Below are 144,179 nucleotides of genomic sequence, written 5' to 3'. Positions count from 1 at the left end.
GTTGATGTCACTTTGCTTAAATTAGTTCACATTTACTATATAGTCTAGTCAAAAAAGAGTTAATAATTTTGACAAATTATAAAGATGTATAATTTGTCAACAATTTCTGTGATTTTAGTTAGATGTAAATCTAGAGCTGCTTCTTCTGCAAGGTCTGTTTGACTGTATAAAGAAAATAAAAGAACTTTCAGCTAGTCTTCATATAACTGTGAGTAGTCATGCTTTATTGAGAATAAACAATATAATACAAACATTACGGTGTGAATGTGTTATGTTATGTGGGCCTTGGTTGAAGATAATAAGCTGGTAAAACAGTTATGTACACTGTGTTTTCTGCTTTATATGTATGTATATATATATATATATATATATATATATATATATATATATTACACTCACCTGCTCTCCCAGCAGTATTCGTGAATTCACGACGCCAATGTGTGTTTATTCAGTGTGTTAAAAAACAATGCTGCAGCCGTGACATGTCAACTTCCTGTCTCATCTGAACACGTAGCAGCATATCCGTGTCCGACGCAATGATGTCACTCTCTGACCCAAAGCTTTCTGGGAACTGTAGTTTGATCGCCATGCGCTGTTGTGGAGAGTTTGTAGTTTACGTCTGTTGCATGAAAACAACCTTGTTATGTTTCTAAAATTGCACTAACTATTATATTAATTATCAAATAAATTGTTTTGATTTTGAATAACAATCTTTAATCAATTGTACATTATTAAAACGTTTATTGTTTGACATTCCTGGTACAATAATGTTCAGAAACAGCAGTACCCTTATGACTCAGTACACTTGACATTGCGTGCTAATGCATATGGGAGTTGTCCTTCCACACGACCTAGTTGAAACCTCTCTACAATAATGGCAATATTCTAATATTGGCTATGGTGTTTGTGCCCCACCCTTTTAGGCGCGAAGCTGTCCGCTATAAAAGCAGGTGCACAAACACCATTCCTCAGAATTTTCTTCTTTCAAGACAGCGAATCATCTCTCATCTAAAACCCCTCTACTGCTTCGCCATTGACTACACGAGTCAGCAGGCGGAATTTTCACAGCAATGAGAAGACTCTCCGCTCCCCTACAGTGCCCCTGCAAACATCACTCCTCCTCGCCGCTTGACGCTTCGCTGGTGAACGGGCCGCTTCAGCATCTTGATTCCCCGCAGCACTTCGGCAGGTGTTGTGTATCCTTACAAAGCAATTGTATATTGTATATTGTGTGAAATTTATATATATATAAAGAGTCGCGTCTTTTTAAAGATGTCGTTCCATAAGTGTTCCTTGTGTGAGAGACTCATCCCGCCATCAGACCAGCAGAGAGCTGCATTATCTTTCTGGGCCGCGCCCACACAGAGTCAGTTCTCATTGTGACAGACTGCCCTCACTGCGAGGGCATGAATCTCAAGACGCTGCACTGCGAATCACCCTCGTTCTGAGGGACGATTCAGCCTCCCACGCCCTCCCACCCGCCTCTTCTGTGATACCCGAGTGGTCACATGAGGAGGCACGGCAGGCCCGTGAGGTCAAGCGGAATTTGAGGAGGACCTGGTGCTGGCACACGCCCCACGAGCCCCTCAATCTCCATGCAACGCATCTATGCACGGCCTCGTCTCGTTTGGCGGTTCTGATGCTGGGGATGATGACGATGTCATGTCTCTTGCTGCATCAGGTGAGTGGTCAGTGGATGATGCTACTGCCCCTCTCCCCAGCGAGGGTGAGGAGCGTGTACGCGCCACTGATAAGGAGATGCTTTGCGTCCTTTCAAGGGCGGTCGAAGAGCTCGATAACGAGTGGTCTCCTCCAGAGGAACCTATACAATCTCACCTTGATGAATGGTTCCTGCAGTCTGGGTGCTGTCAAGCGACCATGTCTCGTAGATCTGCCCCACTCTTCCCTGAAGTTCATAACGAACTATCAGAATCCTGGCACGCGCCCTATTCAGCTCTCCTGCACAGCAATTACATCCTCTCTAATGTGGATCACAGGGAAGAAAATGGTTATGCCCAACTATCCCCTGTGGAGGAGGCAGTAGCGGCACACCTCTGCCCAGTGCGTAGCAGGGCGTGGAAACCTGTCGACTGACATCCGCACTGGCTGGAAGAGGATGCTCAGCGGCGGGCCAAGCTGGTTCAGCACTCCACGCGATGGTGGTGCTAAAGAGTCTTTCAAGCCAAGCTCCTCAAGCAAATGGACAAGGAAGGCTATGATCTAGAGACATTCAAAGAGCTCTGCACCACTACGAATTTAGCGCTGCGCACCACAAATGTCACTGTGCAGGCCATTGGCAAGTCAATGGGTAACCTGGTAGTTCTGGATCGTCACATCTGGCTGACCCTCACAGACATGTGTGACAAGGAATAAGCCGCTCTGTTGGATGCTCCAGTGTCTCCAGCCAGTCTATTCAGCGGCTCTGTGGATAAGTGTGTAAACAGAGTGGGAGAGAGCCAGGCGAATGTGCTGGCATAACAGAGCTTCGGATTGGGCCACTAACAGTAACAGCAACAATCACAGGCTATGAGACATTTTATGCTGAAACGGAGTAAAGTTTCACAGCTGGCTCGCTCCCGCTCTGTTTCGAGCCAGCGCCCGGGCCAAATGCCCTATACCTGCTGCCTCAGTGCCGTCACCCGCCTCGCGCCAGCAGAACAAACCCCTCCATGCAGCAAAAGCGCTCCTGATGAGCACAGACCTTTGAAGCAGAATGCAGAGCTCGCTGTTCCCTCCGGGTCTGCTCCAAAGAAGGCTCGATTGGAGACATACAACACTGTTCCCCATCTCCCCACTGTTGGTTGGTTGAGGTTCACAATATTGTTCAAAATGTTGTTTCTGTGTCTCACATTTGTATGAATACTATAAAAATTGTAATAAATGCAAAAAAGAATACATCGCTCGCTGCAGAAGCACGAAATAGCTCTTTTCCTCTTCAAAGCCCACACATTGTGCACAACAGCTTCCCACTGGCGAGTGGCGCATTAACCATACAATGAAACCAAATTGCCCTCTGTCCCGTTACGCGGATGCGTGCCGAACCCTTACGGGTATTTCAGATCGGGTGCAAAAAACGATCGAATATTGGTATACGATCCAATTTGAATGCCGGCCACCCTGTTTCAACGGCATTCTCTCTTCCACAGTTTCGCCTGAAGACACGCCAGTGTTACAAGCAGAAATACATCATCTCCTCATGAAAAACGTGATAGAGGTTGTTCCAAATTGTCAAACCCAAAAAGGGTTTTACAGCTGCTATTTTCTTGTCCAAAAGAAAGATGGCAGACTTCGGCCAATCCTCGATCTGAGATATTTGAATCGCGTACTTGCAAAGTGCCCATTCAAAATGATTACTCAGAAAAGGATCTTATTGCACATCTGCCCACACAATTGGTTTGCATTGATAGATTGAAAGATGTGTACTTTCATGTCCGAATTGTACAACATCACGGATGTTTTTGAGATTCGTGTTCGAGGAAACGGCATATCAATTCAAAGTCCTGTCTATGGATCCTCGCACATTCAGAAAGTACATCAATGCAGTACTTGCCCCTCTGAAACTGAGCAGCGTGTGCATTTTGAACTACATCAATGATTGGCTGTTAGTGGCCCAATCAGAAGCTCTGTTATGCCAGCACAGAGACTTACTGCTTCAACATCTAAACAGCTTGGGCCTCAATGTCAACTGGGCGAAGACCAAGCTCTCCCCCAGCCAACAAATCACCTTTTTGGGAGCCCACCTCAACTCCATGAGCGGGCACACGCACCACATGAGCGAGCGCATTCAGGCCATTCTACAGTGTCTGTCTCAGTTCGAACTGGGGAGAACACTTCCACTGAAGCTGTTTCAAAAAGCATTGGGGTTTATGGCGGCGGCATCCGCAGTCATTTCATTAGGTCTTTTACACATGAGACCTCTTCAGTGCTGGCTCAAGCGCCGTGTGCCGTGACATGCGTGGCGCTATGGGCACATGCGCATCACTATATCTTGCTGCTGTATAGCTGCTCTAGCACCTTGGACAGCTTCTGCCTTTTACCAACGGGTGTCATGCTGGGGCAGATTGTCAGGTGGAAAGTGGTGACTACGGACCCTTCCAACACAGGTTGGGGGGCGGGAGGCGGTGTGCGATGGACGTCTGGCTTCCAGCACCTGGACAGGTGTGAGGAGGGTGTGGCACATCAACCGCCTAGAGCTATTGGCTGTATTCCTAGCCTTGAAGGCTTTACAGTCGGAAATAGCAAACTATCATATTCTGATTCGCTCAGACAAAATGACAGTGGTGCCGTATATAAACCTCCAAGGCAGAATTAATTCACCGCCACTGATGAGACTGATGCATCACCTTCTCCTGTGGAGCGAGTGACATTTCCTTTCCCTGAGAGTGACGTATGTCCCAGGCTGTCTGAATTACCGTGCGGACCTATTGTCATGCCAAGGGGTGATACCGGGTGAATGGAGACTTCATCCTCAAACTATCCTGAGGATTTGGGAAATATTTGGCAAAGCAGAAATCAATCTATTTGCCTCAGTGGAGAACACTGTTGGTGCTTCGTTCAGGAGCGGGTTTGGTTATTAGCAATAATTAATAATTATCAAAGATAGAAGGAGTCACGTGATGCCATGCGTGGAGCGGATGTGTGAACGGCGAGCTCTATGCACTTTGCTAGTTTTAATACTATTTATGTCATTAACAATAGTATTAAAGATTCGATACACCTTGATTCACCCTGATTCGATACACCCTGATTCTTAACTGTTTGAAGAAGACTGTCAAAGAATTCAAAATCCTCGGGCTCTGGAGACATTAAAAGACACTTACGTGCTCTAGCTGATTACCCTCAGCAGCAGGCCAAAAGCCCCGGACTCAATTCGGATGGTTAACTGAAAGAAATCCGGCATGAACTGATGAATGTGTCAGCAATGCTGACGAAAGTCACTGCAGACTTGGAGGATCTTGCTGTAATATGTCGATCGATCACTTCCATGGAGATGAAATTCTCTGAGTTGGTTAAAAGATTGTCGGACCTTGAGAAATGGATTGATTATCTGGAGTCATCAGACAGGGAATTAGCTGCTAATCTGCTAGCGACCAAGGGAGATTTGAGAATCGTAGCCAGCGAAACAACATCTGAATTGTTGGAATTCCTGAGCATGAAGAAGGCCGAGATATGGTGAAATTCCTAGAAGGGCTCTTCCCGAGTCTGCTCGACATAACAGGCAATAAGCTGGAAATCGAGTGAGCTCACAGGGTCTTGGCTCAGAGATCCACAGAGGGAGACAGGTCCCGATCAATTCTGGCAAAATTTCTGAGATCATCCGATAAAGATCTCATGTTACGTGAGGCGAGGAGTAAAGGAAAGCTCTCTTGGAAGAACCACAGCATTTGCTTGTTCCCAGACTTTGCGAATTCGACAAGAGAGAAATGTGAATGATTCAGGGAATCCAAGAATCTCTTACATCAACAGAAGATTGCTTTTGCTCTGATGTTTCCGGCCAAACTGAGAATAGATACTAAGGATGGCCGTAAAATATTTATATGCCCACAGCAAGAATTGTCCTACATAAAGACATTGGAGTGAGTAAGCCATTTGGTGATTTTCATGTTGCTGCCAAGTGGACCGACTCACTGAGCATACACTCGACTGTCTGAGGAAACTGAGCGCCTTTATCGTTTCGTTTTGTGCTGGTTCCGCCTAGCGGCTGGAGTTTGTTTTGTGTAGTATCATTTCTTCGGGACAGCTTGTGGATGAATCTGCTCATTTTGGGTGCTTATGCCTCCTGTTGGCTGGAGTTGGTTTTGTGCAATATTTCTTGCAGGACATTGGAGTTAGTTTGACTGCTCGAAGAACTGAACGGCCCGTTTTTTTTTTTTTTTGTTGTTGTTCTGGTTCCGCTAGCGCTTGGAGCTTGTTTTGTGGAGGCACACACCTTCGAGACAATTAAGTGGATGAATCTACACATTTTTTTATTTATTTTTTTGTGTTTACACGCCACTTATGGGCTGGAGTTTGTTTTATAAATTATCTTCTGTTGTGTAATTCTATATTCAAATTTTTTGTATAGCAGCACTGGATTTGAGCAATCCGATGGCAAAGTTATCGCGGGGGCTCTTGTAGGCATATATGGACTGTCTAAGTTTAGAGGGATGTACGCCGGTTGGCGCTGTCATGCGTGGGGTTGATGCACACATTTTTCTTTTTTCTGTTTTTCCTGTTCTGGGGAAAGTTTGGGGGTTGATTGTTGCACCAATGTGGAATGTGGTCTTTATAATTTTATTTTTTCACACAATCTAATCCTTCCCCGCAGGAAGCTGAAAAACTTGGGAAGATCACACCCTTGTGTGTTTAGAGGTATTGCCACATATGGAGAAAAAGAAATCATATAGTTGGTGCTTTAATGTATCCCTTTTGCAAAATCCTGAATTCCAGAAAATGTTAAAGGCTGAAATCAATGTTTATATGGAGACCAACTGGTCCTCAGTATCCTCTGTGGGCATGGCTTGGGAGGCACTTAAGTGGTTCTTTTTTGTAATTAAAATGTTTTATTGATTCATATATACACAACAATGAAAAAACCAACACATATACAAAGAATCAACATTTCACATTCAAACCCCAATAATATCCCTCCCCATTCACCAACCCCCCCCCCCCGATCCCCAACGAACACCCCTGTGGTCCCACATAATAACACACACACAACCAAGAAAATGAAATAAACATACATATTTAAACTAAACTACACTCTCCACATCCCTTCTCCGAGAGTCCCCCAAAAACACCAAATAATTGCCCCATTTCCTAACAAATAAGTCCCAAAACCCCAGCCTTCTACTTGCCACCTCCTCGAAAGCAGCAACCCTCCCCATTTCCACACACCACTCCGAAAATGAGGGCACTCCATCCGAATTCCATCCCCTTAAAATAATTTGCCTGCCAATCATGAGACTAGTCAGAACCCAATTTCTTATATGATTATCTTCCAAATTTATGACCGCCCCATCACCCAAAATACAGAGTCTGGGACAAAGTAAAATTTGAGTGCCCAAAACATCACACATACAACTCTGAACTTTCAACCAAAATTCTTGGATCATGACACACCACAAAAAACATGGATTGTGTCTCCATCTTCTGGTTGGCATCACCAGCAGGTGTGTGTGTCTTTAAGACCAAGCCTATACAACCTAGAGGGGGTCCAATCGAATCTATGTAATATCTTGAATTGCATAAGGCGCACCCTTGCATCTATAGATGTAGACTTAACATTTTTTTAAATCCTAGCCCACACTTCCTTGTCCAATACCAAGTTTAAATCTTTCTCCCATAATCTCTTGATAGAAGTTAAATCTCTGTCCCCAGACACTGAATTAACAGGGAGTAATACACTGATGCTTCATGACTTTTCCAAAAGCAGTAATCACCTCTCCCAGAGTATCTGCCGCTTTAGGGGGATGTGAGCTACTCCCAAAAATAGTACAGAGCAGGTGGTGCAGCTGTAAATACAGTTGTGCTCAAAAGTTTGCATACCCTTGGAAAATTAGTAATATACAGTATGTACCATTTTTAAAGAAAACATGAGTGAGCAGGCAAAACACATTTCTTTTATTTCTTATGGGATTCATATTCAACTGTATGTTATAACAGAATAGCACAATCATAAAACAAACATGGCAACAAAGAAAAAAATGAAATGACCCCTATTCAGAAGTCTGCATTCCCCTTTAGCATCAATGACAGCATGCAGTCTTTTGTAATAGTTGTCTACGAGGCCCCAAATTCTTGCAGGTGGTATAGCTGCCCATTCGTCTTGGCAAAATGCCTCCAGGTCATGCAAAGTCTTTGGTCGTCTTGCATGAACTGCACGTTTGAGATCTCTCCAGAGTGGCTCGATGATATTAAGGTCAGGAGATTGTGATGGCCACTCCAGAACCTTCACCTTTTTCTGCTGTAACCACTGGAGGGTCAACTTGGCCTTGTGCTCAGGGTCATTGCCGTGCTGGAAAGTCCAAGTGCATCTCATGCGCAGCTTTTGTGCAGAAGAATGCAAATTGTCTGCCAGTATTTTCTGATAACATGCTGCATTCATCTTGTCATCTATTTTCACAAAATATTTTCCCGTGCCTTTAGAGCTCGCACCCCCCAAAACATCAATGAGCCACCACCATGCTTCACAGTGGGGATGGTATTCTTTTCACTATAGGCCTTGTTGACCCCTCTCCAAACATAGCACTTATGGTTGTGACCATAAAGCTCTATTTTGGTCTCGTCACTCCAAATTGCAGTGTGCCAGAAGCTGTGAGGCGTGTCAAGGTGTTGTCGGGCATATTGTAACCAGGCTTTGTTGTGGCATTGGTGCAGTAAAGGCTTCTTTCTGGCAACTCGACCATGCTGCTCATTTTTGTTGAAGTATCGTTGTATTGTGCTCCTTGAAGCAACCACAACATCTTTTTCCAGAGCAGCCTGTATTTCTCCTGAGGTTACCTGTGGGTTTTTCTTTGTATCCTGAACAATTCTTCTGGCAGTTGTGGCTGAAATCTTTCTTGGTCTACCTGACCTTGGCTTGGTATCAAGAGATCCCTGAATTTTCCACTTCTTAATAAGTGATTGAACAGTACTGACTGGCATTTTCAAGGCTTTGGATATCTTTTTATATCCTTTTCCATCTTTATAAAGTTCCATTACCTTGTTACGCAGGTCTTTAGACAGTTCTTTTCTGCTCCCCATGGCTCAGTATCTATCTATCTATTTATACACAGACACTAATTGCAATTTAAAAAGCCACAGGTGTGGGAAACTAAACTTTAATTGCCATTTAAACCTGTGTGTGTCACCTTGTGTGTCTGTAACAAGGCCAAACATTCAAGGATATGTAAACTTTTGATCAGGGCCATTTGGGTGATTTCTGTTATCATTATGATTTAAAAAGAGCCAAACAACTATGTGATAATAAATGGCTTCATATGATCACTATCCTTAAATAAAAGACAACACAAAATTTCACAATTTCTGCCAGGGTATGCAAACTTTTGAGCACAACTGTACCTATAGAACTGAGATCTGGGAATCTCAAAGTGTTGAACCAAATTTTCAAAAGATCTCAACACTCCAATCTCATATAGGTCATACAGGTGTAGTAACCCCCCTCACAATCCACTCTGACCAGCAGAAAGGGGACCTTTCAATTCATAATTTAGGGTTCTGCCATATGCTCGAGGCAACATTTAAATAAATATCCGAATTAAACACTCTGGACACTTTTGTCCATACCAAGTGCAAATGCGAGATAATGGGGTGTGACTTAACTTCTCCGGTTAGTTTAATAGAAAGGCTTTGTAATAGCAAAATAGGGGCAAGAACTTCCTGTACAATACAAAACCAGGGAGGGGCTCTCTCAGGTGGAAGCGACCAATGAGCCAAATGTCTGAGACCGAATGCAAAATAATAAAACAAAATCTTGGGTAGGCCTAGCCCACCTTTGTCAATTGACCTATGTAACTTATTAAAATGTAATCTGGGACGTTTACCATTCCAAATGAAGGACTTCGCTATACTACCAAATTGCTTGAAATAAGAGAGGGGGACATCTACAGGGACAGATTGTAACAAGTAGTTAAATTTTGGAATACAATTCATTTTAATATCTTTAACCTTCCCAATCATAGATAAATGTAATGAAGCCCACCTGCCCACATCGCTCGAAAACCTTTTTATTAAGGGATCGAAATGAACTCTAACTAAATCAGACAAATTTGTTGGGAATAAAATGCCCAAATACTTAATGCCCTGTTTGGGCCACTGGAAGGTGCCTGGCTGGAAAGCTGTTACTGGGCAGTACGCTGTCAGAGAAAAAGCTTTGGATTTAGACCAATTTACTCTGTGTCCTGAGAACTTAGAAAAGGAATTAATAATTCTGTGGAGGCAAGGCACAGATCTAGTGGGGTCAGAGACGAATAATAAAATATCATCTGTGTAAAGCAAAAGCTTATGCGCCACACCTCCCGCCACCACCCCTGGAAAATCATCTTCCCTTCTTATTGCAGCTGCTAATGGTTCCAGGGCAAGACAGAACAATAATGGGGAAATAGGGAAACCCTGCCGAGTGCCCCTATCCAGAGTAAAATAATCTGAAATTAATACCATATCAAATGCCTTTTCAGCGTCAAGTGAGATTGCCGCGACCGGAGTCTGATCGTTCGCCACTGACAACATAATATATATATATATATATTTATTATTAACACATTTTTATTGATTCATGTAGCAAATCACACAGACATAATAGAAAATAAAACCTCAAACCACATGAAATCAAAACTTTTTTTTTTCCCTCCCCGATCAATAATCCCTCTACCCCACCTGACACTAACAAGCACTCTAGTGATCGGAAGTCAACTGACAAAGATGCACAAATAGACAATAAATCAGGAAATATTTAAACATAGAAATAAAAAAAATAAATAAAAAAATTAAATAAAACTCTAATCCCTCTCCACTTCCCCTCCCTGAGAACCCTCCAAAAAGGCCAGAGAACCGCCCCACTTCCTAATGAAAATATCCATGTTATTCAGCCTTCTGTACACCATCTCCTCAAACGCCGCCACCTTACCCAGCTCAACGCACCACTCACGAAACGAGGGCGCATCAGACGACTTCCATCCCCTGAGAATTAACCGCCTGCCAATCATCACGTCTGTCAGGACCCAACTCTCCACGTATTTATCACCCACATGCAGGACCACTCCATCCCCCAAAACACACAATCTGGGGCAAAATGAAAACCATGTGTTGACCACTTCACATACGAACCCCTGTACTTTCAACCAAAACTCTTGTATCCTAACACATCCCCAAAAAACATGGGATGTGTCCCCGTCTTCCGATTGGCATTTCCAGCAGTTGGGTGTGTCTTTAAGACCAAGCCTATACATTCTAGAGGGGGTCCAATAAAATCGATGCAAAATCTTAAATTGCATAAGGCAGAACAATAATGAGCCAAATGTCTGAGACCGAAAGCATAATAATAAAAGAAAATTTTGGGTAGGCCTAGTCCACCTTTGTCAATCGGCCTATGTAATTTGTTGAAGTGCAATCTGGGACGCTTACCATTCCAATTGAAGGACTTCGCTATACTTTCAAATTGCTTAAAATAAGAGAGGGGGACATCAATAGGGAGTGACTGTAGCAGGTAGTTGAATTTTGGAATACAATTCATTTTAATTACATTGACCTTTCCAATCATCGATAAATGTAGTGAAGCCCACCTGTCCACATCGCTTGAATCTTTTTATTAGAGGGTCAAAATTAACTCTAAGTCAGACAAATTTGGTGGAAATAAAATACCCAAATATTTAATGCCCTGTTTGGGCCACTGGAAGGCGCCCAGCTGGAAAGCCACTACTGGACAGTATGCTGTCAAAGCCAAAGCTTCGGATTTAGACCAATTGACTTTGTATCCTGAGAACTTGGAGAAGGAATTAATAATTCTGTGGAGGCAAGGCATAGATCTAGAAGGGTCAGAGACAAATAATAAAATATCATCTGCATAAAGCAAAAGCTTATGCGCCACACCTCCCGCAATCACCCTTGAAAAATCCTCCTCCTTTCTTATCGCAACTGCTAATGGTTCCAGGGCAAGACAGAACAATAATGGAGAAAGTGGGCAACCCTGCCAGGTGCCCCTATTCAAAGTAAAATAATCTGAAATTAATCCATTTGTTTGTACTGCTGCTACAGGGTGTCTATAAAGTAACTTAATCCAACCAATAAATGTACTCCCAAACCCATAGATTTCCAAAATTTTAAAAAGATAATCCCATTCAACCATATCAAACACCTTTTCGGCGTCGAGTGAGATGGCAGCGACTGGAGTCTGATCATTCACCACTGACCACATGATATTGATGAAACGCCTAATATTATCAGAAGAGCTACAGCCCCCAATAAACCCCACCTGATCTATATGTATAAGAGATTTCATAACTTTACTTAATCGGTTAGCCAGAATTTTTGACAACATTTTTTACATCTAGCTGGATCAGGGAAATTGGACGGTAACTTTTACACTCACTTGAATCTTTGTCCTTTTTAAGAATCAGACTGATCTGGGCTTGTGTCATGGTTAGGGGAAGCTTTCCATTTTTTAATGCTTCTGTATAAACTTCTAGCAAAAGTGGAGCCAATTCTGTTGCACAAGATCTAAAAAATTCAGTGGCAAATCCATCTGGCCCTGGAGCTTTGCCTGTAGGCAGGGACTTAATTATCTCATCAAGCTCCTCCAAGGCTATCTCAGAATCAAGAGAGTTTTTTTGCTTGGTCGTCAGTTTAGGGAGTTCTAATGGATCCACAAATTTTCCAATATCCTCATCAGTAGATGAAGACGTGGAACTATAGAGATCAAAATAGAACTCCCTAAAAGCATTATTAATATCACTGGCTGAGGTAAATATTTCACCGGCAGAAGATTTTACTGAGGGAATGGTGAAAAAAGACTCTCTCTGTTTTATATATCTAGCTAAAAGCTTCCCTGCTTTGTCCCCCGACTCAAAGTATGACTGCCTTTCCCTGAATAACCAAAACTCCACTTTCCACGACAAAATAGCATTATATCTATATTTCAATCGGGTCAATTCTCTGAGGTCATCAGACGGCAGACTACATTTCAGCTCTGCCTCTGCACTTTTAATATTTCCTTCCAATTCCACAAGTTCTTGTGCTTTGGATTTTTTGAGGAATGAGGCATACTGTATGATCCGACCCCTAAGAACCGCCTTAAGTGCCTCCCAAGCCACGCCCACAGAGGATACTGAGGACCAGTTGGTCTCCATATAAACATTGATTTCAGCCTTTAACATTTGTTGGAAATCAGGATTTTGCAAAAGGGATACATTAAAGCGGCAACTATATGATTTTCTTTCCTCCATATGTGGCAACATCTCTAAACTCACCAGGGCATGATCTGATACTAAGATGTTTCCAATTGAGCAATCCACAACAGATGAAATGAGGGACTTAGATATATATCTAAAAAATCTATTCTAGAATTCTACACTAATTCATGCGTTCATGACCTCAAGATTAGATTATTGTCAGAATCAGAAGAAGAATCAGAATCAGCTTTATTGCCAAGTATGCTTACACATACAAGGAATTTGTTTTGGTGACAGGAGCTTCCAGTGTACAACAATACAAAAACAATACAAAAACAGAAGCAAGACATAGATAATAATAAAAAATAAAAAATAATTATACACATACGTGCATACACACACACACAGACTCACACATACATACATACACACATACACATACGTAGTGCAAATCTAATACAAATCTGTTCTGTACAGTGCAAATACAATCTGTAATGTACATTGCAAATGTTTTTATTTTATTTATTTATTTATTTTTTCAGAGGAATGAAATGGCAGAAGAGGTTGGATGTGTTGGATAAATATAAAAAAGACTAAACTGTGTATTTAACATAGTTATTGCTCAATGGGGCAATTTAACTGTTCATGAGATGGATAGCCTGAGTTATTGACATTATAAACCAGACAGTTATTGAAGTGCAGAGGACAGACTCAATGACTGCTGAGTAGAACTGTATCAGCAGCACCTGTGGCAGCTTGAACTTCCTCAGCTGGCGAAGGAAGTACAACCTCTGCTGGGCCTTTTTCACAATGGAGTCAATGTGTGTCTCCCACTTCAGGTCCTGTGAGATGGTAGTGCCCAGGAACCTGAATGACTCCACTGCTGCCACAGTGCTGTTTAGAATGGTGAGGGGGGTCAGTGTTGGGGTGTTCCCCCTAAAGTCCACAATCATCTCCACCGTTTTGAATGTGTTCAGCTCAAGGTTGTTTTGACTGCACCAGACAGCCAGCTGTTCAACCTCCCTTCTGTATGCAGACTCATCGTCATCTCGGATGAGACCGATGACAGTGGTGTCGTCTGCAAATTTCAGGAGCTTGACAGAGGGGTCCTTGGCAATGCAGTCATTGGTGTAGAGGGAGAAGAGTAGTGGGGAGAGCAAACATCCCTGGGGGGCACCAGTGCTGATTGTACAGGTGCTGGAAGTGAGTTTCCCCTGTCTCATAAGCTGCTGCCTGTCCGTCAGAAAGCTGGTAATCCACTGACAGATAGACATGGGAACAGAGAGTTGGTGTAATTTATTCTGGAGTATAGCTGGGATGATGGTGTTGAAAGCCGAACAGAAGTCCACAAAAAGGATCTTTGCATATGTCCCTGGTCTGTCCAGATGTTGCAGGATATGATGCAATCCCATGTTGACTGCATTATCCACAGATCTGTTTGCTCGATAAGCAAATTGAAGGGGATCTAGAAAGGGTCCAGTGATGTTCTTCAGGTGGGCCAACACCAGTCTCTCAAATGATTTCATGACCACAGATGTCAGGGCGACAGGTCTGTAGTCATTAATTCCTGTGATTTTTGGTTTCTTTGGGACAGGAATAATTATTGAGCATTTGAAGCAGCATGGGACTTCACACTGCTCCAGTGATCTATTGAAGATCTGTGTGAAGATGGGGGCCAGCTGGTTAGCACAGGATCGAAGACACGCTGGAGAGACGCCATCTGGGCCTGAAGCTTTCCTCATCTTTTGTTTCCGAAAGCCCGGCTCACATCATCTTCACAGATCTTAAGTGCAGGTTGAGTAACAGGAGGGGGGAGGAGGGGGGTTGCAGGAGGTGTTGGTGTTTGTGTGAAGTGAAGGTCAGAGTGGGTGTGGGGTGTGAGATTGGGCCTTTCAAATCTGCAGTAGAACACATTTGGGTCGTCAGCCAGTTGTTGGTCCACTGCAGGGTTGGGGGTAGAAGTCCTGTAATTTGTGAGTTGTTTCATGCCTCTCCACACTGATACAGGGTCATTAGCTGAAAACTTGTTTTTCAGCTTCTCAGAGTATCTTCTTTTAACCAACTAACAAGGACAATTGCATCTATGTGAACTTCTGCAGTTAATCCAGGATGAACTTCAAAGACATTAGTCATTAATCTTACAGTTCTTACAAAATCTTTGTTTTAAAGACTGACCCATAACACTTACTTAGTTTAATAATTTTAAACCATGACTTGCACTATACATAAGTAATATTGGCATTATTTTCATGATGTTAGCCAGAGGGGAACTGGCCCCCACAGTGAGCCTGGTTGCTCCCAAGGTTATTTTTCTCCATTAACCAACATCTTATGGAGTTTTGTGTTCCCTGCCACAGCTGCCTTCGGCTTGCTCACTGGGGTTATAAATACAATTATTATTTAATTACTTATTTTTAAACAATACACAATCATATTTTATCATACTACACAATGATGACTCTAAGACATTATAGATATTACAGTTTTATCTTCTGTTATAATGCCTGATCTTCTGTAAAGCTGCTTTGAAATGATGTGTGTTGTGAAAGGCACTATACAAATAAAAATGACTTGACTTGACTTAACTTAAATCTTATGGAGTGATGAAAAAAATTTATAGTCCCTACCAGATGGGTTTAAAAGTCTCCAAATATCTGTAAGACCAAGATTTTTACACATCCTGTGAAGCGTCAATGTTGCTCTAGGGGGCTTACACACTTTTGCTTCACTATGGTCAAGGACTAAATCCATCAAAAGATTAAAAACTCCTCCCAATATTATATCATGAGGGGTGCCAACGGCTTGCAACATCCCTTCAAGATCTATAACAAAGCCCTGATCATCACTGTTAGTTGTGTAAATATTAGCCAAAATCAACCTTTGCCCCTGAATTTCTGCTAAAACAATAATGACTCTTCCTAATTTATCTTTAATCTGTTTTGAGAGATTTGAATTGTAGATGTTTACTTATCAATGTAATGACTCCCCTGCTCTTACTTGTCCACCCCATATCTTCCCAAATTTTTCAGCTTCCTGCAGGGGAAGATGCGTTTTTTGAAGAAACACTATATCATATTTCTTACGTTTAAGAAAAGAAATAACCTTCCTTCTTTTTATGGGGTGGCCCAACCCATTTACATTCCACATGGAGAGAGACAATCCACTCATATTAACATCTGACATTTTGACATATGAGAACAAATAGATTGTGTGTCAAAAATAAAATTATAAAGACCACATTCCAACATTAGTGCAACAGTTAAACCCCGAACTTCCCCTCGAAACAAACAAACAAACAGAAAAAAGAAAAATATGCACATTAACCCCGCGCATGACAGCACCAACTGGCGTCCATCCCTCTAAACTCAAACAGTCTATGTATGCCTACAAGAGCCCCCGTGACAACTTTGCCATCAGATTGCTCAAGTCCAGTGTTTCTATAAAAATTTTGTGAGACAGAATTATATAACAGAAAATAATCTATAAAACAAACTCCAGCCAATAGGCAGAATAAACACAAAGAACATGTAGATTAATTCACAAAACTGTCCCGGAGGTGTATTCCTCCACAAAATAAGCTCAAGCCGCTAGCGGAACCAGCACATAAAAATAAATAAATAAAAAACAAATCTGTTCAGTTTCCTCGGACAGTCAAACGAATCTTCAGTGAGCCGGCTGTTCATGAGTGCAGCAGATGACCTAATTCTTCCAATGTCCTGCAAAAAATACTCCACAAAACAAACTCCAACCAATAGGAGGCATAAACACAAGGAACGTTCAGATTCATCCAGAACTGTCCCGAAGGAGTGTTATTCCACAAAACAAACTCCAGCCGCTAGGCGGAACACAAAAAGAAACAAAAAAGTTGCCTAGCTTCCTCAGACGGTCAAGTGAATTTTCAGTGAGTCAAGCTCACTTGGCTGCAACATGAGAAACACAACATGACTTCCTCAGTCCATTGATTTTATGAAAGAAATCACTTGTTGTGGGCATGTAAATATTTTGTGGCCATCCTTAGTATCTATTCTCAATTTGGCCGGGAACATCAGTGCAAAATCGACCTTCCATTGATGTAAGAGTTTCTTGCATTCCATCGATGCAAACGTTTTTTGAAGGAGTGCTATTCCACAAAACAAACTCCAGCCGCTAGGCAGAACCAACACAAAAAGAAACAAAAAGGCACCAAGCTTCCTCAGACAGTCAAGTGAATGTTCAGTGAGTCAGGCCCACTAGGCAGCAACATGAAAATCCCCAAATGGCTTACTCGCCCCATTGTCTCTATGAAGGACAGTGCTTGCTGTGGGCATGTAAATATTTTGCGGCCATCCTTAGTATCTATTCTCAATTTGGCCAGAAACATCAGTGCAAAAGCGACCTTCCGTTGATGTAAGAGTTTCTTGCATTCCTTGAATTGATCACGTTTCTCTCTTGTCTAATTCGCAAAGTCTGGGAACAAGAAAATGTTGTGGTTCTTCCAAGAGAGCTTTCCTTTACTCCTTGCCTCACGTAACACGAGATCTTTATCGGATGATCTCAGAAATTTGGCCAGAATTGATCGGGGCCTGTCTCCTTCTGCGGATCTCCGAGCTGCCACTCTGTTAGCTCGCTCGATTTCCAGCTTGTGGCCTGTTATGTTGAGCAGACTCGGGAAGAGCTCATCTAGGAATTTTACCATATCTCGGCCTTCCTCATGCTCAGGAATTCCAACAGTTCAGACATTGTTTTGCCGATTATAATTCTCAAGGTCTTCCAGCTTTTCCCAAACATGTTCCAAATCTACTTTGGTCGCTAGCGGGTTAGCAGCTAATTCCCTCTGCGATGACTCCAGATAATCGATCAGTTTCTCGACGTCCCCAATTCTTGTAACCAACTCAGAGAATTTAGTCTCCATCGCAGTGAATGATCGATGTATTACCGCAAGATCCTCCAAGTCTGCCATGACCTTCGTCAGCATTACCGACATGCTGGACAGTTAACGTTGAATCTCTCCCACCGCACCATCCAAACTGAGTCCATGGTCTGCGGCCCTGTCTGGAGTATCAGCTTGAGCACGTAAGTGTCTTTTAATATCGCCAGAGCCCGATGATTTCATGGAACAGTTATGTAGCAGGGTGTATCGAATCTCACTGGTTTAAGACACAAAAAGAATTAAAAACTAGCAAAGTATAGGGTCACGTGACACCATGTAAGAGGCAGACGTGTGAGCAACGAGCTCTGCGCAGTTTTTAAATATTTTCATGTTATAATCTGGTGAATTTTGATACACCCAGTTACACATTTGCTCTTTGATGCAAAACATGGCAATGAAGTCAAAATCCTCGGGCTCTGGAGACATTAAAAGACACTTACATGTTTAGGATGAAAGCCCCGACAGACCTACAGACCGGGGACTTGATTTGGATGGCGCAGTGGGAGAAGGAATCCAGCATCAGTTGTCCAACATGTCAGTGATGTTGACGAAGATTCTTGCTGACTTGGAGGATCTCGCTGTAATACATCGATCGATTACGGTGATGGAAACAAAATTTTCTGAGTTAGCTACAACAGTGACTGATGTTGAAAAAGGAATCAATTTTCTGGAGTCTTCGGAGAGGGAATTAATTGCTAATCCGCCCGTGACCAAAGTTGATCTGGAACGTATTCTTGAAAAGCTTGAAGATCTTGAGAATAGAAGCCGCAGGAATAATCTTCGAATTGTTGGAATTCCTGAGCATGAGGAGGGCAGAGATATGGTGAAATTCCTAGAGGAGCTTTTCCCAAGTCTGCTCGACATAACAGGCCACAAGCTCACAGAGTCCCAGCTCACAGATCTGCTGAGGGAGACAGGCCCCGATCGATCCTGGCCAGATTTCTGAGATCATCTGATAAAGATCTTGTGTTGCGCCAGGCGAGGAGCAAAGGGAAGCTTTCTTGGAAGAACCATAATATTTTCTTGTTCCCGGACTTTGCGAGTTCGACAAGAGAGAAACGCGATCGGTTCAAGGAATGTAAGAAACTCTTGCATCAGAAAAATTTCTCGTTTGCTGTGATGTTCCCGGCCAAACTGAGAATAGAAACGAAAAACGGTTGCGAAGTATTTACATGTCCAAATCAGGCAATGTCTTTTATAGAATCAATGTCTGAGTAAACCATTGGATGTTTCTCATGTGAGTGGGTCGACTAGCTGTACTTACTCTTGAGAAAGCTGGGCGTCATTTTGATTTCTTTTTTCTTTTTGTGTTGGCTCCGCCTAGCAGCCGGAGCTTGTATTGTGAATAACATTTCTCCTTAAAGAAATGTTGCATGGAAGTTCCCGGCCAGTTTGAGAGTGGACACTACGGATGACCGCAAAGTATCTACATGCTTACACAAAGGATGTCTTTTATGAAGTTGACGGATTATGTAAGTCATGGTATATACTTTTATGTGGCCTCCGAGTGAATTGACTCGACCATCCGGGGAACCGGGATGCCTGTTTTGTTTCTTTTTGTGTTGGCTCCGCCTAGCGGCTGGAGCTTGTTCTATTGAATAACACTCAGTTGGAATAGCTGTGGATTAATCTGTTCTTTCTTCATGCTTATTCCTCCTGCTGGCTGTAGTTTGTTTTGTTGAGTTTTTTTACGGGACATTGGAATGAATACGTCATCCACTGAACTCATAACAGCCGCCTCACTGAACATATCTGAAAGGTTTTATATCAGCTGGAATTTGTTTTGTGGAAGATCACACCTTTGAGACAATTCTGTGAATGAATCTACACATTCTTTGTGTTCATTCTTCCTATTTGCTGGATTTATTTTACAAAGTATTTTCTGTATGTAATTTTGCCTCACACATTTGTGAGGCAAAATTGAGCAAACCAATGGCAAAGTTGTCGTGGGGGCTCGTGGGCGTTCATGGACCTTTTGAGTTTAGAGGGATTGACACCGGTTGGCGCTTTCGTGCGCGGGGTTAATGCGCACGTTTTTCTTTTTTCTGTTTGTTTTGTTCGGGGGGAAGTTCGTGGTTTGATTGTTTCACTAATGGGGAATGTGGTCTGTATAATTTTGTTTTTGACACACAGTTTATTTTTTTTATCATATCAAAATGTCAAATGTTAATATGAGTGTACTATCTCTCTCCACATGGAATGTGAATGGGTTGGGAGACCCCATAAAAAGAAGAAAGGTTATTACTTTTCTTAAACATAAGAAATATGATATAGTGTTTCTTCAAGAAACACATCTTTCTCCACAGGAAGCTGAAAAATTTGGGAAGATATGGGGTGGACATGTTTTCTTTAGTGCTGGCTCAAGTAAGAGCAAGGGAGTCATTATATTGGTAAATAAACATTTACAATTCAAATGTCTCAAACAGACTAAAGATAAATTAGGAAGAGTCATTATTGTTTTAGCAGAAATTCAAGGACAAAGGTTGATTTTGGCTAATATTTATGCACCTAACGCTGATGATTAGGGCTTTTTTATAGATCTTGAAGGGATGTTGCAAACCGCTGGCACCCCTCATGATATAATATTGAGAGGAGACTTTAATCTTTTGATGGACTCAGTCCTTGATCACAGTGAAGCAAAAGTGTGTAAGTCCCCTAGAGCAACATTGACGCTTCACAGGATGTGTAAAAATCTTGGTCTTACAGATATTTGGAGACTTTTGAACCCATCTGGTAGGGACTATACATTTTTTTCATCTGTCCATAAGATTTATTCTAGAATAGATTTTTTTTTTTTTGAGATCCAAGTCCCTCATTTCATCTGTTGTTGATTGCTCAATTGGAAACATTTTAGTCTCGGATCATGCCCTGGTGAGTTTAGAGGTGATGCCACATACAGAGAAAAATAAATCATATAGTTGGCACCTTAATGTATCCCTTCTGCAAAATCCTGATTTCCAACAAATGTTAAAGACTGAAATCAATGTTTATATGGAGACCAACTGGTCCTCAGTATCCTCTGTGGGCGTGGCTTGGGAGGCACTTAAGGCGGTTCTTAGGGGTCAGATCATACAGTATGCCTCATTCATCAAAAAATCCAAAGCACGAGAACTTGTGGAGTTGGAAGGAAATATTAAAAGTGCCGAGGCAGAGCTGAAGCGCCGTATGTCAGCTGATGGCCTCAGAGAATTGACCCGATTGAAATACAGATATAATACTATTTTGTCACGGAAAGTGGAGTTTTGGTTATTCAGGGCAAAACAGTCATACTTTGAGTCAGGTGACAAAGCAGGGAAGCTTTTGGCTAGATATATAAAGCAGAGAGAGTCTTTTTCTACCATTCCCTCAGTGAAATCTGCTGGTGGTGAAATTTTTACTTCAGCCATTGATATTAATAATGCTTTTAAAGAATTCTATATTGATCTTTATAGTTCCACGTCTTCGTCTACTGATGAAGATATTAGAAACTTTGTGGAACCATTAGATCTTCCTAAACTGATGACTGAGCAAAAAAACTCTCTTGATTCTGAGATAATCTTGGAGGAGCTTGACGAGGTAATAAAGTCCCTACCTACTGGCAAAGCTCCTGGGCCAGATGGTTTTGCTGCTGAATTTTTTAGATTCTATGCTACAGAACTGGCTCCACTTTTGTTAGAAGTTTATACTGAATCATTAAAGAATGGAAAGCTTCCTCCAACCATGACACAAGCCTGGATCAGTCTGATTCTTAAAAAGAACAAAGATCCAAGCGAGTGTAAAAGTTACCATCCAATTTCCCTGATCCAACTAGATGTAAAAATATTGTCAAAAATTTTGGCTAATCGATTAAGTAACGTTATGACATCACTTATACATATAGATCAGGTGGGATTTATTCGGGGCCATAGCTCTTCTGATAACATCAGGTGTCTCATCAATATCATGTGGTCAGTAGGGAATGATCAATCTCCGATCGCTGCCATCTCACTTGATGCCGAAAAGGCGTTCGATATGGTAGAATGGGATTATCTTTTTAAGATTTTGGAAATGTACGGGTTCGGGAGTACATTTATTGGTTGGATTAAGTTACTTTATAGACACCCTGTAGCAGCGGTACAAACAAACGGGTTAATTTCAGATTATTTTACTCTGAATAGGGGCACTCGGCAGGGTTGCCCTCTTTCCCCATTATTGTTCTGTCTTGCCCTGGAACCATTAGCAGCTGCAATAAGAAAGGAGGATGATTTTCCAGGGGTGATTGCGGGAGGTGTGGCGCATAAGCTTCTGCTTTATGCAGATGATATTTTATTATTTGTCTCTGAACCTACAAGATCTATGCCTTGCCTCCACAGAATTATTAATTCCTTTTCCAAGTTCTAAGGATACAAAGTAAATTGGCGTAAGAGCCAAAGCTAAATCCGAAGCTTTGGCTCTGACAGTGTACTGCCCAGTAACGGCTTTTCAGCCGGGCGCCTTCCAGTGGCCCCAACAGGGCATTAAGTATTTGGGGATTTTATTCCCAGCAAATTTGTCTGATTTAGTTAGTGTTAATTTTGACCCTTTAATAAAAAGGTTTTCGAGCGATGTGGGCAGGTGGGCTTCATTACATTTATCGATGATTGGGAAGGTTAATGTTATTAAAATGAATTGTATTCCAAAATTTAACTACCTGCTACAGTTACAATCGCTCCCTATAGATGTCCCCCTCTCTTATTTCAAATAATTTGATAGCATAGCGAAGTCCTTCATTTGGAATGGTAAACGTCCCAGATTGCATTTTAATAAGTTACATAGGCCGATAGACAAAGGAGGGCTAGGCCTATCCAAGATTTTGTTTTATTACTATGCGTTCAGTCTCAGACATTTGGCTCATTGGTCACTTCCACCTGAGAGAGCCCCTCCCTGGTTTGTTATTGAACAGGCAGTTCTTGCCCCTATTTCACCATTACAAAGCATCTCTATCAAACTAATCGGAAAAGTTAAGTTACACCCTGTTATTTCGCATTTTCACTCGGTATGGACTAAAGTGTCCAGATTGTTTAAATTGGACACTTATTTAAATGCTGCCTCCAGCATATGGCAGAACCCAAGATTGTGTATTGGCAAGTCCCCTTTCTGCTGGCCGGAGTGGATTGTGAGGGGGGTTGCTACATTCGGTGACCTATATGAAAGTGGTGTGTTGAGATCGTTTGAAAACTTGGTCCAACATTTTGGGATCCCCAGACCTCAGTTTTATAGGTATTTACAACTGCGCCACCTGCTTTGTACTATTTTTGGGAGTAGCACACATCCCCCTAAGGAGGCAGATGCTTTGGGAGAGGTGATTGCGGCTTTTGGAAAAGGTCATGAGGCATCAGTGTATTACTCCCTGTTAATTCAGAGTATGGGGGACGGAGCCTTAACTTCTCTCAAGAGAGTATGGGAGAAAGATTTCAACTTGGCATTGAAGGAAGGAGTGTGGGCTAAGATTCTTAAAAATATTAAGTCTGCCTCTAGAGATGCAAGGGTGCGTCTTATACAATTCAAAATTTTGCATAGATTTTATTGGACCCCCTCTAGACTGTATAGGCTTGGTCTTAAAGACACACCCACCTGCTGGAGATGCCATTCGGAGGATGGAGACATGGCCCATGTTTTTTGGTGGTGTGTCGAGACCCAGAAATTCTGGTTGAAGGTTAAGAATTTTGTGTGCGACGTGGTGGGCACTCAGGTTTCGTTTTGCCCCAGACTTTGTGTTCTGGGCGATGGGGCGGTCATCAATGTGGGGGATGGCCATATAGAGAACTGGATTCTGACATGTGTGATGATCGCCAGGCAGGTTATTTTGAGGGGTTGGAGGTCAACTGGTGCGCCCCCATATCCGGAGTGGTGCACGGAGGTGGGGAGGGTGGCAGCTTATGAGAAGGTGTCATCGGGAAGACGGGGTGGCTTGGAAAAGTTTGTTCGGAAATGGGGCAGTTATTTGGAGTTTTTGGAGGGCTCTCGGGTGGGGTGTGGAGAGAGTAGTGTATTATAGTTTGTATGATTATTATGTGTGTGTGTATGTATGTATGTATGTATGTATATATATATGTATATGTATTTATGTTTGTATATGTATGTTTGTATGTGTATTGACCACAGGGTTGTTGTTGTTTTTTGTGGGGGGGTTGTGGGGTTTAAATGTTGATTTTATATATATATATATATATATATATGTTTACATTTCATTACAAAAAAATTTTTTAATAAAAAAAAAAAAAAAAAAAAAAAAATAGCAAAGTGCGCAGAGCTTGCCGTTCACAAGTCCGACCCCCGCATGGCACCACGTGACTCTATTTCTTAATGTATTCATTCCAAATATTGTGAACATGTATTGTGAGTTAAATTCAAAATAGTTCACCACCACTGACTTACATGAAAGCTTCTAAATTTTTTAGTGAGCAATGTGTTTACTTTTCAAATGGAATGTTTCCTTCCGCAAAAGCTCAGAATATATTGTCCAGGCTCTCTATTTTAAGTCTAAGTTACACTAAAACTTTTAAAACTAGCGAGCCTAGAATTGTTTTTATTTTTACCTCAACATTCATTCCGTGTCAGTGGAGCAGAGCTCACCTGAGAGATGTTCACTTCACAGGTGCTTCTGTGCCATTTGGTCCAGTTCCTGTTTTATAACCATTTAAAAGCACAGTTGGAGGTTTTGGCTCATCTTTATTTAATACCCACCTTCCACATCATCTTTCTTTAATATCTACATTCTGTTATACCTTCAGTTGACCCTCAGACTATGCATGTGGTGCATTGTAAACCACTTTACAACTTGCACATCACCTCATTGAAGAATTGTGGTGCACTAACATAGTGTTTCTGGAGGTAATGTCATCATGGTAAATAAAAGATTAAATAAATAAAGTCTTCATTCATTCATTGCAGGGGGAAGAACTTTAAATCTTCTAAAGCCAGAATATTGATGGCTGATGTAAAGATAATTTTTAAATGCCATGTAGGGGACTTATAGTATTATTTTAACCACAAAATGCATTAAATTGATTATGATTATGTTCATGAGCTCAATCATTAGGGGATTAAGTCATCTGCTTTATTAGGCATATATGCTTTAATGAAATGAAATGAAAAATGACGAATGGCAAATAAAAAGAAGGATTTTCTTAGAGGGCAATGAAAATAAGAGAGGCTAAAATGCAGAATGATGTAGAGAATGGGTTCTTCCAATGCTGTTGTCCTTGCTAAGAGCAAATGTCTTAAATTAACTGAGCTGTTTTAATGTATTCAAATTCAGTTTTTAAATGTCTGACTATGGCATTCATTTTTATAAGAAAACAAGTTGCTGCTCACTTGTATGAGAGCTGACCTTTGATGGGTTAGATTAACCAACTTCTGTGCATGTTCTCGTTGCCGCTTGCAGTTTCACGCCCAAATTTAAAAGCTTACCTTACACACCTTAAGCAGACTTATGGCAAAAAAAGTGGTCTCATTTTACAGAAACTCTGTAACAGGTCTAAAAAAAAAAAACGAAAAAAAAAAAAAATGATTACAATTATTCAAATAATTCTGGATATGTTTACAATCTTATGATGAACACATTTTTTTTTTTAATTCTTTTTTTTTTCTGGTCCTAACTTTCTTGCGATCCTAATAATTTTGGTTCTGTTCATTCTATCTCCTTGCAAAAAGTCTTAATTAATTCCAATAGATGGCAGCAACTACTAGGAAAAATAATTTTTCCTCCGTCATCTTTCATCGCATCATATGGATCGCATGCATGTTCCCCACTGTTTCATCAAAATATCTCGCCTCTGAATGGACTAGAAGTTCAAAAACCTTTAAAGCTGAAGTGAAAAGCTGAAATGAACATTTCATCATCAATAGTTGATTACTTATTTTGCCGATGATTTGTTTATCACGCTTTTTCTGCTGGACTGCAACTTTTGATCTGGATTTCTGATATAGCATTGGATTATTTTATCAAGTAAGCTCATAGATAAGTAAAAAAAAAAAAAAACAGGCTCGTTTTGAAGAAAACAGACAAAGGTAAGAGCTGATATAGAGTTTGTGACTACTTGGGGCTTATAGCGATTTGAGCTGACATGAGACATTTGTCTTTGTTGTCTTATAGAGGACAACAAAATAAACTGCACATTCACATTTCTGAGAATGAGAGCTTTCATTTGTCTATTTAAGTGCTATGTGAAAGACTTTTATCTTCATTAGCATATTCGTACATCATCACCTCTAGGTGGTGCTCATTTGAGATGCGTTTTCAGGCTTTATTTTGTTATTTTATCTAAATGCAAAAGTGATGGTATTCAATGAAAAGTTAAGATACAAAGTGTAGCCAAGTGGAGAAATGTAATTTAATTTAACTCTAGTCATATATTAGACGTGGCCCCTTTAAGACCAGAGTTTTGTGACACCAGAGTTTTGTGTCACCCGCTTTGCGGCACACTCTTTTGTTGGAGACGTGAGAACATGCATTGTGCAAGAGAGCTCCCGGTTTTGTTCATCAGTTGATAATTCTTTGGGTAAATATACAATTCCACACAAAATGTTGTTAAATTGCATTTAATATGTGTTCACAAGAGTCATAAGTTAAAATTGAGTGTTTGTTATAGGTTATTTTTGAAAGATGCAAATGGATTGCAAGTGTGGAGTTTGACCATGTTTTTGCACACATGTAGGACTGGGTATGTACATTTAGAATTAATCATATCTCATTTAATGATTTATAGCCCAGAGTGTTTTTTTTGTTGTTGTTTTTTTCCCTTCAATTAAGTGAACGTGTAATGAGAATTCTATTGTTTTAAACTGCAATACCTGTCCTTAAAGACTGGTTAAAAATGCATAGGATGCTTTTGAAGATTTAAGCATGTGTTAAATGCATAACATGCTTTGAGTAATTTAAGCATGTGTTAAATGCATAAAAAATTCTTCAGATAAGTACAGAAATACAGTTTTATATTTTATTTATTTTTTATTCTCTTTTTCTATACTGTCCCATCGACCGCTGTTTTTTTTAAACCGCCATCATTATAAAACCCCAAAAGATATTTTTGTATCCTGTGGTGATTATTTTCAACCCACCGGCTACATAAGCTTTCAAATGGTACCACATATGACTTATGTATCAGGGTACTTTTACAATTTAAGCATAAACTTATCGCACACTTCTAGCCCTGCCTAGAGCTATCTTGAGTTTGGATAATATAATTTTCTTTGTGGCTAAACTAGAAGAACTGTGTATTCAAAAAGAAAAATGTTTCATTCTAAGGAAATGGTGTCATTTGTGTCCCCATGACTTACTACCAATGCAATAAATAGGATACTGGACTTAGTCACATTATTTAGAATATTTTACTCTATTTAGTGTGTATTGAAAAAAATAATTTATAAGGTAAGATACTGATGATATTTTTAAATGTTTGTTTTTCATTGAAATGTCAGCCGATTAGCATGTCGCCATTCATCACTATCACATTTTAATGGGCAACATAAGATAACAAAAAATAAATTCTACCTAAATGTACTTTTATTTAAATCAAAATGTCATGCTTTCATTGTCTATGTTGTTGCTTTATGCATTTTCTAAGAAAATGCATACAAATATTGGTTTGATCTTTCTGATGTCATAATTAAGGGAGTGACATTATACATTTTTGACCACATGGTTTCAACAGATTTAAGATTTTTAAATTTTTATTTTTTATTTTTATTAGTTTTTCATTATATGTACACTTATATTGGCCTTGCCAAGCTCAATAGTTCAGCTCTGTTATGAAAAAATCATGAAATAATACAGTATATATATATATATATATATATATATATATATATATATATATATATATATATATATATATATATATATATATATACACACACACACTAAAGTTTTTAAACGCTTACTCATTCTCAAAAAAATATTTTTTTTTTTCACACTTTAGAATAATAGTAAAGTCATCAAAACTATGGAATAACAAATGGAACTATGGGAATTATGTTGTAACTAAACAAAATCCAAAATAAATCAAAACTGTGTTATATTTTAGCATCTTCAAAGCAGTCACCCTTTGCCTAGAATTTTCAGAAATGCACTCTTGACATTTTCTCAACCAACTTCTTGAGGTATCACCCTGGGATGCTTTTTAAACAGTATTAAAGGAGTTCCCATCTATGTTGGGCACTTGTTGGCTGCTTTTCTTTATTATTTGGTCCAAGTCATCAATTTCAAAAACGTGTGTTTTTTTTTTTTATTACATTTTAGTTTTATAATGAAATAAATTAATATGGTAGCACAATTATATTTTTGTCTACAAAACTAATTTCAAACATTTAAGCATACACCTTCAGATCAAAAGATTTTTAAGATCATATGAAACATTTCGGTCAAGTGTTTCAAAACTTTTGACCGGAAGTTTATATATATATATATATATATATATATATATATATATATATATATATATATATATATATATATATATCATGTTAAATAACTATTGGTACTTTGCAAGGCTGTGACCACATATTTAAGATTGTGAGTAATATTTTAAAAATTACCATTGAAAAGCCTAATCTCTTTGCTAATAGTTTTAATATTTGGAGGGATGCATTCCCTACGGTCATCCCCAACGTCTGTGGTGGTTTACGCCCAAGAATTATGGGTCTGAGGTGGGAAAATAAGATTTTTTTTGATAGTTTGCTTTTTCCGATTAACATTTTTTTATTGAGTCAACCATTAAATATAAATAACAGAACACACTTATACAGAATCAATATCCAACCCCCACTATCCACCCCCTCCCAAATCCCCCACCCGACCCCCAACAACACCCCAGTGGTCACACAACCATAGACACACAACAAAAATAACGAAATAAAAAAAAATAAAAAAAAAACAATCACACGCATAAAACCCCTACACCTCTCTCTCCACTGTCCCTCCCCGAGAGCCCTCCAAAAAAGACAGATATCTGCCCCACTTCTTCATAAACATGTCTAGACTCCCCAGTCTTCTGGATACCCCCTCCTCAAGAGCTGCCACTCTGGCCATCTCTGAACACCACTCCTGAAAAGGGGGCGCTCCAGCCGACTTCCAACTACTCAAAGTGATCTGTCTGGCGATCATAACACTAGTTAGGACCCAGTTTTTCATGTGCTTATTCTCCAAATTAATGACTGCCCCATCTCCCAAGATACAGAGTCTGCGGCAAAAATAAATTTGAGAGGCCAAAACCTCGCAAATAAAACTCTGAATCCTCATCCAAAATTCTTGCATCTTAACACATCCCCAAAAGACATGGGTTGCGTCTCCATCTTCTGATTGACATCGCCAGCAGGTGGGTATGTCTTTAAGACCAAGCCTATGCAATCTAGAGGGGGTCCAATTGACTCTATGTAAAATCTTAAACTGCATGAGGCGAACCCTTGTGTCTCTGGATGCAGTTTTGACGGTTTTTTAGAATCCCAGCCCACTCTCCCTCCTCCAATACCAAATTTAGATCTTTCTCCCATAATCTCTTAAGAGAAGTAGAAGTTCCGTCTCCCAGACTCTTAATTAGTAGTGAGTAATACACCGATGCCTCATGACCTTTTCCAAAAGCAGTAATCACCACTCCCAGAGTATCTGCCGCTTTAGGAGGGTGTAAACCACTCCCAAAAACAGTACAGAGCAGGTGGCGCAGCTGTAAATACTTATAGAACTGAGATCTAGGAATCCCAAAAAGCTGAACCAAATTTTGAAAGGATCTCAACACTCCATTCTCATATAGGTCACCGAGTGTAGTAACCCCCCTCCCAATCCACTCTAACCAGCAAAAAGGGGACTTGTTGATGCATAGTTTGGGGTTCAGCCATATACTCAAGGCAACATTTAAAAAAATGTCAGAATTAAACAGTCTGGACACTTTGTGCATACCGAGTTCAAGTGCGAGATAATGGGATGTAACTTAGCTTCTCCGATTAATTTGCTTGAAAGGCTCTGCAGTGGCGAAATAGGGGCAAAAACTTCCTGTTCTATACAGAACCAGGGAGGGGCTCTCTCAGGTGGAAGTGACCAATGAGCCAAATGTCTGAGACCGAATGCATAATAATAAAATAAAATCTTGGGTAGGCCTAGCCCACCTATGTCAATCGGCCTATGTAACTTATTGAAATGTAATTTGGGACACTTACCATTCCAAATGAAGGACTTTGCTATGCTATCAAATTGCTTGAAATAAGAGAGGGGGACATCTACAGGGAGAGACTGCAGTAAGTAATTGAATTTTGGAATACAATTCATTTTAATAACATTAACCTTCCCAATCATAGATAAATGTAATGAAGCCCACCTGCCCACATCGCTTGAAAACCGTTTTATTAAGGGGTCAAAATTAACTCTAACTAAATCACACAAATTTGCTGGAAATAAAATACCCAAAAAAAAAAAAAAGCTGGAAAGCACCCGGCTGGAAAGCCGTTTCTGGGCAGTATGCTGTCAGAGACAAAGCTTCGGATTTAGACCAATTGACTCTATATCCTGAAAACTTAGAAAAGGAATTAATAATTCTGTGGAGGCAAGGCATAGATCTACTGGGGTCAGAGACAAATAATAAAATATAATCTGCGTAAAGCAAGAGTTTATGCGCCATACCTCCCGCCACCAACCCTGGATAATCATCCTCCTTTCTTATCGCAGTTGCTAATGGTTCCAGGGCAAGACAGAACAATAATGGGGAAAAAGGGCAACCCTGGCGGGTGCCCCTATCCAGAGTAAAATAATCTGAAATTAGTCCATTTGTTTGTACCGCTGCTACTGGGTGTCTATAAAGTAACTTAATCCATCCAATAAACGTACTCCCGAACCCATATATTTCCAAAACTTTAAAAAGATAATCCCATTCTACTATATCAAATGCCTTTTCGGCATCAAGTGAGATGGCAGCGACCAGAGATTGTTCATTCACAACTGACCACATGATATTGATGAAATGCATAATGTTATCAGAAGAGCTGTGGCCCCAAATAAACCCCACCTGATCTATATGTATATGAGATGTCATAACTTTACTTAATCAATTAGCCAGAATTTTTGACAAAATATTTACATCTAACTGGATCAGGGAAATTGGACGGTAACTTTTACACTTGCTTGGATCTTTGTCCTTTTTAAGAATCTGATCCGGGCTTGTGTCATGGTTGGCGGAAGCTTTCCATTCTTTAATGATTCAGTATAAACTTCTAGCAAGAGTGGAGTCAGTTCTGTAGCATAAGATTTGAAAAAGTCAGCAGCAAAGCCGTCAGGCCCCAGAGCCTTGCCTGTAGGTAAGGCCTTAATAACCTCGCCAAGCTCCTCCAAGTTTATCTCAGAATCAAGAGAATTTGTTTGCTCAGTCGTCAGTTTAGGGAGATCTAATGGTTCCACAAAGATTCTAATATCTTCATCAGTAAATGAAGACGTGGAACTATAGAGATCAAAGTAGAATTCTTTAAAAGCATTATTATTATCAATGGCCAAGGTAAATATTTCATCACCAGCAGATTTCACTGAGGGAATGGTAGAAAAAGACTCTCTCTGCTTTATATATCTAGCCAAAAGTTTTCCTGCTTTGTCCACCGACTCGAAATATGACTGTCTTGCCCTGAATAGCCAAAACTCCACTTTCCGGGACAAAACAGCATTATATTTAAAGTTTTTCAATCGAGTCAATTCTCTGAGGCCATCGGATGACAAACGGCGCTTCAGCTCTGCTTCGGCATTTTTAATATTTCCTTCCAACTCCACGAGTTCTCGTGCTTTGGATTTTTTGATGAATGAGGCATCCTGTATGATCAGGCCCCTAAGAACCGCCTTAAGTGCCTCCCAAGCCACGCCCACAGTGGATACTGAGTACCAATTGGTCTCCATATAAACATTGATTTCAGTCTTTAACATTTGTTGGAATTCATGATTTTGCAAAAGGGACGCATTAAGGCGCCGACTATATGATTTCTTTTTCTCTGTATGTGGCAACACCTCTAAACTCACCAGGGCGTGATCTGAGACTAAGATATTTCCAACTGAGCAATCCACAACAGATGAAATGAGGGACTTGGATCTCAAAAAAAAAAAAAAAAATCTATTCTAGAATAAATCTTATGGACTGATGAAAAAAATGTATAGTCCCTACCAGATGGGTTCAAAAGTCTCTAAATATCTGTAAGACCAAGATTTTTACACATCCTGTGAAGCGTCAGTGTTGCTCTAAGGGGCTTACACACTTTTACTTCACTATGATCAAGGACTGAGTCCATCAAAAGATTAAGTCTCCTCCCAATATTATATCATGAGGGGTGCCAGCAGTTTGCAACATCCCTTCAAGATCTATAAAAAAGCCCTAATCATCAGCGTTAGGCGCATAAATATTAGCCAAAATCAACCTTTGCCCCTGAATTTCAGCTAAAACAATAATGACTCTTCCTAATTTATCTATAATCTGTTTTAGACATTTGAATTGTAAATGTTTATTTACCAATATAATGACTCCCTTGCTCTTACTTGAGCCAACACTAAAGAAAACATGCCCACCCCATATCTTCCCAAATTTTGCCGCTTCCTGCGGAGAAAGGTGTGTTTCTTGAAGAAACACTCTATCATATTTCTTACGTTTAAAAAAGTAATAACCTTCCTTCTTTTTATGGGGTGCCCCAACCCATTTACATTCCATGTGGAGAGAGATAGTACACTCATATTAACAACTGACATATTGATATAATAAAAAAATAAATAAACTGCGTGTCAAAAACAAAATTATACAGACCACATTCCCCATTAGTGAAACAATCAAACCCCGAACTTCCCCCTGAACAAAACAAACAGAAAAAAGAAAAACATGCGCATTAACCCCGTGCACGAGAGTGCCAACCGGCGACAATCCCTCTAAACTCAAAAGGTCCATGAACGCCCACTAGCCCCCATGACAACTTTGCCATCAGATTGCACAATTTTGCCTCACAAATTTGTGAAGCAAAATTACATAACAGAAAACACTTTGTAAAATAACCCCCAGCCAAAAGGAAAAATGAACACAAAGAACATTTAGATTCATTCACAGAACTGTTTTAAAGGTGTGATCCTCCACAAAACAAATTTCAGCTGATATAAAACCGTTCAGTTTCACAAATAGACAAACGAATGTTCAGTGAGCTAGCTGTTATGAGTTCAGTGGATGATGTAATCATTCCAGTGTCCCGTAAACGGCACAAGCTCCAGCCGCTAGGCGGAGCCAACACAAAAAGAAACAAAACCGGATGGTCAAGTCAATTCACTCGGAGGCCGCATAAAAGTATATACCATGACCTACTCAATCCGTCAACTTTATAAAAGACATCCTTTGTGTGAGCATGTAGATATTTTGCAGTCATCCGTAGTGTCCACTCTCAAACTGGCCGGGAACTTCCATGCAAAAGTAATCTTCCGTCAGTGCAAAAGCTTCTTTAAGGAAAGTGTTATTCACAAAACAAACTCCAGCCTCTAGGCGGAGCCAACTCAAAAAGAAACCAAAATGACGCCCAGCTTCCTCAAAAGCCAAAGTACAGTGAGTCGACCCACTCACATGAGAAACATCCAATGGTTTACTCACCCATTGATTCAATAAAAGACATTGCCTGATTGGGACATGTAAATACTTTGTGACCGTCCTTCGTTTCTATTCTCAGTTTGGCCGGGAACATCAGAGCAAAAGTGATCTTTCGCTGATGTAAGAGTTTCTTGCATTCCTTGAACCGATCGTGTTTCTCTCTTGTCGAACTCGCAAAGTCCGGGAACAAGAAAATATTATGATTCCTCCAAGAAAGCTTCCCTTTGCTCATCGCCTGGCGCAACACGAGATCTTTATCGGATGACCTCAGAAATTTGGCCAAAATCGATCGGGGCCTATCTCCCTCAGCAGATTTCCGAGCAGGGACTCTGTGAGCTCGCTCGATTTCCAGCTTGTGGCCTGTTATGTCGAGCAGACTCGGGAAGAGCTCGTCTAGGAATTTCACCATTTCTCTGCCCTCCTCATGCTCAGGAATTCCAACAATTCTGACGTTATTCCTGCGGCTTCTATTCTCAAGATCTTCAAGCTTTTCAAGAATACGTTCCAGATTAACTTTGGTCGCGTGCGGATTAGCGGTTAATTCCATCTCCGAAGACTCCAAATAATCTATTTGTTTCTCAGCATCCGACACTCTTGTAACCGATCGACATATTACAGCGAGAACCTCCAAGTCAGCAAGAACTTTTGTCATCATCACCGATATGTTGGACAACTGACGCTGGATCTCCTCTCCCGCCGCGCCATCCAAATTGAGTCCCCGGTCTGTAGGCCTGTTGGGGCTTTCATCCTGAACACGTAAGTGTCTTTTAATGTCTCCAGAGCCCGATGATTTTGACTTCTTTGCCATGTTTTACCTCAAAGAGCAAATGTGTAACTGGGTGTATCGAATTTCACCAGATTATAACATGAGAATAATACAAAATTTAGCAAAGTGCGCAGAGCTCGTCGTTCACACGTATGCTTCTTGCATGGCGTCACGTGACCTCCGCCGATAGTTTGCCTTTTCAAATGAAATGATAAAAAAAAAAAATCCTAAATTTTTCCTCAGATTGACCCAGAAACCTTTTTAGAATTGCAGTTCATCAGCTAAACAGCTGGTAAAGTTTTACAAAACATGTCTTATAAATGTAATCCTTTTTAATAAAATATCTTGAAATAAAAGTTGTGGAAGTGCCCTTAACCCTGTGAGACCCATATATATATATATATATATATATATATATATATATTTTTTTTTTTTTTTTTTAAATCACCTTTTATATGTTGTTGTAGGAGGCCTCTAATGCAGAAATAAATGCATTTTAAATTTTTTTTACATTTTAGTGAGTTTTTAGGGAAAAGTTGTAATATTGCAACATTGAGCGTGTTGGGTAGCAGAATTTCAGTGATTTTACTCACTGTCTGAACAAATGTAGAGAACATCTAATATTTGCAGGGTGTACTGCTTATGTATCCCCATAACAGTAGCCTATATATCTATACACTAATAATCACACAATACATTTACATTTATGCATTTGGCTGACACTTTATCCAAAGCAACTTACAGTGCACTTATTACAGGGACAATCCCCCCAGAGCAACCTGGAGTTAAGGACACAATGGTGGTGGCTGTGGGGATCGAACCAGCAACATTTTTTTTTTTACCAGTTATGTGCTTTAGCCCACTACACAATAATGATAAGCAACTCAAAATGGAAACAAAGAAGACATTTTAAACTTGTGAATGATCAAAAATAGTATGTTTCTATTAGTATTTTTTTCACATGGAACAGGTGAGAAGTACAATTCATCCATGTAATGTGCAAGGTGCACAGGCAAATTTTGCTACCCCTTTCACCCAGTGTTGTAAAATTACAACATTGACATATAACAGTCAACAAGACAGTAGTCACACTTGAGCAACATTTTGCTGTGGAAATCCAGCTTTTTGAAATCATTTGTAGACTGCAATCACAATTTACAGTTTAGCAAACTGCAAAACAATTGAAGGCATTATGAATGCAATAAGTACTGCAAAAAAGTAAATTCTCAAGAAACAGAATCTCCCTGCAAGTGGTTTAATGAGTCTGTCTAATCATGATATTTGAAGTTGAGATGGTTCTTGTACTTCTAATGTTTTACACATGTTAAGGGGAAGTTTGATCACACAAATCCATTATGAATGGGCGCCTTTCATATTATTAGCGACTAAAGAAAGATGCTGTGTCCCTTTATATCTGAGACTAACTAAATTTGCATTATATAAATTCAGCTCTCTTTTGACTGAGAGCTGAAGTCACAGATTTCAGTCACAACTTTATGTATCAAAAGACACCAAGGCCATTCATACATATCACACTTTCGCTTGAGTAAATACAAATGTTACTTGCTCCTCACATGAGACAAACTATCCTTTCAGTCTCTTCTTCTGAACTGTCTTCGTCCATCCAACAACACAAAGACCAGGTGACAGAGACTCAGAACACTGACATTATTCATGAACATTCCGTAAAAATGGCCAACTAATCATTTCTCCACCCACATCACCACAGAGAAATTTTAAAGGATAATGAGCGAACTGTTTGACTGACAAAACAAAATCTAAGAAGGATCAATATGTAAACAATGAGGGACGGCTCAATATTGCCAAAATTGTTAATTGCAGTAGTGCTGTACTGTCAACCTGGCCCGAAATCACAGTAAAGACAACACACATTGTAACATAGAACACAAAATGGTAGACCATAGGCTATCAAGCTCCAAATAACAAAACAAAAGTAATACATACCATAACATTTATCTACTGTATATGACGTGTGTCACTATATTCCAAACATAAAATGACTTAAATATTGAACCCACATTTATTAAATTGCTTCAGAAGACATGGATTAAACCACTGGAGTCGTTATGTATTACTTTTATGCTGCCTTTATGTGGTTTTTGGAGCTTCAAAGTTCTAGCCACAATTCAATTGCATTGTATGGACCTAGAGAGCTGAAATATTCTTTTATAAATCTACATTTCTGTTCTGCAGAAGAAAGAAAGTCATATACATCTGGAATGGCATGAGGGTGAGTAAATAATGAGAGGTTTTTAAATTTTTGGGTGAACTATCCCTTTAACATTGAAAAAATTACACACTTTAGCTTTAAAGTTACAAATAGGAAAATGTATAGGAACACATGCATGATCTTTCACACTCATCTAATATGTATGACTCTAAGTGCAGAAGAGGAGAGAATGATGAGAGAAAGTGTCTTGACCTTTTGGTGACCCTTTGGACCCTCCCTACTTCTGCATGCTGTCAGAGCTAACAACACACACACATTTAAACTCAGCACATTCAGTCTTGCAGATGGATCGAAAGCCAATTACAAACACATCTGAGAGACCTGGAATCCAAAAAATAAAGAAGGGGGGAGGAAAGAGGAATGACATCATTTGTCTTGAGCTACAAAGAGTTAGGTCATGATTTTCACACTGACTGAAGTAATTTATTGTTTTTTGTCTTTTCGAGTGACTGTAAGTGACACACCCAGATACTCACACACACTCCTACGTGCCTCTGTCACACATAAACATACACACTTCAATCTATCCACGCAGTATTCCAATGCGCCTGCAATTTGGACATTTCTCATTGGCTCGCACAGTCAGCTTTGATTAAAGAGGCTAATTACTGCGACTCTGAAAATAGAATTACATCAGTGCTGTGCATTGGTACAAAGACAGACATCCTATAATAATCATTCATCATAATTTCTTAGCCATTGCAAGTTCAGTTATTGCAGAATATGTGTGTGTGTGTGTGTGTGTGTGTGTGTGTGTGTGTGTGTGTGAATGAATGAGAGATCAATCTCCATCTTCATTTCCTGGTGACATGAACACTAGAGGAGCTATCACAACAACGACTTTTCTTTGTTGCCGCAATATATAAAAAAGGGCATATTATCAGTTCATAAACACTTAATTTTCGCTCTGTTCCTCACACAATGCAAACTTATGACATCAAAACACTTTTATTATACAGGTGACACATTTGTACTAAGGCTGTCAATCGATTAAAAATTGTAATCTTGTGAAGTTTTTTGAGGCGTGCTGCCACCTATTGACGTGGCTTGTAAAAACAGATGTGCTTCAAGCTTGAATTGCTCATATGGTAGGAAAATGCATACTTTTATTACAGAATTTGTGTATGCGTCAGAGGGCATGATTAATTGCTTATTTTTTAATGTATTTTTTTAATATTATTAATAGCACTAAATTAACGTGTTAAATCGACAGTCCTAATTTTTTACATTTGCTTTACATAATCAATTAAATTTACAAGCTCATAGAATGACTGTTACTATAACTACATTTCTGCAAAATTACTTTTACTTGGTGTATTCTACGTTTCGTTGCAGTTTCCTGGTGAAATGAACACTAGAGGCACAACAACAACTGTGCGTTTTATTCATTTTCACACAAATCACGACTACATTACATGATTATTACTTTATGAACACTTATTTTTTGCACTATTACTCACACACTGCTATGTTATGATATCGAAACACTTTTACTCTAATGCATCATTTGAAAAATTATACATTTTAATGTTTGTATGTATTTCAGACCCACCTACATTTACACACTTATTTTAACATGTTTAGCTTGTGCGGTAACTCACCTGATCGAGTGTTGGACTTTGAACTCGAGAGACTGCAGTTTGAGCCCAGCCAAACATGCAAGCTGACATGTGATGAGAGTGTCATAAACTGTGTTCTGGTTTGTCCAGTTATGAATGAATTATTCAGTCACATGACTTTTTTTTGATGCACATGATCACATCTTGTACAGTATTTTTAATAGATTAAATAGGGGTTTATTCAGTAAATGTGTTTCCATCATAATTTACGAGCATTTGTTCTTATCGAATAAAAAGATGATACACCTCAAGCAAGCGTATACGTATTTGATGCGCATTTTGGAGATATTATTCGCGTCTTGGTGTTTCCATCCACCAGTTTTTATGCAACATCTCAAAATGCGCATGCAAATACATGGGTGGAAACTTAGCCACAGAAGTGGCATGAAATGACGTGGTTGCTTCAGAAAATGTGCTTTTCATTTTGCATTTTGTTTTTGGACACTATCATTTAGGTTTATGTGTTGGTTTAGGGTAAGGATGTCTGTTTTGTGTCTACCTCTCATTTAATTTGGTCAATATTGGTTAGGTTTAGGTTAAAGTTTTAGGTTTGAGGTGTACGTTTTACTCATTTAAACCTCCATCTAATATTCACCTTAAAAACCTTGTCTATTATGACACCATTTCACTCGCTTTTGGTGCCCCCTACTGGACATTTCACAGGGAAACAGCAGCGAAATGTGTAATAAGGCACGTAATTTTGAAAAAATGTTGCCACGGTCATAGTTTAGATGACTATTAAGATGGTGATAGTTTAGAAAGGCTGCACTATTTGAGGTATCATTCATGCCTATAGCACAAATGATGCAGGGGGAGTTACACAAGTTACACGCCTTTGCAAGCACCACTAATTCTGAAAACATATTTGCTTTCTACGGCTGGTTTACGTGTGAGAATACTGTAGTGAATGTCTTAGTTGCTTTCTTTTTCTACATTCTTTCTTTTAAACAAAAATACATCCTGAGTTTTCTACAAGCTCACAAAACCAACAGAGATTATTAAGATATCAAAAATGAGCTTTCAAGCAGTTTCAGATCTGTGATGAATTGTAGCTAAAACAGTGTAAAAACAAGCTCTGGTTGACAGTCTTGTTTTGATTGACTGTCTTCTGGAGATCTGCTTTTAATTTGGAAAGCTTATAGAGGGTGGTTTTGTACCATGTGCTGGCCAGGCATTGAAGTAAACTTAACAATTCAAGGATTTACTGCAGAAATTAAAGGGGAACTTCAATACTTATCTGGCAGGCTGTGATATATGATTGACAGCTCATTCAGCAACGTCATGTTAGCTCTCTTCGGATCTAATAGTTCTCATTTCAACCTGACATAAGCTCATGTGATTATTGTGATGGACAATTGCTCATTTCCAATTTCATCTTTGTCATATCGCATCACACAGAATTTATGTCCAAGTAATTCTTTAAAAACATCTGTTTAGATGGCTAAAAGGCCTTGATGACTTTCCAGTTGGCCAATTCCCCATGGTTGAGTTTGAACCCAAGTACCTATGTCAGTTCCTTAGCCAAATACTACATTATCCAGCCTCACATTATCTCTCTGTCTTTGAACCAGCTCATTTTTATATCAAGGCCTTTTTCTGTTTCTGAGTAACACAACATGCTTTTTCCATTTGAAAGGTACCTGACAAATAACATGGACATGAACTTTTTTAATACAAATAATAATTTTATTTCATTTGTCAGTAAAGGGTTACACTTTCGAGTCATGTGACAAAACAAGTTTGTCTTTGGGAGAAACATCAATAAAACTACATCTGGTAAGAAATCTCATTAAGATTTTACATTAAAACCTGTTTGAGTCAAAAGACTAGAGTCTCTAGTTTCATCCGATATGCCATTTTAAACATTTGAGCAATTTATCGTGAAATAGCACGCTATTAAACACAGTGACCACTGATGTGAACTATATGGTTATTTTTCCCTAAGAAATCCTCAGTGTGCATTATCACTTTGAGAATCAGTGGGTTCATCCAAAAGCTGAAATGTTTTTCTTTTAGAGGCTTTATATGGAGTTAGGATGATAATTAGGTGTATTTCAAGCTGTTCTGAGACCAATACAGACTGACAGCACACTGGAGGTTAAGTCATTCACTAAATAGCGAGCAAAGGAGCATCCTATAGCTTTCCTATGCAGCCAAGTGCATTCACTCTTAACGTCCGACCAAAAGTCCAGTTTCAGGTTGCGGATGATGTTTGCACCATTCAACATGTTTGGCGGACATGGGACAATGGTTATTAGTACTTAGATTCTGAATTTTTTAACATGTTTGGCAGTGATTGGATGATGCTGGCCATTACTTTGAATTATAATTAATTATGCTAATTTATGTTTGGTAAAATGCTTCAGCACTGGCTATCGTTTGTTTGTTTAACAGTGCAGATAGAGAACATTGAGATGTTGTTGCCAAAGTATAAAAAAATATTGTAATGTAAAAGTCAAATCAAGTCAAATAATTTGTATTTGTAGTTTTAATTTGTGCTTTTCCCAATACACATTGTTCCAAAGCAGCTTTACAGAAAATCAGCTGTAATGTCTTTAGCCTCTCAAAAACATGAATAACCAACACTACTTGAAACATAATAAAGATTTTGATAAAAAAAAAAAAAAATGTATTTTTTTTTATTTTTTTATGCACATTAATAAGGGGCTACTAGATACAATTCAAAAAGGGAAATGGAAAATGCACACAACAGTTGCACTCGGGTTTAAGGAGGGTATAAAAAAAGTGTATATTTTATATGCCGTAATGGATCATCATTTCTTTTAAGGTCTATTAAAGTCACTTAATAGATCCTGGAGTGTGACAAATACATTTTTAAAAGTACAAATTTTCCATGTATTCAATTTATATCATAGGTCATAAAAAACTGCATGATAATTACAAAATAATTATCAAAGTGCTGTTAAAAACAGGTAGCATGTCACACTGCAATCATTGCTTGACATGTCATGCCAACTACCCCAATACAATCATAATAATATGAAAATATGGTATGTAGACTTACATAAATATAATTACAATCAGTTACAATGCGAATTCCCATAGCATTCTTATTTAATTAAATGTATTACTAAACATTTCCTACAGGTGACTTTTATTTGTACCCTACCAGGTGAAAAATAAGGGGTGAATTATTTAATTATTTGTAACTGGAAACAAAAGTCATTTTGGAATTTCAGAGAGTCATGTGGAAGTCTTTGTCAGTTATTGAGGTGCATTTGGTAAAAATCTGTGTTGCATAAGTGTTTTCCTTTCACAGAAGCCAATATATGTGTGGTACTAAATTAATTGAAAATATAAATTATAAATATAGATATACAAATATTAATAAATTAAAAATAAACTTGTTAGTTAATTATTCATGAACCAAACCATAGCCATTGGAAGGTTTTGAATCGACGTCAGAACAATCTACTTCATATTTACAAGAAAACCTTTCTTATAGGCTTGTCACGGAGCAATAGCTGCACGAGCTGTTTAATATTCATGAACTAAACAGTGGCTGTAATAGGATTGGTAAACTGGCGTCCCGGTGTGAGGCAGATTGCAGAACTGTCGGCGAAAGCGCAGATGCGTTTACAGAGCTGGACGGGCTAAACATCTGTTATACCATATAAAAACGGGATCAACCGGATCGGAGAGGTATGATAATTCTTGGCGGTTTGCTTTCAGTCAGTGAGCAAAATGTGATTATCTCTGTGCGCGTACACCTCTGTGCTCGTGATCTGTGTTCGGTTGACAGAAAAAGTTGTTGTAGGAGATTCTCGATGTTTTCAGTCTTTAACAGACTGAATTTATCCTTATAATCATGCTAATAAAAAATGATTAACGCTCAAAGCATTATTAATGCTGCCCTGTGCCCTGGAGAATAATCTAAATATAATTTAACACTAATCTAATCTATTGGGTTTGGTTGAATTGTAGTGTAACATTGCCATGTTCCAAACTATTATATTTGATTTGTTTTGCAAGCATGTCTTTCTGTCAGTATGGCCATGTCTATTTAATATCTGTTTATTCACTTGAAAATGAATAAAATGAAATAATTGTACAGTAAATCTAACTGTTGTGGCATATAACAGTATTGTCTTGTTTATTATGGAGCTAGAACAATGACTAAAGTATTTGAATGTATATGACATTTGTAATGTGTCCTTGGTAAAAAACATAAAAAAAAAAAGACCCGATCTTAGTCAATTTTTGTTTGTTTCAGATGTTTCTCTTAAAAATACCTTGGGAGAAATCAAAATCTTAACAAATGAGAGAATTGTTGAAATACTGTCTGTTACTGAGCTGTAATATTAAAGTAGATAGCAAAGCTCAGACAATGTGTAAATATTTGAGTTTACATTGAAATCTCAGACTTTATGTCAGGCTTCTGTATCTTGGCAAATCTGAGCACAGTTTGAGACATTGTTAAGATCTCTTTTGAAACTCTAGAGAAGACACAAGAGAGATTTTTTCTCAGTAAAAACATCCTGAGAAGCAGGAGACTTAAGCAAAAGTGTCAGTTTGCTTTCTATTTAATCGCTTTACTGTCTTGGAGAAACAATTGAGAAATTAAAGAAATCTCACTTGTGATTTATCTTTCCTTTGGGATAAATTTCGAATTTATTTAATATTCAAAAGGACAAAACGCATTATCTCTTCAAGAGTATAGTGTTGCAGACTATGCTTTTCATATGCTAATTAGCAGTCATAGCTCTTGTTTAAAATGAGTGAACAGTATGTCTGGACTCATTAACATGAATTGGCTGTAATCTGGGTTAGGTACAGGGGTTACTGGATAAAGAAACATCCCGCCAGCACCGTTCCGTGCGTTATCAAACATTTAAAGGTGCGTTTTAAAAGACTGTTACATGAATTATTGCTGTGGCCAGAACCAAACAATTAATGTTTCATGTAGGGTTGACTTAACGGAACTGACCAATAGTCAAGATATCATGCAAGGACAACAAACCTCAATTCACCCCCTTTAAATGTCATTTGACAGTTTTTGACATGATAGTTGCATCCACCAAATGTAGCATGTATGAAATGTAAGATTAGTCATTCATTTAGTGTGGTTTTTGCCAGACTTTAAATTTGTAAATTTTTGTTTGCTATTCAGTACAATTCTGTGAGATTTGTTCGCCGGTTTTACAATCTGATCCTTTAAAAATCGACATGTAGCTTCCCAAAGTTAATGTTCCCTAAACTCCTTACTGCTGAATTACTAACAAGTGGCATCCCCCAACAGACTTTTCTTTGTCAATTTTCATCTAGCGCTACTGATAGCTGTGCGAGTAACCTCCGAGAACCAGGAAGTAATCGGGTTCAAAAAACAATGGTGGCCGTGATTCGGATTGCATTTTCCCCCTGAAATTAACTTTTTACTCTACTGACAGTTAGGTTTAGGTTTGGGGTTTGGGCTAGGGCATAGAGTTAAATAAATATTCCAGGTTCAATACAGGTTAAGCTCAATCGACAGCATTTGTGGCATAAAGTTGATTACCACTAAAATTAATTTTGACATCTCAAAAATCTGAGTGACTGTGAGGCACTTACAATGGAAGTGAATGGGGCCAATCCCTAAACATTAAAATAATTGCTGTTTCAAAAGTATAGCCAAAAGACGTAATCAGTATGCATGTTAACATGATATTAGTGTGATCAAATCACTTACTGACCTATCTGTGTAGAGTTATATCCAATTTTACAACTTCGTTGCCATGATGACGTAACGTTGTAAACCCTAAAACGACTGCAAAACAACAATTTAAACAACTATACAGCTTAAATAATACACAAGTTTTAATAGAAGAATTAATGTAAATTATAAGCTTCACATATCTGCCTTTAAACCCTCCAAAAATTGGCACAATTCACTACCATTATAATGCCTTAATGTAATCTAATTTGTTCCTTTTTTAAATTTTTTTTGTATTTATTTTTTTAAACAAAAGCAAGGACGAGTCAAAATTATTTTTGTAGTAATCAACATTATGCCACAAATGCTGTCGATTGAGCTTAACTTGTGGTGAGCCTGGAATATTACTTAAATAAAATATTGAGTTAAAATATGTGGACGTTTCACCTGTAAACTGGAGCTTTCAACAGCACTTCCAGCTTCAGCCACCTAGGGGAAGTGATTCGATTTTTTTGTTTGTTTTTTTCGATTTCAGCAGCAGAACTTTCATCCTACTTTTACCGAATTCACAGTGAGATCAGTCTGCATGAAACAAGTCATGAAACTTTGTTGTGCTGAAAGTTTTGGCCCACTATAATAGAATCGCTTAACTATTTCTTCTGTAATTTTCCTGAAATACTCAAAAATATTTAGTACTGTCAGTAAGTGACACTGTGGCCCTTGTAGAGTCTTGGCAATTCTGACGGGTTGCCATTTGAAATGTGATACCAAAGTAGCGACTTCAGTCTGTCAGCGCAATTAGTCTCCTGGACATGACCCTTCAACCCCATTCTGTCAGCTCTCTGTCTCTCTCTCTCTCTCTGTCTCTCTCTCTCTGTTTCTCTCGAATCTAACATCAGTCTGTCACTAGAGAGACATTATGCAATTTGAGAAACACAAACTTAGCAGAGTTGGACAAGGACATTGTAGAAAACTTGACATGCTCTCTAAAAGTGTGTGTAACCTCAATGCTATTTCTGGTAGTTATTTCAAATTTGATTTAACAATCTTAATTCAAATCAACATTCAACAGCGAGTGGTCCATTAGCTATCATAGATGTCCTTATTTTATTTAGTATCAGCCAGATCCTGAGTTGGGTGCTGAAGACACAAGACTTTTTGGAGGATGAGGATGTCTGCTCTGCACAGTTTAATATAATAGAATCTAGAATAGAATCTATAGCCACATCCACACTAATACGTTTTCAGTTTTTAATACTTCATGATGGTTTTCAAAGGATTTTGGGCACCAACCAGCTAAACCAGCTGAGCTCAACATCAAATTGACCAGGCTGGTAGACCACCTATAGGGCAACTAGGCCGTTAATTGACTATAGATTCAAAAGAACCGGCTCATAGGAGTCATTTGTTTGGGAATCCGACTACACTGGCTGCACTATGTTTCACACCATAGAATCAAAACAATCTGGTCTCATAGTGAAAATGTGACTGTATATACATTTTTGCAAAACTTGTTAAACGTGTCTCCAGGTACAATTCACTGCAGTTTTCAGGAGAAATGAACACTAGAGGTGCTACAACAACCTGGATTTTGCCCCTTTTCTCCCTAATTTGGAATGCCCAATTCCCAATGTGCTTTTAAGTCCTCGTGGTCACGTAGTGATTCGCCTCAATCCGGGTGGCGGAGGACAAATCCCAGTTGCCTCCGCGTCTGAGACCGCCAACCCGCGCATCTTATCGTGGCTTGTTGAGCACATTGCCACGGAGATATAGCATGTGTGGAGGCTTCACGCCATCCACCGTGGCATCCATGCTCAACTCACCACACGCCCCACCGAGAACGAACCACATTATAGCGACCACGAGGAGGTTACCCCATGTGACTCTACCTTCCCTAGCAACCGGGCCAATTTGGTTGCTTAGGAAGCCTGGCTGGAGTCACTCAGCACGACCTGGGATTCGAAATAGCGAACTAGCGAATTCCAGGGGTGGTAGCCAGTGTGTTTTACCACTGAGCTACCCAGGCCCAACAACTGTGTGTTTTATTCACTTTCACTCAAGTCTTGACCTAAATGGCTGATTATGACTTTATAAATTCTTACTTTTCTCTCTATTACTCAGAATCTGCCATTTTATGATAGCGACACATTTTTACTCAAACACATCATTTGAAAAGCAATACATTTGAATGCTTTTATTACGGACTCACCTACATATATACACTAATTCCAATACAGATAGCTTGTGCGGTAGCTTGCCTGACTTGGAGTTGAAGGACTGCGGTTCAAGTCCAGCCATGAACTAAAGCTGACACATAACATTACAGAGTCATAGAAGCAGCACAAAATGAGGTGGTTGCTTCAGAAAATGTGCTTTTTCATTTCACTTCTGCTTTTTAAAACACTAATGGTTAGGTTTAGGCATTGATAAGGTAAGGATTTATTTTTTAACTTATGTATATTTTAAAACACTAATAGTTAAGTTTAGGCAAAATTTTTAGGTTAGGGAGATATGTTTTATAATAAATTATCTAAAATTCACCTTAAAACCACGTCTGAATGCGACACCATTTTACTTGCTTTTGGTGCCCCCAGCTGGACATTTCACTGAAAACCTGCAGCCAAACGTGATATACAGCATGTCAATTTTGAATAAAAATTTTTTTGTCATGTTCACGTAAATTTCATGAGACCAGGCTGAATCAAAAGAATCGGCTCATAGAGGTCATTTGTTTGGGAATTGGACTATACTTGTCGCACTGTGTTTTGCACTGTAGATTCAAAAGAATCGACTAATAAGAGTAATTAGTTTGACTACACTGTTAGCGCTGTATGTTTTGTATTCACAAAAAAGAATTGGCTCTTGAGTCATTCGATCTAGAATCAGACTACACTGGTCACGCTGTGTTTTGCGGTATGGAATCAAAAGAATTGGCTAATAGGAGTCATTCGTATGGGAATCGGACTACACTGGTTGCGCTGTTCGTGCTATAGAATCAAAAGAATCTGCTAATAAGAGTCATTAGTTTGGGAATCGGATTACACTGGTTGCGCTGTTTGTGCTATAGAATCAAAAGAATCTGCTAATAAGAGTCATTAGTTTGGGAATCGGACTACACTGGTTGTGCTGCATTTCGTGCTATAGATTCAAAAGAATCGGCTAATAGGAGTCATTCTTTCGGGAATTGGACTATACTGGTTGCACTGTGTTTTCACTATAGATTCCAAAGAATCAGCTAATAAGAGTAATTAGTTTGACTACACTGTTAGCACTGTATGTTTTGTATTCACTAAAAAGAACTGGCTCTTAATAGTCATTCGATCTAGAATCAGACTACACTGGTCACGCTGTGTTTCGTGCTATGCAATCAAAAGAATTGGCTCATTAGGAATCATTCGTATGGGAATCGGACTACACTGGTTGCGCTGTGTTTTGCGCTATAGAATCAAAAGAATTGGCTAATAAGATTCATTTGTTTGGGAATCGGACTACACTGGTTGCGCTGTATTTCGCGCAATAGAAACAAAAGAATCGGCTAATAGGAGTCATTTGTGTTGAGTTGCAGTGCCGCTGAATAGCGCAGCAGAAAACGCAGTCAGAGTATTTTAGTACTGTATTTCGTCCACATCGGCGGAAAAGTGCATGTTTGAGAACTGTTAACAGAACAAAAGTCACGAAAAGCGTATGGTTCCGGTATTTAATTTGTTTTATTCTGAACAGTTCCCAATCCTTTACAAGTGCGTAGAGTATTCATATGATTACAAACAAAAGTTGATTTAAATTAGCATGCCAAAATCATTTTATTTTAAATGGACAGGACAGGAGAGAGTCTAATAAGACACCGTTTACTAAATGTAATGAAAGAGCAACAGAGCAGATTTTTTTGTAATTCTGGAGATACATAGCCTTATAGTGCTATAGCTCTCTTTTAGTATACATAATTTGTTTTATTTTTTTTTTTTTATAAAAAAATCTTTTTTGTATCCTACAATCATACATTTCCAGGCGTGAATGAAAAATGTCTTCAAGACTGAAGTGTTGAAAGGCTCTCCTGAGGGTATGTCTAGGGAAGCTATTTTATCAGAAGCAGAGGATAAAAGGTACATGTATTGTTCAGTTTTTTTCCCCCAAACTTGCTTGTTTTGTAAATGAACAGATAATCAAACACATTTTTCTAGGTCATTTTTTGCAACACACTGAAAACTTCTAAAAATAATGAATATGCCTCCTACATACAGTATATACAAAATTATGCACGAGTGTCCTGGTGAATATTAATTTGGAACAATGTAGGGAGGGATTATGCATGGGTTTAATATAAGATAAAAGATGTAATCAGGGCAATCAGCTATTATTAATCTGTTCAGCTAGATGTACAATTATCAAGAAACTTGAATATACGAGTTTGTTCGCTCCAGAATGGAATTGCAAAAATAAACGATAGTTTCTAAACGTTTCCAAAGTATGCGGTTATAGAGAGGGTTTTCAAATTTTTTTGGAGGAAATGCTCTTCCAGTATGGATGACAGGAGTAAATGTAGAAAAATGTATGCATTTTCAAACAGTTAATGAGCTGTCAAAGAAATCATAGATTGGCATTTTTTCACTGTGACGAAAGACATTGCACTCTCACTTGTAAGGAAAGTTTGCAAACTGACCAACAAACTGTTGTAGAGTATTTGGAGTGTATCTCACAAGTGCGCACATACCTTACTAAAGAGCATAGCTGGTGAAGTTAACCAATTTGTAACCTCAGTGTTAACCTCGGTGTCTTTTTACCATAATTTATAACACTGGCTGAGCTCTAAACCTCAGCTTATACCGAAAACATATCACTCTATTCTACCACCACTGTTCTTCACTTCAGCTTACATCACTTGTGGTCAGGAAGAAGGCAAAGGGGTTAAGAACGGGAAAAGATGGAAAATGATGAATGAGGAAAAACTGTAATGAGGAATTGCAGGTTTTCCATATCAGTTGCCATATCGTTGTGATCGTAAATGCATGAATGGATGGACTGAAGTGGGGGTGTTGTGTTAGGGGTCGTAGAGAGCTAGTTTGTGGAAGCTGATTGTGATGAAGCACTCGCCCCAGTAAACCACAGGAGCTCTGCATCGAGATCCGAGGGGCTGGCAACAACACTGCCGCGCTTGTGTGAAATGGGTCAAGCTAAATGTTTTAAATATTAAAGCAAATATTGCTGTTCCCAAGGCCCAGGGTAACACAGTGACGTGCTCTGTCAGGCACAAGAGGGTCATTGATGTCTCTCGTTGACATCAACGAGATGTTGTGTTTTAAGGGGGTTTCACCCTTTGAGGGTCTGTGCACCTCGAGGTTGGATTAGTTAAACAAGCAGGTCTTTTTTAAAGGCAAAGTGCTTTCATAAGGCACGATAACCCTAGTGTAAACCCTCATTTTCTCTCTTTTCTCTCGCCATGTCTCTCCACCCGTCTGGTTAGCGAAGTTTACACTTCTGTTTGGAAAAGCTATTCTAATGGAAACTTAAGCTTATTGAATTTAGGGGTACAAGCAGGGCTGGTACTAGGATGTGATCTTTGGGGGGCATTTTGACCTCGGGTGGGCACGGTTCTCTCTTCGTCTAACCAAGGGGGTGGGGGGCAGTGCCTTTCAGCCCCCCTTAGAACCGGCCACAGGAACCAGCCTGCTGTTTAAGGAAAGTTTAAGGTTTTTAAAAGACATTTTCCCCCTTGGAGTGGCTAAAAAAGTCTATCAAAACTTTGAGTTTGGGATTTGAACAAACACCTAAACATAGGTATTACGCTTCAGAATGATCTCACAGTGACATCCGTTTTTTTTTTTTTTTTTGCTGAAATTGGTCTGTGCTTACCGAAATGCGAAACACTGCCCCCAGTGGCCGAAGCGTAAACTGTTGTTGAGGTGAGAGAAATTTTCCAGGTGAAATGTCCATGGAGGTGCACCAAAAGCGAGTTGTGATAGAGTTGTTTTCAGCTGTTCTGGCTGTACAGTGATGATGAATGCCCCCAAACCCCAAACCTAAACCTAACAAACAGTGGAGTAAAAATGTAATGTCAGAGGGAAAATGCAACCTGCGAATCGCACTTGTCACTGATTATGCGAACGGGATTACGTCCTGGTTTCAAATCGGGATCTGAACCCAGGACTGCATGCAGCTGTTGCAACATGCTTCCAGTCACTTCACGGTGGAAGGAATATACTCTGGAGCCGATGGAAAAATGTGTGATAGGAGATGGTGTTTGTCGGTGAGTTGGTATAATGTGGCTGATCCTAGGTTACTGGTACTCTCGGAAACAACTCTGCCGACTTCCCGTGTGATCATGTTGGAAGTGACTTTCACTTTTACATTTAGCCATCTACTGGTTGGGGCTGGTCAAAGGTGGAGATTGATAGTAAAAACGGATTTAAATATTGATCTGTTTTACACCCACACTTATCATATTACTTCAGAAGACATGGATTTAACCATTGGAGTCGTATGGATTACTTTTACGCTGCCTTTATGTACCTTTTTGGACCTTCTGAGTTCTGGTCATCATTCACTTGCATTTTTAGGACCAACAAAGCTGAGATATTCTTCTAAAGATCTTAATTTGTGTTCTGCAGAAGAAAGTCATAAACATCTGGGATGGCATGAGAGTGAGTAAATGATGAGAGAATTTTCCATTTTGGGTGATCTAACCCTTTAAAGCTTAAAGAACCCAAATGCACATTAAAAGTAGTCAATGTGACTTGTGTGTCATATGTCAAGTCTTGTGAAAGCATGCGAAATGACACAAAATGTAAGTCATTTTTCAGCAAAAAAACTTTGATATCCCTTGCACGTTCATGAACGATATGAGAGCTTGTTCGCAGTGGTTGGCATGTTCACTCAAGAACTTGCACTGTTTAGTGCTAAAAACAATATGTTTTGTTCTCACGTGAGCGTACATTTGCGAGTTGCAAGACATTGTGGTGTGAAAGTTAAATTGATTAAAAGAATGTTCCGGGTTCAGTACAAGTTAAGCTTTTGTGGCATAAATTTGATTAACAATGAATATTTTATATACTCGTTCATTAAATTTTTTATAACAATTTCAAATCCCTAAAAATTAAAACACACACTGTTTCTAAAGTATAGCCCCAAGATGTAAACATTATACATGTTAACACTGTTTTAGTGTGATAAAATTCCCCTTTTCTCCCCAATTTGGAATGCCCAATTCTCACTACTTAGTAGGTCCTCATGGTGGCGCAGTTACTCACCTCAATCCGGGTGGCGGAGTTGCCTCCATTTCTGAGACCGTCAATCCACGCATCTTATCACGTGGCTCGTTGTGCATGACACCGCGGAGACTCCCAGCATGTGGAGGCTCATGCTACTCTCCACGATCCACGCGCAATTTACCACGCGCCCCATTGAGAGCGAGAACCACTAATCGCGACCACGTGGTGGTTACCCCATGTGACTCTACCCTCCCTAGCAACCGGGCCAATTTGGTTGCTTAGGAGACCTGTCTGGAGTCACTCAGCACACCCTGGATTCGAACTCACGACTCCAGGGGTGGTAGTCAGCGTCAATACTCGCTGAGCTGCCCAGGCCCCCTCTTGTGGCTATACTTTAGAAAAAGTGGGGTTTTTAATGTTTGTGGACTGGCCCTTATTCACTTCCATCGAAAGAGACTTTTATTTACTTTTTTATAAATAAACGAAGGATGATTTGAAATGATTTTGTTGTGGCAATCAACATTATGCCACAAATGCTGGTGACTTGTATTGAACCTGGAACATTCCTTTAAGCTATTTTATTGGCTATTTTTTATTGGGTTACAACAGCTTTCAAGGCGATTCATCCAATCGGAGTTTATAAATGGGACTATTTGTTTTATAATGTGACTTCCAGTAATTTTTTTTCTTCACAAATGTGCAGCTGGAACAGTGCATTAAGTGTGAGTGAATGATCTCATGAGCGAGGGCATAAAAACTCTCCATCTGTTTTCACAGGGGAGGAAAATCAGTGCTGAATTCATTACATTAAAATAGCCAGTCCCAAAAGTCATAAGTTCACAGCTCACCCCAGGAGGACTGACCCTTCTGTTAGTATACTACAATTCACTTTGTTTGGATGAAAAGTATAGACTCTCTTTCCTCCTTTTGTTTTTTTGCAGTGTTGTACACATCACCGCACGTTCACCTACCCTATTTCAACCCTTGTTACTGAAATTACATAACTCTTTCGGGTGGGCGTCCTACTGTTTTGTCTGTTTGTGGAGCGGTGTAAAGGAAGACGAATGGCACTCCAGCTGATGGCTTTAAAGGTTAAGAAAATGTCAGAAGAACAGAGCCATTTGTCTCCTGTGCTCTGACAGTCCCGTGAAGGGGCCACTGACTTCTGAGATAAGGATATATGATGTATGCGCGTAGGTTATTGCTGTCATGTTTGTTGTGTCGGACGGGTCAGTCTTGCCCCTGTGCTCTTTTCTCCCATAAGCCATCTGGTTTCAGGACTGACATTTCACTCTTGTCACTTAGTTGGTTTAAGTCATGCAGGAACAAGGTGGCGAGGCAGATTAATGGATAAACAGATTGTCATCTACACTTTATGCCATTAGAAAAGGTTTGAGAATGCTTGGCTGCCTGAAATGAAGGTAATCACTTTGGATCTTATGTGCAGCGGTAGCTATACTAAAGGTGTAATTCATTAATGTGCTTTATAGGCAGTCTTGTGAAGAGAGAAACTGCTTTCCACCCTCTGTGATGTTTGTCTGATTTTATTACTTTCTCTCTCCTCTTCCTCTCTCTCTCTGTTTCTGTGGTATCATAGATAATATTGTTGCTGTATGAACATTTCTGTGTGTCTCAGGAGAGATCTTTCTTTCTGTCAGAGAGCTCAGACCTGACTGCAGCACGCCTGAGGATTCTACATTCTCTCAGTCGCACCATCATTCATTCACTCTCACCTCCTCTTTTGTTTTGGGTCGCTCCCCTGAGGAAGATTTTATTGCTCGGCAGTTGCTCTTTTATAGCTTTGGAGACTAAATGGAATTCTCAGATCACTGCAAAAAATGATCTTGATGAGCATTAAAGAGCTGTCAAAATGAACGTGTTAACGCATGTAATTATTTAAAAATGTTTAACGCATTAACACGTGGGTAAAACTAGAGACATTCTCTGCAGCACCTTTCTTGTGGAGTTCAAAGTGTTTCCTTGAAGAGTTTCTCAATTAGGTGAACATTACTTTTTAAAAAAGTTTTTTTTTTTTTTATTTGAAGTAGGACCCAATGAAATCAGTTTTATTGTTTTTTTTTTTTCTAAACCCAAATAAATTAATAAATAAAACATTAATCGAATGAAATGAGAACAATTACTTTCCAACATACCATTGCATTTAAAAAATAAAATATAATCAAATTAAGTGCTTCAGTAAAGATCCTCACAGCATAATCTAAAACACAAAATTGGTCTTTTTTTTTTTTTTTGTCAAATAACGTCCTGCTCAACAAAGCATCACATTATAAATTAAAACATTAATGAAAACTTCTATTCATTACAACAGCGCTCTTGCTTGTGAGATATTGTAATAATAATAATAATAATAATAATAATGTTATTATTACAGTAAATTCTACATTATACTATGCAGGTAGTTTTACATTTCTGTTGTGATTTCTTCAATTCTTCCATCAAGCTTTTATTTTGAATCAAACTTTTATTTTGACAAGAAGGCTTTTCCTTTCTGTGTTTTTGACGGTAGTTACACACCTCCGGTTAAGACGTTGGTTATATGGCCTAGTGTGATTATTAAAGCACAAAATGCTGCGATTTAATTATATAAATTATATAAAATATAAAAGTCTATAGGTGCTCTCTTCTGTCATCTACTACAACTAGCGCAGCGTGATGACGCTCATAAAATGTGTTTGTTTCAGTCTATGTATTCAGCTTATTAGCGGCATCACACATTCACGTTTCTGAAGCGCGTAACATGCAGACTATTTAGTTAATCAAAGTACCTACCTACCTGTACTGCAGAAACACTGGTAGCGTTACGTTTTTTAGGCAAGTTTCTCACCCTCTCTCTCATACACTTTCACTGCAAAACAAGACAAAAGAGAAAAACATGGTGAACGCCCTACATCTGTTTATAAAGAATGATTTTTAAGAATGAAGTCAAATCTGTGGAAAGAAGCGTGACTGGGCAGCATAAAGAAATCTGTGCTGAATTAAGGTGATTACAGCATAAGTCATGTATTTCACAGTGAGATCATGTTGGTCAAATCTGCTCTGTTTCTCTTCATCCTCTTCATCCTGTGCTGTAACATGTCTTATAGTACTGGTGTCTGTTCAGTTATGACATGTTCATAGTAAACCCCCTGAGAGGGAACACACCCTTGAGGGGCAGAGCCAAGGCTAATTAGCACCAGACAACTTCTGCTTTGAGCGCTATCATACTGTGATGGTCGTGGCCAAGAATTAGGCAGGACAAATCAAACAATATCAACCAATTAGCCCATGATGGTAAAGGACTAACAGATGACTGTGCTGAACTGAGCTGACAGACAAAACGACTCTCTCGCCTTGATTTCACCACACCTATATATACACATCGTGGACTTTACCAAACACAAATTAAAGGCAAGTATCAAAATAACAATTACTCAAATAACCCCATACATAATCATCACATTTTAATCAACATACAAACAGAAGTCCAACTGTCATAATACAATAAATCAACTTCCTAAATTACTAAGACAGATAGTTAATGAAATAACTGAAAAAATGAAATAACACCCCTCCAGTTCTGAACATAATGGCACAGTCCAATTTCTCTGGCCCAGCATAAAGGTGGAGCTATAACCCTCACTTCTTTCTATGTTTGCTGACACATGGAGTGCGGTTGTTCACTCCGTGCTCCAGTTACCTATAACTCAGGTAAGTTCAGTTTTAAAACAGCAGGAATCTGCAAGAAGTGTGCACTCTTCAGTAAGCGTCCTTGATGTTCTTAATAAACTGTTTTTTAAAACATATTGTCCTGTGTGCTTATTTCACATGGTATTCATGTTTTAAATTATACTTTGATTTCAAAAAGACAACCACATTAAATTCCAAAATAAACAAACAATTAACTTAAACACTGGTAGAGACCTACATGTGTGTATATATATATATATATATATATATATATATATATATATATATATGTATGTGTGTATATGTGTGTGTGTGTGTGTGTGTGTGTGTATATATATATATATGTGTGTGTGTATATATATATATATATATATATATATATATATATATATATATGTGTATATGTATATGTATATGTGTATATATATATATATATATATATATATATATGTATATGTATATGTGTGTGTATATATATATATATATATATATACGTGTGTGTGTGTATATATATGTATGAATATATGTGTGCAGTGTGCTAAACATCTGTCACACATACTCATACTATACTACTTCTGCCACACTACTCTTACTATTTCTGCCGTATAGTACGGGCAGTATGCCATTCTGAACCATTGTCACACTGATTTGAGGGAACAGCCCTTTGTTTTAGCTGTATTGCTAACTAAAATCGATTTGGTCGCTATGTATTTTTTGTTAGTACATACTCCTGCTGAAAAGACCAAGGAACACCAGCATGAATTTCCATGCTGGTTCAGACTGGTTTATTGCTGCTCTGGTGCTGATTCAAGTTGGTTTGGGGCTAGTTAGTATTGGTTTTTGCTGGTTTGATTTTAGTTTTTTTGGGTTAGTGCTGTTCTGTTGCTGGTTCAAACTGGATTGGGGCTTGTTAGTGATGGTTTTTGCTGGTTTTATGCTAGTTTTGGTTGGTTAGTTCTGACCTGGTGCTGGAACAGGCTGGTTTAGGGCTAGTTGATACTGTTTGGTGCTAGTTTTGTCTGGTTGGTGTTTGTTCAGACTGGTTTGGTGGTGGTTAGTGCTGGTCTGGTGATGGTTCTGGCTGGTTTGGGGCTAGTTATTGATGTTTTAGCTGGTTATATTTGGTGCTAGTTTCTTATTTGGTGATGGTTTTGACTGGTTAGTGTTGTTCTGATGCTTTATCAAGATTTACATTCACATTTGCATATTGCAAATTTTTTGAATTTCTAAGTTGGCAGAAGAAAAGAAGAAAAAATGTAATCCTAAACAGTCAAAATAGTCTCTACAAAACTGCATTGAGGGTCCAGAGACAGCCAAAGCAGTGGGTTCTGATGGATCTTCTACCAAAATATAAAAATATTTTGTAGAGTTTATCAATCGAGTGCAGTTGGATATACATTTTTAAATGATCATCTGTTTATTTTGGAGCATAATGACAGCAGTCCAGTATTTGTTTTAATATTTTTGCTTTCAAATGATATATTTTTATATCATTCCGATAGGTATGGGGGCACAGAAGCCCTTGTTACTGAGGAATGATACTGCTCAGAGGTATGACCTGAGAGAAATTTTAGAAAATGTAAAAGGCCGATGCCGATATCCAGAGAGCAGGGTGGCCGACAGGCCAATACAATGCTGATATATCACACAATTTAATATAGTAAATAACATAAACATAAAATAGCTAAAAACAAATTTTATAAATATTATTTAGCTCTATATTTACTCAGTTTCACACAAAACATACATTTAATAAGTTGTATTAATTAACTTTTATTATATTTAATTATCTTTAAAAAATGAGATTGTATTTTAAATGGTAGATAGTAGTCAGTAGTTGTACAGTAGTAGTAGACAGTACACACAGTAGTCCAGCAACAATGGATGGCATTTGCATATTACAAATTTTTCTCATAAAAGATCCAATTGAAACAATTGTACATACAGTACACAGTTAAAATGGCATTTACTCATTGTGCAGGTGAGGCGCTTTTACTTTGAAGTTGCACTTACGCACTCGTGCGGATCCAGCGAGAGCAGCAGCAAGCTATTAAGAGTTTAAACGTTGTGGATCGCCTGCTTGGATTTTCACGGACTGACCATCATGATTTGTGAATTATTAGAGGAACATTTGATCCTTGTCCTGAAGTTTTTGATTTTTGCTGATGGAATACGTGCTTCAGAGGAAGATATTAGATGAGCGCTGGACAGGAAGAAAACGCTGGATTTTCGTGAGGTTTGTGAATTACATTTGTTTAAATTAGATTTCTATATATGTAGACAGTATATGATAGAAGTTTTATTTATATCTGCCTTTTTATCATTAGACAAGACAGTTAAGAGATCCAGGGAACTGTTGAGGAGAGATATGGAGAAGGAAACAGGTGAGCACTTCAACGCGTCGTGGCTCTGATATGCAGATCGTTTAAATGAGAATGTGTTGCACACCGGTCTATTACTGTAGTAACACGATGGCACATAACAACAAAACGAACTGTGATTGGTCATTTACATGTCTCAGATGCTCCTTCACATGCAAGGAGGAAATTCTCTGCGCCCTCATGGCCTTAAGAATTCAATCGGCCAAAACAGGAAAATTGATCGGCCGATGCGATAATTACAAAATTCAGAATATCGGCTGCGATATATCGGTTGACCACTAGTTTAGTGCTGGTCTGGTTCAGGATGATTTAAGGGTAGTTATTAATGTTTCGATGCATTTTTTGCTGGTTAATATTAGTCTGGTGCTGGTCTAGGCTAGTTTGGTGCTGTTTAGCTCTGGTCTGGTTTTAGTTAAGGCTGGATAAGGCTTGTCACTGCTGGTTTGGTGCTGGTCTGGTACTGTTTAGTGCTGGTCTGATTTTGGTTCTGGATGGATTAGGGCTGGTTAATGATGGTTTGGGGTTATTAAGTGCTGGTCCGGTTTTGGTTATAACTGATTTAAGGGTAGTTATTGATGTTTCGATGCTTTTTTTTTGCTGGTGAATATTATTCTGTTGCTGGTCCAGGCTGCATGTATGGTGCTGGTTCAAGCTAGTTTGGTGCTGTTTAGTGCTGGTCTCAGTTGTCTGCTTTTAGTTTAGGATGGATTAGGGCTGGTTACTGCTTGGTGCTGGTTTGGGGTTGTTAAGTGCTGGTCTGGTTTTGTTCTGGTCTGGAAACTGTTTTTTTTGCTGGTTTACATGAGCCTGGTGCTGGTCCAGGCTAGTTTTGTGTTATGTTCTTGTCTGGTTTTAGTCCAGACTGGATTAAGGCTAGTTATTGGTGGTTTGGGGCTGTAAATGCTGGTTTGGTTTTAGTTGTGGCTGATTTAGCCTAAGTCTAGCTGTTGATGTTTTTATGCTGTTTTTTTGCTGGTGAATATTAGTCTGGTGCTGGTCTATGCTTGTTTGTGCTACACTGAAAAAAATGATGAGTTGGATTTACTTAAAATTATATACATAGCATTTTTGCATCACGCTTTTTAAGCAAATTAAACTTAAGGTTATTTTAAGTCAACTTCAATGGAAAACGTCTCGGTTATGTACTTAACCTCGGTTCCCTGAGACTAAGGGAACTAGACATTGCGTTCTAATGCATATGGAGAGTTGTCCTTCCACACGACCTAGTTGAAAACTCTCTACAGTGACGCCAGTATTCTAATATTAGCTATGGTGTTTGAGCCCCGCCCTTTTAGGCGTGAAGCTGTCCGCTATAAAAGCAGGTGCATAAAAACCATTCCTCAGTATTTTTTGACTGAGGGACAAGGAGTGCATCGCTTGCACCTCAGAAGAACTCTGAGTCTTGTAGTGCGGCCAGTGTTCACAATGTCTTGTGCCCTTCGTCTCAGGGAACCGAGGTTACGTACGTAACCGAGACATTCCCTTATGACTCAGTACACTTGACATTGCGTGCTAACGTATATGGGGAACAGAATCCCATCATGCCGCACTACACGACATAACGGTCCAGAGAGGAAACATGATGCCGCAGTCACGCAGACCGACATGAGTATGCCGCAAGTGAGTGACCCTCATGTTGGGCCAGGAGGGGAGCACTCGGAATGAATATATGAACTACAGTCATATAGTATGAATTAACCCCTTCACGAACCCAGTCGGGGAGGGAGTTTAATTATAGTGATAGTGCTTGTGACTTTATGGTAAATTACAATGGCCTGAATGCAGGCGGTTGTGTACAATTATGTGGAGCCCATAATTAAGGGGGGACATAAGTATACAAGTAAACGAAATAGCAAGCGCTCTAAACAGAGAGGACTTGTGAAGAGAGAGACATTGCATAAGTTGTAAAACCTTGCATATGTGTTTTGAGAAGACCATCCTGCTGCAAAACATATGTCTTGTAAAAACACACCATTCATTTATGCCCATGAGGAGGCCATGCCTCTAGTTGAGTTTGCTTTAACACCAATTGGGCAAATCTTACCCTGCGACTCGTAAGCCAGGGCAATCGCATCAATGATCCAGTGAGAAAGTCTTTGCTTGGAGACAGACATTCCTTTCGTTCGTCCTCCATAGCACACAAAGAGCTAATCAGACAGTCTGAACTGGCGGGTGCGCTCAACGCATGCATGTAGCACCCACACAGAGGATAACAAATGCAAGGATTGTTCCTCATCCAAAATAAATGGAGGAAGAAAGCTTGAAGGTGAACCACCTGCGCTCTGAAGGGTGTGGTTAGAACCTTTTCTGGGTTTAACAGTGGCTTTTGAAAGACCGGGGCCAACTTCAGACATGAACTGTCAATTGAGTGCATGTAAGTCACCGACCTGTTTTACTGAGGCCAGAGCCAGCAGTAGTGCGGTCTTAATGGAGTGCATGCGCAAATCAACAGAGTCCAAAGGCTCGAAGGGGGGGCCCTGCGAGCACATTTAGGACCAAAGTTAGATCCCAAGTTGGGACTGTAGCCAGCCGAGGTGGATTTAATCGTCTTGCTCCTCTAAGGAACTTTGATTAAATCATGTTTGCCTATAGTGTATCACGCTTCAGGTGCTTCAGTTGCCACATAAACTTTGAGCGTTGATGGAGTGGGTCCTAATCGCTCTTGAAGAAATATGAGAATTTCATGTATAGATCAGTTTACTGGGTCTTTGTCATGTGAAAGACACCAATCAGTGAACACATTCCATTTTAGCGCATAGAGGTGTCTCCTGGACGGTGCTGTGGCCTGTAAAATGGTATTCATGACTGAATGCATCAGTTCTGACGTGTTTAGCACGCTCCGTTCAGGGGCCACACATGCAGGTTCCACAGCTTGGGCTGGGAATGCCAGATTGTGCCTTGCGCCTGAGAGAGGAGATCCCTCTTCAGCAGTATTTCCCATGGCGAGCTGTATAACATCTCTATCATTTCCGAAAACCATGGCTGATTGGGCCATTTCGGCGCAATTAACGGAACTGTTTCCATGTCCACCTGGACTTTGCTGATGACAGAATGAAGGAAGCACACCAGGGGAAGCGCATACTTGCATTTTGCCAGCCATACATGGGCCAGCGTGTCATGACAATATATATACGCCACTACTGTTGTTATCCGAACAAATCAGAATGTGGTGATTCACAATATCAGAATGAAAAGATCTGAAAAGAAGCTAGAAAGACAGCCAGTAGCACTAGGTGGTTGACATGTCACAGCCGTTTCACACCTGTTTCCAGGTGTCAAAAGTCAGGCGTCCATTACACACCGTGCCCCAACCTGTGTTGGATGCATTCGCGGTCAGCACTTTCTTTCTGAAAACTTGACCCAGCATAACACCTTGTTGGTAGAAGGCTGCCGCTGTCCATGGTGCTAGAACAGCCAGACAGTGGTGAGTTACCGCAATGCACAGGAAAATGAAATTACTTCAGTGGTAATGTTTTTTCAGTTTGAACTGAAATAGACACCGAAGAATGGTCTGTACGTGCTCATTCATGAGGTGCGCACACATGAACTCCTAAAAAGGAGATTTACTGGCTGGGGAAAAGTGTGCTTTTCGCCAGTTGACATTAGACCAGATTTTTCACATGCAAAGCAGCAAGTCTCTGTGTTCACTCAGTAGTGCCTCTGATTGGCTAGTAATGACCAATCGCTGAGGTAATTCAAAACACTCCCCCCATTCGTTTTCAATGGGGCAAGCGCCACATTGATACATTTTTCGTGAACGTGCAGGGAGCCAGAGATGGACTGAAATGAAGGACTTTAAATTGATACACAGTTCCCTCGAACGTGAATCTAAAAAGCCGCCTGTAATGTGGTGCAATTGGTACATGAAGTACGCGTCCTTCAGATCTATTGATGCAAATCAGTCCTGAGGACGGTTGTGCAGTAAAATCTGTTTCTGAGTTAACATTCTGAATGGGCACGTCGCGAGCACGCGATTCAGGCGTCTCAGAACTAGAATGGGCCAAAGCCCACCGTCCTTCTCCAGAACGAGGAATTAACATCTGTAAATCTCTAACCTCTTATCACGTTCATTGCGAGAAGATTGTGTATTTTGGCTCGTAACACTGGCGCCACTTCGCACGGAATCATGGAAGACAGAACACCGTTGAAATGGGGCGGCTGATGAGCAATAACCATGTTCGATCGTTTTTTAGCACCCAGTCAGAATGCCAGTAAGAGCTCACCACGTGTCCGTGTAATGGGACAGAGGGCATGTTCATAACATGATATTAGCGCTCCCATTGGGAAGCTGTTGCGCATAATGTGAGGCTTTGAAGTGGGAAAGCCCTTTATTGAAAAGTAGGGCTGCAACTAATGATTATTTTGATAATCGTCTAATCTAACGATTATTAGAACGATTATTCGACTATTCAGGCAATTAGTGCAATGATTAATCATTAGCTCTTAACCAACTATTCAGCTTGTGCCTAGACTTAAAAGGTTGTATTTAATGTGCTTACTAACAATAAAGAGGACAAAATCATCTTTTAAAAATACCTCTAAATGGCATTCATTGAATTACAAGGAAAAAAAGTACTTGGATTTTTATTGTTTAATATGTTGTTGTTGTTGAGCCAATGAATAATTTTTTTCAGTGTAGTTAGTGCTGTTTGGTGCTGGTCTGGTTTTGGTTCTGGCTGGATTAAGACTAGTTAATGATGTTTTAGTGCTGTTTTTTGTTGGATAATCTTGGTCTGGTACTGGTCAAGGCCAGTTTATGCTGGTTAGTGTTGGCCTGGTGCTGTTCTAGCGGGTAAAGCAGTATCATCAGGCTGTTCACCAGCACAGTTACCTTGTATGTTTGTAGAGCTCTTTTGGTCAGAATTCTATTGTGAATTTTCCCCTGTGTTGACGAGAGATCCTTTGATTCTCAGAAAATCTGATATGCCATGAATCCAACACAAGTCTTGCATAAAGTATCATCTGTTCCCTTATTCACCTCTGTGAATAAATGAATGAGTAACTAATTTCAGTTCGCTGAATTAAGTGACCCAACTGAATGTATACGAAGACACCAATGAATGGATGAATAGCTGGATGGATGAATGAATGAGTGAGTGAATAGATTTATCTCAAGAGAAAGGCGTACAAAAGTTGAACTCGAGATAAGCCGCCCCGTTGTGTATTGTGTTTTTTTGTCTGGTGTGTGTGTGAGGGTGCCTGGAAATGGAGGGAAACAGGGTAACGACGATGGAGTGGATTGAAGGTGTTTCTTGATCTCTTTTCAGTCTAACTGTGAAATGTCAGATTTGAATTTCATTGAAAAGAAAATTGGAGCTTATGGGATGTCGTGGAAGGGGGTGGGGTTGGGGGGGTTTGTTGCCAAAGAAACAAGACCACTGCTTCCTAAAGGGCTTTTCTTAGATAATGAGCTGACAAAGGTCTCATGGAGATATAGACTGCAAAAAAATAATGAATCAAGTCTTCTTTTCCTGTAAAATTATTTAAACATCCTTAAAACTACTAGATACATTTACTTTAGGGGCTAATCACATTAGATAATAAGTCTAATTTTCAGAGAAATCTAACAAAATTTAGTGAGGTTTAAGCTTAACCCATTGGGTTGTTTAAAAAAAAAAAAAAAAAATTATTTTAACTTAATCCATTGGAAAATAGTTTTTTTTTCTTGTTGTAAACAGCCTAAATCTCACTAAATTTTGTTATAATTCTTAAAAAACAAGACTGGAAAGAAATTTCCAGGTTCAATCCTTGTTTAATACTAAATCAACAGTATTGGTGGCATAATGTTGGTTACCACAAAAAAAAAATAATTCCCTCCTTTTTTTTTTTTTAAAGCAAAAATGAAGGTTACAGTGAGGCACTTACAATTGGAAGTAAATGGTGCCAATTTTTGGATGGTTTAATGGCAGAAATGTGAAGCTTATAATTTTATTTAAAAAAAAAAAAGTCTGTTAAAACTTGTGTATTATTTGAGCTGTAAAGTTGTTTAAACCACCGTTTTTACTGTCATTTTAGGATTTATGGCGTTACGTCGTCAATGCAATGTAGTTGTAAAATTGGATATAACTTTACACAGAAAAGGTTAGCAAGCAGTTTTATCACACTAAAATCAACTTAACATGCGTAATGTTTACATTTAGTGGCTAATCTTAAGAAATAGTGAGAATTTTAACGTTTACGGATTGGCCCCATTCACTTCCTTTATAAGTAACCCAGATTTTTGCTTTTTTTTTTTTTTTTTAAGAAAAGGAGGGACTAGTTGGAAATAATTTTTTGTGGTAATCAACAGTCTGCCAGAAATGCTGTTGATTAAGATCAACTTGTATTGAACCCGATATATTCCTTTAATACATGTAATTTTGCTTCTCAAGTAAATAGCCTATATGTTGTATTCAGGATGTTTTGGTATTTTTACTGGAAAACAAGACAAAAATACTGAGTACTTTTTTTTTTTCATTGCTCCAAACTCCACATAACTGCACAAAAATCAAATACCATATGTTGCGGTTGGCGGTGTTTATATTGTAATGTGCAGCATTCTCGCTTTAAGCGAGAACAGAGAAACTGCATGTCGCAGGAAACTTGTTGCATTGCGCCTGGTTAGGACAAGGTGTCACCTAGCTAACAAAATGAAGACATACCATAGACTTCATGTATGTTTGCTATAGACCTAGTGATACCAATCAGGTGAGTCCCTGAATGTACTGGCGGGGGTCAATAGAGAACAGGGTATGAAATTAGCATATATATACACAGTACTCTTAGGCACATAAGATGTGATTGTAAATTCCTGCTATAGATTTATCATAAACTAATCCCTAACCCTACTCTAAAAAGTAACTTTTGGCCTTTTTAGAATAATAAAAAAAGACTTCATTTATATCACTTTTATATTAGGGAGGTATAGGGAGGTTTTGTCAAATTTAGCTGGGAATTAATCTTCTGGTGACAATTTTGTCCCCAAATTATATTGAGTAAACACACACACTGACATTTGAGGTGCACCAGTTGCAGTCTTTGAGGACTTTTAACCCTTGCAGTCTCTGATACTCTAACCAAGCGCCCCTCCATCCACACATACATGCGTCCCCTGTGCACAGCCGTCGTGGCCCCAGCAGCCTCCCTCCATTGAGAAAGTTAACAGTTTGTTTTTCACAGGGCTGAATGGCTCACTGCACACATTACTGAAGCCCCTTCATTCCCCCTTCTTATACTCTGGATACATTCCGTCCGTGAGAGGCTCACTAAAATGATTTCTCCCTCTCTGTCTGCAAGGACTCTATAATACCAGTCTGAAGTCTGTCAGATGCTGTCCTTTGGAGATGAGTCCCTAGTGACACCTCACTCCTGGTAAGTGCACTTTTTTCCTCATTTGTCCATGCATGGCCAAAACTATCCACTTCATGTGAATGATTTTGTCCGCTTGCACTGTAAATTCCCAGTTTTTTTTTTCAGTTTTGTCCACAAGCTTTCCCTTTCCTCGTGTCCCACCGTATCTTTTCCAATTTCGTCCTCTCTCCACGCTCCATCCTGTCTTCCTTTGCCCCCTCCTCTCTCTGTCCGTCTCTTTTGTTGAGGTATTCTGATAAACAGTTTGACTGTCATCTGTAGACCTCCCCCATTGTGTGTCCAATTCTCTTTGTTCTTTCCGCCTGTGGCGCTGCCCTCAAAGTGTGTGTGTGTGTGTGAGAGTGACCACCTCAAGAATGTCTGTCTGAGTCTGAATAGAAGGATCTACTAAACAAGAATTTAGCAATATTGTTTATGGTGTAACATTGTTTGAATTCTCGATGTGTCTGTCTGATTGTTTGTCTGTCTATCTGTCTACTCATCCTCTGTTTTTTTTTTTTCTCTCTCATTTCAATTTGGTTCAACTCAGTTCAACTCAAATGAGTTCTGATTTAATTCAATTCAATTTAGGTTTAATTCAGTTGAATTGAAAACATCTGTTTTTGTGGTCATGTCAGTTTATTTTGTCTTTTGACACATTCTGTTTTTCTTTTTGTCAAGTAAATTCAATTCAGTTGTATTTTTATTTAATTTATTTCTATTTAATTATTGTATCTGTTTTTGTTGTCATGCTGGTTCATTTTGTTATTGATTTCTGTCTAGGCATTCTGTTTCTTACACTCAATATAATGTTACATTCAATTAATTTCCACTTGATTTCAGTTCAATTAAATTGAATTTAATTTTGATTTAATTCAGCTCAGTTTCAATTTAATTTAATGTTATGTAATGCAGTGTAATGTAATTTAAGTTGGTTGTCATCATAATTGTTTTATTTATTTCTATTTATAAATTTGCACACAAAAATGATACAGAAGCAGAGATAAAAAAACAAAACAAAAAAACAAGAATAGAACAATATTAGTGCTGGGAAAGTAAAAAAACAAACAAAAATGAAATAATTAAGTTCTTATTTTATAAAGAAATTAAGAAACAAATAAAAGCCAAAGGAAAAAAAAAAAAAAAAATCAGAAAAGAGTTTGTGTCCCCTTTCTATTTTTCTTGTCTTAATTCAGTTAATTTTACTTCAGTTTAAGTTTCTATCCCCTAATCCTAGCATTAAACCTAACCCTCACACAAATCGTTTTACAATTTCATCAAGATATTATGTAGAAAGTTTGTAGGCCAGTTTCCTCTTTTTTTGAGGGTTGGCTGGTCCCCTCAAAGTTTTAAAATTCTCTTGTTTTAAAAAAGTCAACTAGGTGGCCATTAGGGCTGCACAATTAATCACAATAAATCATGTGCAGTTTAATCACTAAATCGCCTCAGATTGCAATTTTATTTTATTTGCCATTTATAAACTCAGAACTCTGTGATCTTATATTTGCCATTCTGATTGGTTCACATCTTTTGAGATCTTGCCAATCAGAATGCACTAGTGCACAAAAAAATGTACCACTGAGAGAACAAAACAGAAATCTGGAAGGTGAATAAAGAAAAACAAAAAAGGCACAAAAAAAATAACCTATAATTTATTGCAATGACAATTTTTTCCCCCTCTTGAAATGTGTCATAGCATTTATTCCATGCAAATATGAATTGCTTTAAGAAAACCTAAACAACCGTGATAATCAAGATTCAAGAGTCTGCAGATTTGAATATAAGTGCATGTTGTCCATTTTTCAGTCAACCATTGATGTGCAACGATTCATGAACAAAACTGTATGCAAATATTATACAGCTCCATGCTGTGATTTTTGTTTCAAGCCTTCAAAGTTAATTGAAACTTTATGTATTTCCTTTATATCTGCTTTAGCTCCACTAAAAGACAGAATTATTAAAATTATCATCACACTGTTGAAGCAGATGCTCCTGTAAGAAACCTGATTTTGTCAATGGCACAGAGAGAACAAGAGATGGACAGATACAAAAGAATGAGTGAAACGTGGATGGCGTGAGGATGGGCGTAATAAAGGCCCGGTCTTGTTGCCGTGCTGTTTAAGATTCTGTCCGGTGTCCGGGTCCGTGGTCAGACCTGAGCGAGAGTGCTCGGGTATTGCGGATGACCACGTGCTCCCTCAGAGCGTCTGTAAAGCTCAATGGACTTCATTCACGTGCTAAAGAGTCCGCCGCTTTGGCAGAAAGTTGGCCAGTCACACAGAGAACGCTTTCACTCAGAGACAGTGAAGGAGGGAGTTTAAGGTTTTGGAAAAAGAACACAGCGACACATCTGAAAAAGGAAACACTAACAGAGAAATAACAAAAAGCAGTGGTACTAGTGGTTAAATTTAACAGTTAATTTATAGCTTGGATCTCTCTCTGTGTCTGTCGCTCCATCTCTCTGGGCAACATGATCACACAGGAAGTTGGCATGTTGTTTCCGAGAGTTCCAGTACCTTAGGATCGGCCACATAATTCCTGTTTACCTTGCCGCGTGACTGGAAGCACATTGCTTAAAATTAAAATTCCAAATTAGTATATTTGTCAAATTTAAAATAAAAATGCACATTTTAATTTTAGATATGTGCCAAGCACTGAAGAGGACTTAGTGGAGGTCTTTGGTTGTTGCCTCTTGCTCTCTTATTTAGCACAAGGGGCCGTTCACGTACAGTTGAAGTCAGAACATACACCTTAGCCAAATACATTTAAACTCAGTTTTTCAAAATTCCTGACATTTAATAGTAGAAAACATTCCCTGTCTTAGGTCAGTTAGGATCACTACTTTATTTTAAGAATGTGAAATGTCAGAATAATAGTAGAGAGAATTATTTATTTCAGCTTTTATTTCTTTCATCACATTCTCAGTGGGTCAGAAGTTTACATACACTATGTTAGTATTTGGTAGCATTGCCTTTAAATTGTTTAACTTGGGTCAAACGTTTTGGGTAACCTTCCACAAGTTTCTCACAATAAGTTGCTGGAATTTTGGCCAATTCCTCCAGACAGAACTGGTGTAACTGAGTCAGGTTTGTAGGCCACCTTGCTTGCACACGCTTTTTCAGTTCTGCCCACAAATTCTCTGTCAGATTGAGGGCAGGGCTTTGTGATGGCCACTCCAATACCTTGATTTTGTTGTCCTTAAGCCATTTTGCCACAACTTTGGAAGTATGCTTGGGGTCATTGTCCATTTGGAAGACCCATTTGTGACCGAGCTTTAACTTCCTGACTGATGTCTTGATGTTGCTTCAACATATCCACATAATTTTCCTTTCTCATGATGCCATCTATTTTGTGAAACACACCAGTCCCTCCTGCAGCAAAGCACTCCCACAACATGATGCTTCAACCGCCATGCTTCACGGTTGGGATGGTGTTCATCAGCTTGCAAGCCTCACCCTTTTTCCTCCAAACATAATAATGATCATTATGGCCAAACAGTTCAATCTTTCTCCAGAAAGTAAGATCTTTGTCCCCATGTGCACTTGCAAACTGTAGTCTGGCTTTTTTATGGCAGTTTTGGAGCAGTGGCTTCTTCCTTGCTAAGCAGCATTTCATGCTAAGTTGATATAGGACTCGTTTTACTGTGGATATACAGTAGATCCTTGTCTACCTGTTTCCTCCAGCATCTTCACACTTTTCACACCAAACTACGTTCATCTATAGGAGACAGAATGCGTCTCCTTCCTGAGCAGTATGATGGCTGCGTGGTCCCATGGTGTTAATACTTGCGTACTATTGTTTGTACAGATGAATGTGGTACCTTCAGTCATTTGGAAATTGCTCCCAAGGATGAACTAGACTTGTGGAGACCCACAATTGTTTTGGTTGATTTCTTTTGATTTTCCCATGATGTCAAGCAAAGTGCCACTGAGTTTGAAGGTAGGCCTTAAAATACATCCACAGGTACACCTCCAATTCAGCACACCTCCTATCAGAAGCTAATTGGCTAATTGTCTGAAGGCTTGACATCATTTTCTGGAATTTTCCAAGCTGCTTAAAGGCACAGTTAACTTAGTGTATATAACCTTCTGACCCACTGGAATTGTGATATAGTCAATTAGAAGTGAAACAATCTGTCTGTAAACAATTGTTGAAACAATTACTCGTGTCATGCACCAAGTAGATGTCCAAAACGACTTACCAAAACTATAGTTTTAATGACTTCAACCTAAGTGCATGTAAACTTCTGACTTCAACTGTAGAACTGGTTTTATGTCCGTCTACGCTACTTTTCCATTGTTTTTGTATGTCAACACCCTAGACGGACGCCTTTGACTGTTGCGCTGTTTTCAGCTCTTTTTTTCAACGTCTCGTGCAGAAGTGCAGCACTTTAGGATGCTGTGTAAGGTAAAAAAGTACGTCAACTTGTAAAAGTGTGTCGCAAGACCCCTGCGTTCTGGTATATGCATTGCGTTGCATCTAAGTTTTTAGCGCAAGAACATGGTTGGCATTTTCAAGCGCTCTGTCAAGTCCAAAAATTGCAATATTGAAAAGCACGTCTCAAGATTCCCTAATTCTGTTTCTGTTGTGCTCCATCTAGCATCCTGTCCTTATTGCAGAACTAGGCTCAGATACATGCCTATATGACGGTGAGGCAGAGTCTTAGCCACAAATGCCACTTCCCAACTGAGTTCATCCGAATACCACTACTTCCTGGAAATATTACCGTTTTGCAACTGTAAATAATGAAAAACACCATGGTACCGCCACTATTTTGAATTATGGCCATGGTATACCATGCATATGACACTAAGTTAATACAGAACTGTCTATTGAACCATTTCTTTTTTCGTTTTACTTAAATTAGAGTATATGAACTGTCTAAAAATCCTTTGATTTTATAATTTTGTGCAATGTAGTTGAAAATGGAATGCATTTTTTAGAATGCATGGGAGAGTCTATTGCAATTGATTTCAATAGAGTTTGACGTTAACATATTGCTAAGCTAAAGGCACGATACTCTTAAACATACACACACGACATGGCACACACAGATAAATAGTAAAACAGTAAATTTTTAATTGGATTTTTATCAGTTTTTTATATTTTTATTACACTTCTCTATTGAATTAATTATATTTGAAATGTACATTTCTCCTGCTTCATCTGCCATCTTGGATGGAGTTTTTCAACTGAAATCATCGCAGTGCATTCTGGCAATGTTTGTTACTTTAGGATGCATGCGATGCTGCCTTAGAATTTGGCTAAAAGCAGGTATTATAAAAATCGTCCTTTTACCAAATTTTTGTTACAGCCTTTGTGTTGAGCTCATACCAATGATGTCTTAAAATGCAACCTAGGGAGGCAGCCCACTTTGGTTTGGAATGGAGCGTAGCTGCAGAGTTTGCTGGCCCTTCTTGGTGCCCTAGTTCATCATGGGTCTATGATTTGGGCATTAAAGATTTGGTTGTGTGAAGAATTGTGGGTATCCCATGGACAACAACTGGATGTTCTCACTGGGCAATGTCAAAGGGCAGGTGTAACATTCACCCCTGTTTTAGTCTGATTGTTGGAGTGTTTTTCAGTGAGTCAAGCTGTGCAAATTAAATCTGCATGCTCTCAACGTGTAATTCTGTTTATCATTGTACTTCTTGAACGTCTGACATTCATCAGCTTCACTAGGAAGGTAATGTTACCAACCAATTCTGTAAGATCTGGACTAAATTGAAGGCTCTAGCTGCCTGGCTTTTTTTAGTTAATCTTGAAACGCTTCCTGCAAGTCCATCTGCTTGTTTTCACTTTCCTTGTCATATTTTTAAAATTCCATCCCTCCTCCTCTCCATCCTTCCCTGTCAGGGGACAATAAAAGACATATAAAGTTCCTGTGTCTGTATCTTGACACTCCAGAGCTTGTAAAGCATTAAGTGTTTATCTGTGACATTTATTACGGATTAACATTCACTTTGTTTAAACCAGACTGTTTACATGGATTAGTTGCCTTTCAGTTTTGTGCTCAGGCAAAGCCTCAGAGATCAAGAATTGACTTCTGGTGAAATTTTATTGCTACACCCTTCATATGTTCTCTCTCACTCATTATCCCTGTTACATGCGTACAATGTAAGATCTAAGGAATTCGGTTGTTTATGCATTGCATAATCTAAGAGCGTTAAAGGAATGTTCTGGGTTAAATACAACTTAAGATCTATCAACAGCATCTGTGGTCTGTTGTCAATTATCACAAACCATAATTTCATCTCATCCCTTATATTGTAAAAACAAACAAAAATTGTGACTACAACACTGCACTTACAATGTAAAATGCAAAATGCAAAGCTTGTATTGTATTTTAAGTTGTCTAAACCACCCGTTTATTGGTGGAACTACTGTTTGAACTAACAGTGTGTATTGTTATCACATCCCTTTATAGTTGCATGTATCCTGTGAAAATTATAATTTTTACTGGCTTTACAGTCATCGCATGAGTTAAAAGATTGGAAATAACTTTGCACAGATAAGATTAGTAAGCAATTTTATAACACTAGTCTCATGGTAACATGTACTGTATACTTAATGCAAGTATGCGTACACAGATGCAAGCATGGTCTGATTGAACATGCTTAACATGCATTCTTACGTTACGGTGGTGATAACAAACCTTAGTTCTCAAGGGGGCAACAGAGGTTCCTTGAAAAGCATGCGCCATTAAACTGGATGTGTTATTATTCAAATAATTTGCTATAAATATATTGACTTTACCTTACTTACTCGGCAATATACTCTTTAAACTGTTGCTCGGCCATGACAGTAGTTGAAAAAGAAAACTCATCGTAGAAGCATACAGTTCATGCCAATGTTGTCTATAGCTCCCCTTGCTGCAACACTGAGAATGCAGCACGGACTTGCGTTGTACCATGAAGCAGTCTGACACATTTTGGAACACAACAATGCACAAATTCAAACTTGCGTGTCTAGAAGTGTCTACATTCGCTTACTTGCGTAGAGTATGTTAAAACTGCAGTGTGTAATTTCTGCACTACTACCAAACAGAATTGGGAAAAAAAAACGCTTCTAGTTTAGCCAATGGAAGCTGCATAAACAAAAAGACTGTAATTACTGTTTAGTAATTCCATTGTAAATACAGTATTATTACTATACACACATTTTTTCATTTTGTTTTAACAAACTGAGCAACGAGTCGAAATTATTTACCATACTAAGCTACGGGGGCTGTCATTTGATCTTATTGTAACTTGTATTGAATTAAATGAAACATTCCTTTTAAAAATATTTGGTTTTCTAAAATACAAATCCTATGTAGGACACATGCGCATAAGGACGCTGCCCTTCCGGCCATTCTGTCAGCCGGTGGCCCACCTCGCCTCCTGTAAACCTGGGGGGAGAGATGAGGGGAGGCGTGGGGAGAGGGAAAGGGCAAGCGGAGACACACAGAGAGAGAGAGAGAGGAGAGAGAGAACTGTCGCCCGGTCCTCAACCGCTCCTTTGCCCTCTGGCGGACGCCAGCTCGCTCCTCCCCCTGCGGGTTGGCAGCGAGTCCTCCAGCCCCTGGTGGACGGAACTGCTCCTCACCTTCTCAGCAGACGGCCGTGGTTCCTCCGGCTCTTGGCGGCCGGCAGCGACCCTTCTGTCCCCAGGCAGACGGCAGCGGCGAGGACTCCGCGACAGTGCATCCCTCCTCCTTCCCAGGTTTTGATACCACTGTAACAGTTAAATATGGGGCAAGGAGGAGGCAGGAACTGGCTGAACAATCAACATAAACTTTTAATGCATAAATGAACTTAAAACAACATAAAACATAAGGACACAGACACACGCAACGTGACCGCGTGCGTCTCTCTTTCTCTCGAACCGGCGTCCCCAGCTGCCCTTATCTCGCTATCCTGCTGATCAGCTGATTCAGGCCCGGCCCGGCCACGCCCTCCTCCTCATCACACATTGGTTACTAAGGAGATGCTTTGAAAGTGCTCAACCTACATTTAATTTGGGAGAACAGAAGTGAAAGGAGAACAGTAATGAAGGTGTTAAGCATCTGCAAGGACAGTAACTAAAAAGTACATATAATAAGACAGAAGGTGATGTAAAGCAATAGGAAGGACAAGAATAAAATGGATTTTGGTACTCTCACAGAGCCAGACTTTTGATTATCAGCATAAAGTCTCATCCACTTTGTAGCTTTTTCTGGCCAGTAATCCGCCTACTTAGACAGGAAGAGATTGACCGGCATGTAAAATATAGAGATGAGAAAAAACCTCAGCACACTGGCTCCCAGTTGCATAAACCATCCAATTTGATTAACATTTTTGTTCTGTCGTACTTAAAAGGGGCTTTTTTTTTTTTATTAACATGTTTGGTGAAACAAAACGATTCAGAGTCATATTAACGTTTAATATTTATTCTGATCTTGTAACTATTGTTACTAGGGATGTGCATGGTAACTGTTTTTATTATTGGTTAACCACGAGGGTTCATGAACGGTTATTTGTTTTTTTTGTTCGGAATTAAAGAACGTTTATTTCAATGGATATGCGTCAAACACTAATCAAAATAGCAGGGAATAAAGTCCACAATGAACTTTGAGCTTAAATAATGCAATACATTGATCTTCAAATTACAAAATTACTCTCATTGAAGTCAAACAAAACTAATCAAACTGTCACTGCCTGTTACATAGTATTCTTAGCCAATGGAAAATATGTACTGTAATTTAAGCGCCAAGCCTGATATATGAACTGTGCCAGGGCAGGTTCACATTTCCATGAGGCAGCAAACGCTAGTATTGCCATGTGCGTAGAGTTACACTGCTGCTGTTTATGAGCCTCTTCGGGACTCTTTCATTTTTAAATGGTTTAGTATTTAACTTGTGGAATTATTGTCTGCATACCAGTGCAAAAGGTGATGTGAAGTCATGCAACGCAGAGAATGAAACAGAATGCAGGTGGCTCGAGATGCGTTTATAAATATTGATGTTATTTTAACTGGACTCGGTGTCTAAAAAATGCAGTGGTCCTGCACGAGATGCTGAAAAAATGTGAGATGCCACACAATGGTCAAAGACGTCCATCCATCTAGTGTTTAGATAAAACATTTTTGGAAAAACAGCCCAGAAGCATGCAAAAACACGTGTGAACAGCCTCTAACTCTCCCTATACTTGACCCAAACCTGGCCCAAAACCTGACGGTTTCTCGGGTCCCATCGGGCTTGGATAGGGTCGCAGAATAGTGATTTTGGCATTTAAATGGTTAACTAAATGATGACTATCCCTAATTGTTACATGGAGGTCTAGGAGTGCCATATAATGACTGTTGTAACATATGTTGTCAATTTGAACAAAACTGATAGTATCTTATTGCATGTATATCTACATTTGCTCAAAACATGTTACCAGTTAAACTTGACGCTCAAAAAAGAGTCTATATAATGCAAGAAATATTACACAGATCTCACCCAACAAAACCCATCTTCAGTCTGACCCATTATTAGGTACTTTAATACTTGCCAATGACAGCTGTTAATGACTATTAACAATTGCACAGAAAATAATGATTTTGTGCAGACACCACCACATTTTTGGTTTACAAGGGCATTTGATTCAATTACATATATACAGTGCACTGCAAGTCACAGCAACAGTATTAATATGGCGAAGAAAAAACAGTTGACACGTCGTTAAAAAAAAGCTTTGCTTTGTCTGTGCACGATTCGGTGAGAATGTTTGTTCTAGGTGTGAATGGCTAGTTAGGAATCCACTGTTTCGATTAAAAATGTTAATCACGGCGCGAAATCGCGGCGAAGATTCGCGTTTGGTGTGAAAAGGCCTTTAGACTGTCTAACTAAAGCAAGAAAGAGAAAGACAATTGTCTAGGCGTTATGAAATATAAAGGTGTAGATGGGGAAGTTGAGGGATGCCGGAAGAATCGCCACCGGTGTAAGGGATGCAGCAACTTGTATCCTTGGAATATGATTGTCAGGCCTAGATGAACAAGCTCCTCCCAAACTTATGTTTGGAACTTCATTTAATATGGCCTCTATTTGAACATTTCAATGGCACCACACTATTAAATTCATTTGACTTTCACTGCTTGCTTCCATGTGCTTCCATGTGACATCTGCTTATGTCCATTTTTATTTTCACTTAAATGAATACTAATTGATAATTAGATAACTTTTAAATGCAGTATGAAAGAATTATTTAAAATTAGCATAAACTTTGTTCTTTTGTGTGACCAGAACATAATGTCATAATCTCCTAATACCTACTGTGCATTTATCTATGCCTTATTTGAACCTCATAAGAGCCATATAGACAGACAGTAGTAGAGTACTGTATGTAGATCACTTTGACACATTTCTATAGTCTAGAACGTTTTCTATAAACCTGAGTAGAAGCGAAACCACATTTACGATTTCCTTTTTAATTGTTTTTACTGCAAGAACATAGACTGTTTAATCCTCCTAATCTCATAATCACATATTGTTTTTGTACATTCTTGTGCTGAATGTTATGATGGGGAAAAGTGTAATAACTATTATTTAATAACTTTAAATAAAAATCTCCCATTCTGAGAAATGAGTGATAAGTTTGGGTGGGTTTTGTACTATTTTTGCAATGGAGACAAGCAGCTTCTTAACTCAGCATGACCTCTGGTGATGTGGCAATATTGTGCACAAACAACATTTGGGCAATTGACAGGAGTAATCCAAAAATCATCTGTACTTATGTATTAAATATTTCTGAATAGGTGGTTTGGTGTTAGTGATGTCTGATTCTTTTCAATGAATCAATCAAACCCATGGCAATACCGGTTCATGCCAATAAGTGTTGCAAACGCTTCACGAATCACAAATCTGAATCAAAACCAGGAGTGCCCTGGACAATGCACAACAGGTTGTCAACCATTTTTGACCTCATTTGATATTCCCACCTTTCTTTCATGTCTCATCTTTTAACCCACAAGGAATTGCTCCAGACGGGCCATCAGTGGCCCACCTAGTCGGTCCATTGTCTGACTCTGGACTCCCCTCCAGTGCATTTGTCATTGCCATCATTGGCTTTCAAGGTTCTTTCTCTCTCCCTCTCTCTCTCTCTATCTCCTTTGCCCCTGATGAGTCTGAGGAGGTGGGCATGAATAGGGTATTAAGAGGGATTTGGGGGATTTGAGGCTCTTGGGCTATTGAGCTGCATTAGACATGGTTGGCGCTAAACTATCTGTCGCTCCCAGAGCCAAGAAATAGATTAACAGCAGGTCCACACGGTGTCCGCCTACAGAATTCTGTAGATTTTTGATGAATTTGAATGTCCTACATTCACATAATTCTACATATCCTCAGCCCATACTTATTTTGAAAGCATTTTGAATAAAAGTAGTTTAAATAAACTTTAAAGAAATAACATTTGAAGAATTATGCTAAATGTAATAATGCTTTCAGAGTAAAGTGTAGTTTTCACGGCTCAGTTTAGTGTACTTATCAATGCTATATACAACTTTATATATTTACATTATAGTTGTTTTATTTATTTACATTATAGTGTTGCCCTGGAACAACAGTTATAAGACCTCAGGCCACATCTCTACAGAGCGGCTGATGTTTGGTGTGTGAGTGTGTGTGTTTGAGTAAAGCCAAGACAGATGCTGCAGTGGATTCTCTGTGAGATGTCAGGAAGTGTACATTTAAGGATGATTAATTGTGTGTTTGTGTATGCCTGACTGGGTGTGTTTACTAGAGAACTAACAGGGAAGTTTGTGTCAGCGTGAAACACTGTATGTGTGTGTGTGTGTGTGTGTGTGTGTGTGCAATGTGCATGTACTCTAAGCTTATGTAATGTATCTCAGAGGAGTGTTTACACGTCGAGTTTACCTGTGCCTCAAGCGCTGCCAAACACCTAATGGAAAGATTAACTGGGTGAACTATTTGTAAGCTCCAGGGAGATCGCCACAGAAACATATTGATTACCACAACAGGCTGAAAATACATCAGAATGCGGTCTTTGCTTATGAAGAGGCTGTAGCTGTTAAAAAATGAGTGAGACATCCGAAGCATTGTATTCATTAGTAATCACCTCAGCAATTCAGGCGTGAATTTGCCGTTATTCCTCCTCATTCAAAATGTAAATTCAAGCCGGCTGACCTGTAACCAAGGAAGTTTGGGTTAAGGAACGATAGTTTTGAAGGAGAACAGACGAAAATACACCTTGCCATCTTCACCAACATGCGATTGACGCTTCGTTCAACTCTACGCCAGGTTGTGGTATTTATAAGAAGGGGGCGGGGTCACCAGAGAGAGGTCTGTAATTTCACTGGAAGATCGAGTTGTGAAATTTTGATTAAAGATTACGAGGTAAAAATAAATAAATAAAATAAAACATATGCATGGATGAATCGTTCACAATAAGATCAATAACATGCATTTAGAAAATAGATAGGGCGAATTTTCATTTCATGCCAACTTTAAATAAACTTTTAATTATCTGTCGACTCATCATTCAAATACACTTCAAAATTCTTGAAAAAAGAGACAAATCCAAGGCACTCATGTGGTATGAATTAAAAAGTCTGTATTTAACCAGGCTACAACATCTAAAATGGCCAACGCGTTTCGGCTTAGAAAGCCTTCGTCAGGGTATGCGTTCTTTTTTTCAAGAATTTTTTGTTAGCCCTTTTTCCAATGAGCACCAGTGGCTATACTTTTTTGATACCTTCTCTCAGATGATGATTACAGCAAAATCAATGTTATGTTTTAGAATAACATTCATTATGTTAAAACAGCTGCAGATCTTGGAAGATGTTCAGGCATTTACTCTGAAGAAATGAAGGTTAATTAGATTGTATTTATTTTTTTAAATTGCAATATTAACAGCATCTAACCTGCCATCTCTTGGCTTCTGTCCGTATGTCCGTCTGCTCTCCTGGCAGCCTGGTTGTCGTGCTTGTTTTTTTTCTTTGGATATCCATCTGTACTTGGATGTTCCTCTAAGTTCTTAAACTTTTTTTGTTCATTTTATTGATTAATAAGTATTTTCAGGATGTTGTAATTTAGGAGAAGCTACTTTGAAACTGTAGCTGGTAAAACTATAAGTAAATGATCATTTACAGTAAAGTAGTTCAAGTAGCATAATGCTACTTTTTTGGACTACATAAAAGCTATTTGATAGGGCAATATCTTATATAACGGGAGGTCTTGTATAACTGTGTGAGTTGTTGACCGAAAAGGCAATGAAACAATTCTTGAAAAATCTAGTTTATAACAAGAAATAAAAATCTAGTTTTTAGTTTATTATAAGAAATGTAATCTTTGTGTCCATGTTGGTTTCATACATTTTTAATGTATAACAAACAACGCTGCATCAAGTCCAAACTCCAATTGTCCAGGTACGTAGACTCAAAATTAGAATAATCCAAAGGTAAAAAAAAATAATTAGTTCATACTCAAAGTAGAAAAAAATCTCACATCAAATTATTTATACAGGGGCCCCAACAGAGCAAAAGATATGCAAAAAATGCTAATTGCAGAAGCAGAACGTTTTTGGGATCCCCCCCTTCACCAGTGCTTTTTATTTTTATTTATTATTTTTTTTACCTTTTGGATACATTTTCAAAATGTTTTGAAATAGTTAGTTTTCTTAGGTTTACTCTTTGATCTGAACAAAATATTCCTTTTTATAATTTTTTTTTTTTTTTTAAATATCTGATACTATACTAAATAATCATCATAATTTTTTATTTTATTTTTTTTTAATTTATTTCTTTATCACATGACAACAGAATGTCTACCTGAATGTTGGTTACACCACCTGACTTTGGTGGACAAAAGTTTTTCAAAGTTTATTAGTATTTTTTTAATTGTCATTGCCTATTTAAAAAAAAAAAAATAATTAAAGATTATTCTAAACTACTTATACCTACATTTTTTTCAAGAATTTTACCTTTTAATTATATACAGTACTGTGCAAAAGTTTTAGGCACTTGAGAAAATGTTAGTGAGGATGCCTTCAAAAATAATGCCATAATTAGTTTTCATTGATCAATTAATTTGTCATTGTCATGACATTCATTGTCATGTAAACATAAAAAAAGCTAAATCATTATTTGGTGTGACCACCTTTGCCTTCAAAATAGCACCAATTCTCCTAGGTACACCTGGACACAGTTTTTCTTGGTTGTTGGCAGATAGGATGTTCCAAGCTTCTTGGAGAATTTGCCACAGTTCTTCTATCTATTTCGGCTGTCTCAATTGCTTCTGTCTCGTCATGTAATCCCAGACTGACTCTATTCAGTGGAGGGCTCTGTGGGGACCATGCCATCTGTTGCAGGGCTCCCTGTTCTTCTATTCTATTTGCAAAATAAATGTTTGGGAGTCTAAAATGTATATATCCTATTGACACACTAAAGCTGAAAATATAAATAACCATCTTAAGACAAATGTTTTTGTGAAGCATCTTATGTGCCTAAGACTTTTGCACAGTACTGTATATATACAGTTGCAATCGAAATTATTCAACCCCCCCAAGACAGTAAGGATTTACAAAGGAATGCTTTTCTGATGACCCAGAATTTTTAAACTTTACATCTGTATCAGTTGAGTGACACATTCAAAGTCATAGTGTGAATATATAACCTAATATTTCTAAATAGCAGGATTTTTTAAAAATACAGCCATGTCATAATTATTCAACCCCTGTTGCTTGTAGCTGTTTCTTAAATATGTAAGGCTACACAAGTAATTGTTTTAAAACAAAATCAAGTTATCAATCTGCAGTGGCACTTATTTAAGTTTAAAATTTTAAGTTTAGCGTTGTAAGCAAAAATGTATTTCTATGCAAAAAAATTAAAATAAGCTGTCTCAAAAACTAATAGAGGAGTTTATTTCATTACACAAGAAAGGTCATGGCTAAAAGTACATTTCCAAGGCACTTCAATTTCCAATAGACAAAGTTGGCAGCACCATTCATACATTTTTTAAATATGGTACAACAGCAACTTTCTTGGGGTGTGGAAGAAAGCAAAACTTCAAGTGAAATATTGACTTGAATATTCAAGAAGTAATAGGAAAGAAGTAGGAAAGACCTGTGGAGTCCTGGAAGAAGGTTTTATAGACATATAACACTAAACAGAAAATGATTTTTAGACCCATGTGTCAGCAGTATGTCTAGAGTAAGATGACAAGGTGATGACAAGAACGACATCATCCCCACAGTCAAGCATGGAGGTGGGTCAGTCCTGTTATGGGGGTGTTTTGCACCTGCAGGAAATGGCTGTCCTGACTATGTGACTGACACCATGGATTCTTTCAGGTATCAGGCCATTTTGGCATGAAAAATGTGATGCCTTCAGTGTGTAAATTGAAGCTCGGTGATCACTGGAATTTCCAGCAAGACAATAACACCAAGGATACATCCAAGTTGTCCAAAATCTGGTTTAGGGATAGGTCGTGGAATGTTCTTAAATGGCCCTTTCAGTCCATCATCATTTCTTAATAGAGATGTGTCCGAAGCTTGAGAACACTTACCTGAAACATTTATTTGCTGTTATTAAGGATAAAGGATGCTCCACAAATGATTGACTTTGGGGGTTGAATATTTTTGACATGACATTTGTGGAGAGAATTAGTTATTTTTTTATTTTAAAATTTGGGTAAACTGAACTCTTTGTTCTCAAAATCACTCAAATGTGTATTAAAAACTTACTTTGACTGTTTACTGAGGTTTAAGTTGATGTGTTTTAATTCACATCACCAGAATGTATTGCTGGTCAGGGAGGTTGAATCATTTTGATTGCAACTGTATGTGTGTGTGTATGTATGTATGTGTGTATATATATATATATATATATATATATATATATATATATATATATATATATATATATATTTATATTACTATATTTACTGTCTCTGGACAGTCACACCACTTAGACATTTTTTACTTTAAGCCCCATAAACTTTTTTACTTTAAGCTTTGTGTGAATTGCATTTTTAATGTAATTTTGAATAACTTAAAAGGGATAGTTCACCCAAAAATGACAATTCTCTCATTTACTCACCCTCATGCCATCCCAGATGTCTATGACAAACAAAGATTTTTAGAAGAATATCTCAGCTCTGTAGGTCCAAACAATGCAATTGGATGGTGATTAGCACTTTAAAGCTCCAAAAAGCACAGACAGTCGTTGTAAAAGCAATCCATTCAACTCCAGTGGTTAAACTGGTGTCTTCTAAAGTGATACGATCGCTTTGGGTGAGAAACAGATCAATATTTAAGTCCTTTAGGATTAACGCTGTTCACAAGCTTCATTGATTTTGCTTTCATTTGAACATACTGGTGCGCTTATGTCATGCAAGAGGCAGCGTGAACTGATTCCCCTCATGAACGAACACTGGAGAACGACCAGAAGTAAACAATTATAGTGAAAAGGACTTATATATTGACCTGTTTCTCATCCAAAGCGATCGTATCGCTTTAGAAGACATTAATTTAACCACTGAAGTCATATGGATTACTTTTATTATGACTGTTGGTGCTTTTTGGAGCTTTAAAGTGCTGATCACCATCCACTCAGAGCTGAGATATTTTTCTAAAAATCTTAATTTGTGTTCCTCTGAAGAAAGAAAGTCATAGACATCTGGGATGGCATGTAAATTAGTAAATGATGAGAGAATTTTCATTTTTGGGTGAACTAACCCTTTAATAGATACAGACAAAAAAAATTGCATCACATCATTTTTATAACTAAGTATACTGTACAGTTTATATCAAATCTAACAGTACTTCATATTTTTGTTCTGATCAGTTTTTACTTGCCACAAAACATGCTGTTTTCCTCTAATTTTTCCTTTTTTTTTTTTTATTAATCCTATTTACAGGACCCTCTCTAAGATCCTAAGTACGGGAGTGGTTGTTGCAGTAACCATGACAGCTTCACCGCTACGGACCAAGTCTTTTGCTAGACTCGTCATCTTCCACCTCCTCTTTCTGCCTCTGGTCACATCACAGACCCCATCATTCTCAACGACCTTTGACCCCAAGTCTGTGCCCTCTCTGCCTGAAGAGTGTCATAGAAAAATGCACCCTGTTACCTCCTACACAGGTGGGTGTAAAATACCTCTCTCGCTCCATTTTATGCCAAAGGTTTAAACGATAGTCTGAGCTTATGAATGTACTTGGCGCAAGGGGTCAAGCTACTGAAAACTGCTTGTTTGTTTGACATTTTAGCAGATGAGGCCACGTACCCATTTCTAACGTCATCGTTTGTCAAAGTATGCAACACTTGAAAGCATTTTTGAACAGGGCCAGATCTACGATGTGATCTTTTCGGGGGGGGGGGTCTCCCATGGTCATTTCACCATCCGACTGGGGGGGGCTCGAGGAAAATCTTGGGGGCAATGCCCCTAGCCCCCCCTTAGACCTTGCCATGTTTTCGAAAGTCCATGTACTGTACAGAAATACGCTGTTTTGGCGTGAAAGAGACGAAAACGGATCAAAATCAATGCCAAAAAAGTGTTAAGTTGTCACTTGTGTAAATAACTGAACTAACTTTGTGTACAGAACAGGATTAAGAACACAGATGATTAGTGAAAACTCTGTTCAGCTGCAGTGTGTAGGTGGACTTTAAATTTACCTGTGATGGTTTAAAACACATCTGTAAAGATTAGAAAGCAACAGTGTAACAGATAAAGAATGGGCAAAGAGGAGGCAGGAACCGGCTGAACAGTAAACGTTAGGTTTAATGTCAAACTGAACATAAAACAAACAAACATAAACACACACAATTGTAGCGCGTCCGCGTGCGTCTCTCTCTCGAACTGGCATCTCCGGCCCCCTTTTATCTCGCTCTCCTGGTGATCATCTGATTCAGCGCCGGCCGTGCACCCTCACAGCCCGGCCACGCCCTCCTCTTCATCACAAACAGCTAAACAACAGATCAAACATGCTGTCTCACAGCTAACCATCGGAATGCCACCTGTGCTATCTCTTTTCTGCTGTAGCTTTGAGTCCGTGGCTGTTGTCTTTCTCTTTGCCTGGAGTGAATGATTACTCACCGCTAACTCTCGACCTCACCAGAAACCAGCTGATAGTGGGAGCCAGGTAACTCGCACACACACACACGTTTACTTAATAGTCTAAATGTGAGTGAACCAATAACTCATGATGTTTTTATATGAAAACAAAAAAAAAAGTTTAAAAAAACAGTATTTATTTTCCAATTTTGGACATCACTGAATGTCCTCAAAAAAGGAAGGTTTTGTCAGACTTAACCCACACACACCTACAACACCTACAGTAGCTGTCTAGTGAGGACATACCGTATACTGTAAATACTACAGACTTCCCATAACCCACACACAATAACTTTAACCCTGAAAGAAATCTTTATGCATTTTGAGAATAAAAATATATATATATGTATGAATTTTTCAGTCCCACTTTACATTAGGTGTCTTTAACTACTATGTACTAATATTAAAATACATACAATACAATGCATTTATTGTAACTATATGTTGTTCTGCAAAATTCTCACAAGATTCACATTTGCTGCAACTGAGGTTGAGGTACAGGTAGGTTTGGGTTAGGGGGAAGGTTAACAGTGTGACTACAAATGTAATTAAATGCAGGTACTTTGCAGTGCAACAACCTGTTCAGTGTTGGGGGTAACACATTAAAAGTAACGCACATTACGTTATCAGATTACTTTTTCGAGTAACAAGTAAAGTAACTTTTATTTTAGACCATAAAATCAGAGTTATTTTTTGAAATATGTAACGCGTTGCTTTTGTATACATCTTCTGTCCCTGTATTGCGATAAATCAGGAGTAAAAGTGTGCAAACTTCGGGGAGGGGACGTAGTACATGATGGGCATTGTGGTTCTAGAGAGTGGGAGGCTTGCTTATCAGTGATGCACAATGAAGTTGTAGAATGTGTGCATATGTTGGGCATTGTAGTGTGTGCATAATGGGTATTGTAGTTCTAGAGAGTATGAGCCATGCTTATCAGCGATGGACAGAGATTTATGTTTTAAAAACTCCAAAATATTGCTGGTAAAGGAATGTAGTTCTGAACGCTTCGGTGGAATCCAGTTGTACTCATCATATGCAATGGTGGATTTGTTGTGCGCTGGAGCTTACATGAGCAGCCGTCATAAACTTTGCCGTTGTCATGACAATCACAGCAAGAGTTATGAAATGTGTCCTCATAAGGCAACATTTTGTCAAAAATGTAACATTCGGGTAAGTGCTACTTTGATTCTTGCGATTGATTCATGTAGGTTGCATTTATAATATAGTAATACATTTATAATAATGTAGGTTGCGTTCATGGTATAATATAGCACAGGCATAAGCCGGGAGAAGTCTTCCCGTGGCCACGGCATGATTATACAGTTAAATACAACATGGAATGATCGCTGACTTTTTGTGCATCCGAATTACTTTGTTTTAAAGCTGCCCATAACTACTTCTCTAGGATCAGTTTGCATCCAAACTGCTCTGTGTTAAAGCCTGTGACATTCAACAAATTATTCATCAGAGTAATTTTTTCAACAATTGTTTACAGACAGATTGTTTCACTTTTAATTGACTATATCACAATTCCAGTGGGTCAGAAGTTTACATACACTAAGTGAACTGTGCCTTTAAGCAGCTTGGAAAATTCCAGAAAATGCCTTTAGACAATTAGTCAATTAGCTTCTGATAGGAGGTGTAATGAATTGGAGGTGTACCTTTTGATGTATTTTAAGGCCTCAGTGCCTCTTTGCTTGACATCATGGGAAAATCAAAAGAAATCAGCCAAGACCTCAGAAAAACAATTGTGGACCTCCAGAAGTCTGGTTCATCTTTGGGAGCAATTTCCAGATGCCTGAAGGTACCACACTCATCTATACAAACAATAGTACGCAAGTATAAACACCATGGGACCACGCAGCCATCATACCGCTCAGGAAGGAAATGCATTCTGTCTCCTAGAGATGAACGTAGTTTGGCGCGAAAAGTGCAAATCAATCCCAGAACAACAGCAAAGGACCTTGTGAAGATGCTGGAGGAAACAGGTAGACAAGTATCTATATCTTCAGTTCAAACGAGTCCTAGATCGAAATAACCTGAAAGGCTGCTCAGCAAGGAAGAAACCAGTGCTCCAAAACCGCCATAAAAAAGCCGGACTATAGTTTGCAAGTGCACATGGGGACAAAGATCTTACTTTTTGGAGAAATTTCCTCTGGTCTGATGAAACAAAAATTTAACTCTTTTACCATAATGACCATCATTATATTTGGAGGAAAAAGGGTGAGGCTTGCAAGCTGAAGAACACCATCCCAACCGTGAAGCATGGGGGTGGCAGCATCATGTTGTAGGGGTCCTTTGCTGCAGGAGGGACTGGTGCACTTCACAAAATAGATGGCATCATGAAGAAGGAAAATGTTGTGGATATATTGAAGCAACATCTCAAGACATCAGCCATGAAGTTAAAGCTTGGTCGCAAATGGGTCTTCCAGATGGACAATAACCCCAAGCATACCTTTAAAGTTGTGGCAAAATGGCTTACAGACAACAAATTCAAAGTATTGGAATAGCCATCACAAAGCCCTGACCTCAATCTGAAAATTTGTGGGCAGAACTGAAAAAGCATGTGCGAGCAAGGAGGCCTACAAACCTGACTCACATTCTTAAAATAAAGTAGTGATCCTAACTGACCTAAGACAGAGAATGTTTTCTACAATTAAATGTCAGGAATTGTGAAAAACTGAGTTTAAATGTAGTTGCCTAAGGTGTATGTAAACTTCTGACTTCAACTGCATATGATGCAGGTTCAAGTGTTGGACTTTGCTGCTTTAGGTAAGACAGTGGTTATTCTTCATTTCATGTTGGCTGCATGCCATGTCGATGGAGAAACAAATCATGCATATTCCTGTTATTGAGTCTTTATTATAAATATGACGTGAAGACCTACTGATTGTAGACTTTATAAATATCTGTTTGTTTAGTATGTTGTTTTGACATGAGTGTTGTACAGTAGCTAGCATGACCTGTATTGTCTCTACATATCCCTTGTATTTGAATTGAATGCACAGCAGAAGAGAGAGTGGCGGTGAGAAAAAAGTAACACAAAAGTAATGCAAAAGTAACGTAGCGCTTTACTTTCCATAAAAATTAACTTTTTCATTAAATTAGTTACTTTTATAAGGAGTAATGCAATATTCTAACAAGTTACTTTTAAAAGTCACATTACCCAACACTGAACCTGTTTGTACATTATTAGTACATTGTATCAAATGCTTAAGTACACAGAAGTTAAAGTGGGTCCAATTTTTCCAATTGAGGATGTTTTATCAGATTTAGCTCACTTCTGGTGACTCATTTTAAGGCCATGTCCACACTAATCCATTTAAGTTTGAAACCTCTGTTTTCAGTTTCCTAATGTTATTGTTTTCTAAAGTATGTGGCAATGGAGAGCATTTTTCTATTTGGTGGAGGAAAATGGCACTCCAGTGTGGATGGAAGGTGTAAATGTAGCAAAATCAATGGAATTTCAAACCAGGGTCAGAAAATAAGGGGGGCTCGGGGTAAAAATGCCACCAAAGGTGATAAATGCCCTGAAATTCAAAATGTGAGGGCAAAAATGCTCCTGCAATTAATTCTTTTGACTTTTATTTGTAACATCTGATATACATAGTTCTTAATATTCCATTATAGTCCTAGTTATACATATTATGGCATAAAATATGAGTTGTCTCTTTCATAGGTTTCAAGGTAATAAATTAAGAGGTAATAAATCCTCAACCTTAAGAGTTTTATATGATGTATTGATTAAACTGAAGTCAACAGATGGGACACAGTTTGTGTTATATGATTAGAAAAAAGGCTCTCATAAAGGTAAACAAATCCACAGTATTATTGCGGATGTGGCCTAAATTGTAACACTGGAAAATTGTGACCGATGGCATAGTGATAATCATATCAATGCTTTGGCATCGGCTGTAAATGAGAACCATGGATATCATCAGTTTAATAGCTGTTTGGTGTTAACTGTTTTTTATGTATCAGTGTGCATCATTTGCAAGTAAACCTCTGTTGGCAGAAGTGTTTGGTTTTAAGCTCAGTTTTGTCCACAAAGTAAAGCTAAGTAAACACACACACACGTACAAACTCTAGACTGTGTGCCAAACCAAAAGCATCTCTCTGTGTGTGTAGAAACCATCTCTTCAGGCTGAGTCTGAGCAACATCTCTCTCCTGCAGGTAAGATCTCTCTCTCTCTCTCCTTTTTCCTTTCCCCATATGTCCATCCAATCACCCTGACAGCTCTATGAATGCAAAGCTAGCACTGTCCATTTAAGTTATCCAATGACACACACACACACACACACACACACACACAGTCTTATATTTTGATTGCCCACATGTTCAAAGTGCTGACTTACATGCACACACTGTTCAATCTTTTTTTTGGGGGGGGGGTTCCCCTTTTTCTCCCAATTTGGAATGCCCAATTCCCAATGTGCTTTTAAGTCCTCGTGGTCGCATAGTGATTCGCCTCAGTCTGGGTGGCGGAGGACGAATCCCAGTTGCCTCCGCGTCTGAGACAGTCAACCCGCGCATCTTATAATGTGGCTTGTTGAGCGCGTTGCCACGGAGACATAGCGCGTGTGGAGGCTTCACGCCATCCATTGCGCAACCACGTTCAATTCACCATGCGCCCCACCGAGAACAAATCACATTATAGCGACCACGAGGAGGTTACCCCATGTGACTCTACCCTCCCTAGCAACCGGGCCAATTTGGTTGCTTAAGAGACCTGGCTGGAGTCACTCAGCACGCCCTTGGATGCGAACTAGCGAACTCCAGGGGTGGTAGCCAGCGTATTTTACCACTGAGCTACCCAGGCCCCCGATACTGTTCAATCTTAAATATACACACACATATCACAAACTGTGATTGTTTAGATGCTTAAGCATTGAGCAACAGTTGTATCCGTGCTTGTCCTGATTCAACCTCTTCCATCTGTTTCTCTTCAAAAGAAGAACCAGCAGCCAATAATTATTGATCAGAATTGGTTCTACAGGGGTTGTGTAATGAAAAAGAAGATTTTTCACTTGCTAATTTGAAATACAATTTGCTTGATGTACTATGAAGACATACAGGTTAAGACTGTCAAAGTAATATTCGAAATTCAAATATTCATAGAATTTAATTTGTCATATATTGTTTAAATGTTTGATGTAATGTGTCATGTACCATAATTAATCACGATTAATCGCAAAAAAATGCGATTTAATTAATTGGTGAAACATTTTTAATCGATTCACAGCCCTAATATATATATATATATATATATATATATATATATATATATATATATATATATATACACACACACACACACACACAAACACTGGCGGCCAAAAGTTTGGAATAATGTACAGATTTTGCTCTTATGGAATGGAATTGGTACTTTTATTCACCAAAGTGGCATTCAATCGATCACAATGTATAGTCAGGACATTAATAACGTGAACAATTACTATTACAATTTGAAATTTTTTTTCAGAACTTCTTAAACTACTTCAAAGAGTTCTCATCAAAAAATCCTCCACGTGCAGCATTGATATCTTTGCAGATCCTTGGCATTCTAGCTGTCAGTTTGTCCAGAAACTCAGGTGACATTTCACCCCACACTTCCTGAAGCACTTGCCATAGATGTGGCTGTCTTGTCGGGCACTTCTCACGCACCTTACAGTCTAGCTGATCCCACAAAAGCTCAATGGGGTTAAGATCCATAACACTCTTTTCCAATTATCTGTTGTCCAATATCTGTTTCTTTTTGCCCACTCTAACCTTTTCTTCTTGTTTTTCTGTTTCAAAAGTGGCTTTTTCTTCGCAATTCTTCCCATAAGGCCTGCACCCCTGAGTCTTCTCTTTACTGTTGTACATGAAACTGTTGTTGAGCAGGTAGAATTCAATGAAGCTCTCAGCTGAGGACATGTGAGGCATCTATTTCTCAAACTAGAGACTCTGATGTACTTATCCTCTTGTTTAGTTGTACATCTGACGAATTTCTATAGAAATCTTTTTTCTTTTTTGCCATTTTTGACCTAATATTGATCTTTAGACATGCCAGTCTATTGTATACTGTGGCAACTCAAAAACAAACACAAAGACAATGTTAAGCTTCATTTAACGAACAAAATAGTTTTTAACTGTGTTTGATATAATGGCAAGTGATTTTCTAGTACCAAATTAGCAATTTAGCATGATTATTCAAGGATAAGGTGTTGGAGTGATGGCTGCTGGAAATGGGGCCTGTCTAGATTTTTATCAAAAATGACTTTTTTCAAATAGTGATGGTGAAGTTTTTTACATCAGTAATGTCCTGACTATACTTTGTGATCAGCTGAATGCCACTTTGGTGAATTAAAGTACCAATTTCTTTCCATAAGAACAAAATCTGTACATTATTCCAAAAGTTTGGCCACCAGTGTATATATATACAGTTGAAGTCAGAAGTTTACATACACTTAGGTTGAAGTCATTAAAACTAATTTTTTAACCACTCCACAGATTTCATATTAGCAAACTATAGTTTTGGGAAGTTGTTTAGGACATCTACTTTGTGCATGACACGAGAAATCTTTCTATCAATTGTTTACAGACAGATTGTTTCACTTTTAATTGACTATATCACAATTCCAGTGGGTCAGAAGTTTACATACACTAAGTTAACTGTGCCTTTAAGCAGCTTGGAAAATTCCAAAAAATGATGTCAAGCCTAATTTAGCTTCTGATAATTGCTTCTGATAGCTTCTAATAATTGGAGCTAATTGGAGTCAATTGGAGGTGTACCTGTGGATGTATTTTAAGGCCTACCTTCAAACTCAGTGCCTCTTTGCTTGACATCATGGGAAAATCAAAAGAAATCAGCCAAGACCTCAGAAAAAATTGAGGACTTCCAAAAGTCTGGTTCATCCTTGGGAGCAATTTTCAAATGCCTGAAGGTACCACGTTCATCTGTACAAACAATAGTACGCAAGTATAAACACCATGGGACCACGCAGCCATCATACCGCTCAGGAAGTAGACACATTCTGTCTCCTAGAGATAAATGTAGTTTGGTGCGAAAAGTGCAAATCTTTCCCAGAACAACAGCAAAGGCCTTGTGAAGATGCTGGAGGTAATAGGTAGACTATCCACAGTAAAACGAGTCCTATATCAACATAACCTGAAAGGCTGCTCAGCAAGGAAGAAGCCATTGCTCAAAAACCCCCATAAAAAAGCCAGACTACAGTTTGCAAGTGCACATGGGGACAAAGATCTTACTTTTTGGAGAAATGTCCTCTGGTCTGATGAAGCAAATATTTAACTGTTTGGCCATAATGACCATCGTTATGTTTGGAGGAAAACGGGTGAGGCTTGCAAGCCAAAGAACACCATCGCAACCGTGAAGCGTGGCGGTGGCAGCATCATGTTGTGGGGGTGATTTTTCTGCAGGAGGGACTGGTGCACTTCACAAAATAGATGGCATCATGAGAAAGGAAAATTATGTGGATATGTTGAAGCAACATCTCAAGACATCAGCCAGGAAATGGGTCTTCCAAATGGACATTGACCCCAAGCATACCTCCAAAGTTGTGGCAAAATGGATTAAGGACAACAAAGTCAAGGTAATGGAGTGGCCAGCACAAAGCCCTGACCTTAATCTGAAAGACATTTGTGGGCAGAACTGAAAAAGCGTGTGCGTGCCAGGAGACCTACAATCCTGACTCAGTTACACCAGTTCTGTCTGTAGGAATGGGCCAAAATTCCAACAACTTATTGTGAGAAGCTTGTGGAAGGCTACCCAAAAGGTTTGACCCAAGTTAAACAATTTAAAGGCAATGCTACCAAATACTAATAAAATGTATGCAAACTTCTGACCCACTGGGAATGTGATGAAAGAAATAAAACTGAAATAAATCATTCTCTCTACTGTTATTCTGACATTTCACATTCTTAAAATAAAGTAGTGATCCTAACTGACCTAAGACAGGGAATGTTTTCTACAATTAAATGTCAGGAATTATGAAAAACTGAGTTTAAATGTATTTGGCTAAGGTGTATATAAACTTCTGACTTCAACTGTGTGTATATATATATATATATATTAGGGCTGTAAGATGGAAGTACTGTAAGATATAGATATACATGTGTGTATATATATATAAATATATATTGCACTAAGGATTCAGACATACTACTCATTTGATGTATTGCTTTTAGCATACTGTCAATAGTAAGGAAGTATGCATTTTGTGTCTCTATAGATGTGTTTGGGCTGTCTGGTTGCCAAAAGAGAGTGATCACATCTGTTAGTGGATTTAAATTGGCATATTTTTCAGTTGTATGATAATTTGAGAACAATAATCAACATTGTTTGTAGTCCTCAGATTGTGTTTTGCTTGTGACATGCCTGTTGAAAGCTTTGCACTGTTGTGTGATATTTAAGAGTGACATCACTGGGATTTGTAGAAGACTCCCTGAGAGTGGGCAGATCTCACAAGAATCTGTCAGAATCCAGTGATTTAGGGTGACCTCATGACCCTGTGTCCACAAGAGAGACCCACAGTCACCCCCTTGAGCATACACATACTCAAACACACACATATGACAAGTCCTTTAAACTGAAGTCCTGTGCATATCTTTCCTTTAGATTTCATTCAACATTTAAACATTTCCTATGCATTTGAGGAACATTGCATACAGAAAAATAAAATGTTTTTGCTAATAACTCTGAAACTGTTTGGGCTACAATTGAGGATGTACACCATCCATGCTCTTCTGAAGTCAACATAAAGCGGTATTTGAAATCTATTTTTACCTCTGTAATTATATGCTTTTCTGGGTGAAACTGAATATTCAGTTAGATTTCATTTAGCATTCCCACATTTCCTGTGCATTTGAGGAACACTGCATACAAAAATGTACCATGGTTTTTGATAATCATTACAAAACCATATGGCCTAGAGTCAGTTTTTTTACCCCTCTAATTCCTTGAGTTCTCCTGAATCTTCTGGTCACATGGTGTTTCATTTCCATTTATAAAATTTTTCAGAACTCCTCCGAGGCCATATGTCCAATTTGCACAAAATTTGTGTGCATCATCTAGAGACCCGTATGATATAAATTCTAAAGAAAACTGATTCGTCAATCAACAAATACAGATTCTACAAATCATTTCATAGATACAAGCCAATTAAAACCCATGCCGGCTTATTGACATGTATCTTCAGAATACAAAGTCTAAACTTAATGAAACTTGGTACACTTAGACATTCAGACATTGTGAGGATGCACACCAGATTTACCAAATTTTGCCCTTTGGGGGCGCTATAGCATTAAAACTGTCATAAATCCACAACTGTTTGATCAGAAAGTCAAAATTTGGTATGAATGTTCTTTGGTGCAAGTGCTAACATCCTTAAATATATTCCTAAAGGGGCCTGGGTAGCTCAGTGGTAAAAGATGCTGGCTACCACCCCTGGAGTTCGCTAGTTCGAATCCCAGGGCGTGCTGAGTGACTCCAGCCAGGTCTCCTAAGCAACCAAATTGGCCCGGTTGCTAGGGATGGTAGAGTCACATGGGGTAACCTCTTCGTGGTCGCTATATTGTGGTTCGTTCTCGGTGTGGTGCATGGTGTGTTAAGCACAGATGCCACGGTGGATGGCGTGAAGCCTCCACACGTGCTATGTCTCCGTGGCAATGCGCTCAACAAGCCACGTGATAAGATACGGGGGTTGATGATCTCAGACGCGGAGGCAATTGGGATTCATCCTCCGCCACCCGGATTGAGGTGAATCACTACGCGACCACGAGGACTTAAAAGCGCACTGGGAATTGGGCATTCCAAATTGGGTGAAAAAAAAAAAAAAAAGACACCAATAGCAAACCAATGTCTTTTACATTTCTGTTCTTAAAAAAAGTAGTTTCAGATTCTATTCCGAATTCACTTGTATAAAGTGCATTATAGAACATGACGTCATATAATGCAAATCGAACAATTCTTGACCTCTTTCTGTCCATTATTGTGTTTCGTACCCTTTTCGCATTGAAGTCTGAGGATGACCAAAGATCTCTCACAAATTTTCTGAGGTGAGCATGAAATGGTATTTGTAACCCATTTTGTTTGAGAAGTGTGGAGATGCAGATTCCTGTAAGTCAAAGAGAGAGAGAGAGAGAGAGAGAGAGAGAGAGAGAAATTTGAATGTATTGTTTTTTATCAATGTGTTAAAATCATGTGATTGATTGAAGAACTTACGATGAGTTGGTTTTATCCATTTTACTGTTAAAACGAACAGACCACAGGTCAGAGCAACCAGTATTTTAGTTTAATTTAAAGGATTGTGCCTGCTAGAGAAGACAAGGATGAGAAGATCTTGAGTGTGTTAGAGAGAAAACACAACCCCCTGAGCATCCAGAGGTGACTCAACTCTGACCCCTCAAGATCTTTTCAGGGTGAATTCTGCTCTTCAAATGAAAGTGTCTTACACATGTTTTTTTTAGTGAGTGACTGCAAAGACATGGTTAGATTGATAATCACTTTCTGAACTCATGCTTTATGTATGTCTCTCTTTGTTTTTCCAAAATAACAAGAAAGCAGTTTAGTTTGCAAAAGAGGAAAGTGAACGGATTTATGTCAGAATCATTTTAATGACTTTTGAGTAACACTTTACAATAAGGTTCCATTTGTTAACATTAGTTAACAACAGTAGTTAACATGAACTAACAATGAACAATACTTTAACAGCATTTATTAATCTTGGTTAATGTTAATTTTAGCATATACTAATACATTTTTAAAATCAAAAGTTGTATATGTTAACATTAGTTAATGCATCATGAACTTACATGAACTAACAATGAACAATTGTATTTTTTATAAACTAACATTATTCAAGATTAATAAATGCAGTAAAACATATATTGTTCATTGTTAATTCATGGAACCTAATGCATGAACTAATGTTAATGAATGGAACCTTATTGTAAAGTGTTACCCTTTTGCACATGGTAAGCAATGGATAAATTGAATTTTGTTTAAATGAGACAAATACTTTTGAAAACTGTTTGCTAATATGCCAGTTCTTTAATTATTATACAATGCCGTTTTTTGGTATCATAATAATTGAGAAACTACATGGAAAATCTTAAATTCATGTTTCACTCTCAGAAGACTGCAGTTCAGATTAGCGGCTCTAATATATATATATATATATATATATATATATATATATATATATATATATATATATATATATATATATATATATAAATTAATATGTTGTAACAGAAATTATTGTCAGTGTACATTAATCAGCTTAACTATTTTACATTTCTAAAGCTGTAAATACACTATATTGCCAAAAGTATTCGCTCATCTGCCTTTAGACGCATATGAACTTAAGTGACATCCCATTCTTAATCCATAGGGTTTAATATGACGTCGGCCCACCCTTTGCAGCTATAACAGCTTCAACTCTTCTGGGAAGGCTTTCCACAAGGTTTAGGAGTGTGGTCAAAAATTCCCATAAACATTCTTCCAGAAGCGCATTTGTGAGGTCAGACACTGATGTTGGATGAGAAGGCCTGGCTCGCAGTCTTCACTCTAATTCATCCCAAAGGTGCTCTGTCGGGTTGAGGTCAGGACTCTGTGCAGGCCAGTCAAGTTCTTCCACACCAAACTCGCTCATCCATGTCTTTATGGACCTTGCTTTGTGCACTGGTGCGCAGTCATGTTGGAACAGGAAGGGGCCATCCCCAAACTGTTCCCACAAAGTTGGGAGCATGGAATTGTCCAAAATCTCTTGGTATGCTGAAGCATTCAGAGTTCCTTTCACTGGAACTAAGGGGCCAAGCCCAGCTCCTGAAAAACAACCCCACACCATAATCCCCCCTCCACCAAACTTCACAGTTGGCACAATGCAGTCAGACAAGTACCGTTCTCCTGGCAACCACCAAACCCAGACTCGTCCATCAGATTGCCAGATGGAGAAGTGTGATTCGTCACTCCAGAGAACGCGTCTCCACTGCTCTAGAGTCCAGTGGCGGCGTGCTTTACACCACTGCATCCGACGCTTTGCATTGCACTTGGTGATGTATGGCTTGGATGCAGCTGCTCGGCCATGGAAACCCATTCCATGAAGCTCTCTACGCACTGTTCTTGAGCTAATCTGAAGGCCACATGAACTTTGGAGGTCTGTAGTGATTGACTCTGCAGAAAGTTGGCGACCTCTGCGCACTATGAGCCTCAGCATCCGCTGACCCCGCTCTGTCATTTTACGTGGCCTACCACTTCGTGGCTGAGTTGCTGTCATTCCCAATCGCTTCCACTTTGTTATAATACCACTGACAGGTGACTGTGGAATATTTAGTAGCGAGGAAATTTCACGACTGGACTTGTTGCACAGGTGGCATCCTATCACAGTACCACGCTGGAATTCACTGAGCTCCTGAGAGCGGCCCATTCTTTCACAAATGTTTGTAGAAGCAGTCTGCATGCCTAGGTGCTCATTTTATACACCTGTGGCCATGGAAGTGATTGGAACACCTGAATTCAATTATTTGGATGGGTGAGTGAATACTTTTGGCAGTATAGTGTATGTGCAAATGTTTGTTTTTGATGCTGTCAAAACATCCATATTGTATGTTTCAGCATATATCCTTACAAATATATCATATCTATCTATCGATTTATCTATCGATCTATCTGTCTATCTAAACGTACAAATATGCATGTTTAAATATTACAAATGAAACGTTCAAATGTAATTATGAGATCAGGCTGGAAAATCCATTATAAAATTACAAATTGTTGCATGTTTAAAACTATGATAATCTAAACAAAGAGTAAAATAAACAAACCATTTCAATATTTATTTTGGGAAAATAATTCTATCAATTTTTTTAAGATTACGACTGTCCAACAGTTGAGGCCTCATTTCCACCACACCAAAAATGTTTCCCCTAACAAAGTTTTTTCAAAATTTTGTGTACTTGTTAACCAAGTGGACAAAAGTGTTAGTGAAGAGCAAGTGATGTTTAAAGACAACAAAGATGAAATCAAGGTAAATATCAGTTGTGAGCAGAATATTGAATTGGCCGTCATTTCCAATCAAGCTGTAATTTTGCTAAATTATGCAAAAAGTGTGAAAATATTATTTAATTGTGTGTTTATGATACATAAAGTGTTAGTTATAAAATTTGGACAAAAGATTTGGCCATTCTGTTTAAAAAATGTTAAAAATACACAATACAGAATTTAAGATGTGTTGGAAATGACACTATGGTTGGAAAAAAATTATCAAAATCCTGTGATGCATGTACATTGTTGGACATTGTTAATACACAAATAAAGAAAAATTACGAGATTTTCTGGAAGTCCACAGTGCAAAAGGAAACCCTGTTTTGTGTCAACTACTTGTCTGCGTACTTGCGTAGAGTATGTTTTTTTGGTCTAAATCACTTCATGTGTAATAGTGTGAGTTTAGTGAGTTAGATCGACTATGTTTGTTATCATAAAACTTCCCCCATCACAGACGTTAATGTGTGAAGAGTTGTTTTATCTATGACCTCTTCACTCCTGTCACTCCATTGAGTGTCTGCTGGGATCTGCACTTTTCTTCAGTTGATGCCTTCAATAAAGGTCACACCCAAAACAAAATCATGCTTTATTCTTAGTTTCAATAGTGTGTGTGTGTGTGTGTGTGTGTGTGTGTGTGTGCCTGGTCTAGCTCATTATTTTTGAGGCAGTGACAACAGATAAACATGACAAACAGCAGGAGAGGGAGGAACAAGGAACAAAAGAGAGGAAGAACTATTAAATTGAATGAAAAAATATATTTGAGGGGTTGTCGTTTCACATAAGTAAATGAAAGCGATCATGACAAACCATCCAGTGTTTGCTCATTAAATATTGTGGAATTCAGCAAATCTTTCTGTCCTCCATTATTGTATTTATTTATTGTCATTATTGTATTGTCTGCACACTTATTTAAGCTGAGGAGTAAATGAAAGCACTTGCCATATCTTTATCAGTTTTACTTCATTGAAAGTTGTGTTACATAACCTCTTTAAAGTTTTGGAAGTCGATTCATTGTAGTGAATTATTTCGTTTGGATGGTTTATATCAAACCTTGTTCACAGATTCGTTTGAATCATAAGTCACTAGTGTTCCAAGAAGTATCTGTATGACATTTGAATGTCTTAATTAACACAGTGAAATAAATGTTTATTTAAATTTCTCATTCTATTTAGTATTCCTGCATGTCACCCACTTTACAGTTTTACTTCCTTGTATTTTTCGAACTACGGTTAGTTTTTGACCTGTAGTTTTGCTCCAAAATCATATGCGATAATTGATTTCTGATTGAGAAATTTTGCAGCTTGACTTTTTTTGTTTTGGGACTGGGGAGGAAGTTTTGAGGTCTGAAGGTTACACTGTGTTTTGATGGTACTCAAAAGATCTCAAAAAATCATTTTAAAGTGAATTGGTTATAACAATTAAAAGATGCACGTGAATTAGAGACCATGCTGGACTGGTTACAGTATCTCTCAGTATCTTAATTTCCAACCATGATCTCAGTTGTCTGTTCATTGCAGGCATCGGAATGGGGTGTAGACGAGACCACCAGGAGATCCTGCCAGAGTAAAGGAAAAACAGAGGTGAGTGGGGGCTGGAGAGGTGGTATGTTTGGGTGAGGAGTATTTGGTTTTACTTTGAGCTCTTTGAATGAATATGTGTTATAAAGTGAGTGTCCAGTAAAGAAAATCCCATTCAAAATCTTCATTGAGCAACTGAGTTATTTTGATAACATATAAACCTTTTAAGATGACCAGCTCACAAGAGCTCCAAACCTCTCTAAAGCCATCAAACCAGACCAGACTAGAAACAAGCCTGGTGGCCAGAAAACCAAATTAGGCTGATTTAAGCTGGTTTTTTTTTTAGCAGGATTCCTGGTGAAGCACTACATTACCCATAATCCTAAAACTAAATCCACTAATCAGAGAAGTCACTATAATAGTGGAAATGGGAATAACGGCAATTGCCGCTGCAGTGATTTTATTTGGTGGCTGGAAGATGCTATCTAGGTAATGTGAAATGACCAAAGTTCAGCCATGTAACTCAGTGTGGTGCAAGCTGATAGGTTCTTTGACTTGTTATCTGTTAGCCAATCGGCTCACATGGTGTTAGCTGATTGGTCCTCTGACTTGTTATCAAGTAGCCAATCAAATTGAGACTCTCTCTTTGTCTAACATTTAAATAAGCAAAAGCAAATAAGCAAAATGTATTTTTCTCTGAAACCCACCTCCACCCCAGCTTCACCTGTCTAGATCTGCTACATGGGAATTGTTTGTAATGTCTATTTGTGCTGCAGCAGCATGTACACATGCTAACTCAGTATTTATGTGTATTTTCTAGCAGTAATAGGTCTATGTAATTGCTCTGCAGCAGCAGCATTAGCAGAGCTAGTCTGCCAAGACCAATATCCTATCAAAATGTCATACCCACATTAAATTGCTAAATCTTTCCTAGAGTTGTCACGACTGAACTGATTTTAGCTACCTACCGAGCTAGCTGCCAACCTAATGTTTGTTATAACTGGATGTTATTTTGTTAGAGCAGAAAGACAGAGTGTGTACTAATTTGGTTCAAGTCTTAAAACTCTTAACCTAAGAAGCTTTTGAATTCCTATGGAGAAAATGAAAGGGAAAATACTTTAAGAACTAAAGTGACGCAAAAATTGGCAGTCACTGTTGCAGTCTGTTGTGCTAGAGTTACATGCAGTCTCTTCGCTTTTTCTTGTCTTTTTAGGATGAGTGTCAGAACTACGTCCGTGTCCTCCTGTTGAATGGCAGCCGTTTGTTCACCTGCGGCACTAACGCTTTCATGCCCATTTGTACGACGCGCCCCATCACTGACATCGCAAATATTCTGGATTCTGTCAGCGGAGTGGCCCGCTGTCCCTATGACCCATGGCACAACTCAACAGCTATGATAACTGAGAGCGGAGAAGTTTATGCAGCCACAGTGACCGATTTCTCTAGCCGGGACCCCATTGTCTACCGCGGTCTGGGGAACATGCCACCACTGCGCACCGCCCAGTACAACTCCAAATGGCTCAATGGTACAAAGATGACAACTTGCAACTTGAGTCAATCTCACAAAATTCATCAAGAACGTGTCCGGGTCATATTTCACCCCAAAATCAAAAGAAAGAAATTAGAAATTATTAAATGAAAAATGAAGCCATCCATAATAAAAATAAAAAAAACACTGTTTGATTTTTTTTTTATTTTTTTTTATGACAATTAAAAAATGTCCCCCAAATTCTCATTACTGTAATGCCAAATAATAATAATGGTACAATTACAATATTTACGTATGAGAAGTATTATTAAATATGAGTTAATTTGACTGTTTTACTAATTATTTTATTTATTAGAATATTTATTTATAATATTATATTATATTTATACTTTTAAGTATTTAAGGTAGTATTTTTGTGCTACCTTTAATTTGTTTTAATACATTTAAATACATTTTTATTTTTTATCAGATTTTTTTTACAGTAATATAGGGAATTATAAAAAATTACAAAGTCGAAATTTTGAAAGCATTAGGTGTGTTAAAAGAGCTAAATGCAGCGCAACTGATGGAACAGAGTGTAGGCTTTTGTGCGAGATGCTTAAAAAACAAAAAGACACGACACAACAGTCAAAGATATCTGCCTAGCACGTTTGCATAGAAAGCAAAAAAAAAAGATGCAAAACCCACTTGTGTATTGCCACTTACAATAAGAGAATTGGTGGAAAATAAGGATTAATTTTCTTGATGCAAAATATATTTTTATAAGGTTTTATTTATATTTGGATTTTGAGGTGAAAAGTGGACTAGACATGTTTTTGTGAGATTCAACTTTCTTTAACCTCCTGAGACCCGAGCCTGACTGCTTTGTGCATTTTCCATTTCCCTTTTTGATTTGTAACTAGTAGCACCTAATAAACAATAATAACATTTTTAAAAATAAATTCTAGAGCAAATAGTTTTCCTAAAAACGTATGTCCACATGTGGACAGCGGGGCTAAGTTGTGAAATTGTAAATAATACCAAGCTATAGAAAGTCTCCGGCCATAGAAATTTTTTCTCATCAAATTGTTTATGTTTCCAGAAGTGTTGGTTATTCATGTTTTTTTTGAGATGTTATAGACATTACAGCTGATTTTCTATAAAGCTGAATAAATAATTCTTACTCAAAATAATGGCCAGCATCATCCAATAACTGCCAACCATGTTAAAATAACATTTAGCATTATACAATTCTGAATCTACTGTATATACTGATTATCATTGTCCCATGTCTGCCAAACATATTGAGTGGTCCAAACATCATCTGCAGCCTGAAACTGAACTTTTGGTTGGATTTTAGGAGTGAATGCACTTAGCTGCATAGAAAGCTATAGGATGTCCCCTTGCTCCCTTTTTACTGAATGACTTAACCTGTGCTGTCTGTCTGCACTGGTCTCAGAACAGTTCGAAATGCACCTTAATTTCATCAAAACTCCATATAAAGCCGCTGAAAGCAACATTTTTCATCTTTTGGATGAACCCATTGATTCTCAGTGTGAAATTGCACAGTAAATATAGGAATATATTTACTAATGTTAATGAATAGAACCATATTGCACAGTGATGATAAAATAAATATAACAAAATGTATATTAAAATGAAGTGAAATGACCCACAGATGTGTTAATGTTGTAAGTTATTTAAAATACCTAACATGTTTTTTCAACTTTTAAGGGAATAAGGTCCCAATTTTCACATATGTGGACATCATGTTTATCAGCGCGCTGAAAAAAATGAATGCATTTTTTTAAAGTGCCATATCAAGGGAAACTAAAATTTCAATGAAAAAACTTAAGAGGTTTCTTACCAGAGGCACTTTTGTTGGTGCTGCACCCGTGGAAGTGCTTCACGGAAATCAACGCCATGCTGTTGTGTCATGTGACGTGGTGCGGCAGAAGTTTATCCCTTAAATGACAGTGTAGAGTGTTGTAAACAGTTTTCAGTTGGTTTAAATTCAAAATACAATGTCCATACATGTGGACGCAGGGTCGCATGAGGTTAAATTATCTGTATTTTGTCAATGCACCTCCAAACTGCATGAATAGAAGCAGGAATAACTTTAGAAATCTTATTAATAGTAAAAAAAAAAAAATGTAAAGCTGTTAAATGCTTGAAAAACTTAAATGTTAGCTGACGTGACTGCACTATCAACAAAGTGTGTAGACAAACGTGTTGATTTTGTTAGGTCAAACCACACCATTGTGAGATACCAACCTGAACTTTCTCTCTTCAGAGCCTCATTTTGTCTCGGCATATGAGGTGGGTCGCTTCACCTTCTTCTTCCTGAGGGAGAATGCAGTAGAGCAGGATTGTGGGAAGACGGTGTTCTCTCGTGTGGCCCGTGTGTGTCAGAATGATGTCGGAGGTCGTTTCCTGCTGGAAGACACCTGGACCACCTTCATGAAGGCTCGACTGAACTGCTCTCACTCTGGAGATGTTCCATTCTACTACCATGAGCTGCAGAGCACCTTCTACCTGCCTGAGCAGGATCTTATCTATGGAGTCTTCACCACCAATGTGTGAGTGGATTCTTGATGTATGCAGTTTCTTTCTGCTTTATTTCTCTTGTAATCATTTGTCATCATCATGGCTTTGGTGTATGTTTGTTTTTATGAGTACATTTTTTTTTTATAATCATATTTCTATTATTCTATATAATATTTAATAATTAATATATCGTCAGATTTACATCGACTTTGAGCATGGCTTATCCAATCAGATTTTAGAGTGTGATCTGCCTGTTTAATAATTTAGCGAATAATTTGGCAAATTGTATTTAGAAGGACTGCAATCAATATTTCTTCAATGGAATTTATGTCAGAGCATCATCCTTCCATTCTGTCATTTCTCTCCACAGGAATAGTATTGCTGCTTCAGCAGTGTGTGCGTTTAACCTCAGTGCCATCACGCAGGCCTTTAACGGACCCTTCCGTTATCAGGAAAACCCTCGAACCAGCTGGTTATCAACTCCAAACCCCATCCCAAATTTTCAGGTAAGAAAATAGTACTGCAGCCTCCCTTATAATGTTAGTCAAGATTTCCTGCACTAAAAAAATGTTAGAATTTAGAAAAAAAAATATCATCATCTCTCTGAGCACAAGGGCGTGTTCTGTGTGAACCTCTCAGGGCCCCTTAGACTAAACAGTTCTTTATAACTTGATCCGGCGTCTAAAAAACATGCCGTCCATATAAGAGACGCTAAGAAAACATCAAGATGCGGCACAACAGTCAAAGATGTCTGTGTAGCACTGTGTACGTTGTGGCGGAACATCCCGCCCCTCCCTCTCGACATCGTCGCCCCACCTCTTAGGGCCGTCATTCAGCCAGGCCCACTATGGGAGTTGGGCAGGAGAAGAGAAGAGAAGAGGCGCATAATTAATAAGCCTCATTGGGGCAATTTTATAAAACTTGATAAAATCACAGAGCGGTCTCTGCGCAAAACTCAGTTTAACAACTCTCAGCAGTGCATGCAACTTCATGCAGTGGTGGTCAGTTAACGCACAGATCCGGACCGGAGCACGCAAGTTTCTGTTTTATTCCTGCTGACAGCCAGTTGGATGGAGCCTTTTTGGTGCTGCCATTAAAACGCAGAGTGCGCCTCTTCTCTGGAAGCCGGCTTCTATCTCCTTGTGTGCACACTGGCGTCCTCGCAGATCCAGGAGCAGAGCTGGGAGTGTCCGGCCAAGTCAGATGCGCACGGGACCTGCGCCCCCGGACCCCCGGCAGGAATTAGATGTGATGCTGGGAGGATTGGAGCATGCGTAGTGGCCGACGGGCATGGATGGCCATTCCCTCACACTTGCCGCAGCTCCAGGGAAGACAGGCCGCCAACGGAGTCGCCGCCCCTTGCGCCACGGATCATGGAGGGGAGTGCGTGCGGCCGCCAGACCTCGCTCACATCCTGGATCCTCCTCTGGACACTGCCTATTCTAGACGATTTTTTATTCCTTTTATTTTGGATACTTTGCCCTTGGACATTATTTTCCCCTTTTTTTTTTCTTTTTTTTTTTTTCAATTTGGAATGCCCAATTCCCAGTGCGCGCTTAGTCCTCATGGTGGCGCAGTGACTGGCCTCAATCCAGGTGGCAGAGGACGAATCTCAGTTGCCTCCATGTCTGAGACCATCAATCCGCGCATCTTATCACATGGCTTGTTGAGCGTGTTACCGCGGAGACGTAGCGCGTGTGGAGGCCCACGCTATTCTCTGCGGCATCCACGCACAACTCACCACGTGCCTCACCGAGAGCGAGAACAACATTATAGCGACCACTAGGAGGTTACCCCATGTGACTCTACCCTTCCTAGCAACCGAGCTGATTTGGTTGCTTAGGAGACCTGGCTGGAGTCACTCAGCATGCCCTGGATTCCAACTCGCCCCCCCCTTTTTGAACATTTTATTATTATTTTCAATAAATGCTCCGAGGCTTGATGCCACACCCACTGTGTCTGTCTCTTGCTCACTCCGTCACAATGTTTACATAAAAAATAATCGAAAAAATTCAAAATGTGTTTGTTGTAAATGGCTCCAAAGACTTCTATATGTAAAAGACCTTTGTTACGATTGGCTAACCTCCACATAACTGCATAGTCCACACCATCTAATTGCTGAAAACTGAATGAATGGTCATGGGCATGAAATAATGGTTGTGACGTCACAGTTTCTAAATGACATTTGACAAATGACTAAATTACATTTTTGCAGCTTAGTTGCAGTTATCTCTGGCTCTAACTTAATCTCTCTCTCTCTCTCTCTCTCTCTCTCTCTCTCTCTCTCTGTCAGTGTGGGACGGTGAATGATTCAGGTCCGGGTGGTAATCTAACTGAACGCAGTCTGCAGGACGCCCAGCGGCTCTTCCTCATGAGTGACGTGGTCCAGCCCATCTCCACAGATCCTCTGGTCATGCAGGACAACATCCGCTTCTCCAGACTGGCTGTGGACATCGTGCAGGGTAGAGACACGCTCTACCATGTCATGTACATCGGCACAGGTTAGGGAGAGAAACTTCAGAGAGAGATGACAAAAACGGCTTAATTCAGCCTAAGGTGGTTTGCTGATCTTGGTTGGTTTAAGCTGACTAAACTGGACTATTACTGTTCTCCCAGTACACCCCCCCCCCCCCCCCAAAAAAAAACTAAAATAGCATAACCTGCTTAGCCAGGCTGGCGAACCAGGTAACCACCATAGGCTGTTTTTTTGCAGGGTTATTGTAGAAGACACATTGGTTCAATCGTGTTTTTCACTTACCAGAGTATGGCACCATCATCAAGGCCTTGTCCACGGCCAATAAGAGTCTGCGTGGATGTTACCTAGAGGAGATGAGCATTCTCCCAGACAACGTGCAGGAGCCAATCCTGAGCCTGCAGATCCTGCACAGCGATAGGTCACTTTTCGTGGGGCTTCACAGCAGAGTGCTGAAAATTCCACTGGAGCGATGCTCCAACCACTACACTGAACAGTGAGTCATTGCATGCTCAGAAATACACACTCACGCAATGTTAAATTGCCTTAAAATTGACGGATTAACTTTTCGGGTAGAGAGACCACATCTGCTACACGAGCAATGACTTTCCGTGTTTTTTCACATAATGCTACACACGAAAAAATGCTATTAAATTGACGACAAAGTCTGATTATGTGACAGCACCTTGCACTGACATGTCCTTATGAGTTGCTCATGCCCTTGGACTCAGACAGGACGTGCAGCTGAAGGAGATAAAGTCAATGGCAGTATTTATGAGTAGTCAGAGATATTTCCTCTCATAAATTTCCTGCAACTGGCCGAGAGGCCGACGAATGATGAACTAGGTCATTAAAAAAAAAAAAGTCACTGCATCGTATTTTCTGCCAGAGCTATGAATAGAACACCTATAAATTGTCGAACGTTATTAAAAATATATAATGCATGCTTCACTCTTCCCAGGAAATGACCACATTTACACTGCAGATGAAATTAGATAACAGATCCATACAGTAATCGCTTAACAGACCTTTCCTTTAACTCCAAATAGATGAATTTGAACTGGATCTGTCCAGGCTTGGTAAAATTTCTCACCCTAATAAGTGGTAGACTGAATTAAAAAAATCAAGAACAGCATTTTTGTCAGATCTTCTGAGCACCTCTAAGCTCAGATCTAGTCTGCCAACATATTTTTTGGAATACTACCATAGAGAAAGCCTTTCATGTCATCGGCTGTTCCAAAACCTTGTGAGCTGCCTACATAGGCAGCATTTTAAGGGATAATAGGTAGGAATGCCGTAATTAATACGGTTTCACTATTAACCACGATTAAAAATCTCATGGTTAATTTAACTGCAAGAATTTAGTTTATGGTTAAAAACCATGAAATTTTTTATTTACACGTGGCAAAAAATATGATGTATGCAATATATAATATATACAAGTTTTTTGGTGTAAGCCTTTCTTTTGTGCCTGAGACTTAGAGCAGCTGTTACTATGGTTACGGACGGGGCCGCATGATGCTTGGCCAGGTGTCGCGGACTGAACGTGAAATTTCAATTCATGTGAAACTGGGGCTTACACACAAACTCCAAAACATGACAGAGGAATTCAATCTACCAGACTCGTGTCCACCGAAAAAGCGACTTAAAATCGGCTGTGTGGGAGCATTTGAATGACTGTCTGAAGATGACAGATGGAATACATGCTGACAGAAGTCATATAAAGTTACACATCCTACAAATGGGACAGGGTGTTCAACTTAGCCATCCAAAAAACCAACTAGTGTGTTTAATATTTTTAGGTGTGGTGCTCTTAAAAGGATGAATTGATAGATGCAGCTTTTTGTAATGTTTAAGTGTGCTGACAGTGCACGGTACATTTACGTGTACTATTGGGTCTTAAATCATCCTCATTATTTAAAGCATTGCTTGAGTACAAATTCACCGCATTCAACAATAAATGTCAATTTTAGTCATTATTGGACTTTAAATATCCTGCTTTAAGCAACGTCCTCATTATTATGCATGGCCGAAAGGTTTATTGTGAGATTTTGTGGACAGATTAAAGGACGTTATTTTTATGGAGCCTGTTGTCAATTCTTTATAGTAGGGTGTCTGACAGACAATGGATCGCTTTAAAAAGCTGTTGCAGAGTGTTGCCTCTTTTAATATATACCATTTATTTATTGTGTATTAAGCAGTTTTCCTTTTGTATGGCTGCACTTCGAGTCCATATATCCCTAAGAAACGCATCCACTTACACATTCAATTGTGATATGCTTTTTTTGTGCGGTTGCATAAAAAGAAAATGTGCAAATAATTGTAAAACCGGTTAACTGCAATTTTTTCTCAAAATCTCACGCCATGGCATCCCTAATTATAGGTACTCTCCCGACGTGACGTCTGTTCCAAAAGGCAATTATGCTGCCTAGTAAGAACTTCATTTGTGGAGAAGACAATCCCATAATGCATTGCAAGCTGAGTTAAAATAAATTAATTTTGCATGCCATTTCATGCGTCTTGGGGGTCTATAGATGATACATGCACACTTTTATGCAAATTGGATGAACGGTCTAGGAGGAGTTAGAAAAAGTAGGCTTTTTGGAAAACTCAAATTGGCGGATATTTTTTAATAGACAGAAAGAAAATGGGAGATACTTGTTTTGTTTCGCTTGACTCTGGGAATCAAAGGGAAAAAAATTGAAAGAGAATAAGGATTTGATTGTAGCCCATACAGTTGCAAAGATAATAGCAAACACGTAAAAGTGCGTATTATAGTGTCACCTGGGGTCGTATGAGTGTGTGTGCACCAGTGTTGGGTAAGTTACTCCAAAAAATAATTAATTACTAATTACATCTTCTATATTGTAATTAGATTACTGCACTAATTACTCTGTCTGAAGGCTGTATTTCATGTAAGCATCGTAGGCAACATTCGTAACAGTATAGTAACAGTAAAGAGTTTTAACAATGCACACCGGCCCTTAGCAAACCAGAGCACAATGGAAAAAATGTTGGCTAACCGTTTATCTCGCGCTGAAATTTTATTTGGACTGAAACTTTACAATCTGGAATCATGTGTAACAGTGCAACAGTCACATGAAGTCCTCTTTGACACCTGAACTTCTTCAGAACATTGAATCTTAGTGACACTTGTGCTAAAAACATGGTAGACGCAGCGGAACAAATGAAACATAACTCAGGTGTCTCAAGGTGCGTTTTTAAATATTGAAGCTCATTTTAACTTGACACGGTGTCTAAACTCCATCGGTCCTGCGCGAGACTCTAAAGAAACAGCAAGACACACTGCAGCAGTCAAAGACGTCCGTCTAGCGCACGATTACATCAGAAAGCAATTGAAATAATGCAGACGTGCGCATTCGGTATAAACAGCGTTACACCTAACACTGGTGTGCACCTGTAGTGTTTGGGGTTTTGGGACCATCCTGCTGAATTTGGTGTCTCTAGAACTTATGGTTTTTGTTGCCCAGACACTTTAAGGGCAGAATAATAATAATAATAATAATAATACAGTTCTGCTCTTTTTGTAGCACTATGTGTACAAAAAGCACAAGGACACTTTTGGTGTGAACCGAATCTGAAGGAGGAAGCGGGAGATGGGTAACAATTCAACGTGTGTTTTTATTTCCCACTCAAACTTCAGAACGCTTCCCAGCTTCAACACACTATCCATACACACGAGCACACTGCTCCATGCAACTCTCCCCTCTAGCGGTCTGGATTGCCCTTTTAAATCCATCTCAGCTCTCATTGCAAACACAAAACAGCTATTAGAGGTGATTTCCCACAGGTGTCAGTCCTTACCGTACTCACTCTCTCTGCCTCGCTCTCCACAGACGTCGCTCGGTGCCATCCGGCCTGTCACTTACTCTCCCCACATTTCTTGAGAGGAAATCCACAACAGCCATCTGCGCCCCCGGCCTGTGGACCACATCGAACCTAAACAGCTGAAGAGCTAGATACCAACGGGTGATCCACGCGAGATGAAAGGGAAAAGTCAGGAGAGTGCAATAACGGCTCACCTCAAAGTGCAGCTTTCACTTGCGTGAACGCCTGTTGACACGGCTCTGTCCACTGGACCAGATCTGGTGCCCCCTTTTTAGTAAGATCAGTCAGCGGGCTGGTGATGGTCAAATAATTAGGCACAAACCTACGATAATAGCCAGCCAGCCCCAGGAACTGTCTCACCTCCTTTTTTTCTTAGGTCTCGGGCAGGCTGCAATCGCTGCGGTCTTATCAGTTTGGGGCCGCACCTGTCCATGACCCAAGTGGAAGCCCAGATACCGTACTTCCACCCATCCAGTTGCACACTTCTTAGGGTTTGCCGTGAGTCCTGCCTGTCTCAACAGCTTCAGGACAGCCCTCAGATGCTGCAGGTGCTGCTGCCAATCGTTACTGTAAATAATTATGTCATCCAGATAGACAGCAGCATAAGCAGTGTGCAGTCTGAAGATTCTGTCCATGAGCCACTGAAACGTAGCTGGGCCCTGAACAAACCAAAAGGAAGCGTGACAAATCGGTGTAAGCCAAACATTGTGAAAAATGCAGTTTTTTCACAGGACATGGGAGTTAAGGGGATCTGCCCAATATCCCTTTGTTAAATCCAGTGTCGAATAAAAGCGAGCCGCACCTAACTGATCAAATTTAGACACCGCACTGTCTATAATCCACACAGAACCGGACCTAGCCGTCACTCTTAGAAACCAAAACCACCGGGCTGGCCCAGTCACTGTGGGATTCTTCTATTACCCCCATATCTAGCATGGCCTTTAATTCTTCCCGAACTATTTTTTTTTTTGTGCTCGGGTAACTGGTAGGGAAGACTGCGTACCACTACCCCTGGGGTCGTATCGATATGTTGCTCTATGAGATTCGTACAACCAGGAAGAGGCGAGAACACGTTGGAGAATTCTGCAACCTGGCAACCTCCCTGACTTGTGACAGTGAGAGGTGGTCTCCACAAGTGACTGGGGTGACACACACAGTGACTTTTAAGTTCACCTCTGGTCCGAGCTCCTTCCACTCCAGAACCACCATCGCCAAAGTCACGGGGACCACCTCTCTTCACGGTTTTAGGAGGTTGAGGTGGTAAATCTGACGTACTCCGCCTCTATCTGTTCACTTAACCTCATTATCGATTTCCCAGACTCGCCGTGTGAGCTCAAAGGGCCCTTGCCACTTGGCGAGTAATTTAGAGCTCGATGTGGGGAGGCTTTGACGTTCTTGAGGAACAGGATGAGGGAAAGGGAAGGGGGATGAAAAGGAGAAAGAGAGAGAGAAAAGGACTCGCCATCCACCGGATACGCTGCTATATGGTCCTCAGCCAACTGGATCACCGCCTCCAGCGACTCCGAACAGTGGCACTGGACACACTCCGCCGTCCCCTTCGGCTGCTGGGAGACAAACTGCTCCAGCACCACGATGTTGATGACGTCATCGCTGTCGCCCTCCTCCTCAGCCAGAAACCACCGCCAGCAGTGATCGCGGAGCTGTCGTGCGAAGGCAAACTGGCGGCCGACCTCGCCCAGCATCAGTGTGCGGAAATGCTGACGATGCTGTTCCGAGAGGTTGGCAACTGGGAGTTGTTGTGCCATGAGTTGGGCTTCCCCAGACAGCAGCTCCAGGAAGGCCTCCGGGTTGTCCTCGCGAGCATCACACGGGGTCCTGCTGCTGCTGGACTTACGGCTGAAGCCCCCACCTGGGGCAGCCAGCTCCGCAACACCCACCAGTCCTCCTCTTGGGCCTGGAGGAGCAGCTTCTCCTGCTCCATCCGAGGCTGCATGAGGGCCTGGTGTTGTGCTTGGTGGATGCTGGCGAGGGACTTGAAGACATCTTCCAGTGGCGAGGACGTCATGGCAGCGTATCCTTCCTCCTTCCCGGGTTTCAGCACCACTGTGACAAGGTTCTTTCCACTCTCTCAAAGAGGAAGCGGGAGATGGGTAACAATTATGTGTTTTTATTTCCCACACAATTTTCAAATGCTTCCCATCTTCAACACACTATCAATACACGAACACACTGCTCTGTGCAACTCTCTCTCCCCTCCGGTGGTCTGGATTGCCATTTGAAATCCCTCTACGCTCTCACTGCAAACACAAAACAGCTGTTAGAGGTGATTTTCGTCACTCAGCCATGCCCCCATCACCACAGAATCTTTTCCGTGTTGTGTTTTTTTTTTTTCAATGAACAACAGGATATCCTGTCAATCGCTTGGTTTCTTTTTTCAGCGGCATCACTCCAAACCAAAATCCTGCTCCTTATAACTGTACAATAAACTGCAAATATATTCAGATTGGCTTTGATTGTGCTGCGCAACTGTTTCACATTTAATGTGGACAGACAAATTACTTGTTGCTGGAATCTGATCTATATAGAAGGCGGTTGCTTAAAATGCAATAGACAGCAAGGCAACTCACTCAGTTTTGGAATAGAGAAATTCTGTTTGTATTTAATTCTTTTTTTCCTTCAGCTAGAATGTCACATGTAAGAAGAGGTTTTCTAAGTCATCTGTCAGGTTAATAGCGTAAGTGATTTGTATTTGTGTGCCGACGGTACGAGATTGGTTGTAATATTTAAGCGTTAGAAGAGAGACTTTATATGAGGAACTTGCACTGTCTCTTACTAGCCACGAATTATGTTGCACAAACACACAGTACACAAGATGGACATGTTTGATTCTTGTGATGTAAGAGGCTGTAATTGGATGTGACTTTTTGATTGAACTGTGTTTGTGAAAGCAGCTCAGGGTTTGGCATACCAATGTGACGGACGGAAGCTAATTTTGTTACAATAGTTTGTTCTGAAGCTGAATGACAGCAGTCCAGTTTTTGTGTTGAAATATTTTTCATTCAAAATCTGTACCTATGTATGGGACATAAAAAAAAATACTGTATGGGGGTTCCGGGGTGTCCCCTGAGAGAAAATGTATAAAAATGTAAAAGTCTGAATGGACAATTTTTATTTTTTCCTTAAAGTGAGAATCTACTATCAACAAACAAACAATTTACATAACAACACTGAATCATGAAATAGCTGTTTGCTTAATTTAAGTATAAATAGGCTTTCCTAGCCACCATGAAAATTAGAACAAAAATCGGTTTGTTTATTATGAAAGGCTCGTAACATGCTGATTTGTAAAGCTAAATCTAGACGGAAAAAACATTATAATTTAAAGGGGCCACGTTAACTTGTCCTGACACAAACCTGTATTTGTATTTGTTACTATGACACAATTATTAGGCCTCAAAACAAATTTTAAAAAGTAAATCTCTTACATTTATAGTTTCTTTATATAAAATATGCCTCAGATAGGCCTATTTATATTATTATTATTATTATTATAGCCTAATAATTATTATTACTATTTAATTATATTATTGATATATTCTTTATTTTTTCTCACCAGATGAAGTTGGATATGTAGGCTACATTAACTGTGGAATGTGTTTTTAACTTTGGTTTCTCCTGGTATTTCTTACATTAATATCTGCTGAAACAGAATTTTTGTTTACATTTACATTTATTCATTTGGCAGATGCTTTTATCCAAAGCGACTTACAAAGAGCAAAACATAAGCGAATCATCTTTAGGAGACAGTGGTACGAAAAGTGCCATATTACAAAGTTTCACTTGCATCAGAATAGCATTCAAAACAGATTAAAGTGCAACAAGGAATTTTTTAAAAAAAATTTTTTAGTGACTGGTTAAGTGCTCATGGAAAAGATGTGTTTTTAGCTGTTTTTCGAAGACAGAAAGTGAGTCAGCTTCACGGATGGAGTTGGGAAGGTCATTCCACCAATGTGGTATGATGAAGCCGAAAGTCTGGGAAAGTGTTTTGGTGCCTCTTTGTGTTGGTATAACAAGGCAACGTTCCTTAGCCGACCGTAGGCTTCTAGTGGGCGCGTAGCTCTGCAGAAATTATTTTAGATATGCTGGAGCAGACCCAGTGACTATTTTGTATGCCAGCATCAGAGCCTTGAACTTGATACATGCATCAACCAAGAGAGACAAGGAGTGGTGTAACATGTGCTCTCTTTGGTTGATTAAAGACCAGACGTGCTGCTGCATTCTGGATCATTTGCAGGGGTCTAATTGCACATGCAGGGAGGCCTGCAATGAGAGTGTTACAGTAGTCCAGTCTAGTTATGACAAGTGACTGAACAAGAAGTTGTGTGGCATGTTCAGAGAGGAAGGGTCTTCCTGATATTGTAGAGTGTAAATCTACATGATCTTGCGGTCTTTGAGATGTGGTCTGTGAAATTTAGTTTGTTATCGATGGTTACCCCTAGATTTCTGACTGTTTTGGAAGGCGTTACTGTAGTTGCACCCAGCTGCACGGTGATACTGTGTTCAACAGCAGGGTTGGCTGGAAAGACAAGGAGTTTGGTTTTGGCTGGGTTAAGTTGCAGGTGGTGTTCCTTCATCCTGGCCGAGATGTGGTGTCGTTGGGCTGGAAAGACAAGTAGAGTTGCATGTCATCAGCGTAGCAAAGGTAAGATAAACCATGTGCCTGAATGATGGGTCCCAGTGATGTTTGTATATAGAGAAGAGAAGTGGCCCAAGCACTGAACCCTGAGGTACCCCAGTAAGTAGCTGATATGGCTTGGACAACTCACCTCTCCAGGCTACCTTGAAGGACCTACCTGAGAGATAGGAATTAAACCAGTCAAGCACAGTTCCTGTGATGCCCAGCGAAGAGAGGGTGGAGAGTAAGATCTGATGGTTGACTGTGTCGAAGGCTGCAGAAAGGTCCAGTAGAATCAGGACAGATGATCTGGATTCAGCTTTCACCTGTCTCAGCGACTCAGTGACAGAGAGCAGGGCAGTCTCGGTGGAGTGTCCACTTTTGAAGCCTGACTGATTGTCATCCAGCAGCTTGTTCTGTGAGAGATAGGCAGAGATTTGATTGAAAACTGCCCTTTCAAGTGTTTTTGCCATGTATGGGATGAGAGAGACTGGTCTGTAGTGTTCTATTTGTGTGGGGTTAAGTGCGGGTTTCTTCAGCAGCGGGGTTACTCGAGCCTGCTTAAATGTAGTGGGAAAAGTGCCTGTAAGTAGAGATGTGTTAATTATATGAGTGAGTACAGGTAAGATGGACGGAGAGATGGCCTGGGGTCAAGGGAACAGGTGGTGGGGTGGTTGGAGAGGAGGAGTTTAGAGACCTCAGTATCAGTTAGAGGAGAGAACATAGAGACAGAGGAGTTGCATACAGGAGACGAGTGGGTGAGGTCCTGAGAATGTATTGCTGATGGTTGTAACCTTATTAGTAAAAAATGTGACGAAGACATCTGCTGTCAGGTGGTGGAGGAGGAGGGCAGAGTAGTGTGTTGAATGTTCTTAACAAGCTGCGAGTGTCTGTGGTGCTGTTGATCTTGTTCTGGAAGTAGGAAGTTTTTGCAGATTAAATGTTATCTGAAAAAGTTGCAAGCGAGACTGATACTTACCTAGATCTGCTGGATCTTTAGATTTCCGCCATCTCCTCTCAGCTGCCCTGAGGTCAGTCCGATGTTCACGAAGGACGTCAGAGAGCCAGGGGCTGGGTGGTATAGTACGTGCTGGCCTTGAGGAGAGAGGACAGATATTGGCTAGATAGGTTGTTAAAGTAGAACTCAGTGTGTCTGTGGCAGTGTTGACATCAAGGGTGGAAAATACATTTTGTGTGGGAAGAGAGGTAGAGACATCAGTGGAAAGGCTAGAGAGTGAAAGATAATGGCGTTTATGGCGAAAGGAAACCAAAGGTGGAGTCTGTTTTAATGTAGATGGGAGAGTTATGTTGAATTGAACAAAGAAATGATAAGAGACATGTAAAGGAGTAACAAAAATATTTGAGTTGGTACAGTTACTTGTAAAAATGAGGTCCAGCTGGTTGCCCGATCTGTGAGTTGCTGTGGTGCTTAGCCTTTCCAAGTCAAATGAGGCCAGAAGAGTTTTCAGTTCAGTGGCCTGGGGCTTGTCTTGGTGTATGTTGAAATCACCAAGGACCACAAGTGGCATCCTCCGGGAAGGAGGACAGCAGGACATCCAACTCCTCGAGAAAGTTTGCCAGCTGTCCTGGAAGGCGATAAATGACAACAACATGTATTTTTGTGGGTTGCATTGTAGTAATAGCATGGAATTCAAAAGTAGTATTGTTACATAGAGAAGAGTGTGGTGAAAAAGTCCAGTTGTTATGAATGAGCAAACCTGTTCCCCCACCCCTACCGGTGTGTCGAGGTGTGTGAGAGAAGAAGTTAGCCTATGTCTGTGCAGTATGCAAGTATAACAATGTTATTCTGGAGGCACAAGTTATCAAGCAATTGTGAAATGTCAAGCACACATTTTGCCTCGAACATTAAATAGCCTACAAATACAAACATTAAAAGAAATGAGAAAAAATTAATTAAGCCTATAAACAGGTGAAAGCACCGTAAATCTATTTCAGAAAGTTTTATGGTAGGCTACACTCGAGGCTTATTTTGTGTGCACATATTTTAACATAATGTGGAGGACATAATTATTTAGTTAAATTACATGTGCAGAATTAGCTAAATGCAGTGGAATAAATAGCAAGAGCGAGCCTCTAAATTTCTTGAAGAGAAAAAGGGAAAAAGTGCATGTTTTGGTTTCTCCGCAATATTCTGAATAGATTTACAAGTATTTAAACCTCTTTGGGTCATTTAAACTGTTTGGGGATAAAGGCTAAACCATGCAATTACCTTCATTGGCGATATGGATGTAAATGTTATCAGCTTTAAGAGACGGGCAGATGAGCTCCGGTATAAAATCATCACTTTTCTGGTCAGGAATTCAGCATCGCGCTCAGGTTGGTTTATGAATCCATTGTGTGATACATTTGGTGTGTATGTATTAACAGGCATTTTAAAAAGTGGAAAATATGTATAATATACAGTAGTATCTTAGTTAACATTACTCATGGCAAAAATTTGATTTCTGAGACGGGCACAATTAACGGAGACTGAAACGGAGTCGAGTCTGCGGCCATCTGATGAACTTGAAATAACACTGTGCGCATAATCATTCATAAGGTTTACACTATAGTAATATTGGCTTCACAGAATCATCGTTTTGTCATTTTTGATATGTTTATTTAAATTATCACTTAATTCCTATGCTCACTGGATGACCAGTCTTTCATGATCATCAGTCAATTTTTTTCTATTATTCAGATGAATTCGTTATTCATTTTGAAGTCATTATTCGTACATTTCTGAATAAGGTATTCGGCTTCGGGCACATCCCTAGTGTTTAAGCGAAAGATGCCAGTATCTGTAACGGTGTCTATGCTACTGTTGTTAAAATAAATGCACCCGTAACTCTTATGTACGGTAAATTACGCTTTGTACGGTGCCTCATGTCTATAGTGGGGACAGAGGCAATGCTCGCGGAGCAGGAATAAAGTGCGTTCAACGCCAGAGAATGAAGCGTATTGCCTACTTTGTGGGGACCAAATCTCTGGCTCTGTTAAATCACTGGAGATAGTGTCAGATAGTGTTTTTCTCCCAGAGCTGGATATGATACTTAGTGTGCCTTCTTTAAAGTTCCTGTAATAATCTTTATCTTTAATCAAATAAATAATCTTTATTTGTCTTTATCAAACATGTGTTTAGATCATATTCTTGGGAGACCAACAGCATACACTGCCAGAATAATCAATAGTTCCAGATGAAATGGGTCTCTGATGATGTGATTAGATTATAAACAGAATTTATAAGGCACCTAAAAACAGATGCCAAACTCACTTTAAATTCAGAGTTCATCATTGTGGAGTTATCCTACATTAGTGAGAAGGACAATTTAAATTTTCATGCATCATAGGTGTCTGACTCCATAGAGAGTGATGATGAGAGAGAGCGAAAGAAAATGAAATGAGAAAGCAGTATAGGAGGGCCAAACGAACTGCTAAAACACGTACTAACTCCTTCAGTCATAAGTGTATGTTGAGATTTCACTATAGCTATGAGACACACTGATGCATTTACTTTACTTTATTGTCCTGTCCTGCATTTTTCCTTTCCTTTCCTTTCCTTTCCTTTCCTTTCCTTTCCTATCCTTTCCTGTGTTTTACTGCATTTTTCCTTTCCTGTATTTTTCCTTTCCTTTCCTTTCTTGTCCTGTATTTTTCCTTTCCTTTCCTTTCCTGTCCTGTCCTGTCCTTTACTGCATTTTTCCTTTCCTTTCCTGTATTTTTCCTTTCCTTTCCTTCCCTTTCCTTTGCTTTCCTGTCCTGTCCTGTATTTTTCCTTTCCTTTCCTGTCATGTTATGTCCTGTCCTGTATTTTTCCTTTCCTTTCCTTTCTTGTCCTGTCTTTTTCCTTTCCTTTCCTTTCCTGTCCTGTCCTGTCCTGTCCTGTCCTTTCCTTTCCTTTCCTTTCCTTTCCTTTCCTGTCCTGTCCTGTCCTGTCCTTTCCTTTCCTTTCCTGTCCTGTCCTGTCCTGTCCTTTACTGCATTTTCCTTTCCTTTCTTGTCCTGTCTTTTTCCTTTCCATTCCTTTCCTTTGCTTTCCTGTCCTGTCCTGTATTTTTCCTTTCCTTTCCTGCCCTGTCCTGTACTTTTCCTTTCCTTTCCTGTATTTTCCTTTCCTGTCCTTTCCTGTATTTTTCCTTTCCTTTCCTCTCCTCTTCTCTCCTCTCCTGTCCTGTCCTGTCCTTTACTGCATTTTTCCTTTCCTTTACTGTCGTCCTGTCCTGTCCTGAATTTTTCCTTTCCTTTCCTTCCCTTTCATTTGCTTTCCTGTCCTGTCCTGTATTTTTCCTTTCCTTTCCTTTCCTGTCCTGTCCTTTACTGCATTTTTCCTTTCCTTTATTTTTCCTTTCCTTTCCTTCCCTTTCCTTTGCTTTCCTGTCCTGTCCTGTATTTTTCCTTTCCTTTCCTGTCATGTTATGTCCTGTCCTCTTTTTCCTTTCCTTTCCTTTCCTGTCCTGTCCTGTCCTGTCCTTTCCTTTCCTTTCCTTTCCTTTCCTTTCCTGTCCTGTCCTTTCATTTACTGCATTTTCCTTTCCTTTCTTGTCCTGTCTTTTTCCTTTCCATTCCTTTCCTTTGCTTTCCTGTCCTGTCCTGTATTTTTCCTTTCCTTTCCTGCCCTGTCCTGCCCTGTCCTGTATTTTTCCTTTCCTTTCCTGTATTTTTCCTTTCCTGTCCTTTCCTGTATTTTTCCTTTCCTTTCCTTTCCTCTCCTCTCCTCTCCTCTCCTCTCCTCTCCTGTCCTGTCCTGTCCTGTCCTGAATTTTTCCTTTCCTTTACTTTATACTCTCCTCTGCCAAATGCTTTTTGATCATTGTTTATGCAATATCATGGTTGATTTACCCTGACATTAATTCCTTAGTTAATAAATTGTGCAGCATCCCATAGAATTTGATATTTCTAGAAGGATAAAAGAACCATAATCTTACCATAATCATTATCTTACACTCTCTCTTAATCTTAAATTGTTCTTTAACTTATTGTCATTTACAAGTTCTCATGAACAGATTTGTATACTCTTCTTAGTTTTATGGTGGTGTTTATGAAGACAATGTCATTGATGTATGATCTAGTGTTTGAATTTGTGTGTGTGTTTGTGTAGGGACTGTCTGGGTGCCAGGGACCCGTACTGCGGCTGGGACAGGAAACAGAAACGCTGCACGACCATCGAGGACAGTTCCAACATGAGCCAGTGGAGCCAAGATATCACAAAGTGTCCAGTAAGAGACAGACTCATTAATCTAACACTTTTAGCCAATATTTCATCCCATAGGAAAGAAAAATCACAAATGAGATGTCTTGAATACCTCAATCGTTCCTCCTACACACCAATGAGATTAAATGGAGAGCAAATAGATGCTTTTAAGTCTGCTGCTGTGAGAATCACATATCTGATGAACAGTCCTGAATGGAGACTGACGGCTGACCCATCTGATCTGGACACTGTATATGACAATGTCAATTAAACACTGCTGTTCTGCATGATGGCCAATATCACTCCTGTTCTCTTTTGACACTTCATTAACTTCATAATTAGACATCACAAATTTCCCATTATTTCTGATGTTTAATATCCCCACATGAGCCATAATATAAACAAACCTCATTTTCAAACTTTCTGGAAACTTTGACTTTTTTCCAATTTTCTATAGGAGGTGTTGTTTACATTTCCTTTTTCCTTAAAGTTTATAACAACTAAATAAAGGTAGCATGTCTAAGACTGAAACAAGAGTGAAAATAACTTGGTTGATCTGTGTTGAATTTATAACAGAAAACTGTGGGGGGAAAAAAGTCCTCACCCTTCAAAAACTGTAAAAACAGTACTTTATTAAAACATTTCCTATTTAGAGTTTTGCTTTTAATTTTGTAGGAACGGAACCTCACCCAAGATGGTGGCTTTGGCAATTGGTCACTATGGCAGCCTTGTAACCATGATGACGGTGGTGAAGGCAACAGTACATGTCAGTGTCGATCGCGACCCTGTGATAACCCACAACCCCAGTGTGGAGGAATGAAGTGTGTCGGGGCCAACATAGAGGTGGCTAACTGCTCCAGGTACACTACTGTACTAAGATGAACTGTCTATAGTTGCTTTATTATACACATGTGCATGTCTAATGCAGTTATGGACATGTCAGCTCTTTTGATGAACCTGAGCAATTTGCAGTTATAATTAATTACATTTTACTTACATTCAATGACAATTGAAGGATAGATCGCCCCCCAAAAAACCCTTAAAGTTGTTCCAAACCCATTTGACTTTCCGTTGTATGGAAAAAGATCCAATGAAAGTCCCTAACATTCTACCCAACATCTACCGGTACTTTTTTGTTCCACAGAGGAAAGAAAGTCACACAGGTTCATCAATCACAAATGTTTTTACAGATGTTCTGTGTGTAAACACAGTGTTATTCGTTAAAACAAACCTGCTGATGCAGGACTAATCGAGAAAACAACTTCTCTTTAGCTTGTCCCATTATCTTGCAGTCACTTTGTGACTCTGAATGAATGTTCTAATTATTTCTTACCTGAAAAGCTTGTATTAACACACATCACTGGGTGTCGGTGCAAGAAACTATCGTGATATAATATTTCATCGTAATAGAAACAGCCGTAATGGGGGCTTTCTGCTTTGTTAGATCTATAGCTAATAATAAACAGGTTGAGTGATAAGCTGCTCAACAAAACATGTCCAGGTCGTATTTCACACAAAAAACACAAAAAAAGAGAAGAAATTGTATTTTGAATAAAGAAAATGAAGCCAAAATATAGGGCATTTAAGTTTAATTTAGTATAATTTAAAAGTATAGTACTGTGCAAAAGTTTTAGGCACTTGTGAAAAACTTTCAAAGTGAGGATTTCTTAAAAACATAATGACATAAATAGTTTTCATTAATCAATTAACGTCATACAAAGTCCAGTAAACAGAAAAAGAGCTAAATCAATATTTGGTGTGAACACTTTTGCCTTTAAAACAGCACCAATTCTCCTACTTACACCTGGAAACAGTTTTTCTTGGTTGTTGGCAGATAGGATTTTCCAAGCTTCTTGGAGAATTCACCACAGTTCTTTTATTTATTTAGGCTGTCTCAATTGCTTCTGTCTCTTTGTGTAATCCCAGACTGACCCGATGTTCAGTGGGGGGCTCTGTGATGGCTATGCCATCTGTTGCAGGGCTCCCTGTTCTTCTATTCTATACAGTTTGCAAAAGGATTGTTTGGGAGTATAGAATGTATAATTCCTATTGACACACTAAAGTAGCAGATATAAATAACCATCTTAAAGGTGCAATATGTAACATTTCTCATGTAATATTCGCCTTTTTTACCAATGTGTGAACGGCTTGTAACGCAACTTAAAAAATGAGCCCTTCCCGGACTTCCTAGGTTGCCTATTAAAGCCTGTAGACTGATTTTCATGCGAAGGGAGCGGGTCGCTTTTGCTGGGAAAATCCAAAGGATGTGACGTTTTGCGCGCTCCCGAGAGCCTTGCCTCAGTGCTTCCACTATTTAACAGTGTCAACAGACAGTCTGCAACACAAGGTAATGTTATCTTAGAGATGGAATCCAGCAAACGGCCGGCTCCAAACACAACAGCAACTCCTACAAAAAAAAAAAACATTTACTGAATCCTGTCTGGCTAAGCGGGAACGTGATTGTGGTCGAGGGAAAACTAGAGTGAACATCGGCAGGACATTTGATTCCTGGAGGGACCTTCGTTTGGTTTTGGGGATCAGAACTGATGTTCTTCTTATTGGACAGGTAAGCTTACATAACTGCAAAGCATGTGAAATATAGTGCCATAAGGATTGCTCTATGTCATTTTAGCTAACTTTACCTTGCCTGCTAATGCTGACGAATTGCAAGCTACCTTGCTTCGTAACTTTCAAATAATTTCAACGATCTTCTCTTTATACTAAAAGTCAGGTATACTGATTCACAGTAACTGACATAATGTTAATCTGTAATTATTCAGCAAGGTAAACTACAATAACACATGAAATGAATGCTAGACAATGTTCAAGATAATGCAAAAAGCTCCATTCATTAGTGTAACGTAACTTGGTTATACAGAAAATATATATATTCTATTATTATAAAACAATAGCGCATCGATATATCAAAATGACAGTTGTGATGGAATCACATCAATACTGAATTGTGTCAACATATTTATAATGTACAGTCTATTTATAAACAGCTACTGTCATCATCCACCAAATTTAGCTAACAGCTATTGATAAAGCTGGCTAGCTAGCTAACGCTGACATAGGCTGTCGTATAAATGCAGTAAATGTATCCTACAAAGAAAAGTGATTACTACAAACTACAGTCTCGCATAGTCAGACCTATATCCACACTTTGTTTTAGCCCTGTTCCAGCACTGGAGAGTCAAATATAATATACAGTCTCAAAGTTTGTAGTAAATTTTAATTATGCTACCTTATCTGTCATCATGATGCCGGTGAATCACGTTCAGTCTCTTTGTTTTGGTCATGCTCGCTCGCGTCACTATGGAGTGTGTGCACGCGATCACGCAACAGGCTGCAGTTCACTTAATGGCCACAGGTGTCATTAATAACAAGGGTTTCTGAATCTTACATACTGCACCTTTAAGACAAATGTTTTTGTGAAAAATCTTATGTGCCTAAGACTTTTGCACAGTACTGTATATTTAAAAAGTATAATTAATTTAGCACAAACATTACAATACTGATAATGAGATTCTTTTTGATTTACATTATATATTAAATCATTATAAATAATTAAAAGCATTATATTAAACAAAAGTCACAATGCAAAAAAACAAAACAAAAAAAAATCCTATTTCTGTCTCATGATTTGGGGTGAAATATTGACCTGGACAAGTTCTTGACAAGCTTAGATTGTTTCCTAAATGCCAAGTTTACAGCTCTAAAGTTACTCTGATATAGTCTTGCAAAGTCATTATTGGGCCCCTTGAGAGAGACACTTGACCAAGGTAGCTCTAGTGGGACAAAACATGCAATTAAAGGGGACATAACAGCATTTTCTTCCACTTCTGAAATATAAGGGTTTAATCTGACTTTTGCACAACAAAAAGCTCACAGTCAACCTAGACCATTTATTAGTGGTGTTTTGTGAAGACAGGCATCACTATTGTTATTGTTTGGGTTCAGATTTGAACAAACCCCTAAACCTAAGTAAAACAGAAAAAAAAGAAAAAATTGCAGGCCTTTAAATTTAATGTGGATTAAGCATCTGTTAAATGAAATAACCAAAAATTGGATTTGTCCAGGAATGGAGGCTGGACTCCCTGGTCCTCCTGGACAGATTGTAGCACCAGTTGTGGCATCGGATTTGAGGTCCGTCAGCGTTCCTGTAACAACCCAGCACCCAGACACGGAGGACGCGTGTGTGTGGGTCAGGCACGAGAGGAGAGGTGACACAGGAAAGCATATATCTGTATGTAAGTGTTTTTTAGAGGAGAGGATAATTGTGCTAATTAATTGTGTGTGATTCAGATTGTGTAACGAAAACAATCCATGTCCGGTTCCGGTATCCTGGGTGTCATGGAGTGCTTGGTCCACGTGTAGCGTTGCGTGTGGTGGTGGAGTGCAGTCTCGTGTTCGCTCCTGCGAGAACGGCAACACGTGTCCTGGTTGCCCGTTGGTAAGGCTTGTAATATCAACATACAGTAAATCCTAATATCACCAGAAAAACCATATGAGAAGGACACTACTCTGATGCTCAGACATTTTTGTTGTGTCTGACTGTATCCAGGAGTATAAGGCGTGTAATTTGGACGCGTGTGCAGAGGTGAGGCGGAACACGCCCTGGACACCTTGGTACCCTATTAATGTGACCCAGACGGGGGCGAGACAGGAGCAGAGGGTGAGGTACACCTGTCGGGCTCTCCTCGCTGACCCTCACGACCTGCAGCTTGGCAAACGCAAGATAGAGACGCGACTCTGCCCCCTGACTGATGGAGCTACTGTCTGTGAAACTGACGGTACATACACACAATCACATGTAAATTCAGGCACTTTAAACTTTTTAGAAAGTAAAGTCTCGTTAAAACATTTTTTACACTTGTTTTTTTTTATTTGTCTAACTATGTCCAACAGTGTATGTACATGCACCACAGGACATTTATATAATTTTGGTCTTGAAAATTCCCACCACTATGTCATTTCCAGCACATCTCAAATTCTTTACTGTATTTAATAGGATTCTGCGGTGGAAAAGATAGCGATGGAACTAAAATTTTTAATGTTTTTTAGACAAAAAATGGCCGACTCCTTTGCCTTGCTAAGGATAATTTCATAAATAACAGTTTATGTATCCTAAATACACACAATTAAATTCTATATATATATTCCCACTACTTTGTAGGACCTCATGGTGGCGCGGTTACTCACCTCAATCCGGGTGGCGAAGGACAAGTTTCAGTTGCTTCTGCTTCTGAGATAGTCAATCCACGCATCTTATCACATGGCTCGTTATGCATGACACCGCGGAGACTCCCAGCATTTGGAGGCTCATGCTACCCTCCGCGATCCATGCACAACTTACCACGCGCCCCGTTGAGAGTGAGAACCACTAATCGCGAACACGAGGAGGTTACCCCATGTGACTCTACCCTCCCTAGTAACCGGGTCAATTTGGTTGCTTAGGAGACCTGGCTGGAGTCACTCAGCACACCCTGAATTCGAACTCGCGACTCCACGGGTGGTAGTCAGTGTCAATACTCGCTGAGCTGCCCAGGCCCCAATTAAACTATATTTTTACACTTTTTGCTTTATTTGACAAAATTACATCTTGATTGGAAATGACGGCAATTTTTATTTTTTCTCACTTGTTTATTTCATCTCTAGCATGCTTTTCACCGACACTTTTGTCCACTTGGTTAACAAGTACACTAACTTTAAAAAAAAAAAAACATTAATAGGGGCAAAATTGTTTGGTGTGGTGGAAATGGTAATTTTTGATACATTTTTAGAAATCATATTCATATTGAAATGGTATACGTTTATTTCACTCTTCCTTTAGATGATCATAGTTTTAATCATGTAATAATTTGTATTTTAATGATGGATTTCCATAGAGTGGAAACGCCTGGGTCTGGGACAAGGCTAACACAGTAAAATCGATCCAAAAAAGGCATTTAAAAATGACCAAAAATAAACGATGAAGGCCTGGTAAAAGTTTTCAATTCAGCTTTAATGAGGCCTTCATATAACAAAGAGAAAAAAATTTGAAAACTGTTGGTCATAATAGAAATCAACCCCTGGGATATGAAAGTGCCCTAAGTGCCAAAGTCTTTCTAGCAAGTCAGTCTACTGTCGGACATCTTTGAAACGCTTTCAGGAGGCTTTTCCAGTCATGCCTCTGCAGCTCCTATCTACTTGAATATTGATCGACGAAATCTCAAAAAAGGTTGGTCAAGATTACGATCAATGAACATATTTCAAATCAGCAATAAAATTGTATAATATTGGAATCATAAACTGTGCTTCTTTACCTCATATTACTCTAAAACACACAATTTTCCCAGCTTGTAAAGCTAATGCGCATGCGCGTTAGCGAGTTGATTGACGGGCGATGTCTGCATCTAAAAGGTGATTGGCTCTTTTACCTGTAAGGTGGGACTTCCTTTCAACATTCGTTGACCGTTCGGTGCTATAGCTTCTTGGTTGAGCGTTCCAATCTCTCCCATTCATTTTAATAGAAGTGGCCCATCTCTGCTAAGTTTCTGTAAGTGCCGAATTTTGGGGAATGCTACTTTGATACATTATTGCGTTAGACCCAATGAAAGTAACTAATTGCGTGAAAATGGTTACTCTTTATGTAAAGTTACGCTTGAGTTACTTTTGCTTTAAAAAGTGTTTATTAAAAAGTTCCTCCAACAGTTTTCACAACTGTAATGAGAGTAGGTGTTGCTTTGACAACCTCTCTGTCTTTAGGTCTGGTTGAGGACTTGTTAAGAATGGGTCGACCCGTTACACGAGTGCAAGGAGCTGCCTGGTCGTCATGGGAAACATGGTCTTCATGTTCTAAGGAGTGTTCTAAGGGCTTCCGAACACGCAAGCGCTCCTGTGGCACACCGGATGGGAAGAGCATTCCGTTTGCTTGCAGCGGGACACCAGTCGAGTATCAAGACTGCAACATTGAGCCATGCCCAGGTATGAGAATTTGACCATTGCAAATATAGTCTTATAAAACAAATGTCAAGCTCTGTAACACTACATTCAGTGCTTTTATAATGCATTACACTGACAGACGCATTTTTGCCTTCGAAAATCTCAACCATGTCTGTAAAAGTCCTGCTTCGGGGAATCATGTAATAACTGGTGCTGTTTTTCAGTGAAGGGAGCATGGTCGTGCTGGTCTGTCTGGTCTCAGTGTTCGAATTCCTGTGGGGGCGGGTTCTACCAGCGCTCTCGTACCTGCTCTAGCCCCACCCCTGCTCATTCTGGAGATATCTGCATTGGCTTACACACGGAGGAAGCTCTCTGCAATACACACGAGTGTGAAGGTGAGATGGCATGCAACACTCAGTCATATCCTCAGCAAACAACAGCTTAACTCCTGTCACAGTTTAAAGTAAAAATGAAACCAGACTTGACCCTGTTTACCTTCTTAATGCATGTTCCTGTTTTACTGAATGTAATTAATAAGTGCATGTTATCTTTTATGAAATGTGATAAATTGTTACTGCCTCTGTGTATCAGGTGGATGGGGGGCGTGGTCAGAGTGGGCGGAGTGTAACGAGGAGGGGCTTCAGCTTCGTAGTCGCGCATGTGAAATAAGCCCCGCCTCTTGCCAAGGAAATACTACAGACCAGAGAGAGTGTCGGCCCAATGAGAGCGCAGGTCAGTTCACTTTACTATTCCAACATTTTTGCAGTTATTTTTATGTGACTCTTTTTACGTATCGCTGGAGTTTCTTGGTTAAATGAACACTAGAGGAACTACAACAACAATGACTTTTATTCACTTTCACACAAATCATGAGTAAAATGACAGATTATCAGTTCATAAACCCTTTTTTCCCCACTGTTCTTCACACAATGCTATCTTATGAAATCTAAACACTTTTAGTAAGGCGATACATTTTAACATTTGCCTTATATAACCAACTACATTTACAAGCTTGTGCGTGCATGATCAAATCGCGCAGTAGCTCAACTGATAAAGCGTGCACTTGCAATGCAAAGGACCGGGGTACAAGTCCTGAAGAGCACGAGTTGACACGTGAACTGAATGTGTCACAGAAGCACCACAAAAAGATGTTGCTTTGGCAATCGCTTTTTTTCATGTCACATTTGCTTTTTCTGACACTGTCGGTTAGGTTTAGGTTTAAGGTTTAGGGTAGGGACGACGATTTTGTTGATTTAAAACTCGATGTAGCATGAACAGTAACAGCCTCATCTGTTTGGGGGAAAATTGAACTCACTTTTAGCGCCACACGGTGGACATTTCACCTCAGAACTGCCACGATACTTGTAAGGAACCACGAATTGTCATTTTGCAAAGATGTCGCTACAGTCGCATAATTTTCACAAGAATAGACTGCAGGCTACAGTTGTGAACGTTTCACATAAACTTCCTCTTTTCCTCAATTTTAGTGCTCTCGACAGGACAGAAGAGGAGCACAAACTGTAAAGGTAAGTCTAACCTACCTGTACATCAACCAGCATGCGTTTGTGGGCACTTTAGCACAAGGACCTTTGAGATAGATTTAACTGCATTTTTCAGTTTAGTGGTCAGAACCTGTTGTCGAAATGCTAGAAGCTGATTTTCAGATATGTTTTCAAAGAGTGAGATAGCTGTGTTTGAGGAAATTAACGAAATTGCTTTTGTCTCTTGTAGGGTTCTCTCTGTTTCACTTGGTGCTAACTGGCGTTTGCTGTTTTCTGGGAGCCGTTCTCGCATCTCTGCTGGTGTACCTGTACTGTCAGAGACTCCGTAAACCCCCCCAAGAGTCTGCAGTGATTCATCCCAGTACCCCCAATCACCTGCACTATAAGGACAACAGCTGTGCGCCCAAGAACGACTTATACACACCCATGGAGTTCAAGGTATCATATCAAATCTCAGTGCTCTTTTGAGGTGACTTTTTGTATTGCTCTACATCAAAGACTACTTTCTTTTGAGGGCCAGACTTTCCAATTGTTCAGAGTAATTATCAGATCATAGCCCTTTCAATTGAAGTCTAACTAGGGCCCTCTGATTTCCACAATGCTGAAAACTTGGATGATATCCCGGAATCCAGTCATAAAATTGGAATTAACTGTAAAATGTGCAATTACACTGAATTTGAAATAGTTGTGATAAAATGAATGTATGGATACACAATTAATACAATTAAATCGTGACGTGTTTTAGTGTGCCTTTTGCGGTTTAAAAATCACACTGGGCCATGTAGCAAACTGCTTATGTGGAGGTGAGTAACTACTGTCAAATACATACATAAAATGAAAGGGCATCACTCAGTTTTCCAGCAAAATAAAAGCTAGATTTAAATTGACATGTGAAATTAAAGAAATTACATCAATATATTACTACTGTATGTAATTATCAATGTTAATAATAATAATATTATATTAAAAAGAATAATCATATTATATTCAAGCAATATCTCGCAAAAATGAGTGCTGTTGTTTCTGAATATACCTTTTCATCATTGTTTATATTTATACTGTCATGCTCAGTTGTGCAACACTTCATTTGACCAGAAAAAAAACAAGAAAAAAAAAACTAATATGGTGTTTTAGAAAAAGCTGTAAGGATGTGTTAGAAGCACTTTATTTGATAAAATTAATGCAATTTAATGTTAAATATCAATTGTTCTATAAATTTTATCAATTTGATTAGACTCTCCTCTGATGATAAAATTGAATAAAAACAAAAACAAAAATAAAAAACATGGAATTCAGGAAAAAATTAAATGGAATTTAGAAAAAATAAATTTATTTCATAGGGCCCTAGTTACCTCTTAAACTGGTCTGTGGGTGGGACTAGAAGTGTGCGATAAGTTTACACTTAAATTGTAAAAGTCCCCGGGTACACAAGTCACTCATGTGTTGTACCATTTGAAAGCTTAGTATCTTAAATTTTCATAGAATACCATCACTTTAGCATTAATGTTAGATAAAATAACAAATTAAAGCCTCAAAACCTCCATGCCGCAAAAGAGCGCCACCTAGAGAAGGTGTAGAAATATGCAAATGAATATAAAGGTTTGTCACATAGCACTTAAATAGACATGTCATATGTCAAATGAAAGCTCTCCTACTCACGTGACTGTACAGTTTATTTTGTTGTCCTAATACCACAGTTTGAATGATCATCAAAACAGTCATGAACTGAAATATGATCTCTGTAAGACAACAAAGACAAACGTCTCCTATCTGCTCTGATCACTGATTCTGTAAGCCACCAAGTAGCCACAAACTCTATATCAGCTCTTACCTTAGGTTGTTTTCTTGAAAATGAGCCATTGTTTACTTATCTGTGAGTTTGCTTGGATAAATAATCCAATGTTATTGTCTCAGATGTCCAAAACAAAAGTTGCAACGAAATCATCTGCAGAATGTGTTATCAACTATCGATGATAAAATGTTATATATCATCGCAAAGCTGAGGATCTCAGCTTTCCAACAACACCTAGATACACTGGGGAATATGCATGGGATCCAAAATAGACTGGTTGTATATGGCGTGAGTGTTCAGTTGCATTAGAGAGCCTAAAATTTAGAACCAACTGAAACCACAAACTTTGCTGAGAACAAATTTACAATATGTGCGTATGCACCTGTTGTGAATCCGGCAGAAATCCGGCAATTATGTAACTTGTACGCTAGTTATTATTGAACGAGACCCATGATGTACGCTATATCAACTGCTGTCTCTTTTTTTTGTCTGATGTTTGACCATAGCCAAATTATTCGCATAAATCTAATTGCATAACACACAATCAATAGGGCGTGACTAAGCTGTGCCAGTTTGTGTTTGGAAAAGTTTAACAATGGCCAACAAATGCTTAAACACACGCTCTGGTCCAAAAATGAACAACAGACCGCTCTCATGTATCAAACAGTGCAGCGAATTCAACAAAATCAAATGAAAGGCAGCATAAAAATGATTGATAGTTGACGAGCCCTACTCTACATAATCTGTCTCCGAGGAAATGTCTCTCAATCCACAAATCCGTCTCATCTATCAGTCGTCATTTTCTGGTAACCTATATTTCCTCCAAGGGTCGACATCACAGGACAGTATGATGCAAAGCACGCTGTGGCCTTTGAAATGTCGAAAAGTTTCTGACAATCCATGTGCGCTCACTTTTGTGTGCCTCTTTTCTTCCCTGCAGACTCTGAATAAGAATAACCTGCTTCCACCAGACGAAAGCTGCAACTTCTTTCATTCGCCTTTGCCACAGACCAACGTCTACGCCACCACATACTACCCCTCTCCTCTTGGCAAATATGAATTTCCTTCCCTGGATTCACCCTGTAGCTACATGCACGGTTGATCCGCACACAATCACACACATTTTATACTTGATTGTGTGTGTGTGACCATGGTAACACACCCTTATCTGTCCATGCAGATGCATCGGAAAATGCACAGATATACAGGACAAGTGTGTAACCAGAATCTAAAATGAAAAGATGTAGGGAAATGCATCAGTGACGTGCAGATACGAGGGACCCAATGTAGTTTTCCAGTAGCATTTTCTTCTGAATTGGAAGTCATGGGTTCATTTGATCACGTCACAATAATCACATTCCTGACATTCACGGAGCATGCAGCACACTCGTTAAAGTTTTACATTTATGCATTTGCTATACGCTTTTATACAGAGCAACTTTGTATGAATTTGTGTTTTGTGCACTCCGTGGCATTCGAACCAATGACTTTGGCATTCCTAGTGTGACCCTCTACCAGTTGAGCTACAGGAACAAGCAAAAGGGAGTTTTGAGTATCTGAGTTTGGATGAATTTTGTTGTTTTTCCTGACTTTAGTTGTGTGAGGGAACCAATGAAACACAGAACTCCTTTGAGTCTGTCAAGGATAAAGGATTCCAGACATCTGTGACATCACACAATATGCTTGAACATCTGTTTCTCCTTTTTTTTTGTCCTTTTTATTGCGCCAAAACTCAAGAACTTTCAGTACTTGGATGTGAGAAACCTGGAATCAGGATTACTGATTATACCAATTAACGTCATGGCAGATGAGCCAGGAAAAGTATGAAACTGAACAGGGGCTATATCATATATGATGGATTTATAAAACAGGTCGTCTAATAAAAGGCTTTCTTCTATGAGCTTTGATCACGTGGATATATATATGGCTTTCCACTTTTTCACTCCATGACACGTCTGTCAGCCACTGGCTTTCAAAATACACACATTTTGAAGGAATCGTTCATCCAAAAATGAAAATTGTGTCATAATTTATTCACCTCCATGCCGTTCCAAACCAGAATTTTTTTCTTCTGTGGAACACAAAAGAAGATATTTTGAAAAATATCTGAGATGCTTTTTTTTCCATGCAGCAAAAGTACACAGTGAGCAAAAATGAAAAAAAAAAAAATGAAAAAAGTACCATATGACTTATATTCCAAGTCTTCTGAAGCCATATGATAGCTTTGTATGAGGAAAGATTAAAATTTAAGTTGTTCGCAGAAAATCTCATTCGCGTTTGTGCATGTTCAAACTTGGTATGTCAAGACAAGTTGCATCAGGTTTGATGTTAATGACCCCAAATGGGTGATTCACATGAAACCTGCCAAGATGTCCTTGTCATTTTTACCTCAAATTAGTAAAAACAAAAAAACAAACAAAAAAAATAAAAAATATATATATATATATATATATATATATATATATATATATATATATATATATTGCATATAGAAAATGCAGCCTAAATTTAGGACCATTCAATTTTTTTGCATTGTGACATTATTTTCAGTACCCCCCAATTCTCTTTGCCGTAACATAGCCCATACTATAAACTAATTGTTTTCAATGATAATTTTCATTACTGTCACACAATCATTCCCAAGATGTATAAATACTTAATGATTTAAATAATATATTATTTTTTTCACGTCATGAAAAACATTTCACAATGTAGAAAATCTTAATAGCCTTAAAAATAGGCTTCATTTTCCAAACGCAAAATATAATTTCTTATTTGTTTCTTTTGATTTAGAAATTTTCTTGACAGGTTTCCGTAGAATCAAACGTCAATGCATCTGGCATGTCTCATAACTCTTATGTTGTAATCATTTGGGGGGGGGTATCGTTTTTGGAGTTAGACGGACCCTGGTGACTGTCTGCTTTCATCTTATGGAAAAGAACAGCGTGAACATTCTGCTAAACATTTCCTTTTGTGTTTCACCGAGGAAAGAAAGGCATACAGATTTGGACATTAGGGCGAATAAAAAGCTATTCTTTAAAGAGGACTATTTCTTTAAATGAATTATTGCTGGAGCATGTCAGTATGAAAGAGCACTGTGTGAGTGTTATTGAACTTAAAGGGAAGTATGTTTGTATATTTGTAGCTGGCATTATATATTTATAAGGAAATTTTTTTATTTTTTTTATTATTATTTTTTTTATTTTTTTTTATGGAATCTCCAGATACCCCTTTTTTGGGTAATGACTTCCTAATATTTGTGTATACAATGCAGTAAGTAACTTTTTTCTTGTGTACAGTAAGAGTAGGATACGAAGGGGCTAAAGACACCCCTTAAGGAAATGTAGCTTTTTTCTGGTCACAAAACGTATCTAGGTCAAAAGACTTGATTTATTTTTATTGAATATTGATAGAGCAACATAATTTGTGTGAAACAAAATAATAACAGAAGGTTGTTTCGATTAAAATTCAGTTTTAAAGTAAAGGTGGTGAGGGAGCATTGACCCCACACTCCCGCCTTGTGGTAATGCAAATCATTTTGAGAAAGCGAGATGCTTTTTTGAGTAAAATATTAAGATGATTCTTACTCAAAATAGCTTCTTCAGAAAAAAAGTCTACGTGTTTTGTAAAAATATTACTTTATGAAATATTTTGTTCATTTTCTACCAGGCAAGATTCCAAACATGTCTTAAAGTCTAAAAATTGAGTCATGATGTCTCCCTTGATGACGTTATTTTGTGTTTTTGATTGTGATGGGATGGCCCAAACTGGTCAGCAGAATTGGATGATGTCACATTGTTTATCAGGACTGGATGCTGATTTTGCAGTTTTACGCTGATGTTGCATGGATGCTGCGTTATCTGAAATGCAGACGGTTCTCTATGAAATACAAAAAGAAAAATGAATTCACAACACATGATCACTACCTTTATACACTGTGAAATTTGTACTATGTTTTTGTATGTTGTACATTGTAAAAATAAATATCCAGCTGGGTGTCAGAACACCACAATTTACTTTTTTCTCTCTGACATTTCTTTTTTACTTTCTCAGTTCATCTTTGAAGACATCATGAAACGCCATATACAACACATTTAACAATGTGAAGAATTCATCAGGATTTGATTGGATTGTGAAAAAAGGGCTATGTTATTATTGGGTTCTATCTACTGTATCTGTCTGTTGATTGATCGATCAAAATGTATTTCAATCTATTTATTCAAAGCCGGAGTGTTCTCTAGAGCATTTTCTGTCCTACATGGCCAAGTGTGCTGAAGTGTATTTTGTGAGTCTTCATGAGTCAGGTGAACAGTGTGGACGGCGATTTGTGTAATGAATAATGTTTGTGGTTCTAACAGGTGAGTGATATTGCTTTTTAATGATCTGTTTGCTGTTTGGAGGTTTTCCTCCCTATAATGGGAGCAAACTAACTATTTCCCTGTAGCTTGTGAGAGTTATAAGAGTAGACTAGTGTTTAACTGAAACTTGTTAAGGCCTCCAGATACACTTCAGTATTAAAACCTGCTCAGACACCTCCACAACAAACACCGCAGAGATGGAAGAAAACATCTATTTCAACCTAAAATCAAAAGAATATATAAATAAATGTGTATATATATACATATATATTTATGTGTGTGTGTGTGTGTATATATATATATATATACACACACAATACTGGTCAAAAGTTTTGAAACACTCATTCTTTAAAAAAAAAAAATTCACATTTAGAATAATAGTAAAGTCATCAAAACTATGGAATAATATAAATGGAACTATGGGAATTATGTTGTGACTAAACAAAATCCAAAATAAATCAAAACTGTGTTATATTTTAGCATCTTCAAAGTAGTCACCCTTTGCCTAGAATTTGCAGATATGTACTCTTGACATTTTCTCAACGAACTTCTTGAAGTATCACCCTGGGATGCTTTTAAAACAGTATTAGAAGGAGTTCCCATCTATGTTGGGCACTTATTGGCTGCTTTTCTTTATTATTTGGTCCAAGTCATCAATTTCAAAAACTTGAAAAGATCTATAATCAGTATACTTTGAAAAAGTATTCTTTTGAAGAAATAATCGACACTGCCCTCTGCTGTTATATTTCCATATTGTCAACCAATTATCTTTTACCATTTTAATGGGGGACCTCTATGATTAACCCTTGTGCGAATTTTGGGACATTTTTGCCTTTTTCTTTGTTTTTTCGATCATTTTGGCTGTGTTAAGGGGAATTTTGATATATCAACCTCATTTCCTAAAATATATCTATAATACACTGTGTACACAAAATAGTTACATTCAGGACCTTAAGGACAAAAATGTCCCCATTGAAACCCAATATTTGATCCCAGTACCATTAAAGCATATAATAATGAATTCTATGATATTATGCTTTCATTCCGGAGCCCTAGCTTCAAAATTAATTTTTTAAAATATTTTCCACCAGATGGGGTCATTTTTCTCATGTTTAGCCTATGGAGCAAATACATGCTTTTTTCTGTATTAAAAAATGCTAGTTTGTATGCTAGTTATTATTGAACGAGACCCATGATGTACGCTATATCAACTGCCGTCTCTTTTTTTGTCTGATATTTGGAGCAAACTGCAGGCCAATTGAATAAATTATGCAGCTAAAATTGTGTGGGTGTGTTGGTATGGATGTCAGAGTGTGGTTTGTATGTGTGTATTGAGAACAACAGTGGCATTATGTAAACAAACTGGCATTTAAAGGGTTAAAATCCTGAAAATGAATGAATATTTGGTAGTTGTGATCAGGATTGATGTTGTAAGTCAGTGAAAGTGGAAAATAATATTAATATACACTGGCGGCCAAACATTTGGAATAATGTACAGATTTTGCTGTACAGGAAATTGCGGAAGGAAATTGTTACTTTAATTCACCAAAGTGGCATTCGACTGATCACAAAGTATAGTCAGGACATTACTGATGTAAAAAACTGCACCATCACTATTTGAAAAAAGTCATTTTTGATCAAATCTAGACAGGCCCCATTTCCAGCAGCCATCACTCCAACACCTTATCCTTGAGTAATCATGCTAAATTGCTAATTTGGTTCTAGAAAATCACTTGCCATTATATCAAACACAGCTGACAGCTATTTGGTTCATTAAATGAAGCTTAACATTGTCTTTGTGTTTGTTTTTGAGTTGCCACAGTATGCAATAGACTGGCATGTCTAAAGGTCAATATTAGGTCAAAAATGACAAAAAAGAAACAGCTTTCTCTAGAAACTCATCAGTCAATCATTGTTTTGAGGAATGAAAGGTGCATGAGAAGTGCCCAACAAAGTCACCTGAGTTTCTGGACAAACTGACAGCTAGAATGTCAAGGATCTGCAAAGCTGTCATTGCTGCACGTGGAGGATTTTTTGATGAGAACTCTTTGAAGTAGTTAATTTTTTTTTTTTTTTCAAATTGTAATAGTAATTTTTCACATTATTAATGTCCTGACTATACATTGTGATCAGTTGAATGCCACGCTGGTGAATAAAAGTACCAATTTCTTTCCATAAGAGCAAAATCTGTACATTATTCCAAACTTTGGCCGCCAGTGTATAATATTTTTATGGCAGTTTTTTGACCCGGACATTTTTGTCCACTAAGGTCCTGAGTGTTTTTTTTTTTTTTTAATCTGACACTGCACAAAAAATAATAATGCATCAAAATCAATGTTGTTGCTAATCACTGACATATCCCAGACTGTGATAATCTAAAAAAAACTATTTCCCCTTAGCATTTAGTATATTGAAATGAATTCATTTTTTGTGGGGTTTTTTTCCCCCCATAAAAAACAAAATATTTGGTAGTTATGATCAGGACTGATGTTGGTTAAAAAATTAACTAATTGAAAGTGGAAAATAATATTAATATATAATATTATTATGGCAGTTTTTTGACACAGACAGTTTTGTCCTCTAAGGAACTCTGAGTAACTTTTTTTTTATTGACGCACAAGGGTTAAATGGCTCATTTCTACAATTTGGTGCCTTTCAAGTCCCCATTACAAGTAATTGGATTTAAAATATTTAATATAAACTGATTACAATTTTAATAGACTTTAAAAAAATCAGATATTGAAATCCTTTTAATTTAGTACAGTAGTGGAATTTTAATGTCCCAAGAGCTGCACGTTAAAGAAATGTGACAAAAGTAACTGTTAAATCATAGGATTTCTAATTTTGTCCCAGTACAATTAAGTGGTTAGTACTCATTCTCTCACTAACATATATTTATTTGTGGGAAATGTGGTAAAAATATTTTAAAATTTAAATTTCTTTGTGTGTGTTACTTGAATTATTGTCCACCTATGAGACTCTTATGACTTTTAATTGAAGATCTATTTTATGAAATGACATCACACACTGGAAATGACTAAATAAAATCTGCACAATAATGTTGGAGTTATTTGAAGTGTGTAACTTAAGTATGTTCGCCATTAGTTTGTCAGAAGTGGTGATCTCCACTCTGTTATGGGAAGATACAGGGAAACTAATGTCATATTAAAAATGTAATATATTTATGTAAACAGAAATAAAATAATACGTTTACAAATACGTTAAAAGGGATAGTTCACCCAAAAATGAAAATTTTCTCATTTACTCACCCTCATGCCATCCCAGGTGTATATGACTTTCTTTCTTCTGCAGAACACATTTGAAAAAAAAAAAAATAGAAAAATAGCTCAGTAGGTCCTTAAAATGCAAGTGGATGGTGATCAGACTTTTGAAGCTCCAAAAAGAACAGATAGTCAGCATAAACGTCATCCATACGACTCCAGCGATTAAATTAATGTCTTCTAAAGCGACACGATCACTTTTGGTGCGAAAAAGATAAATATTTAAGTACTTTTTAACCATAAACCATTGCTTTGCTGAGTTCACGTGGTCTCTTGTGTGACGTATTCGCATTGCCATATTACGGATGTACAGTAATCTCTCATTATACTCTTGGTTGAGACATCAGAATCAGAATAAACTTTATTGCCAAGTATGCTTACACATACAAGGAATTTGTCTTGGTGACAAATTATCTTATCCAGGATAAGCACACAACTGTGAGTAAACTAGGGGTGTGTAGCGAAGCCATTATATGTATTTGTATCTGTATCTGTTCATATGACAAAATTATCTGTCTCTGTATTCGGACAGAACCGGGTGTGGGCGGGGCTTAAACCGGAAGTGCGTCAAAACTAAATGAAACACCCATTTTTGTGTTACTCTTACATTTATAGTTTTTATCAATAAAATATGCCTTGTATATGCCTTTTCATAATAAAAGCTTAATAATAATAATAATAATAACTACTATTATACAATTATTATTTAAAAAAATATTATTTCTTACCAGATGAAGCTAAGTTTGTAGGCTACATTAACTGGGGAATATGCTGTGGTTTCTCCTGGTATTTCTGATATTAATATCTGCATGAAACAGAATTTTCATTTGTCTGTGCATGTACAACAACATTATTCTGGAGGCAAGAGGTGTCATTTTGGAATATTTTGTATTTGTATTTTGGAATAAAGTCTTAACCAGATAATTACCATAATCACTGATGTGAATATAAATGCGGCCAACTTTAAGAGATGGAAAGACGAGCTCAGATGTGAAATCATCATTTCAGGTCAGGAATTTAACATCGCGCTCAGGTTTAGGCTATAAATAATACATGGGAATCATTCTGTGTGAATCGTGTGATACATTAACATAGACATTTCAAAAAGTGGAAAGTGTATATGATGATGTATCTTAATAAATGTTGACAAGCTCCAAAATGTTGATAAACACTTGACAAGCTCCAGACGCGCACAATTAACGGAGACTGCAAACGGAGTCGAGACCACGGCCAACCGTTCTGAAATCACACCGTGCGCATTTTCATTCATAAGGTTTATACTTTAGAAATATTGGCTGCACAGATTCATAAATTTGTTGTGATTTTGGATAAGTTTATTTAAAATGTCGCTTGATCCTTGTGCTTTTTGGATAATCAGTCATACAAATATTTTTATATTATTCGGATGAATCTGTTATTCCTTTTAAAGTCATTATTTGTGCCTTTCCGGGTACATCCCTAGAATAAACAAACAGATACAAACACAGATCTGTACAGAAGTTCTCACGTGTCTCACATGCCAACGTGATTATGTCACACGCATACCGCTGCTGACTTTTAACTTTATAGATAAAAAGTACTTAAATATTGATCTTTTTCACACCAAAAGCGATCGTGATGCTTTAGAAGACATTAATTTAACTGCTGGAGTTGTATGGATGACATTTATGCTGACTATCTGTTCTTTTTTTGGCTTCAAATGTCTGATCACCATCCACTTGCATTTTAAGGACCTACTGAGCTAAGATATTTTTCTATTTTTCTTCAAATGTGTTCAGCAGAAGAAAGTCATAGGCTAAACACCTGGGATGGCAAGAGGGTGAGTAAATGATGAGAGAATTTTCATTTATGCGTGAACTAACCCTTTCAGTAATTTAGATGCAAGTAATTACCCACTAAATGCGGTTACTCACCTCAATCCGGGTGGCGGAGGACAAGTCTCAGTTGCCTCTGCTTCTGAGACCGTCAATCCTCGCATCTTATCACGTGGCTTGTTGTGCATGACACCGCGGAGGCTCCGAATGTGGGGGCTCATGCTACTCACCATGATCCATGCACAAATTACCACACGCCCCATTGAGAGTGAGAACCACTAATCGTGACCATGAGGAGATTACCCCATGTGACTCTACCCTCCCTAGCAACTGGGCTAATTTGGTTGCTTAGGAGACCTGGCTGGAGTCACTCAGCACGCCCTGGATTCAAACTCGCGACTCCAGGAATGGTAGTCAGCATCAATACTCGCTGAGCTACCCAACCTCCCCCCCCATTTTACTGTCTTAATCCCCAGCTCTCTATTTTTTTCCTCTTCTGGAGAGTCATTAAAATGTAAGAGTGGATTTTTTCTTTTGGTCTTGGAGCAAATGGGTAAGTGAAAATAATATTTGCTGTGATCTCCCATTCACCGCTGTCGAAGTTTACCCTGCAAATATTTACTTCCGCGTTCCAAAACCCGGAGTGTGAAAAAGGTCTATGATCCTTTAACATGTCCCTTAAATTATAAAACATAAAGATATTTAAAGCAGGGCTGTAGCTAGTGGGGTGAAAAATGGTACAATTATAGGGGCCCACAGGTCCAGGGGGGGCCACAACTACTTCTAAACAAAAACATTTTATAGCAAATGGGCCCAGAGCAATATAGAGTAAAGGAGCCCAAAATACCTTGCTGCAGCCCTGACTTAAAGAATGAGTTTTCAAAGTTTCAAATCTAAAAAAGCACCAAATTGTTGGAATGGCCCATTAGTTAAATCTTTAAACAGATATAAGACAGTTATTAATGCATGTTTACTTGTTAGATATATTTTTTACTACACCTTATTTGACTTTAACATTCATTTACTTCCTAGACATATACTGGTAGTGTAGATGTAGAAGGAATTCACACGTGGGCCTGATTTTCTCCCCAAACCTGCTCAGTGAGTGTGTCTCTCACCCACACCCAGTAAAACCAGACAGATAGACAGATACACACTTGTAGGCACACTCACACCTGGACCATTGGACCTGGACCATCACACTGTCTCTAGACTCCCAGGTGTCTTGAGTTTGTGTAGAGTAGATTACAGTAGAATAAACTTTATTTAATTGCAGGTGTGAGACCTCATCAAATACCCAAAGGCATCAAAATAATCAATTTGGCTGAACTTCTGAGAAAATGAGTGGTCCTTTGTGGACAGAGGAGCAGTTTAACTGCCCTGTGTGTTTGGATTTGCCTACTGACCCGGTGACCATTCCGTGTGGGCACAGTTATTGCATTGCCTGCATCGCAGATTACTGGGATAACGAGGGCAGGAAGAACGGCATCTATAGTTGCCCGGAATGCCGACAGACATTCAACCCTCGCCCGACGCTTTGCCGGAACACCATGCTGGCCGAAGCCGTTGAGCAGCTCCGCCGAGGGAACCTCAGCATCTCTGGGCGGGAATCCATCAAGAGCGCCCGGCGGGCGGCCTCCTCTGCCTCTGACCGGGCACGCACCCGGAGCGGCGGGGCCCCGAAACAGCTGCCGGGATCTGCTGTGCCCTGCGACCGCTGCCCGGAGCCCAAAGCGGCCGTGAAGACGTGCCTGGTGTGCATGGCGTCGTTCTGCGAGGTGCATCTGAAACCCCATAATACGCAACCTAAGCTGCAGAACCACGAGCTGATCGCGCCCACCGGTGACCTCAGTCAGAAGATTTGCCCCGAACACAAGTACCTGCAGGAGTTTTACTGCCAATCGTGTCAGATGTACGTGTGCTGGCTGTGCACCAGTAACCAGCACAAGGGCCACGAGAGTGTTTCCACTCAGGCAGAGCGCAATGAGAAACAGGTGTGAGTTTGTGTGTGCTTGTTTTACTTTACTTGTGAGAACCAACAGCTATGACCTCTTCAACGCAGCCTGACCGTTAAAAAGTTAAAAGGTTTACACAAACCGCCTTAATTACACAAATTTAGGAGACGTCATTGTGTAGGACGTTCGATAACGGTTTACTTGTCAAGGACTTTATCTGCTAGCAGAATGATGTTATTTAATTATATAACTTCGAAATACAACATTTTAGTCAACATTTGTGTCATGAATATTGAATGTTTTGCGGTGACCGTTTTATAATAGCAATAATGCATTCCATTCTGTGCCAAATTGTGAATATAGTCAGACTGAGGCCTAACGACATCTTTTAAAGGTACACTCAGTATTTGTTTCCCCCCATTAAAAAAGTTTTACTCCTAAAGATTTTTAATTTTGAAACATGTAAATCATGACCACTCACATGAGATGAGGACTCTAGTCATATCAGTAACCTTATAAAAGCTGTTTTATTCTACATGGGCCTCATGGGGGCTGCCATTTTAGAATCACATGACCAGCTGAATACAACTCTCTTAATATCAGTAACCGTCTTGTTATTGGACTCTTTCACTTTTGGATTAAATTAATCATGGCTGATTGTGAATAGTGAAATTCTGCAATGTCATTTGTTACTGAAAACTATTGATTTTGAATGATGCAGCATCCACACCACTAGGTGTCACTGTAAGTCCAAGATGACACAAGCAAAAAGTTACTGAGTGCACCTTTAACTGTGACTGTTCATAATATCATAAAGCACGTCATCTCATACCTTATTAAAAACTTCTAGAAATATACTTGTGGTGACAACAGCAAAAAAAGGTTTGTGGCCCTTTAAGGAATCCCTCATCCAAAAATGACAATTCGTCATCCTTTCACCCTCATGAGTTTCTTCCTTTAGTGGTGTACATTAGTTTAGTATCAGTTTGTTGGGTTTTATGAACATTATGCCCATTTCAAACAAGTTTCACAATGTAATTTTGGGTGGGCCACAGTAAAAATGGGTGGGGATGCAGCCAATAAGATCACATTGTCATTTATTTATTTGTTTATTTATTTTCTTTGATCAGTTTCACAAATTTGTTAAGATTTTTTTGAGAACAGACTTTCATAAAAATGTTTACTTTAATTTTATCAGAGAATAATCTCTAAAATTGCCCACCCTGGCCCACCCTTGCCACTGGCTATGTTTTTTTTTTGTTTTTTGGATATGGTAATTAGTACCATGTTTTGTTTTGTTTTTTATTTAATAAAAATGGTAATCATTCAGCACCACAGTTTGTACCATCGTATAGTTTCAGTCCTGGATGCTGATTTGTCAGTAATACCAGCCATTTTCATGACAACTACTATAAGTACATTTTATTTTTTGTCAGTGAGCATTGAAATTTATCTCATCTTTTAGCCCATGCAAGGCAGTGGCATAATTCACAATTTATGTTCATTCACTGCCACTGTTTTGAAAACTTATGTATGGCTGTGTATTTGTGTGTGGTATTGATGAATTGGTCTTGTTTCACTCTACACTCATTCCAGTCCACATTCCAGTCTATTCTAAACACTTGATTGTGTGTTTTGTGCGTCAATCTTTGTTCTTGAATCAGAAAGAGCTGGGCGCAGTCGTTTCTGAGAATCATCAGAGACTCCAGGAGAGAGAAAGAGAGCTCAAAGACATGAAGAAAGTCTTAGAGACGCTCACGGTAATTATTATATATGACTTTCGGAACAAATCACATTTTATAAACGTTCTGCTGGTTTTAAAGCACAGAGCCACAATCTAGAGCCTATTTAAAACAAGTCAACATAAATTTTTCCTAGTTCACACCGTCAACCATTTTTAAAGTCAACACACAAGCAGAACGGGTATTTTCAAGTTGGCATAAAACTGTTTGTGTCTTCAAACTAAGGTGACATACAACCAGTCACAATCTTTACTCAATTTACCCCAAAATGAAATTCTGTTATCATTTACCCATCATAATATGGAAGCCCATTTCCGTCAGATAAAAAAAAAAAAAATGTATACAAATCTATAATTTGGAGATAAAATGTTATGTTTTTTTTAGCATAATTTTCACAATCTCAAAAGTATGACTGTATCTTATAATTTGTACTTTTCATCTCATAATTTGTACTTTTTATCTCAAAACTATGACTTTGTATCTCAAAATTATGACTTTCTATCATAATTTATATTTTATTGTCATAAGACTTTCTATCTCATAACTTTGAGATAGAAAGTCTTATGACAATAAAATATAAATTATCTCAAAATAATAATTTTTTTTTCTTCAGAAAATCTTTAATTTGTATCTCATAATTATGACTTTTTATTTCAAAATTATGACTCTGTATCTCAAAATTATGACTTTCTCATAATTTAGATTTTATTTTCATAATTTTGACTTTCTATCTCAAAAATGTTACTTTTTGTCTCAAAATAATGCATTTTTTATCAGAAAATTATGTATTTGTATCTAATAATTAAGACATACCAAAGCAGGATTTATTTTTATTTTGTATGTGGCAGAAATAGACTTCTATACACTAGTGTGTGTGTGTGTGTGTGTGCAGCGTTCCTCAGACATGGTGAGGGATGAGGCAGATGTGGTCCTGTCTGAGCTCCAGGAGTCAATGCAGCGGATGTTGGAGTTACTCCAGGAGGTGATGCTCTCTGCCGGACAGGAAAAGGTCAGTGAGGCTCAGGACGTGGTGACCAAACTGGAAGCCGAAGTCAAACAGCTGAAGAGAAAAGATATGGAGATGAAAGATCTCATCAACTGCCAGGACAATATCTACTTCCTGAAGGTCAGATGATGGTTTTGTTTTATGGGGTTTTACAGAGATCTGTGAGGTCTTTCAAAATTAATAAGAGCAATAAAACAGAGCCACAGGGAGATGAGCAAGAAAATGATGACCAAATTGTGAGGCAAAACTAACAGTGAGTGAACTTGCATGAATGGCACGATTCTCTTGTTGTTCTCTTTCCACAGACGTATCAGTCTCTGTGTTCTCCACTGGAGGGGGGAGAGTTGGGGCCTGTGACTGTGAACCCTGAAGCCACATTTGATCCTGTGAGGAACGTCATTCTCCAGCTCAGAGAGAAGGTGGAGGAGATGTGTGACCAGGAGTTGGACAAGATCAACAAGACAGGCACAAACTCACAATCACACACACTCAAAAATGAAGTCTTTATACATACTTAATTGAATTCTAGAAAGTTTTTTTAAGATCTTTCATTCAGATTAAATCAGTTCCATTGAGCTAACGTAATTTAGTTGGATTAGGTCAAATTAATGTACTATAGTAGTTTTAACTCAACTTCATTAGGTTTGTCAAACTTTATTTAATACATTTTCTTATGTTGGTCCAAAATTTATTTTATTAACCTTTAGTATCAGGTGAGTATGTGTAAGGACAGTGAAACTGTTGCACTGTCAATTTAAAAGCAACTGTTTAAAGAGCTAAGCTGCTCTCAAATCAAGTACCATTTGAAGGTAAAAGTCCTTCCTCAACCTGAGCACAAGCGCCATTCTTTACCACAATGGTAACCACCAAAGCTCCAGCACACACTCTTTTTAAATACCAATATAACAGAACATTAAACATGAACAAATCTCCTCCTATTTTCATCTTGCTCAAAATTGTATAAATAAAAAACACATCACTGTAACACTTTGTTCTCCCTATCCAGTCCCATGCAAAGCATGCTGGGAAATGGAAATCCCCTGCCCAGTTTCCTCAATGCTACATTAGCACCACGAAAAGTGTTCATGTAGTCCCAACTCAAATGGATTTGGCAAATTTAAATGGATAGAACGCAATGAAAATGTTCTAGAATTGTGTTGCTTTAGTTCATTAAGTAAACTGATCAAGCAGCAAAAATGCTTTTTTATTTTTTTTGATTTTTTTTGAGTGTAAACTGGATCTGTCCATTACCGAGACAGTCTGTGGAATATCTGACTCCTCATAGGTGGATGCTGCACACTGGTGGTGGTTGAGGAGAGTCCCCTGTTCACTGTGTAAAGCGTTTTGAGTGTAGTGTCAGAAAAGCGCTATATAAATGTAACATTCATTCATTCATTATCTATTTCTTTCTCTTGACAGTGTACAACACCACAGCGTTCACAGTGGCTGACCGCAACAGCCAAAAAATGGGAGGCATTATGAAACGTGAGTGAATTTCTGTGAACATTTGGTAACAGTTAATTAAATTAAAATTCACTAAAATTATTTGTCCATATCAGTCAGCCCTATCAATTTCAAAGCTTCATTGGCATGACTATTATAAAGGTGCTGTAAGCGATTTTAGTGTTCTGAAGCTTTCACGTGGCTCAGCTGTTGAATTAGCCACGCCCCTCATTCCAAAACCCTGCCCTTCAAAGAAAATTTTGCGACCAAAACCGAGCAAAAGAGCAGCATTGTTTGTTCCTGTGGCTGTCAAATTCAACAGTGGCACAATAGCGCCCTCAACTGACAAACATTATGAATCATAGCCCTAATGATCCGCTTCAAATACAACACTATGAGAAAGAGCAAAATGATTGACAGGTGAAAAGCGTCAATGTCCACGGTTCGCAGACACATTGTTGTTTGCTGTTTACAAAGTCTACAGCTGTTAATATCTTTAAGGGAGTAGGAAAAATTTTTGCATACTTTTCCATGAAAAAAATCGATTACATCAAGTTTAAACACAATGGGCCTCATTTATGAAACAAGCAGAGCAAATTTCTTTGTGAAATCATTTTAACGTAATTAACAATTTACATAAGAACGGTTTTATGAATAATTTACACAGAAATTCGTTGTGCTTGATTCTGCTTGATTTGTTGGGCTGATAGTGCCAAAGCATCAATACAAAAACATAAAGCAGAGAAAGAATAAAATGCAAGGGAAGTTAATAAAAATATTAATATGTATCTCAATTAAAATGTTCTCAGTCTCAATTTGTATATTAAGAAACATCCCTTTTTCAGGACACTGTATTTTAAAGATAATTTTGTAAAAATCCAAATAACTTTACAGATCTTTATTGTAAAGGGTTTAAACAATGTTTTCCATGCTTGTTCAATGAACCATAAACAATTAATGAACATGCACCTGTGGAACGGTCATTAAGACACTAACAGCTTACAGACGGTAGGCAATTAAGGTCACAGTTATAAAAACTTAGGACACTAAAAAGACCTTTCTACTGACTCCGAAAAACACCAAAAGAAAGATGACCAGGGTCCCTGCTCATCTGCGTGAACGTGCTTTAGGCATGCTGCATGGAGGCATGAGGACTGCAGATGTGGCCAGGGCAATAAATTACAATGTCTGTACTGTGAGACACCTAAGACAGGGCTACAGGGAGACAGGAAGGACAGCTGATCGTCCTCGCAGTGGCAGACCACGTGTAACAACACCTGCACAGGATCGGTACATCTGAATATCACACCTGCGGGACAGGTA

The 144,179-nt window shown here is 38.9% G+C and overlaps 3 protein-coding genes across 6 annotated transcripts in view; 2 read left to right on the top strand and 1 right to left on the bottom strand.

Annotated features, from left to right (window-relative positions):
• The window catches only part of LOC127448690 (protein unc-50 homolog), an 11,661-nt gene extending 11,126 nt beyond the window's left edge, over positions 1-535 (bottom strand). Inside the window, exon 1 of one of the 2 annotated variants that reach the window (XM_051711418.1) lies at positions 400-535. The gene's annotated coding sequence lies outside the window, so the exon portion shown is untranslated. The remainder of the gene's footprint in view (positions 1-399) is intronic. The other variant, XM_051711417.1, reaches the window with a different exon arrangement.
• A 41,024-nt stretch (positions 536-41,559) lies between these two features.
• LOC127448660 (semaphorin-5B-like) lies at positions 41,560-129,512 on the top strand. Its single transcript, XM_051711357.1, has 22 exons — positions 41,560-41,652; positions 64,185-64,259; positions 81,115-81,338; positions 82,237-82,336; positions 86,438-86,483; positions 96,873-96,935; positions 98,086-98,398; positions 100,634-100,919; positions 101,258-101,393; positions 103,181-103,388; positions 103,649-103,856; positions 116,944-117,061; positions 117,712-117,896; positions 121,119-121,262; positions 121,345-121,492; positions 121,604-121,832; positions 123,787-124,005; positions 124,188-124,358; positions 124,555-124,695; positions 125,451-125,489; positions 125,695-125,903; positions 128,198-129,512. The coding sequence occupies exons 2-22, from the start codon at positions 64,216-64,218 to the stop codon at positions 128,357-128,359; spliced, it is 3,393 nt and encodes a 1,130-aa protein (XP_051567317.1). The 5' UTR covers positions 41,560-41,652; positions 64,185-64,215; the 3' UTR covers positions 128,360-129,512.
• An 8,388-nt stretch (positions 129,513-137,900) lies between these two features.
• Positions 137,901-144,179, top strand: part of trim25l (tripartite motif containing 25, like) — a 16,935-nt gene continuing 10,656 nt past the window's right edge. For all 3 annotated transcript variants that reach the window (XM_051711364.1, XM_051711365.1, XM_051711363.1), the window contains exons 1-5: positions 137,901-138,704; positions 140,330-140,425; positions 141,300-141,533; positions 141,719-141,878; positions 142,833-142,898. In XM_051711364.1, coding sequence (XP_051567324.1) covers positions 138,051-138,704; positions 140,330-140,425; positions 141,300-141,533; positions 141,719-141,878; positions 142,833-142,898 — 1,210 coding nt within the window. In that variant the 5' untranslated portion in view covers positions 137,901-138,050. The remainder of the gene's footprint in view (positions 138,705-140,329; positions 140,426-141,299; positions 141,534-141,718; positions 141,879-142,832; positions 142,899-144,179) is intronic.

Source organism: Myxocyprinus asiaticus, chromosome 12 (assembly GCF_019703515.2).
Source record: "Myxocyprinus asiaticus isolate MX2 ecotype Aquarium Trade chromosome 12, UBuf_Myxa_2, whole genome shotgun sequence".
In the NCBI taxonomy this organism is placed as follows: Eukaryota; Metazoa; Chordata; class Actinopteri; order Cypriniformes; family Catostomidae; genus Myxocyprinus; species Myxocyprinus asiaticus.
The sequence above is the reverse complement of the archived record's forward strand: the minus strand, read 5'-3'. Positions and strand labels throughout refer to the sequence as shown.

Excerpts from the sequence above, each read along its gene's own strand:
- LOC127448660 (XM_051711357.1), top strand. The coding sequence starts at position 64,216 with ATGCTGTCCTTTGGAGATGAGTCCCTAGTGACACCTCACTCCTG. Across the intron at positions 117,897-121,118 it reads GAGGTGGCTAACTGCTCCAG|GAATGGAGGCTGGACTCCCT; the intron begins GTACACTACTGT and ends GGATTTGTCCAG. Across the intron at positions 124,359-124,554 it reads CAATACACACGAGTGTGAAG|GTGGATGGGGGGCGTGGTCA; the intron begins GTGAGATGGCAT and ends TCTGTGTATCAG.